The sequence below is a fragment of the Carassius gibelio genome, chromosome B17, assembly GCF_023724105.1.
Source record: "Carassius gibelio isolate Cgi1373 ecotype wild population from Czech Republic chromosome B17, carGib1.2-hapl.c, whole genome shotgun sequence".
In the NCBI taxonomy this organism is placed as follows: domain Eukaryota; kingdom Metazoa; phylum Chordata; class Actinopteri; order Cypriniformes; family Cyprinidae; genus Carassius; species Carassius gibelio.
Genome location: NC_068412.1, coordinates 2,199,608 through 2,314,893, shown reverse-complemented (window position 1 = coordinate 2,314,893; position 115,286 = coordinate 2,199,608). Strand labels below are relative to the sequence as shown.

At 38.0% G+C, this 115,286-nt stretch overlaps 1 protein-coding gene across 4 annotated transcripts; it reads right to left on the bottom strand.

The window, feature by feature from the left end:
* Positions 1 to 16,068: 16,068 nt before the first annotated feature.
* Positions 16,069 to 92,040, bottom strand: mthfd1b (methylenetetrahydrofolate dehydrogenase (NADP+ dependent) 1b). Of its 4 annotated transcripts, none has more exons than XM_052579847.1 (28): positions 91,863 to 92,040; positions 73,242 to 73,326; positions 66,328 to 66,387; positions 53,494 to 53,547; positions 53,261 to 53,397; positions 49,406 to 49,506; positions 44,889 to 45,025; positions 43,499 to 43,610; positions 43,063 to 43,190; positions 42,305 to 42,402; positions 41,797 to 41,970; positions 39,500 to 39,636; positions 39,225 to 39,271; positions 39,031 to 39,138; positions 30,118 to 30,192; positions 29,887 to 29,989; positions 29,626 to 29,702; positions 27,692 to 27,832; positions 27,535 to 27,603; positions 27,226 to 27,337; positions 26,523 to 26,662; positions 26,360 to 26,401; positions 26,018 to 26,118; positions 22,212 to 22,389; positions 21,921 to 22,028; positions 20,353 to 20,505; positions 16,679 to 16,778; positions 16,069 to 16,578 (listed from the first exon to the last, which is right to left on the bottom strand). In XM_052579847.1, exons 1-27 carry the CDS (start codon positions 91,898 to 91,900, stop codon positions 16,689 to 16,691), a joined length of 2,805 nt encoding a protein of 934 aa, XP_052435807.1. In that variant the 5' UTR covers positions 91,901 to 92,040; the 3' UTR covers positions 16,069 to 16,578; positions 16,679 to 16,688. The 4 variants fall into 4 exon arrangements, with proteins under 4 accessions (XP_052435807.1, XP_052435806.1, XP_052435808.1 ...); XM_052579846.1 differs by having other exon boundaries at positions 16,069 to 16,585; positions 91,863 to 92,039; XM_052579848.1 differs by lacking the exon at positions 73,242 to 73,326 and having other exon boundaries at positions 16,069 to 16,585; positions 91,863 to 92,005.
* Between the last annotated feature and the right edge of the window lie 23,246 nt (positions 92,041 to 115,286).

Below are 115,286 nucleotides of genomic sequence, written 5' to 3'. Positions count from 1 at the left end.
CAAAGAACGGCACAGATACAGATATTATCTATCGATCAACACCAGGGGCGCCGCACAAGATCCCGGGCCCTATGCAAAGGCAGTACTAATGGGCCCCCTCCCCTTGAAAATATATATTCCAGACTTTTCAAGGGCCCTCTCTTCCTTTGGGGCCCTGGTAATCAGTGCTGGTTTTACCCCCAGTCCAGCGCCCCTGATCAACACACTGCTTGTGTCCTCGGTTTCTGTTTAAGTGCGCTTGCGCTGCTCCGTTCGCAGTCTGCAGATTGAAGAGCGCACTGAAAGATGGAGAGGAGACCGGTCTGATGCCTTTTTCATATGAAATTTAAGGGGACTTACTCTGAGGCGATCGCAAATTTGTATACAGTTTTTTGGAGCTAAAAGCTATAGCCCCGCTAAAAAAGCCTAGCGACGCCCCTACTTCTTGTGTACATTTCGGAGAACCAGGACAAACATTTCAATTGATCGCTCAGCCATTTATGAGGCACCGAAATGAGGCACCAAAATCTGCGTCCTTTTCTGTTCGGTCAGAGCCTGTCTATGGAGGGCCTTCCCACTCCCTATTAAGTCCTATTGTACCGAATTTTGGTTGAAGTACCACCAGAGTTCCACTGGGGGCGATCACCATGAGTGCAAAGTGAATGGGAGTCTATGGGGCTAGACGGCTAAATTTGTCCCTTCCACCCGATTGCAGTTGAGAAATCTCAGATCTGATTGTAGGTTTTGCAAGTTCAACATGGGTTATAGGTCAAAAGCTGAATGAACGAGTACTTCTGTCCTTTCGATTTCTTACAGGTTGAGTTGTTGTTGACTAAAAAAAATCTAACACCCAGCAATGTGTAGTTTCTTTGCATCTCCTTTCGAATACAACATTCAAATTACTAGAAAAAAAATTATATCTTGAGAAAAGTGGATTTTGAGGGCCATTGACCTCCATTCATTCTGCACTTGTCCTGTGAGCGCCCCCCCTTATGGAATCAGAGTGGAACTACAACCAGTCCACAAGTCGGAAGTGTAGTGAGAGTGAAACTTCACACCATATTAGACATTCTCTGGTTAGGTGCATACCGGTTCCATACCCAACCCTACTTTTAACAAATATATTTTTTGATAAATGAACCCAACACTGGCTATGGTCGGAGACAATTTAAAAGAGACTTGCCACTTCCTCCATCCTCAATACAACTATATAAGGAAAACCCATAACGGCTGGACAACCAACCCGGCCCACATCCAAGTGTGAAGTCACAGACCACGCCCATGTCAAAATACGTCACATTCTTATTCATTTTGAAACAGGAAGAAGCATCGATAAGATGATATGTATTGTTTGTCATCCGCTAAAAAAGAAGCTGTTTGCCGTGTCGGTAAGTAAAAAAAAAAACAATCTTTGGTCTTTACTAACACTCAAAACGTTGAGAACTTTAAGAATGTGTGTGTCGTTTGTATGCATGTGCATAAACGACAGTAAGTACTTTTTAATTTCAACTTCACACAGGCACGTCATTGTTTAGATTGCAACAATTATACTTGTGTGTGGGGGGGGGGGGGGGATGAGTGCTTTTATGTTGGGGGGGGGTCCATCTATGAACACATGTATGTATGCATGTATACATGTGTAGATAGACAGATAGATACATAGAAGGCACAAGTCTTACAACATAAAATCAATTATGAATTAATGTGCAAGATTTTTTTATACCCTGCCCCCCACACATAACACTTATCTCATCCACCCAGACACACACACTTCATCCCTCTCATACATATGTACTTACCTGGCCCACCCACCATTACACACACACAAAACACTCACATACATATGACTTCTTTAATTATGATATACCCTGATCATAGTACCCATGCACAGTAACTTGGTTGGGCAACCACATTTCACTAGGTCTTGTTGGATAACTCAGTGTATGTCACAAATTATCTTTGTATTCTTCTATATTAACAGAAAGATCACAATGTTTGTTTGTCATGTTTCAAAGCATTCTACACATTTCAGTCCAAGCCTGATGCAGGGCAGTTCTCCCAGTTTCACCAGTAAAGAAAAATACTTGGAGGAGCATGGAGGTATGGTGAGAGCCTTTCTTTAGATATTGATTGATTTTTGTGGTTTAAAATCATAAATATGTTTATGTAGAATGATGAGGTAAATAATTTTTTTTTTTTATCAAAAACTACATGGAGGGAGGTTATATTAAAGCAAGGAATCTCTCTGTGTAGTCTAAATATGTGTGTGTGTGTACTGCATGTCAAGAACTGTTTATCTGATCATTCAGATGTTCATTCAGCTGCTCAGACTTTATAATATTTGGAGCATACCTTTTGTTAAACAGTCCAATTTTAAAATGTTTGTATAATATTTTTGCTATTTAAAATAAAAATGTTCTATATTTCTATTAAAATGAAATTTACTCCTGTGATTTCAAAGGTGACTTACTCCAGTCACGATACTTCAGAAATCATTCTAATATGCTGATTTGATGCTCAAAAAAACATTTTATTATTATTATGTTAATACACTGAAGACTGGAGTAATAATGCAGCAAATTCAGCTTTGATCACTGAATATCACGGAATAAACTGCATTTTAAAATACATTCAAATAGAAAGCAGTTATTTTAAGTTGTAAAAATATTTCACATTACTGTTTTTGCTGTTTTTTTTTTCCCCATCAAATAAATGCTGGCTTGGTGAGCAGAAGATACTTCAAAAAGTAATACAAAATTTTTTGACTGGTGGTGTACATTATTTTTTTTTTGTAAAATTGTACATGTAATTATTTTTTGTTAAATAGTAAATATAAAAATACCCAATGAAACAATGGATTCCTTTTTCATTCATCTTAAAGTATGTGGAGGACCTGGACATGTTTCATATGTTGTAATGAACAAGGCCTGAAGGTCAATGTCATGTTACTTAAATAATCTATCAATGCAATCTTTATTCAGCCTAAGTATGTGTAGCCTACTGCATATGGGGAACTGTTGATTCTGTCATTCAAATGTTAACACTTTTATGATAAGTGGAATACATTTTTAGAAAATTAAATGACAATTATACAATACCAACTTTTACAATAATTTTGCATACTTTTACAATACCAAAATCTAACTGTCCCCTTTAAATTAGATGCATTTCAATTTTGAGTAGGTCAAAATCGATCTTAATAAATGTGAATTTATCTCATTAAATTAACAAGATAAGGTTTAAAAGTTTGAATTAACAATTAGCCTACTTTAATCAACAAGCGTTTTGAGGGATGTTATGATGATGAAATCAGCTCCGTATATTAGACAAATTAAATATATATTAGAGTTAAGTTTTGCCATTTTAGCCTAGACATCTTTAAGATGACAAAAATAAGAAAACGTGTATTAGTAAAACGAAGAACAATATCATTTTATTTAGATCCTCTAAACTTCCACAAATTGCTTCAACATACTTCCGGGTTTCCCCTCTATGGGAATGGGGAAATCACATGAGGTGATGTATTTGATATGGGCGTGGCTTTTGCTTATGTCACACTCAGACATGGGAGGGGTTGTGTTGGGGATGGGCGTGACTTCTGACATCCCATTTGGATGTCCACCGCAGGATGCAGCGAGCCCAAGCCCTACCATAGACAGTAAAAGAGATGGACACAGTTACCCCATTGAATTCAATGGAGACATGTGAAGTTAATTAGACACGCACTTCCTGGGGGTCGGGTGTAGCAGATCTAACTCGAATCAGACAAACTAAAGAGTCAATTATGGCTGTGGTTGAAACACGAGCCGAATTCCCCAGTAAGGAAACAAGGTCATAAATCAGTTCTAGTTCCACAAGTCCCAAGCAAGATAACCAACCAACCAACTTTTTCACAGAACAGCTTTCAACATTAACACCACTAGAACAATTATTGACAATTTCAATTCGGAGAAGAGATTGTAAAATTTGTTGTTCGTAATTGAAATGCAATGCTGGACGCAATGCAGCGCAATCCTTAAACACTTCCCCCACCTAGCAGAACCAGACTGAAATTCCTAAGGGGGCCTTTTAACCTCTGGTCTCCACAGACCATCCCTATGTCAGAGAATGACCAGAAACAGTCTTTTCTACATATACAGTATTGTTCAAAATAATAGCAGTACAATGTGACTAACCAGAATAATCAAGGTTTTTAGTATATTTTTTTATTGCTACGTGGCAAACAAGTTACCAGTAGGTTCAGTAGATTGTCAGAAAACAAACAAGACCCAGCATTCATGATATGCACGCTCTTAAGGCTGTGCAATTGGGCAATTAGTTGAAAGGGGAGTGTTCAAAAAAATAGCAGTGTCTACCTTTGACTGTACAAACTCAAAACTATTTTGTACAAACATTTTTTTTTCTGGGATTTAGCAATCCTGTGAATCACTAAACTAATATTTAGTTGTATGACCACAGTTTTTTAAAACTGCTTGACATCTGTGTGGCATGGAGTCAACCAACTTGTGGCACCTCTCAGCTGTTATTCCACTCCATGATTCTTTAACAACATTCCACAATTCATTCACATTTCTTGGTTTTGCTTCAGAAACAGCATTTTTGCTGTTCTCAATTGGATTAAGGTCTGGAGATTGGGCTGGCCACTCCATAACATTAATTTTGTTGGTTTGGAACCAAGACTTTGCCCGTTTACTAGTGTGTTTTGGGTCATTGTCTTGTTGAAACAACCATTTCAAGGGCATGTCCTCTTCAGCATAGGGCAACATGACCTCTTCAAGTATTTTAACATATGCAAACTGATCCATGATCCCTGGTATGCGATAAATAGGCCCAACACTATAGTAGGAGAAACATGCCCATATCATGATGCTTGCACCTCCATGCTTCACTGTCTTCACTGTGTACTGTGGCTTGAATTCAGAGTTTGGGGGTCGTCTCACAAACTGCCTGTGGCCCTTGGACCCAAAAAGAACAATTTTACTCTCATCAGTCCACAAAATGTTCCTCCATTTCTCTTTAGGCCAGTTGATGTGTTCTTTGGCAAATTGTAACCTCTTCTGCACATGCCTTTTTTTTAACAGAGGGACTTTGCGGGGGATTCTTGAAAATAGATTAGCTTCACACAGACGTCTTCTAACTGTCACAGTACTTACAGGTAACTCCAGACTGTCTTTGATCATCCTGGAGGTGATCATTGGCTGAGCCTTTGCCATTCTGGTTATTCTTCTATCCATTTTGATGGTTGTCTTCCGTTTTCTTCCACGTCTCTCTGGTTTTGCTCTCCATTTTAAGGCATTGGAGATCATTTTAGCTGAACAGCCTATCATTTTTTGCACCTCTTTATAGGTTTTCCCCTCTCTAATCAACTTTTTAATCAAAGTACGCTGTTCTTCTGAACAATGTCTTGAACGACCCATTTTCCTCAGCTTTCAAATGCATGTTCAACAAGTGTTGGCTTCATCCTTAAATAGGGGCCACCTGATTCACACCTGTTTCTTCACAAAATTGATGACCTCAGTGATTGAATGCCACACTGCTATTTTTTTGAACACACCCCTTTCAACTAATTCAACTAATTGCCCAATTGCACAGCCTTAAGAGCGTGCAAATCATGAATGCTGGGTCTCATTTGTTTTCTGAGACTCTACTGAACCTACTGGTAACTTGTTTGCCACGTAGCAATAAAAAAATATACGAAAAACCTTGATTATTCTGGTTAGTCACATTGTACTGCTATTATTTTGAACAATACTGTATATGGACCAAGATGAACTCAAAAAGGACTTATAAATGAATATCAGTCCATCGCTTCACTCCATATTCATTTGTGTGTAACCCACACATTTGACTATCATGTTATAATCACTTATTGTGTATGTCTTTAACTATTGGATAGCTTAAAGCTACATATCCATGTTTAGTGTGTACATGTTCGAATCTGTTAGCTTGAAACAGTCATGACCATCAGTTATTTGTCAAATGTATCATATTCTTGTTATAGGAATCATGTCCAAAATTAGATCCTGCAAGAGCGGGAAAATTCGAACCATGTGCTTGATAAGATAACATATGATTTATGAGACCCCCGAGCCAAGACAATATCTGATTGGTCAAGACAACATTTGAGGTGTGGCCAACAGGCCAGTATGTATAATCAAGTGAAACATTATGAAGTTTCAATAACAGTATACAATTTCTATACCACTCAAAAGCTTGATGTAAATAATATGTGTCAAATAGAGATAACTCTAACAAATGTAACAAATGTAAAAACAATGCAGTTCTTTCAATTTATTCCCCCTAAAAAAAACTGAAAAATATTCTCAGCTCTTTTCAACATTAATAATAATAATAATAATAATAATAATAATAATAATAATAATAATAATGATGATGATGATGATAAATGTTTTTTTTTTTTTTTTTGGTAGAAAATAAGATTGTTAAAAGGATTTCTGAAGGATTGTGTGACTGGAGTAAGGATGCCTAAAAATTAGTTTGAAAGTCAGCTTTGATTGTTCCTAATAAACTGTTTAACTGCTCCCCCAAGTGGTTATTAAATTATGTTGTGGGATAATTAAATATATTCTTAATAAACTACAAACATAAAATTATATACTTTTATTTTGTTCTCACATTCTTTCTTGTAAGTCCTCCCTAACAGTGGCACAGTTCAATGAGAGGCTCATTATGCAGCTCATTATGCAGGCCTTTGTCTTCTCAGGTGTAAATCACAATGACATTCATGATAGTTGACGCCTACTCGCATATGACTTTTACCAACAAAAAGTGTCTTAGAAAATTTAAATCAATATATTGGTTTCTGTGAATGAGTAAACAAGATGATTTTCACATAATTTAGAAAGAAAAATTCTAGGCTACAAGCTCCAGTTCTTAACAATCCCGGGAACCAATGTTATGTATGTGTTTTATGGCCTTATTCAAGTGATTTAACATTTTTAGTTTTTCACTAACATTTTTTTTCTCAAAAATACAATCATCATGTACATACATGCATTTCACATATTATTATAGCCCAGTTTGTGCTGATTACAGTGATATTAGACTTTACCCATTTAGATATTTATAAGAAATGGAAAAAAGCACAAATATCAGGGCATGACAAAACTTCTCCAGGCCCCAAAAAATACCCTTAGACTCCAGAGGGTTAAATACTTAGGACACCATAAAATCTTGCTTTTAGTTTTTAGCTATGCATTTAGCTTCTGCTATTAGTCATGCCTTTAGTCTTCTCCGTGTGCTGCAACCTTGTGGTGGAGAGGCTTGCGTGCTTCTATGATCCTGAGAGCTATGCTGGAGGGAGCCTATGGCTCCTCGTAGGTTCAATCATACGAGACTGGTCTTTGGTGAGGAGTGAGACGAAAGGCAGCACCTGGCCCTCCGGGTTGGGGGTTGGGCGTGTAAAAAACTTACTGTTACAGAAACTACAATGAGCAATACTACTTACATCAGGCCCATAGTAGGCCCTGGTCACCCAAACTCTTCGGATGGCAGTATGACCACCCCTGATGAAATCCGAAGAGAAGTCAGGAGTGCGAAAGGGGGCCTACTAGGACCTAAAACCAAGGTCCGCATTGGAACATGGAATGTCTGTACCATGTGGGAGACCACCAAGACAGCACAAGTACTCAGTGAGATGAAAAGGTACCACCTGGACATCTTGGGGATAAGTGAGAGTCACTGGATCGGCTCTGGTTGTCAAGTCCTGCATGAAGGGTCGGTTATCCTCCATTCTGGTCACGAGAACACCCATACACATGGTGTAGCCATTCTAATCTCCAAGGAGAAGGCCAAAACCCTGCTAGAGTGGGAACCAGTAAGTGAAAGACTGATCCGAATACGCCTCAACTCAAAGTTCTGTAAACTCACCATATTACAGTGCTATGCACAAACCAACAAGGCTGAAGAGGAGGTCAAAAAAGAATGGTATGAACAACTGCAAATGGTGGTTTCCAAAGTACCCCAACACGACGTTCTTCTCCTAACTGGTGACATGAATGCCAAAGTGGGAACCAACAACTTCAACTACGAGAGAGCAATGGGCAGACATGGATGTGGCGACAGAAACAACAATGGTGAACGCCTTGTTGATTTCTGCATGAGTAATAATCTGGTCATCGGCAGCACCATCTTTCCACACAAAAACATTCATAAGCTCACAAGGCAGTCTCCTGATGGTAGGACCATCAACCAAATCGACCACATCATCATTAATGGTAAATGGCGCAGGTCACTGCAAGATGTTAGAGCCTACCGAGGTGCAGATGGCCTATAGTGACCACTACCTAATTGCTGCCACTATTAAACTCAAGTTGAAGAAGTTAATCCCACAAGGCCATCGGCAGATGAAACTGGACATTGCAAAACTCCAACATCCAAAGAAAATCAAGGAGTTTGTGTTGGAATTCAGAAACCGCTTCAGCACACTAGAGGCTTCCTGTGAAATAGAAGAACCCAGCAAATGGAATGCTATCAAAACCATATATTCTGAAACAGCACAAAAAGTCCTGGGCTTCAAACAGAAAGGGGCCAAAGTATGGATATCCGCTAACACTTGGCTGAAAATCGAAGAGAGGAAAGAGCTGAAGGCAAAGATGCTGAACACCAAGTCCCAACGACTCCTCGAGAAAACCAAGATGTCATATAAAAACAAGGACAGAGAGGTGAAGAGGAGTGCTAAAAAAAAAAAAAGACAAAAGGGTCTTTGTTGGACACCTGGCAAGTGAAGCTGAGAAAGCTGCAGCCTATGGAAATCTGGGCACAGTGTACTAAATCACAAAGCGACTCTGCGGCAGATTGCCAAACCAAACTACCCATGTTATGGACAAGAATGGCAACATCTGTACATCAGAGAGTGAACAAACAGCCAGATGGGTTCAACACTTCCAGGAAGTACTCAACCTCCCTGAGCCCGAACAACCAGCCAATATCACAACAACAGAGGATATCCTGGAAATCAACACCAACCCCCCTGACTCTGCTGAAGTTAAAGCTGCCATTCAAACCCTGAAAAGTGGCAAGGCATGTGGCATAGATGCTATTCATGCCGAGATGCTTAAGGTTGACATTCTAACATCAACAAGAGTGCTGACGGACCTATTCCAAACATCTGGAACAGTAACACGATCCCTGAAGATTGGTCCAAAGGCCTCATTGTCAAAATCCCCAAGAAAGGCAACATGAAGAACTGTGACAACTGGCGTGGAATTACTCTTCTGTCTATCCCAAGCAAGGTGTTCTGCAGAGTCCTTCTCAATCGCATGGAGACAGCCATTGACACCAGAATTAGGCAGGAGCAAGCAGGCTTCAGGAAGGGAAGAGGATGTATGGACCAGATATTTGCTTTGCATAACATCATAGAGCAGTGCTTGGAATGGAATACACCCCTCTACATCAACTTCGTGGACTTCAGGAAGGCCTTCGACAGTGTCCATCGACACACCCTCTGGAAGATACTGCAATCCTATGGAATAACATCAAAGATCATCTCAATCATAAAAACATTCTATGAACATTTTAAGTGTAGTGTCATTATGGGAAATCACCTCTCTGAGTGGTTTCCTGTGCAGTCCGGAGTGAGACAAGGGTGCATCATCTCCCCATCCTCTTCCTGGTCACCATAGACTGGATCACAACCAACACCGTAGCAGACAGACCCAGAGGCATCCAGTGGACTCTGCTCTCCCAGCTGGAAGATCTTGACTTCGCTGACGATCTTGCTCTCCTATCAACCAACCAGTACAACATGCAGGCTAAAACTGATAGGCTGAACAACTTTGCCAGACAAGTTGGGCTCAGTATTAACACCTCCAAAAAAGTGATGTGTGTCAACTCCATTCCCACAACACCCATCCTTGTTAATGAGGAACCACTTGAGTTTGTGGAAAATTTCACCTATCTGGGCAGTCTCATTAGTAAGGACAGTGGGGCATCTAAAGATATTAAAGCAAGGCTGGGAAAGGCTCAGGGTGCCTTCTCCCAACTCCGGGGTGGTGATGGCGCAGTGGATAAGACGCATGCCATTGGTTGGAGAGACCTGGGTTCGAATCCACTGTGAGACACCAATGTGTCCCTGAGCAAGACACTTAACCTCTAGTTGCTCCAGAGGCGTGCGACCTCTGACATATATAGCAATTGTAAGTCGCTTTGGATAAAAGTGTCAGCTAAATGAATGAAAGAAATGTCAGAGAGCTGGCCAGTTATTAAAACTGACATGAGGAGAATGGAAGTGTTCCATAATGGATGCCTCTGACGAATATGCCAGATTTTTTGGCCTAATAAGATCTCCAACAATGAACTGTACAAGAAAACGGGAAGCTGGAGTATCACCAAGGAGATTATACGAAGACGCTTGAGCTGGCTAAGACATGTGTTAAGGATGGAGCAGGACAGCATCACAAAAGTCGCCCTAAAATGGACACCACCTGGTAAAAGAAAACCAGGGAGACCCAAAACCACCTGGCGCAGAACTGTGACACAAGAGCTGGAACAGATGAACCTGTCATGGGGAGAGGCCCAACATGCTGCCAGGGACCGAATACAATGAAGAGTGCTCATTGAAGCCTTATGTCCAATAGGGGATGAAGAGAAATGATGATGATTAGTCATGCCTGCTTTTAGTTTGCTTTTAGCTTTGCTTCTTAGCTTTAGCTTTTAGCCATGCTGTTTGTCATCACTGTTCTTTGAGCGCGGTTCCAGCGTGCTTCGGCCTGCACGCCTGCTGCTACTTAGCCACGATGAGAAGAAACACCACAACCTAGTCTCGTCAAACTTTACTTCTTTTCTTTTCTGTTTGAGAGTTTCGTGTTCCAAGTTAAGTTTTGTAACCAAGTTCAACTTCAACCAGTCACAAAACTCTGCATCTTCAGCCAATGCCAACCATGGGCTTCCCAAGATGTCACTTCAGCGACTACTGAACTTCCAGCCAATCAGCGACATCGGGAAAATCCCTTTCAACGAGAACAAAGGGACACCTTTACACAGGCAATCAGGGATGTAGTGGAGGCTAAACGCACGTAAACGCCATTTACGCAACTCCCAAAATTCGGAAATAGCGTTTACCCTCCTCCAAAGTGCGTTTATCCACCTCTAAATTGAGTTTATCCACCTCTAAATAGCCTACAGTTCCTATGTATTTTTAATTAAGCTTATGTTGTTTTAGTTTCATATTGTTCATTATTAGTTTCATAGGTTGTTTTATATTGCGCTGCAACTTGTCAGTGTTGACCAATTGCTTGATGTGTTGCCAGTAGTAGTGGGAAGTTCGGATCATTTTACTGACTCGGATCTTTGAGTCTCGTTCAGCAAAATGAACTAATCTTTTCTCTTCCTGTCTCTATGGGACTGACATGAAGAATAAAAGACTCGGACCTCACCTGTCGGTTTAGAACCCATATGTTGTGTAATGCGCATGTGCAGTCAACACAAAATGAACGAATCACTCTCTGAGACAACTCAGTAGTCCTGAGTCATATTAGAGATTCGTTCAAAATGAACAACACGCAACAGACTGCATCAAGATTCAAAAATGGATATCCAGCAAATGAATAATAATAATAATAATAATAATAACGTTTGTTATTTTGAATAGAAATCATCACTCATACAGCAGCCATTCATCTCATCTCCGGTTTATTTGTGTTCGTATACATACAATATCCACGATCCGCCAGGGCTATAGTCCAATGGTGCGCACATTTGAAGAGATAATTTTATGACATGTTTGTAAAATATTTCGTCATACAGAATAACATTTCTATTCATTTTACAGATTTATGCGATCTGAAGAACTTAAACAGCTAACAGAGCTAGCGATTACCCTCCTCTTATTGATTTGCGTCAGCTATGACATCAGTGCAATATCATAGTTTATAAAGCTGTCAATCATCTCACGTGAACCACGTGACCAAAAGGATGTCCTTCTGCAATGAAGCTGTCTGTGTCATTGCAGTCTGTGTCATTGATAAAATATATGAAAGACAAAAGTAAAAAAATATTTGATTCCAGCTTGTTAAATGTGAATTCTTGTGTCTTCCTCTGTTACAGTCAACTGAATATCTTTTGATTTGTGGACAAAACGAAACATTTGAGGACCATTCCTGGGCTTTTGGGGAAACAATGATCCACATTTTTCTGACATATTATAGACCAAACAACTAACCGATTAATTGAGAAAATATTCAACAGATTAATCGACTATGAAAATAATCCCAAATCCCTAATCATTGCGTACAAGTCCATTGCATTGGAACCCCTGGATAAAAGCCTCCCTCTCTATTCCTCTTTAAAAAAGGGTTCTCTCTGTTTTGTCATTTAGTAAACTTTATAGATTTCAACCTTATTATTCCTTCTTGAGTCTCTTTAACAAGAACTTAGATTAATGTATGAATTGATAGTGATTGTGTGACCTATATGAGGGAATAACCAGTGATACCCTTGGTAGTAATATCAGGATACACATACACCGTTAGGCAGTGGCCCACCTTACCGTGACCATGATGTGGTCACCCAGAATTTATAGTTTACCCACCTCTTTTTTTACCACTACACCTCTGCAGGCAATGTACCTTCAGACATTTGTACTGGTGTATCTAATATAATTTTAACCTTATTGTGGAACTCAATGCGAGGGTTAAGTGATTGATGGCTGTTCATGTCTATGCAATTTAACGTATTGCTGTAAACTTGGGATTCCACATTTCCATTCTCTTGAACTCATCTTTCCCTAACTTTTGATCTTCCTGCAACTTGTGTAAATGTTTGAGTGCGTGCATTTGTGTGTTAGATTAGTTTAGATGTCTTAGATTTATTTAATAAAGCCTCATTCATATTGAAAAGAGAAGTCTCTTGTGTTTTGTGCTTACAAGTTAATGTCTTAAACAGTGTTTGGAATAACGGCGTTCAAAAGAACGGCGTTCGGTAATGACGTTATTTTTTCAGTAATGCGGTAATCTAACTAATTACTTTTCCCGTCGTTACAACGCCGTTAACGTTACTGAATGTTAAATGCGATGCGTTACTATGCATTGATTTCATAAACTATGCAATCCGAACGCACCCCTGGCTCACAAAGCGAGTGAGCAGTTGGGTTAAAGGGGGGGTGAAATGCTATTTCATGCATACTGAGTTTTTTACACTGTTAAAGAGTTGGATTCCCATGCTAAACATGGACAAAGTTTCAAAAATTAAGTTGTACGTTTGAAGGAGTGTTTTTGTTCCAAAAATACTCCTTCCGGTTTGTCACAAGTTTCGGAAAGTTTTTTTTCGAGTATGGCTCTGTGTGACGTTAGATGGAGCAGAATTTCCTTATAAGGGCACTTCTGCCGGAAGAGCGCGCGCTCCTGTATAGCAGAGCACAGGCATTCACTGATCAGAGCGAGAGCGTTGCGAAATGTCACAAAAGGAGTGTGTTTTTGGTTGCCAGGGCAAGACAACCCTGCACAGATTACCAAAAAAACAGCATTAAGGGACCAGTGGATGGAGTTTATTTTACAGAGCATCAACAGAGTTGTGCAAGTGTTTTTGTTTGTTCCCTGCATTTCGAAGGTGCTTGTTTTACAAACAAGGCCCAGTTTGACGACGGATTTGCGTATCGTTTATTTCTTAAGGATAATGCAGTCCCAGCGAAAAAGGGTCACGATCGTGTGTTGGAACCGCATGCGGTGAGTAAAACTGCTTAAAATATCTCTGCCTCCTTGTTAGTGCGTCCGCCTCCCATGCCGGAGACCCGGGTTCGAGCCCCGCTGGGAGCCAGTCATTGCTGCTGCTGCTCTCGTTCAGTTTCAGCCTTCACAGCTGTCACAGCTTCCAAACGCTCTCAACAAAAAGCCTACTCGCGCTCGTGATTCTTTAGCTCCGCCCACACGTCACGCCTCCAGCCTGTCGTGTTTTTCCGGGAAAAATACAGACTATCTTTCTCTTATGAATATAATAAAACTAAAGACTTTTTGGAGTTATGAAGGATGCAGTAATACTCTATAGGTACTCAAGATTAACAGGATATTGAGTGAAAACGAGCATTTCACCCCCCCTTTAATGACGAGATAAGGTGGTTGTGATTGGCTAAGGCAGAGTCATGTGTTTCATGGTAGCCAATCAGAGCCAGTGTTTTTACACACATGCCGGCACACGCGGCTGCGCCAGCGGCGCCAAACACACACACACACACGCAACAGCTACACAGAGATTCGCAGCAGAGATGGCGAGTCAGGAGCAATCCGATGAAAAGTTGGCATTTTCAAGGTGAAGATATAAGCACTACTTCAAATTCATTGTGGTCAAAGGCAAGAACGTGCATGTAATGTGTACATGTAATGTGTGACACGCATCTACAAAGCTAGTGGCCAAAAACACTTTTCTTACAAAGATAATACTTGAAGTGCAGGATAAAACTCTTGCTGTCTGTTGACGTGCAATAAATATATAAAGTTATGTACCTGTCTGTTCTACTCATTTCAACTGACTTGTGAAAACTGCAAAAAAAGAAAGAAAAAAAAAGTACAAATTCTCTTGACATGTAGCAACTTTTTTTTTTTTTTACATAACGCAAATAGTTACTAGATGTAGATGTCACGTGGGCAACCTGTAAGTCTTCTAATCGCTGTGCCAACAGAAATCTGAATCACCCACCGAATCTTCCAGAGAAGGTAATTTTGTTAAGTATTCTGATTAATCATCTCCCTTGACTTTATGCCTCCATGTCCCCCGATAGCCTCATACACAGTAAAAGACTGCCTGCGAGCTTCTCCTCCTGTCCATATGGTAATTTCTCTACTGTGCGACAGAGAGTCCCTGGTTATGACGCAATCGTTAGCCTATTTATTTTTTTACAAAAACTGCTTCTACGGGACCATAACGTAAGATACCAGGTAATGGAGCCTTTTATAAACTTTTGTGTTTCTTTAGAAATAATTAGTGGACAAATGAAGTCTTTAAATGCCTCCGATGTAAAGTTATTCGCTGTCAAAGTGACGCCAAAATGAATGGGACTCAATGGAATGCTAACAGCAGGTGGGGGTCCACAAGCCAATGGCGGCGACCAGGGGTGCTTCAAAAAAATATGAAACCCTGCCTCCCTGGAACCCTACTTGGCAAAGATGGAGATTGTATGCACATGTCCCGCCCCTCCTGCAAACTTTTTCAGCGATTTTTTTCATATTTCACTGCTGTTTCTGTACATGCAGTTTTTATGCCCCGGTGACCAGTGAAAGTACAGTTCTGACTCTCTGCCCATTTAGATAGGAGCCTGGTCTTGTTAGTCTGAAATAGCTGCCCGGAGGCGTTGTCAAGATGGCGGCCGAGTGGCATGACTTGCCTAAAAGGACTTTGCTATGGTCAGAGCCTGTCTACAGAGGAGGGAGGTGGGGGGAGGAGGGTTTATTATGCTTCCCCATCTTCCCCAAGCTGTGAATACAGCTTAGTGCCATTGTCTTGGCAAACCTTAGTTTCCATAAATGCAACACATTTTAGACAGTTTCAGTTCAAATGAATTAGACAGATTGGATTATACATCTTAGACTCAAAATATTTAGTGTAAACAATTTTATTTTCAGATATTAATGTAGCACAGATATGCATATGATTCATATATAGCAAATGTATAATAAGATGCATAATAATTGTAAACAAGTTCATCTTTTCTGTGCAAAAATAAATATGTATCGAACAAAATTTAACTACTTATTTTAGTACTGTGACTTGACTTGAAACTTGTCAGGAATTTACTTGCTTAGGGTGAACCCTTAACTTGACTTGCTTAATTTATCTGAACTGTGATTTGAGACTTGACTCGAGACTTGATGGTTAAGACTTGACCATGCGTGACTTGTCCCCACCTCTGGGCTGTATAAATACATAAGATAAACTGAACGTTAGATCCTTCAACTATATTTTTTGTGTGCGTGTCAAACGTAAGCTTATTGAATCTCAAATGATCTTAGCACTTAATTTAGGTAACTACAAGTACTAAAGTGAAAAATAAAAAACAGGGATGAAATCTCTTCCATGAATGTTTCTCCTAGATGATAATGAGACTAAATAGAAAGTAACTGGAGACTTTTTGTAAAATCATTTCTTTTCAGATTTTTTATTTTAAGGAAAACTGTCATTACAAACACAGATTAATTATACTGTATCAGAGGCTCAGAAACAATTTGTTTGAATTTTGTATTCACAAGGTAAATGCATTCAAACAGAATCAAAAATATGTATCTGACAATTGTTAGTATAGACTTAGGTTTTTTTCTCAAAGTCAGTTTTTACTCTCGTTTGGCACTTGAAAAGTGAAAAAAAAAAGTTGATAGAAACCCTATAAATTGAAAACCGTTATTAACAGAAATAGTACAAAATTAGTTCAGAAATGACAATTAATAAAGAAAAAAAAATGTACTTTTGGAATTATTTTTTTTTTTAGCTCAGTGTAGTGTAGTTTAATACAAATATTTATTTGAAATTTTAATTAGGAAAATAGACAAATGTTATAGATCAGAATATATCAAAAGTTATGACAGCACATCTGTTCTGTTAGAAATAACAACCTCTGATCGAAGAAGTCTTTAATCCAGTGTGGACTGCCACAACCTGTAATCTTAAATGAGAAAATAATTAATTACAGCTGTATTAAAATATGTAAAAGATACAGGCACAATGAATTACATTTAAATAACAGATTAATACATACCCCAAAAAACTTAGAAAAGTCCATGAACCTCTCCACTCTCAGTGTCGAGATCTATGTCATAAAAACATGGACGAGTAGGAAGGCCAGGAATCGTCGGCATCTGCAAAAAAAAAAAAAAAAAAAAATTAAATAATAATAATAATAATGAAAGTAAGAACATTCAAATTAAATGGTCTTAATCACAGTTACTACTCTCTTTTTTATGTTCAGGTGCTGGTCATATAACCAGAATATCATCAAAAAGTTGATTTCACTAATTCCATTCAAAAAGTGAAACTTGTATTTTATATTAATGCATTACACACAGACTGATATTTTTCAAATGTTTATTTCTTTTAATTTTGATGATTATAACTGACAACTAAGGAAAATCCCAAATTCAGTATCTCAGAAAATTAGAATATTGTGAAAAGGTTAAATATTGAAGACACCTGGTGCCACACTCTAATCAGCTAATTAACTTAAAACACCTACAATGGCCTTTGAATGGTCTCAGTCTAGTTCTGTAGGCTACACAAACATGGGGAAGACTGCTGACTTGACAGTTGTCCAAAAGATGACCATTGACACCTTGCACAAGGAGGACAAGACGTAAAAGGTCATTGCAAAAGACGCTGGCTGTTTACAGAGCTCTGTGTCCAAGCACATTAATAGAGAGGCGAAGGGAAGGAAAAGATGTGGTAAAAAAAAAAAAAAAAAAAAAAAGAGTGTACAAGCAATAGGGATAACCGCACCCTGGAGAGGATTGTGAAACGAAACCAATTAAAAAATTTGGGGGAGATTCACAAAGAGTGTACTGTAGCTGGAGTCAGTGCTTCAAGAACCACTACGCACAGTAGTATGCAAGACGTGTTTCAGCTGACGCATTCCTTGTGTCAAGCCACTCTTGAACAACAGAAAGCGTCAGAAGCATCTAAACACAAAAAGGATTGGACTCTTGCTGAGTTGTCCAAAGTTATGTTCTCTGATGAAAGTAAATTTTGCATTTACTTTGGAAATCAGGGTCCCAGAGTGAGGAGGAAAAGAGGAGAGGAACACAATCCACTAGTGTTGGGTGGTTTGACCAAAAATGTATATCACTTTTTTTTTTTTTTTATTATACCGGTTTATGATGTTTTTTTAGTTTTTTGTTTATGCATAATAAGGTGTACAATGCATTTTCTGCTGGTTGATATTCTAAGACGTGCTTGCGGCTAAAGTGCTGGAGCAAATTGCTTGTGTTGTAGCCTTTGGCAACAATTTTAGCCCGACAGCACTTGCATAAAATGGATGGTCGGATCGATGTTGGATTTTTGGAAACCAAAACCTCCAAACAACAGACCAGGCTCCTCTTTTTGACTGTAACGCCTGTTTCACACATAATCTGCCTGCAGTGCATATGCAGTCATTTTTTTCCCCTGCATTGTAAATCTTATCACAGAACAGTAACAATATTTCATATAGACATTAAACTCTAATATAAACAATGCATTCATGCATTTTACTTCTAGGTTTGTATAATAAGCTGCTCAAGCAAGCGGCAAAACATTTAAACAATTAGCCTACTTGTTAAAATATTTAAATTAAAACACCACAGACAGAAACAGCCTTGTGCATTTTGCATTTAAATCTTTATCACAAGCAATCCCATGGTTCTTAATGAACTTTGTTTTTCTGCTTCCATAAAAGTGAACATACCGTAATTCCTCAAACAAAAAACGGTATTCAAATAAAGGCCGGGCCTCTGATAGTGGCCGGGGGCGTGGTCAACACGGACAAATAAAGGCCAGTCTTAAATAAAGACCGGGGGGAACTTTGTGCAGCAGAGCCAGATAACAAACGTACACGCCCATTGCCGGAGCGTTTCTCATTCTCGAGTTAAGAACCGATTGCATCAGTTTTCGGCTCACCAGTACATTGAACCGAGAAGCGTTTCAGTCGGACGCGTCCGATTTGAGAACCGAGGAGCTGATGATACTGCTCATGTGTGATTCAGCGTGAAGCAGACTGACACAGAGCACGTCTGAACCGAACTGATTCTTTTGGTGATTGATTCTGAACTGATTCTGTGCTAATTTTATGATCTCTGTCCACTGGAACGCTATCACTTTTAATTTAAAATGGGTTATTTAAAACAACTACTTATCAAACAGATGGAATTAGAAATAAAGGCCTGCCTCTAATAAAAGCCTGCTTCCTTCTGCAGTTCAGGTAAATAAAGGCCCCGGCTTTTATTTGAGGAATTACGGTATATATAGTTTTCTTTGTTTATCTAAAAGTGCTCTTTTTCTTGTTTTAAACCCATGTGACTGCGTTTCCATGTCAATTCATGTTCACTTTTCAAGCGAACAAAGTGCTTTCACTTTAATTCAGCGCCTGCAGCACAGCAAAAATAGACTCGGTACGTTAATCGCTGCACTGCTGCAGACGACGCACCGCTCCTTGAACGAGCTGACAGACCGCAACCTTGTGCAGCTGAAATCCATTAATACGCACTGCAGACGGATTATGTGTGTAACAGGCATTATAACGTAACACAAGAGCACTGCTGTGTGTACCCTCACCATGCCTCGCAGTTGCTGCTTAGAAGTACAACATTGTAAAGGGTCCGTCTGAAACAGTGTCGCTCGGCCACGGCACAGCATAACGTTCGTTTCGAAACGTGTACTAATTAAATACACCGGTATGGCGGTATATTCCAAATTAACATCATAACGAAAATATAAACCGGTTTTCGGTATGTACCGGTTAACCGTCCAGCACTACAATCCACCTTGCTTGAGGTCCAGTGTAAAGTTTCCACAGTCAGTGATGGTTTGGGGTGCCATGTCATCTGCTGGTGTTGATCCACTGTGTTTTCTGAGGTCCAAGGTCAACGCAGCCATTTACCAGCAAGTTTTAGAGCACTTCATGCTTCCTGCTGCTGACCAACTTTATGGAGATGCAGATTTCATTTTCCAACAGGACTTGGCACCTGCACACAGTGCCAAAGCTACCAGTACTTGGTTTAAGGACCATGGTATCCCTGTTCATAATTGGCCAGCAAAATTAACTGACCTTAACCCCATAGAAAATCTTGTATTGTGCAGAGGAAGATGTGATATGCCAGACTCAATGCATAAGAGCTAAAGGCCACTATCAGAGCAGCCTGGGCTCTAATAACACCAGAGCAGTGCCACAGACTGATCGACTCCATGCCATGCCAAATTGCAGCAGTAATTCAGGCAAAAGGAGCCCCACAACAAAGTATTGAGTGCTGTACATGCTCATACTTTTCATGTTCATACTTTTCAGTTGGCCAAGATTTCTAAAAATCCTTTCTCTGTATTGGTCTTAATATTATAGTTTTCCGAGATAATGAATTTGGGGTTTTCCTTAGTTGTCAGTTATAATCATCAAAATTAAAAGAAATAAACAAATATATCAGTCTGTGTGTAATGAATGAATATAATATACAAGTTACACTTTTTGAACGGAATTAGTAAAATAAATGAACTTTTTGATGATATTGTAATTATATGACCAGCACCTGTAATTGCTGATTCTTTCTGGAATGAATTGATGAAAACAAGTTATTTCAACAATCAGGAAAAAATCATTTGGTGGTACCTTTTTTCCAATTATTATTTTTAAATCAAAGAAATAGCAGTATACTTAATAGGTAAAAATGTGAATGTTTATATTACGCTACTTACTGTGCCAACCAGTGGGTAAAGAAAGCCTGCCCCAACACTGGCACGAATGTCACGAATTGGAAGAACAAATCCAGTAGGCACACCTTTCTTTTCAGCATCATGTGACAGAGACAGATGAGTTTTTGCCATACATATGGGTAGACTTGCAAAACCCTTGATGGAGACAAAAAAGCTTTATAAACAATGGCAACCTTATATTTAAGGATCTGTAATGAGATACAAATACACCCCCACCATTCCTACTTCCACTATCCAACCCGTTTATAAGCCATGATGGGGGTACAAAATGGGATCTAATAAATCCTTAACTCAAGAAAAATTGTAGTTCTCCAAATAGGATAAAAGCAATCATTTTACTTCAGGTGTCAAAGTAATACTTGAAAATTAACAAGGAAGGACTGACTTCTGACTGAGCATGTGAGTGAGAAGAAGCATTTGAAGTTCCGAGCACTTTGTTGTTCTATTAGATCTCTCAGGCTGCCTGACACTTTAGGCACCCTTAGTGGTTTATTTTTCAAACTACTTATTCGACGATTGTAGCTAGGAAGAATTTATGGCTTCTGAAAGGCAAATGGAAATTTAAATATTCCACTACCATGACAGAGAGTCAATGGGACAAGCTGCCGTTGGATCTGGAAAATCTCTGTCACTCTGATCTCCGAGATATGCTCTACCATCGCAGAACAGGTGAAATCAGCCATTGACTCTGCTCTTGCCCCGGTTGTTGTGTCCTTTGAGAGCTTTAAATCGAGCATTGACTTACAAGGACGGCACATTAACGAACTTGATCAGGAATTGAACAATTACAGCAACTGCATTGTAGAACTGGAACAGATGGTGCTAAAGTTGACTTCGGGTAATAAGCAACTCAATGATAAAGTGGAAGACTTGGAGTCGCGCTCTCAGCATTGCAATCTCCGGGTCATCGGCATCCCCAAGCGAGCAGAAGGGAGCGATCCGGTTAAGTTCGTGTCACAATTTTTCAGGACGTCCTCAGGTCAGAAATTTTTCACACTCCCCCGCTGCTGGACAGAGCACACCGGATTGGTCCGGTGCCTTCGGCTGACCGGGAGAATCAAAGGCCTAGAGTGATAATCGTGCGGCTTCACTACTTCAGCGATAAAGAAAAGTCTGTCCGGCGTGGGAACCGGAACCAGCTCTTCTATCAGAGTAGTAAGGTCTTCATTTTTCCTGATCTAAACTCTAGCGTCGCTAAGAGGAGGGCAGCATTTTCAACTGTGAGAAACAACCTGCATGAAAAGAAATTGACATTTTGTCCCTAAATACCCCGCTCGCCTGCTGATTGACCTTGGCGATGAGAATTTTACATTTGACCGTCCAAAAGAAGCACAGCAATGGTTCAACAAATAGTATTCAACTTCCTATGTATTCTGTAGAGATAAATATGCAAAGGAGACTATTTATAAGCAGTTGTACTCTGATAATTGATAACTGTTAACCAGGTGTGTTTAGATAAATGTTTTCAGGTTGCCTGAAATAATTGTTCTTGTTGCTTCATATGTTCGGGAGTGAGTTCATACAACATGGGTGCGATAATCAACTCATACCTGTTTGCTGTACAGGTCCACCTTATGTTGGGCCTCTGGAAGAAGTTCAATGTCATCTGCACCATAGATCTTCTGTGCAATGATTCTGATCTTGTCTACAATAGGTAACTGTAAGATAGATAGTTAACTGTAACAAATGAATTGGCAAACTGTATGAATGTGTACATCTGTAAAATATTACTGCAGAGTAAACTCTCTATTATTGTGTGAAACATTTCTCTGCAAATTAAAACCAATAAATTTATTATAGAAATGACATTGCAACACTAACATTCTTTTTTTTTTTTTTACCTCAATGTCATAAAGAAATCTGAAGCTGTTAGGCAAGTCTGCTGCTTTTTGCACTGCTCTAGCCAGATCTGCAGCACCAGCACCTCCATCAGCCCAGTGAGAACAATGCACAGCATCGAACGCTCCTGCCTCTTTGGCTAGTTTACAAATCAGATCCAGTTCAGCCTTTGTGTCCGTCCTGTATACATGAGATGGCAAGATTCAGATTGAATGGCACATGAGCTAAACGGCAGTTTAATTAACATGGTCTAGAGTTCGCAAATGATACTCTATATCTCTCCCAAGCACTTTACTCAAATGAATCTAGACACAGAATAAAACATGTTGTTGGCTAAGTGATAGGGCTATTAATGGATTACAAATTTTAACATCACGTGGCCTTCAATCACATATTTGCTGAGAAATATTCCATAAAATAATTAAAGGACATTTTATTATTGTGACATTATTCTATCTGTCAGTCTGTCCAAGGTAGAATGGAGCATTTTCATGACACTTTCTTGTCTGCAATTTTTTATTTTTTTGCATATGTCTCATTGGCCATTATGTCTTGACATCCACCCACCTTGACAGCTCTCCTTGAGGCATTTATAGGAGTAACAATGTCCATATAATGACTTTTGTTTTGACTCCAGGTTGATTGGTTCACCAAAACCATCTGAACGATTCAACTTATGAATCAGACAGATATGATTCTAAATGACCCAATGATCCCAGTGCAGTGGTTAATGGCCTATCGACGGTAAATAATCAACAACTTAAGTGTTACCATTTATTTATTTATTTATTTATATTTATATATATTTATATATATATATATATATATATATATATATATATATATATATATATATATATATATATATATATATATGGGCACCTTTTACAAGATGTATTATAAATCTCAGGTGTCCTCAGAATGTGTTGTGACTGCTGCAGACGACGAACCGCTCCTTGAACGCGCTGACGGACCGCAACCTCGTGCAGCTGAAATCAGTTAATACGCACTGCAGACGGATTATGTGTGTAACAGGTGTTATAACGTAACACCAGAGCACTGCTGGGTTTACCCTCACCATGCCTTGCAGTCGCTGCTTAGAAGTGCAACATTGTAAAGGGGTCCGTCTGAAACAGTGTCGCGCAGCCGACCCATTAAATATAACTATTAAAAAAATGAATAAAAAGTTATATTATTGCACATTTAGTTTTTTTTAAAATAGTAAATAAAACTAAATAATAGTATGTGATAATATTATTAAAAATAAAAGGCAGTCCTAGTATTAAATACAAATATATTTTATAGTAAACTTAAAAATAAAATGCTAATATTTACTGCTACTTTTTGTTCGCCTCTTTAAGAAGAATCGCTTTATGTATTCCCCAATTTTAAGAAGCTTTGGATAAAAGTGTCTAAAATAAATAAAAGCATTTTCATCATATTCAAACGTTAAATCAGCAGGTTTTTATTTTGGCAGGTTGCCGGCAAGTAAGTATACGCGCTTCCGGATTTAGCGCTGCTGCTGACTAAAGAGCGTCAGTGGAATGTCACAGTTTTGCATTGTGCTTTGAAAACGGCATGGCATAGCCCAAATTTATGTCTTCAGGTTGAAAATAAAACATAGTACAATTTGTGATCTAAAATGGTAATTGTGTATTAACAGCTGTCAACCATGTTGGTACGCAAATGTGCTTTCAGAACATTTATACAGTATTTTAACGCATTTTTTTTATTTTGGACGAACATGCGGTCCTGCAGACCACTTATGTGCACCCCTGCCTATGCTTACTGCTATGCTGTTAACAAGACCCAAACAATAAAATAAAAGCAGAAAAATCACTCACTGCTCTGGAACAAACAACTTCTATAGCTCTAATAAGAGGACATTTCTTCCTTGAATGCTGCTTTTAAATGCTCTGGCATGAAAAAACATGGCAGACAGTGTGTGTGGATCATTTAGGACAGGGTCACAGCTAATACAGCCGTGTCAGTCAACTATCGTGGGTGGGGTTACATTTTACGTATTCTGTGAACAGTAAACCGTGAGACACTGCTCAAGATTTATAGACCACCCCCCCACCCTCCAAAAAAAGGAGCAGGTTGATTTTTATCATTACAGGGTCATTGTGTACACACACTGCCAACACACATTTATGTTCAAACATGTAAAAGCGAATTTTGCATAATAGGTACCCTTTAAGATTTTTGATTTGTTCTGACTGTAGGACAATTTCTTTATGAAATGAACATACAGATCAGAGACAAAATTAACTGAATTAATTATATTAGCACAAGCCCTACTAAAATGTAATGAAAAGTAAAAAATCTGCGGAGCAGATTATTTACAATTAGAGGTGGGCATAGATTAATTTTTTAAATCTAGATTAATCTCACTGTGATCTTGAAATTAATCTAGATTAATCTAGATTAAAATGGCTCATTCGAATTCTGCCAAAGGCATTCAGAATATCTGTGTTGCCCAAATAAAATTGACAAACAGTAAGTCTTTGACAAGGGGTTTATCAAGCTAGGTGGTGCATTAGAAAAGGGGCTCATCTCCTGTTTCCAAAATGAATCCGTGCGCTTGAAAAAGATGTAAACTAATTCCACATTGCAAAAGGTGCAAACAACCTTACGCCTGTTTCACGTTTTTATCAAGTTTGTAGGTGTCAAGGTACAGAAACCAAATAATTAAAATGTAAAAATGAAATATACAAATCAAACCTACATTTATTCAGACACCTTCAACATTTCTCACATTATTAGTTTTGCTATATATCAAAAAATATATCTGGTGTCTGAATAATTTTTGGTTTGACTGTTAATACTACAAAGTAATTCAGTCAAGAGCAGTGAGTGATTTTTTTTAATTTTCTTGGATTAACATTACAGCAACCAGTAGCTAAATTAGGCGCAGTCACTTTAAGAGACGATGAACGCATCCAATATAATACACATCCCATTTTTTCCCTCAACTGTTTACTTTCACTTAATAACTGAACGTTTTTTCAAGCATAATTTCCAAGGTGGATATTTTGACATTTCGTATGTATTTGTCGACACAAGAGCAAAAATAAGCAAATTCGATGTTCAAGTGTTTTTAGACGCCTTTCTCTGCGTGAGCCCTGAACACCAGAACACCGCGGTGCTGAATTGGGCTCTTTCAAATCTTTTTGTTTGTTCAAACTACGATTTGTATTTGTTCGTTCAGGTGCAGGAGGGACTTCGAGGAGAACTTCCCAGAAGAGAGCTGTCTGTGATACGCGGCTCTCGATCGCTCTCGTGCGCACCGAACACAGCGCGCTAGTAACAGCTACTCTTTTCAGCTTTTCCGCATCTTGTTTTTGGAAGCTTTAAATGTTTACATCGACAAGCGCTAAGGCTTAAAAACATGTGAAAAAGATAAGCTTTCATGACGATGCGCAGAAGTGGCCCGTCAACTGTCCTGAGAATCTTTCTAGGCTGGCCTCAGCCAGTCGGTTATATAAAATATCAAGGTGAAAGTCATCAAAGCTTGCTTAGTATAGACCCAACCCAACTTGGAGAATAGATTATTTTTTTTATCGCCTGATAAGAGTCTCACGTTAACGCCGATAACGGCACACCACTACTTACAATACTTTTTTTTTTTTTTTACTACTGCTGTCATATCATACACTATTGTATAATAGTGATAGTACACAAAGCTTTAGGAATTTTGATAGACATTATAAACCCTTAACTTGCCCTACTCTGCATAAAGCTGATGTATTATTATTTATTTTTTAAATCTGTATTGTGCAGGTTTAATCAGCAGGTGCAGTCTTACTTGAAAGCGTTGACAGCCACAACTACTGGAACCCCAAAAAGCTGAGCATTCTCCACTTGCTTCCTCATGTTACTACAGCCGGCTTCCAGCAGTGCCAGATTCTGCAAGAGTTCAAAACAATATCAGTACTACATTGAGTTTTGGGAATGTTTCTGGAGTGACTGCTGTGATTCATTTTTAGTTAAATGCAGCTGCAACTCCCAAAACTTACTTTATACCTATAGCAATACCAGTGAAAAAGTTTTAGAACACTACATTTTTAGCTACTCACATCACTAGACTACATGATCTTATATAAAATCACAGACTAGCAAGAAAATCTACTAAACGATCGTAGAGTACCTCTTCAATATATTCTTTTGGCAGAGGCGTGCCTGCAGTGACCTAAAGAAAAGATGCAATGCATATTTAATCAACTCCCTTTACAAATTTATGTTTTAAGTGGAAGAAAATGACAATCTACGTGAAAAAGTAAATAAATTATTGGCTGTATTCTCAAACTCACCGTTGGACCACCTCCATGCATCTTAAGTGCTCGAACTGTGGCAACCAAGACCACAACATGAGGCTTGAGACCAGAGTATCGACACTTTATATTGAAAAATTTCTCCATTCCAATATCTGCTCCAAAACCTGCTTCAGTGACTGGCAGAAAACAAAAATAAACCCTTTAGGAATTTACACTGATGGGATCAAAGACAACCAAACTATTAAGTTCTGCACAATTTTGTAAATATTATTGTCCCAAAAGCACTTTAACTCAGTCTCTACCAGTTGTGAGTGGCACTGCGCCGTGAGTCACTGACAGTAAACTGATACCTCAGTAAATTTCTGACTTGTGCTTGCACTAGTTCCAACATCAGGACAAATAGATTTGAAAGATTTGCTTTATACACATGTAGTGTAAAAAACAACTCAAGCATGTGTATACTGCATACAATATACTTAAGTCTCTAAACTGATTTGAAGTCATGTGGGTGTTTATTTGCATGTTTTTTTTTTTTTTGTAAAATGTGTATTTTTTTTTATAAACAATTATAGAATTATGAAAATCAATAAATCATTTTCATTAATTTTGAAACAAAATTGTTATTTTTTTTAGTTAAACAAATGTAGTTACTGTAGTCTAAATTATACTGGCACTTCACTTTACAGATAGATGTAAATTATGCCAATAACAAAAATGTGTCTTTAATCGTTTAACTTACCCACAAATCCCTGAGGTCCAACTAGTTTCAGAGCAATTTTATCGGCCAAGATTGAAGAGTTTCCATGTGCAATGTTTGCAAACGGTCCAGCATGAACAAACACAGGGTTTCCCTAAACAATTTTCCATACAAAGACTTAAGACAGACATCTAACGCACCAAAGAAAGAAGTGACAAGAAAACCGCTGGGATTTAAGCAACTTGTGGAGCTGGTCATGAATAAGGAATAGTTTATCTATGAAGGTCTATTTAATTCTAGGTGATTTGCAAATTAACTTGAATATACACATCCCAGGACAATTTCTCTCACCTCAAGTGTCTGCATGAGGTTTGGCTTGATAGCATCTCGCATGAGTACTGCCAGAGCTCCACACACTCCCTAAGACACAAACACTACAAAATCAACACAGGATGAACACCTAGATATTTTCATTTGAGATAAAATGAGACATATGACAGCAGCACACCAAATCCTCAGTGGTGACAGGCTGACCACTGCGACTGGTGGCCACGACCATTTTTGCAAGTCTCTCCTTCATGTCAGCCAGACTGGTGGTGAGAGCCAAAACTGCCATAATCTCACTGGCTACAGTGATGTCAAACTGGGCCTGCAAAAAAAAATAATAATAATAAAAAAAAAAAATAACAACAATAATTCAATAAATAAAAAATGTTGCTGGGCATTGCCTGCTAACATAATAACATAAAATGCTTTGGTTTCCTTGTCATTACAGCTTATTGAATATGCCATGTTTTGTTTGTCCCAATGGTCAACTCTGTTTTATTTATACCACCAGGGAACACAGAATAGCAATGTAAAAGATTCCTGAAAGTTCAATGATAAGTTACCAATGACTGGTAACATCTGAAACCTCACTGCACTGCAGAAAGACAAGACATTTTCCCATGTCCCACATGGGAAAGAAATAAACGTTAACTTGTAACTCCTGAGCCATTCAAAAGATAATAAGCAGGGCTTAAAGGATTAAAAAGCTCCTTAAAGGAGCTTTTGGCTGTGGGAAAAAAATTATCCTACATTTAAAAAAAATTAAATATCACTTTCGAGTTCATGAGTTCGCTTACATTACTAGTCAATCAGAATGTTTTGCTCTTATAAACTGGAGATGCAGATAATAGTATCCAACTGCAGAGGTGCAGCCCTGATGAATGGAGAAGCGCGACTAAAGGCCGCGAGGCGCAATGGTCAAAGATGTCCATCTACCGCATATTTACAGAGAAAAGCTAATTATAAAGCAGCGGAGCTTTGTAAAAAGCTCAGAGTAATCATGCTATCTCCATAAGAATGATATGATTGCCAGAACAAATTTACCAGGATTTTTGAAAGGTCCTGTTCACAAATGAACTATTAATTGTAACTTACCGGTAATTTACCAGTAAAGACTGTATGAAAGGGGCTAAACTCTTCCACTGTATATTCCATGAATTTGTATTAACGTTCATCTTGAAAAACAGTGTGCAGTATTTCACTAGATTCATAATGCAAATCATTTATAAACCTTTGCCAACACAGGAAAATACATCAACTCAATTATGAAATGTATTGTACGTCGCAATAAAAGTTTCTGCATATGACCAAATATCACAATTTAATGGATTTAAACATTGTTTAAATCACACTATAAAGTCAAATGTCATCAGGCCATTGTCGCCCTCTGCAGGTATTTGTTCTAATACATAATGTGCTTAAGTTGGTTATATTCATATTATGTTTAGGCATTTTACATTAAATATTTGAACCGTGTTGTTCAATATAATCATGTATTTTCTTGGTTTTGATATTTTATTTGAGCTAACTATTATTGCCTAATCGTTAGTTTATATATATTCATACTAAAGCCTGGTTTTCATTTACGTCTTATTGTGTTACAAAAAAAAAAATCAGATTACTCAGTTGTCAAAATAATCAGTAGACCAGTGATATAGCCCTTAATTTTCCAAGTGTATGATACAGCTTTTATTTTTTTCTTTCAACCATATATTCATTTTTATTTAGCTTTAACCCCTGAATAAGTGCTTTGAACAAGATAACAAAAAAATTTCTTCTGCTGCATATGGTAATCAGGTGGACATCTATGGCCATTGCAGTCTTGTGGCATGAGTGCCATGTCTGGCTTGACAAACATAACATTTGAACAAACAATATTTGAGCAATGTTTGTGCATAAAGTAATTTACTTCTAACAACAACAAAAAAAAAACTGTTATAATGGCCTGAATCATTTGCCTATTAGAAGCTACAACCATCTCTGGTATTATCAATGGTTTGCAGTTCATTTTAGAACAGGCTTCATAAAATTAAATCATCAAGTCTCTTGAGTCTACATATTCATACCTATGTAAAGCATTTAGTAATATATGGTAATAGGTGGTGTGGTGCTTACAGTTCTGGTGAATCCCTTCTCAGTTGGTGATTGGCCAATGGTGATTTTTCTCAAAAAACGATCATTTGTGTCCAGCACTATATATATATATATAAAAAATATATAAGAAGATTTACATTGCATCCAAATGTGTATATACTGTACAAATGTACCATTATATTATCTGGTATTAAATATGCACTTTGCTTTCACTTCATTTTTTATTTCAGATAATTCATCACTGTAGTATAATAATAATAAAAACAACAACAATACACATGCCTCGCTGCCAAGTTATGGACTCAGGGTCAATATCCAACCTGACGAAGCATGCAATCTCCTCTTCTGTTAATTCGCTGGGGTCCACTTTCTTTATACCTAGTTTCTACCAGTACAAGGAACATCAAAAATATAAAATTGCAGAAATCATAACAATGCTAGAGTAATGTAAACTAATGTAAATCTGAGAAAAGAGTATATAAAATTACAAAAACAAACAAACGTTATTCTTACTTCAAGTCTGCAAATCTGAACTGGGGAAAACTTCCTCTGACCTCCAATCAAGGGTACCAACCGATTAAATAGAGCCTAGTGTAGTGATAGAATGCTATCATTATTATATAAAAGAAAAAAATTCAAACATACAGATTGAAAAAAATTATTTGGGAGTTTTACATCTGTATTTGTTGTTGTTTTCCAGAAAAAAAAAAAAAAAGCAAGTTTCTAGTCTCTTAACTTATTCTGCTATTGCAGTAAGACAAAATACGAACATCATTTCACTGATTCTTGAGCAGTGTTGGGCAAGCTACTCTGAAAATGTAATCCAGTTACTGATTACTCCTTTTAAAAAGTAATCATGTTACTGTTCTGATTACTTTATTTCAAAAGTAATTAGTTACATTACTAGTTATGCAACCTTTTCTCCATGAAATTTATGAAATCCCAGAATACACGCTCCCGATAATTATTTGTATATTATTTGCATCGGCATTCACAGAACAATGTTATTTTTAACTAAAAGTGAACCGGCTGTTGTGTGCATGGTTTGGCATGGCAGAATGCCAGCATTTATAATCACTAAAAGACATCTCAGTTCATTGCAATCTCACAAGTGTCTGTTATAACACAATAAATATATGCATAATTAATCTTTCATAATGTCTACAATTCGTGTATTATAATTTGAGGATTTGTGAGCGCAAAAATTTCAGGACATTGCTCAACTCTGCAAACACGTGTTATAGCCTAAATAGAAAAACTCTTTTGCATTCACTTGCACCTGTTAATCATTTAGATTCTATATGAGGTCATGTTGCTTTTATGCAATAGATGATTAACAATTATTTGTTTAAAATATTTTATGTTTAGATATTTCTATTTTTGCAGATATCTCATGAATCATTTTATTCTCCACACACATCCACCTATGAAGTCTTGTCCTGTGCCGCACTCTTTTGTGTCGTGTCTTGCGAGAGCAGGTCTCTGATCCACTGGCACTTGACTTAATGTATGAGCTACATAATTTTTACAATCTCTAGATTATAAAACACTGCATTTTGTCAGCAATGTAATGCGGAAGTAACACATGGAGAATTTGGCTTGTAACTATACTCCAATTACAATTTTGAATATTATAACACGTTAAATTATTCCGTTACTAAAAAGAAATTAAATTACAGTAATGTGATACTAAGTAATGTGTTACTGCCCAACACTGTTCTTGAGACATGGGACAAAACATGTCCACCAATTGTAACTGCAGTTTAAAAATTAAAATATTTTCATTTGTATATGTTATGGGGAATTAATATAACGTATTCAACACAATTATTCCCTTCAATTTAATTTGATCATTACTATATCAAATCTATGAAAAATTGTCTTCTCACTACATCTAAAACAGTGTATCCACAGAGAAGGCTTCAATCGTTCATATGCTATAAAATTGATACAACTGTTTTTTTAATAATGAAAGTTTATTTCAAAATATCTCATTTTAAAAGGCTGGGTTTTTTTGGTGACGTATTTTTCATAAGGTTTTAAAGTTTTGCCACACTTTTTGTCAACCCCATCAGACATTCACTATAATGAAAATAATAATAATAATAAATATAGGTGTAAGCAGCAATTATGGGGCCAAGCACTACAGAAGCAAGCTTCAGATGAACAGGAATGAGTAATTAAAAATGTTTTAAGATTATTTTAGGCAAAATGGATTGAAAACAATAAACATAACTAATAATAGGATTTATTGGCTTATCACGTTTGACCAATAGGTGGCGCTGTTCCCAATTAGTGTGAAATGGTCAGTGTGAGGTGACTATTGCACATACAAAGTTTGGTGTCAGTATGTCAAAGCTTTGAAGATATATAGCCTTAGAGTCATTTTGACACAGTGCTTAAAGTTCATAGTGGCGCAGTACGAAACCGGTTGCGTCTATCGACACGAAATCCATAACTTTGTCAGCACAGTCTGAAGATGATTTGAATCAATATTGGTGAAAATTGGACCAACGTTTGATTAAAAGTGCAAAAAAGTATGTTGACAACATAAATCAAAATGGACGACAGGAGGTTCAGCTCATTATAACAATTGATATATACATTGCCGGTATGACCCAAGGAATATGATTGAGACCAGTTTCATTAAAATGGGTAAATGCAATCAAAAGTTATGAAATTTAAAAAATGCTAATAATTAAGAATTCATGATTGGTGGCACGGTTACAAAATTGATGTGGCATGGTCAGTGTAAGGTGACAATGACACATACAATGTTTGGTGCAAAAATGTCAAAGCTTTGCTGAGATACAGCCTCAAATGTTTTTTGGCATCCTTCCAGCAAATTCGTTGATGCGCTAAATGAAAACCGTTTCGTATATAGTCACAAAATCTATATCTTTAAGTTGGCTCAGTCTGAAGATGATATGATTCGATTTTGGTGAAAACAGGACAAATGGTCTAGGAGGAGTTAAAAAAAGTAGGTTTTGACTGAAAATCACCATGGTGGACAGGAAGCTCAGCCAAATAAGGAAAATGTGGTATCTATGTTCTTGGCTTGACCCAAGGAATCTAATAAGACCAGTGGAATTTCAATAGCCAGATTTATTCAAAAGTTATTAGACCTTTTGGAAATTGTTATAACTTTTGATGTTATGTTCGAAATATTTTGAGTACCTTCAGGTGATGGTGTTGTTGGCACATTCTGAGTTTCGTATTATTAAACCAATGCATTTGTTTAGTATAGCATTTTATTTCACAAAACTGTTTTAAGTCAATGAGAATTTCATGTTTTTTTTCGATTATAGCGCCACCAAGAGGCTCAGTCCCACCATTTTTTTATGTGTCCTCAGAGTGAGCCCATGTGTCAGTTTTGGTGTAAATATCTCAATTCACTTCAGAGTTAGACAATTCTATATATATAAAAAAAAAACACGTAAAAAATGACTGACACGATTTTGATTGAATTTTACTAACCCTTACTATCAATATTTTGACATTTGGGCATTGATGTTTAGCTATTGACCTATGTTTCTGAACTTCTGATGGTGGTTTCATCTTGATCAGACAAGCGGTTTCGAAGATATAGCCAAATGGTTTTTAAGCGCTAAATCACAATGCTACACAAACCGTAAGGCGAAACATAGCATGTTTGGTATCATAGGACTCTAAGGTTTCAGGAGTCTAATTAGATGAAAATAAGTCTCGTGAAAATAAGTCGACCACACCCAAAGTTAAAAGCATTTGAAAAAAAACAAAACATTTGTTTCAAAACTTCTCATGCTCCTTCAGGACATTGTGCTGATGACCCAATACCATGTTTCGTAATAATCCGTTGATGTGTTCTTAAAATACAGCATTTTAACACAAAATTCTAAATGGCTGACAGTCAAAATGGCTGAAATGGTAAAATTGGATATAAGTCGACTCGGCATGTTTCCCTGAATCTAACAAGACCAAATATTATTATATTTGGACAAACTGTAAAACCAAAAAAAAAAAAAAATTTTCTCTGGACCAGTAGGTGGCGCTGCACAGAAACGCAACATGTAGCCTCAGGTCATGCTTGTTATGACATGTCCAAAGTTTGGTCTGAATACGATAAATCGTTGCAGAGATACAGCCTTACGACTGAATTTGTTCGAGCGTTTATCGAAAACTGTTTGACGACTCAATTTGAATTCCATAAATTTTGGTCAGCACTGCCTGAAGATGATCTGGTTAAATTTTCTTGTAAATCGGACAAACCATCAAGGCGAGTTCGAAAAAGTAGGTTTAAAAAAAAAAAAAAACTAAATGGCGGCCGTATTTCTATGACAGAAAATGACTTCATAGGGTGGAATCGAATCGTCATGAGCTCAGGAATCAGAGGGGAAAAAAACATTTGTTGATTGGCCTTACGGTTCAAAAGTTAACAAAATATAAGTCAATTTCGACAGTTGGTGGCGCTGGAGGGAATGACTTAGACACACCAAAATTGGTGTACTTAATGTTGGCACTTTCATCAAACAACCACAGTAAGAATATTTCATCAAGCACGGTGAGTAATGGCTTCTCCTGCTATTGTTATTTGCACCTCTTGCCACATGTATAGTTTATCTATCTGTCACAGATGAGGGATTAACATGTGATAAATGCAGGGAAATAGTTAGGCTGACAGAAGATTTTAGAATTAGAGACACACATCCAAACTTTAATTGAGGACAGTCAGAATGTTAGGGCTCTAGATACGGCTTTGGATGCATCTAGCTCAGGGATTCCTGTACATTGTTCGGTTCCGGCAACAGAGCACGAAAACACTTTTTGTAAATAATATGAACACTGATCATAATATAGATGTGCTCTGTTTGACATAAACCTGGCTAAAACCTGATGATTACATTATTTTAAATGAGTCCACCCCCCAAGATTACGGTTATAAACATGAGCCGCGTCTAAAAGGCAAAGGGGGAGGTGTTGCTTCAATTTATAACAATGTTTTCAGGATTTCTCAGAGGGCAGGCTTCAAGTATAACTCATTTGAAGTAATGGTGCTTCATATAACATTATCCAGAGAAACAAAAGTTAATCATAAATCCCCTGTACTGGATACTGTATACAGGCCACCTGGGCACCATAGAGACTTTATTAATGTGTTTGGTGATGTTACATCCGAGTTAGTTCTGGCTGCAGATAAAGTTTTAATAGTTGGTGATTTTAATATCCATGTTGATCATGAAAAAGATGCACTTGGATCAGCATTTACAGACATTCTGAACTCTATTGGGGTTAGACAACACGTTTCAGGACCGAAATCATTGTCGAAATCATATTCTAGATTTACATTTACATTTAATTTACATTTAATCATTTAGCAGACGCTTTTATCTAAAGCGACTTACAGATGAAGACCGTGGAAGCAATCAAAAACAACAAAAAGAGCAATGATATATAAGTGCTATAACAAGTCTCAGTTAGGTTAACAGTACACGTAGCATTGGATTTTAAATAATATAATAAAAAGAAAACCGATAGAATAAAAAAAAAGAATAGAGCAAGCTAGTTAGAGGTCTTTACACATACACACACATATATAATTGCATAATAAATGAAAAGAAAAATAGAATACAAAAAGATTAGAAAGGTAGTTAGATTTTTTTAAGAATAGAATTAAAATATTGAGTGTTAAATTTTGAGGGTCAAATAAAGATGGAAGAGATGTGTTTCAAGCCGATTCTTGAAGATGGCTAAGGACTCAGCTGCTCGGATTGAGTTGGGGAGGTCATTCCACCAGGAGGGAACATTTAATTTAAAAGTCTGTAAAAGTGACTGTGCTTCTTTGGGATGGCACAATCAAGTGATGTTCACTTGCAGAATGCAAGCTTCTAGAGGGCACATAAGTCTGAAGTAACAAATTTAGGTAAATGGGTACAGAGCCAGTGGTAGTTTTGTAGGCAAACATCAATGCCTTGAATTTTATGTGAGCAGCTATTGGAAGCCAGTGCAAATTGATAAACAGAGGTGTGACGTGTATTCTTTCTGGCTTATTAAAAATTAATCTTGCTGCCATGTTCTGAATTAATTGTAAAGGTTTGATAGAATTGGCTGGAAGACCTGCCAAGAGGGCATTGCAATAGTCCAACCTAGACAGAACAAGAGCTTGAACAAGAGCTTGAACAAGGAGTTGTGCAGCATGTTCTGAAAGAAAGGGCTTGATCTTCTTGATGTTGAATAAAGCAAATCTGCAGGATCGGACTGTTTTAGCAATGTTGTCTGAGAAAGTCAGCTGATCATCAATCATAACTCCAACGCTTCTAGCAGTTTTTGAAGGAGTTATGGTTGAAGTGCCTAACTTGATGGTGAAATTGTGATGGAACGATGGGTTTGCTGGAATCACAAGCAGTTCTGTCTTGGCAAGGTTGAGTTGAAGGTGATGGTCCATCATCCAGGAAGAAATGTCTGTTAGACAAGCTGAGATGCAAATAGCTACCGTCAGATCATCAGGATGGAATGAACACAGCTCTTTCAAGTGTTTTTGCAATGAAAGGAAGAAGAGAAACTGGTCTGTAGGTAACTAAAAGAGATGGGTTGAGGTTGGGTTTCTTAAGTAGTGGAGTTATACATGCCTGTCTAAATGATGAGGGGAAAACACCAGTGTGCAGGGAAGTGTTGATGATGTGAGTGACTGCAGGTATAACTGCAGGAGAAATGGCTTGAAGGAGATGAGATGGAATAGGATCAAGCGGGCAAGTAGTAGGGTGATTAGAAAGGATGAGTTTTGAGACTTCTGCCTCAGAGAGTGAAGAGAAGGATGTAAATGAGTGTACGTTTGCTGGTGATATGAGCTTGAATGATTGTGGTGTGGAAAATTGTGCCCTAATGTGTTTAATTTTATTAATGAAAAATGTTGCAAAGTCGTAAGCTATTAGAGAAGAAGCAGGAGGGGGAGGAGGAGGACGAAGAAGTGAGGAAAAGGTTTTAAAAAGCATGCGATTTAATACTGTCAGATGGAATTGATGTTGATAGTGTTAAAAGTATGCAGCCAAGTGATGATATCCCAGATCGTTATTTAGTTTTGTGCAAACTTCATATAGCCAAATTTGTAAATTCTACTTCTTGTTACAAGTATGGAAGAACCATCACTTCTACCACAAAAGACTGCTTTTTAAAGGGGGGGGTGAAATGCTATTTCATGCATACTGAGTTTTTTACACTGTTAAAGAGTTGGTTTCCCATGCTAAACATGGACAAAGTTTCAAAAATTAAGTTGTACGTTTGAAGGAGTGTTTATGTTCCCAAAATACTCCTTCCGGTTTGTCACAAGTTTCGGAAAGTTTTTTTCGAGTATGGCTCTGTGTGATGTTAGATGGAACGGAATTTCCTTATATGGGTCCTAAGAGCACATCTGCCGGAAAAGCGCGCGCTCCCGTATAGCACAGCAATGAGAGCACAACGGACGTTCACTGATCAGAACATCGCGAAATGTCACAAAAGGAGTGTGTTTTTGGTTGCCAGGGCAAGACAACCCTGCACAGATTACCAAAAAAAAAACAGCATTAAGGGACCAGTGGATGGAATTTATTTTTACAGAGCATCAACGGAGTTGTGCAAGTGCTTTTGTTTGTTCCCTGCATTTCGAAGATGCTTGTTTTACAAACAAGGCCCAGTTTGACGACGGATTTGCGTATCGTTTATTTCTTAAGGATGATGCAATCCCAACGAAAAAGGGTCACGATCATGTGTTGGAACCGCAGGCGGTGAGTAAAACAGTTTCAAATATCTCTGCCTCCTTGTTAGTGCGTCCGCCTCCCATGCCGAGATCCGGGTTTGAGCCCCGCTCGAAGCGAGTCGTTGTTGCTGCTGCTCTCGTTCAGTTTCAGCCTCGGGATCTGATTCTGGATCATAAATAAACGGCTGAATCTGACTGTAAGCCATGGTTTGTATTGGATGATGGTTTTTCCCTTACGGTAATGTCACAGCTTCCACATGCTCTCAACGCAAAAGCTTACTCGCGCTCGTGATTCTTTAGCTCCGCCCACACGTCACGCCTCCAACCGGTTGTGTTTTTCCGGGAAAAATCGGTACAGACTAGCTTTCTCTTATGAATATAATAAAACTAAAGACTTTTTGGAGTTATGAAGGATGCAGTACTACTCTATAGGTACTCAAGATTAACAGGATATTGAGTGAAAACGAGCATTTCACCCCCCCTTTAATGAATGTTGTTCAGTTGCTTTGATGCAATGTATTTTGTTTAAATCGCTATATAAATAAAGGTGACTTGACTTAATTTTACTCTCCTGAAGCAGGTTACAGTATATTAGCATCTAGCATCAACAGAAAAAACGGAATGGCTACTACATGAAAAACAAAAAAAACTTTTGACTTTCAAGTAATTTTTATTGACATTAAATAAAAGTGTTCAATTTTTCTAATAATGTACAAATCCTAAAAATAAAGCATATACCGCTTTTGTGTATTGATCGTCATCACTTCTAGCAGAGTGAGGGTTGAGGGAACATAAGATTCAGGGAACATAAGGCTGAGGCAACACAACACTGGATAAAACATTTATACATAATACAGTTTTGTTTGTATTTAGATCATAGGAGTTCTGATAGTTTTTGGATCATTAAGTTGCTTAAATCTGAATTTTAAGATCCTGTTAAATGTAAATGGACAGAGGTAACAATTAATTGTTTTATTTGTTAATTTAACTGTTTTTAAGTTACCTTAGCAGATGCACTGCAGACATACTGTTCTGAGATGAGAGAAAATAGATCATTTGTATTCCAGTGTTTTGAAATGTTAAAAAGCATCTTGATTGCTGTTAAAAAAAGTAAAAATGATATTACACAGTTCAAGGTAAAACGCACATTTTTAATAAAAATAAATAAAAGAGAGAAAAAAAGTTGGGATGTTGCGAATACAAGGTTTTTTTTTATTTTTGCACACTGTTTGACCCACTTCAAGAATCAGTGATTTATTAGTATAATAATATTTTAATAGCATTAAAGATTCTCTGAAAACTAACCATCATATCCAGTATCTAAAGTAAATGTATCATGTTTAAAAATTAATCAAAAACTCAAAGCATTAGGAATATAATTCTTTGCAGCATACTGACTTTGCATTGTTGCAGACAGAAATACTTTCGTCTGCAAAAATGTAGTATTATTGATTATTTTTTTCAAAGCATGAGTTTTATCTGTAAAAAAAAAAAAAAAAAAATATATATATATATATATATATATATATATATATATATATATATATATATATATATATATATATAACACACACATACACAAATTAATGTTTTGTCTAATTATATGCTAATTAACTGACAACCTGACAGTAATTTTTGAAAAAATAAATAAATAAATTCCCTGATCACATAAGAATGCAATATCAGTGATCCAATAAATGAATGGAGATACACAATACCTTATCAGACTGTGTGGCTTCATGGAACATACGAGCATCAATTGCAGCAGCTACCAGGTTATTGGCTGCTGTGATGGCGTGAATGTCACCAGTCAGATGGAGATTGAACTGAGAAGAGAAGACAATCACTAAATATGTTTTATACAGCTTTATCAATCAATCAAAAAAAAAAAAAACTGATGCAAAAAGAATACCTCTTCCATTGGAATAACTTGCGAGTAGCCCCCACCAGCAGCACCACCTATATATAGAGATAAGGTAGTAACTTAATTTTCTATAGTTGCTCTCATTGCTATGAAAATTGGCAAAAAAAAGAAAAGAAAAAAAAAAGATCACATTTGTACTTCCTTTGCAAAAGTTTAGCAACCAAAACTTGTTATACCATACTTTTTTTTACACACTGTTTGATATAACATCACTTTAGAGGTAACCAATCATATGGTATTACTATTGTTTTAGTATTACTTACCTTTGATGCCAAATGTTGGACCTTGTGATGGTTGGCGCACACAGGCAAACGCATTAAGTTTCAGATGAGCCCCAAGTGCTTGAACCAACCCTATTGTAGTTGTACTCTTTCCTTCACCCAGAGGAGTTGGAGTGATTCTACATAACAAAATGTTTCTTCTTAGCACAAGTATCAATAGCTTACAAGGTGTTGATTTCATTTTCATCTATCGGTGCATCTCAATAAATTTGAATGTTGTGGAAAAGTTAATTTCAGTAATTCAACTCAAATTGTGTAACTTTTATATTAAATAAATTCAGTGCACACCCCGACACCCTCATCCTCGAAGCCACTCAACTCGCACGTGTCAGTGTTTATGAATAGATTAAATGAAACGGGACAAATTTAATCTTGACAATCTATGTATCATTATAAAGATCTAAGCCTCAAAAAATATCTAAGAGTGGTAAAAAAAATTCAAGGCACTTCAGTGTCTATAACTTTTAATATTTTTGAGCATTATCAAATCTGGTTGATAAAAAGTAAAGCCCAAAGACACCACAATTATGTTTGTAACACACTGAAGTGGGAATACCATACCATAATGGGGGACAGGTTAACAGGTTAAGTCTTTTGGTTCTTTTAAATGTGATGATTTTGTCTGACATTTAACAAAAGTTCACTATTTCAACAAATTAGAATATGGTGACATGCCAATCAGCTAATCAACTCAAAAAACCTACAAAGGTTTCCTGAGCCTTCAAAATGGTCTCTCAGTTTGGTGCACTAGGCTACACAATCACGAGGAAGACTGCTGATCTGACAGTTGTCCAGAAGACAATCATTGACACCCTTTACAAGGAGACTAAGCCACAACAAACATTCATTGCCAAATAAGCTGGCTGTTCAAAAAATGCTGTATCCAAGCATGTTAACAGAAAGTTGAGAGGGAAAAGTGTGGAAGAAAAAGATACACAACCAAACGAGAGAACTGCAGGCTTATGAGGATTGTCAAGCAAAATCAATTCAAGAAATAGAGGGAACTTCACAAGGAATGGACTGAGGCTGGGGTCAAGGCATCAAGAGGTACCACACACTGACATGTAAAGGAATTTGGCTACAGTAGTCATATTTCTCTTGTTAAGCCACTCCTGAAACACAGTTTTGTATTTCATTTGGAAACCATGGTCCTAGAGTCTGGAGGAAGGGTGGAGAAGCTCATTGCCCAAGTTGCTTGAAGTCCAGTGTTAAGTTTCCACAGTCTGTGATGATTTGGGGTGCAATGTCATCTGCTGGTGTTGGTCCATCGTGTTTTTTGAAAACCAGAGTACTGTATTTTACTTCAAAGTAAAAAAAAACATAAGTCGTACTTGACTACAAGACATTTATTTAGAACCAAGAGAAAAATTAACATCTCCAGCCGCGAGAGGGCGCTCTATGCTGCTCAGTTCTCCTGTAGCATACACTGAAAACAGAGTGCCCTCTTGCAGCAGTTGACTGTAAAGTTTTCTCTTGGTTCTTGGTTCTAAATAAATGCATCTTATAGTCCAGTGTGACTTATGTTTTTTTTTTTTTTTTACTCATCATGACTTATTTTTGAACTGATGCGACTTATACATAGGTGCTACTTATTGTCCGAAAAACTGCACCTGTTTACCAAGAAATTTTGAAGCACTTCATGCTCCCTTCTGCTGACAAACTTTTTGAAGATGCTGATTTCATTTTCCAGCAGGATTTGGCACATGCACACACTGCCAAAAACACCAAAAGTTGGTTAAATGACCATGGTGTTGGTGTGCTTGACTGGCCAGCAAACTCACCAGACTTGAACCCCATAGATAATCTATAGGGTATTGTCAAGAGGAAAATGAGAAGAGACCAAAAAAATGCAGATGTGCTGAAGGCTACAGTCAAAGAAATCTGGGTTTCCATACCACCTCAGCAGTGGCATAAACTGATCGCCTCCATGCCACGCCAAATTGAGGCAGTAATTAAAGCAAAGTAATGGTAAATTAACATCGTTTGAAGGCCAACAATTCACTAAAAATGTTTTTTCTTTTTTAATTGGTCTTGATGAGTGATGAATTGGTGGGTTTTTGTTAAATGTGAGACAAAATCATCACAATAAAAAGAACCAAAGATTTAAACTACTTCAGTCTGTGTGCACTGAATTTAATACACAAGTTTCACAATTTGAGTTGAATTACTGAAATAAATGAACTTTTCCATGACATTCTAATTTATTGAGATGCACCTGTATATGAAATAGAACACTTGATGGAGACAGAAAAGGAGATACAAGGAGGGGAAAAAAATACCCAGTAACAACCACATATTTGCCATCAGGTTGAGCCTGCAGTCGATCAATCGTTTTCAGTTGGATTTTGGCTTTGGTCCTGCCATAGAGCTCTACCTCATCCGAAAAAAGACCAACTTCCTTAGCAAGGCATTCAATAGGTTTAGGTGCACAGGAGCGAGAGATAGTGACATCACTGCATAATGAAAAGTGAACAAAAACAAGCCATTACAATTGCAAGAACAAAACTTTAAAGAACTGGTCATAACTGAAAATCCATGCCAAAAATAATCAGAAAGTAGAGCATACAATTTATGAACCACTTATGAGTCTTCTAAGGCCATGCAACTGATTTGTCTGAGGAGCAAATATATGGTTTTAGTAAACCTTTTTTTTGTTGAGCTTGACAGTGCATGCTGACTGTAAACTATTATCAGATGTCATCACACTTACTGAACCACATTAGCTGCGGTTCCAATTTTTTGTTTTTGTCTTTTGCATAGCTAAAAAGAAAAAAAAAGTCATCTAACCTTGGAACAGGCCGCTGCAGGTTCAGTTTGGTGTAACTTATATTCCACTTCCCAGGTTCTTGTGCTTGAAGGAAATGCTTGGCACTCAGAACTGTGTTCTGAGAAATGAAAGAAAGCACTGAATTGCCTAGGAATTGCTAGTTTAAAATATTTCAGATTATTATGTGTAAAATCTCCTGAGAACTTAAAAGTAAATAATATGAGGACAATTTAATGATGAATGGTTTGTGGGGATTACGCCATATATATATATATATACACATACACACACATCGCTTGATTGTGCCATCCCAAAAAAGCACAGTCACTTTTACGGACTCTCTAACACAGACTCTCTAACTTTAGCACTCACTATTCTACTTCTATTCTTAAATAAAAAAATTATAAAATCTATCTACCTTTCTAATCTTTTTTATTCTATTTTCTTTTCACATAGTTATAAAAAAAGACCTAACACTAGCTTGCTCTATTCTTTTTCTATTCTATCATTTTTTTTTTTTTTTTTTTTTATTATAAAAAAAAAAAGCTTGCTATGTGTACTGCATTTTAAAAGGTAACTGAGACCTGCTATAGCACTTAAATATCATTGCACTTTTGTTGTTTTTGAATGCTTCCATTGTCCTCATTTGTAAGTCGCTTGGGATAAAAGCGTCTGCTAAATGACTAGATGTAAAATGTAAATATATAAAGTAAACATTACAAAAAAAAAAAAAAAAAAAAAACAAGCATCACTTCCATTAGAAACAGGAATAATGTACCTGCATGAGCATGGCTACAGTCATTGGACCGACTCCTCCTGGTACAGGTGTAATAAATGCAGCCTTATCTTTAGCAGAGTCATAGTGAACGTCTCCAACAATTCTCTTCCCACTTGGCCTGTTGTTGTCTGAGATGAAATTTAAGTGACTGAATGACTGTGTTTCTGGACCATGGAGCTTTGCTTTGTATGTACATTATCCCCTTACATATTGTGTTTACCTTACCGAAAGTCTTGTATTCGTTCTCGACATGTATTATGCAGTATTAACATAAAATGTTTAAACTATTCATTGATTATTAATTTTTTAAGAAAATTATTATTTCTTCCTTAATATTCCTGTAAACATTGCTAAAGCAGGAAACATCTATCTGAAAAAATAATATATTTGTAAATTAAGTTGTCATCATGGCATACTCCTAAAAAAACCTACATACCTGTGATGGTGTTAATACCACAGTCAATGACAATGGCACCATCCTTCAGCCACTCTCCGCGAACCATCTCTGGTTTACCAATCCCAGTCACCAATATGTCTGCCTTACCCACCTACAACACAAATCAGGGCTCTGAACAGATTCAAGGAACTTTACAGGATTTTTACAGGAACAGAACCAGAAACAAAATCAAACATTTTAAATGGCCATTAACCGGTTAATGTTATTTTATTGTTTCATTTAATATTTGAAGTTTGCTGTCAACCAATCAGGAGTGGTTATACAATACAAGTAGTAGGCGGCTATGGCCTACAAACGTGCATCCAGCGAGTGAAATGCCAGCCCGTGCACTCAGTTGGGAACTCATCATGTATATCACAAGAGTTTATCTAAGGATTGTGTAAGATGGATTCAACAGATCACACGCACCTGCAGCGATTCTGTGAACGATAGGCTTACATAAATCTAACATATAGGCATATACATGAAATATTTCACTTAAAAAATTGACAGATTAACAAAATAAAAGAAAAAAAATGTTTCAGTTCATTGACACCATCCAAAGTTTTTTTTTTCTGTATAAAATCCAGAAACGTCAGAAATACATTAAAGAAACATATAAAAAAATGACACTGTTGTACAATCTTGTTAATAACAAGAAACGTTTAACAATGCAGCAAACATTTTTAATCTTAAAAAATACTAAATACTAAAAAAATAATAAATTGAAAGGGTTAGATTTTTTTGTTTTGTTTAGTAGCCTACATTTGGCCAAAATCTAGAAAAGATGATGCTTTATTTGTTATGACTAAGCAAAGTGGGTTAAGATACCAGATTTTTTTTTTCTTTTTGAGTAAAGAAAATGCTGTACTTTATTATTATTATTAGCCTATTATGGGCAAAGAAAATTATAAAAAAAAAAATGTACTGGTGTTATTTCTTCTTGAACCGGTTTCAGAATGGTAATACAGAGGAATGCAGGAACAGAAACATTAAAATATATATTCTGCTCTGAGTGAACAGATTAAAAATAAATAAATTCAAGTCCTGCCACAATACTGTACAGTCCACAACAATTTTTTTGTTCCACAGCACTCCCTACCAGCCACTGAGTAGCAAGCATCAGTAGCAAATCTCACCAAGTTTCATTTCTCTAAGTTTCACAGTTTAGGCTTTGTAATGTTTTGTAGAGAATAAAAATAATAAATTAGTCATAAACAACAACTATCTGACAGTTAATGTTATTTAATAATTTTCATATTTAGTATCCTAAAATGTGGACAGTGCGTTTACTTATTGAACTTGTGATTTTTGATTAGCTAAAATAATGTTTTCACTTCAAGTTTACATATTTTGCAGAACGTGTGTAAACAATGCTTAAACGCTGTACCTCAGAGGCCAAGTCTGCAGTCTTTGAATGACAGGTCAGTACAGTTGCATGATTCCAAAGGAGAAGGTCATGCATTGGTGCACCAACAATCTTGCTGCGGCCAATTACCACAGCCCTTTTTCCTGCCAGTGACACACCTAAACACAAGACATTGTGGAAATGCAAATCATGAATAATCAACATCTGAAATATATAATATATGTAACTGTTATAATTCATTTAAGGTAGACCAATGGTTCCCACCAAAAATTAAAAGTTTGTCAGCATTTGATAACACCTGACATTACATTTTGGAACACAAAATTAGATGTTTCAACAACGTCTTGACAAAAACAGCTGAAACAATTATAAAGTCAATGGGTATAATGGTGTCAAGCTGCAAAAAGACAATAAGGGTACTTTAACATTAATCCATAATTTTTTTTTTTTTTTTTTTTTTAAGTGATTGACTGGTTCTTACATTTGATTTGGACATTGCATAAATGAGACCATTCAAAGTAATAGTATCTCTTCAAAGAACAGGGAGGTGTATGTAAGTAGGGAAACAATGACTCTTGAACCTAAGCCCTCTTCCTGTATCCTCATCAGGGGAAGAAAAAAAAAAAACTAACTACCAGCCTAGCTTTTAGAGTCTTCAAGTCATATTTAACAATTCCTAATCCAGCCTTAAGATGGTCACACAATGGATAAGAAGCACAGTGCTATGCCTGCAATGCACCTTATTTTTAATAAGTTATTTTTATACGTTTTCTATAAGTGTAGGCAGTGCTTAATTCGTAAATGAATAATAATTGGCTGATCCAAAACAGCAGTTAAAAGGCAATGTAATGAAACTGACAACTTCAGTTTTCCTGGATCATTTAATGATTTCATTAAATGGTGAAAGATGGGTTGCCAGGATGATTTAAGGAAAATGCATGCTTGGCCTTGGAGACAGTAGATCATCGTGGCAAAGGGCAGCTCCAGCTCAGCGCCGACGGCTGGTTGTTGAAGAGGTGCGTCGGCACGAGCAGGCAACAAGGTGTATAAAGGCTATCTCACAAGCCAAGCAAGGACAATGGACAAGATGGGAGGGAGTTGAGAGGAGAAAGTTACCCTGGAGGGAGCTGATGGGCATGGAAGCATTTCACATCAGCTTCATCTTACGTGCAACGTACGACGTCTTGCCTTCCCCCTCAAACCTCAACCAATGGTATGGAGAAGACCCGACATGCCCCCTCTGTCCATCCCCTGCAAACCTTAAACACATTCTGGTTGGATGTAAGACAAGCTTGTCACAAGGCCGCTATACCTGGAGGCACAACCATGTCCTGAAATGTCTAGCAGCTACCTTGGAGTGCAGACGGTTACAGACCAATGCCCTGCCTCCTCCATCATCTCATCCCTCATATGCAAGAGAGTTTATCCGAGAAGGTTCAAAGATAGCCAAAGTCCAAACAACATCGGATGGCGGCCAGCTTGGAAGGGCTCTAGACTGGAAGTTGGTGGTAGATTTGAACCAAAGACTTCACTTCCCTTCTGAGATTGCCACAACAAATCTCAGACCAGACCTCGTGCTCTGGTCCTCCTCACTTCACATTGTGTATATAATAGAGCTTACCGTTCCCTGGGAGGCTGCTGTGGAGGAGGCATTTGAGCGCAAGAGCCTTAAGTACACAGAGTTGGCAGCTGATGCTGAGCAACGCGGATGGAAATCCAAGGTCTGCCCAGTGGAAGTCTGCTGCAGAGGCTTCGTGGGCAAGTCAACCATCAGGCTGCTTAAGGAATTGGGAGTGCAAGGTCAAACCCTACGCCGAACCATTAAAGCCCTCTCAGGTGCAGCAGAAGAAGCAAGTCGATGGCTTTGGGTAAAAAGGGGAGACTCCAACTGGGCCCCTAATATTACCTGAGGCATTGAGGGGTTGAAAGCAGAGGGGGGCACACCTGGGACGCCAGGTGCTGCCGATGAGCCCTCTGGAGGTGTCGTGGGCCTATCATTGAAACACCAGAGAAGGAGGGCGCCCACCTGATGACCCCGATGAAGCTAAAACCCCCATTCTCATCCCACTCAACCACCATCACAGTGAGGAAATTACACAGATGGATGCATTGTCACCACTCATACCTCAGGTCTTAAAAAATGGGATTGCTTCACCTAGTCCTAAAACATAACAAATGTAAGTGACAAAAATACGAAAATTACCTTAAAAAAATACAATGGTCTATACATGAAAGGTATAAATATGCTAAATAAATCTGACTTAAAGGTCTCACCGGTTTGGAACGACATGAGGGTGAGTTATTAATAACAATTTAGATTTTTCGCTGAACTAACCCTTTAATTAATGGATTTAAAACAGATGTGAGGTGCGGCACTCCACAAACAAGTTCACGGAAAGGAAACAGAAAACGGAAATGACAAAGCACATCCTGTTTCTTTGCTTTATTTTACAAAAGCACAAATGTTCACATGTAAACTGTAGGCTTCCACACAGACGCACACTGTACACACCAACATATCTCCGCATGAGAAGTGTTTATTAGATGGGGGGAGGGGGGGGGGGTCTCAAAATGAAGGATGAAAGATGTAACAATGCCAGCAAGGGTCTCATACTTCATTAAATACATAATACATAATAAATGAAACCGTTTTGATGTTGTATTATTGATTATGTTGCTAAGGGTGTTGCTCAGTGATTCACAGAACCGTTAGGTGAAGCAGTCATAGCTGTGCTGTAGGGCTGGGACAACGCGTCAAGGTCATCGATGACGTTGACGCAAAAAATACGTCGACGCAAAATATGCGCATTGATTCGTCAACCTGTTTTTATTTGTCTAAAACACGTTTGCAAAACGATTACCTTATGTGCGCTGAGTATACGCGATGGCCAGATCAACATTCTGTCCAACGTTATATAACCAATACAGGGGTTTTTCTGCATTGATCTTTTTTTTTTGGCGGCTGTCAAAGCCTTATTTGATCGGTGAGTGATGTAGAATAGAATAACTGTTGCGCCTGACAGTGCACGTACGAGAGAGAGCCCCGGCTGCGCGCGCACTCACAGTCTCCAAACAACAAGAGCGCTTCTTGCTCTCTCTCTCCCTCTTGCTCTCTCTTGTGCATATTAATCAAAATCATTAAACACGATAGAAAAAGGGCGAAACACCAAAGTTTCACGCGCGCTTGCGCACTCACAGTCTTCAAACTACACGAGCGCTGTCTTGCTCTCTCTCTCTCTCTCTCTCTCTCTCTCTCTCTCTCTCTCTCTCTCTCTCTCTCTCCCTCGTGCATATTAACCAAAATCATTAGAAACAATAGAAAAAGGGCGGAACGCCAAAGTTTCATGTGGAGCATTCTGAGATTTTGTTTTTTCTCCAATGATAGGCTGCTGTGTCCCACTGTTATTTTTTTTTATTTATTTTTTTTGGAAAAGCACTCTGTATTAGCTTAAAGCCCTCAAGTTTACATTGATTACTATATTGAATGCTAGACATCAAGTTGTTATTTTCATCTGAAAGAAGAACTTTTTTTCAGTAAGCTAGGCCCTATGTGTTCAGTAAGCTATGCGTTTTCAAGGCTTCAAGGTTTTATTGAATGCTATCTCTATACTCTAAGTGCAAAGTAATGCATTCTTAGTCAGTCTTTTTTTGTTGTAATTTTAAGAGCAATAAACATTGCTTAGGAACTCATTTTTTTTTCATTCAAATATGCAAATCAACATGTATAAATTGTTAGTAGTCAATTAATGGGGAGATAATCGAAATCTAATCGGTCTGGGAAAAATTAATCGTTAGATTAATCGATGCATCGAAAAAATAATCGCTAGATTAATCGTTTAAAAAAATAATCGTTTATCCCAGCCCTATATATATCTCCCCATATACATCTCCCCAAAATATATATATATATATTATTTATGCTGCCTTTATACCCTTTTTGGAGATTGAAATGGTATAGACTAAATTGACTTTCACTGGACAGAAACTCCTGTAACAGTCCTTTTGTGTTCCACAGTAGAAAATAAGAATACAAGTTTGGAATGATAACAGATTATAAAAGAATAAGGTAAGATTTTACTTTAGGGACCAATTCTCCCTATTAACTAGTTGCTTATTAGCATGCGTATTACTAGCATATTGGATGTTTTTTAGTACTTAAACACATATTAATGGCTTATTCTGCGTGACCATATTTTAGATCCTGTAATTCTACCCCATACCCAACTTAATTACCTTAATACCAATAAGTAGCAAACTAGAAGTTTGAGGCAAAAGTTGTAGTTAAGTTGGTCCCCAAACTAAAGTGCAACCAGTTATTGACAAACATCGAGTGAAAGCAGTATAACCTCCCACAAACACAAGCAACAGACCCATAAATGCACACAGCAATCCAGAAATACACACAAAATATCCACTCATGCACAATTCACACATCTTAGCAAATAAATGAATTATTGAGCATACATAATAAATTTGATTATTTGTTTTAATCAACTGACAGCCCAACCCTGTCTGAAGTCTTGAGGTGTTTGTCTCACCTGTTTGTTTGATGAGCTCCATACATCCATTAGGAGTACATGGGATAAAACAGTCTCCAAGATCACCACGTGCCAGTTTCCCTGCATTTATACTCGTCAGTCTGAAGCAAGCAAAGAGACAGACTTTCTTTAGGGGGTTAGTTCACTCAGCCTCATGTGGTTCCAAACCCAAGACCTCCATTCATCTTTGGAACACAAATTAAGTTATTTCAGATTCATTCTGTCAGTCTCTGACCCTCCCATAGACAGCAAGGGTCCTTACATGATCAATTTGCAGAAACATAGCAAGGTGATTGGTAAAATAATCTATTTGACCAGCAGGGGCTCAACTGTAATATTACAAAGCTATGATTAGGGCTGTGTGATTATTCAAAATCGAAATAAAAATCGCAATTTGAGTGTGCGCGATTTCTAAATCGCTTTATAGCACGATTTTCCGCGGCCCTGACCTCCCGCAGTATGTTATCTGAACCAATCAGGATGCAACGCACTTAAGTGGAACGCAAGAACAGAGTAGACTGGGGCATATGCCTAACTCCAGGTTCACACACTGTCTGTGATGCGCAGCCTTTTTGTTTTTCGAGCCATGTTAATGGATCAGAACGTTCACACTCCACGCAGTTAAAAGATGAGAAAAGAAAAAGGTTATAAATAGAAAGGTGCGAAAAGACAAAACATGATTTTGACGACTTCATTAAGTTTTGTTTTATAGAAAACTATTTTTAAAAGATTTTCGTTTTATATAAATTGTATCTTAATTTTGATCAATGTTTTATCAATCAGGTGCTCGCATTTAATAAATAAGCAAATTTATAGCCTAGCAGACAATGTAATGAGGCGCCAGCACGATCACTTGCATTGCATGTGAACTAAACTCAGCGTGTGCCTCAGATTTGAGAAATATAGGCTATATATTACAGAAAGCTTGAAATGTCTTCTTTTAAACGAAAATATTCATTCCAAAATAAATGGGCTACTCTCTGATGATCTAATCCATATGAAATGTGCATTTCTCTCTGACGTTCATGTCGAGTCTGCATCATCAACTTCATCTTTGCAGCGACACAGAAAACACCAGTTTATTACTAAACAATTAAATGACTCCTTGCATATTTTGGAACCAGCAGGCCATTCTGGGTTGAGCGATTCCCCACGGAATGAGCGAGCGGATCGGGATATTCAGAAATGCGCTCTCGGCTCACGAGCTCGGATCGGAATAAACCTGAGCCTCAATGTCTGCTGCTGACCTTGCAGAAACATACAAATAGACATAGCCAGACTAGACTACTTTAGTACAAATTATGAGCTTACTGACAATTTTTTTATAATTCTTGACAAAATTATGATAGCTATATTAATTTTTTTTTTTTTTTTGCCTAGTTAGTTTTGCCTACGTTCCTATGGCCCAATGACACTACGATGAGAATTTACTGCTTTTTAAAAAATGCAAGTCGGGTACAATATTTTTAGAGCTGAAACAACGAATCGATTTAATCGATTAAAATCGATTATTAAAATAGTTGTCAACTAATTTAGTAATCGATTCGTCGCTAAATCAATTTTATTTGCCATAAGCGGCTCATTTCGTGCATATTTCAAATCTGCGGTGACCAAAGTGTGGCAGTAATGAGCCACCGGAGGTTTTACTCAGCCAGTACAGCAGGTGAAGTAGCGAATAGCCAATAGCTGGCCTCGTTTTATGTCACGTGCTTCCCGAACAGCGTCTCTGCAGCATTCAGCGGGAAGTGGGAGTACTTTACTTTGAGCCTTCAAAATGAAGAGTAACCTGTAAACTCTGCACTACTGAACTGTTTAACTGCTCAAGTTCGTTATTTCCTATGTAGGCGCGCAGTATGCACTCTCATAATGGAAGCGACGCGGTCGCGACACGCACGCGGTGCGATGCGCCCGTTTTTCCAGGCGCGTCCACACCGCATCCATTTATCCTTTGCTGAAATTTCCGGGTCTTCATGGAGAGGGCACGTCATGGAGAGAGCACGTCATGGTTGCTTAGCAAAGGCAGACGCCTCAGGGGCGCTTTGGAAAGAAGGAGAAAGCGGCGCGACTAGCGTTTTACACACGTTTTTAGAAACGTTTGTTTTTAAATGTTTGAGTATATTTAAAATGCACTTCTTTTCTAAGTATTCACTGCTCTTTTTCACACAGCAGGTTTTTTGTGTGTGTCCCAAATTTTTTTCTGGACAACCTTCTGATGGATTTTACTTTAAATTGTGAGTTCCATTCAGGTTTCATGCCATTGGCACTTTTTTTTTCCGAAGGATTGTTTACAATTTCACAGCATAAGCTATAAAGCTTTTTCCCAGTAAATAATAAAATACAATGCACTGCAATTTTATTCTGTTTTATCCTTATACTTCGTGAAAATATGTTCTCAAAGATTCCTTAAGCTTTGTTTGGGATGTTAAACTACTTTAGGAGCTCTAAGGACTGCCATGGTGAAAACAATATTTGAAATCTCCTTGTGAATTTTGCTAGAGTATGGGTCAGTGTTTTGATTGCAGAAGAGTTCGACAAAGGATTACTAACATAATAAAACAACTCCATGTATATTTTTGATGAGGATATGACAATGCAAAATGGTTAAAATCTCTTAAAAGTCTATGCTGAATGATAAAGACCCTTTATTAATAATTTCATTGGGGAAAAAATGGAAAAAACTAAAATATAAGTACATAATCGATTAATCGTAAAAATAATCGACAGATTAATCGATTATCAAAATAATCGTTAGTTGCAGCCCTAAATATTTTTTATTTTTTTTGCGGTCCGAGTCGCGGGCGGGTTATTAATACATTGACCCGCGCATCACTGGTACGAGTGGAAAGATTCGCGCTCGCGCATTATTTTAATGTTTTGCTTTCGCGTTACAATAATGTGCTCTCGTTGCTGCTTCTGAACCGCATACACATAACTTACTGTATACGCACTGCAGATGGAGTACGTGACCCTTGGGCAATAAATATATTGGGCAAAACATATAACACCTGAAGCACCGCTACAGTGAGCTCTATGACCAATGCATGGAGATGAAAAATAAAATAAAATAAAAAAAAGATCCCTGAACACGGTTTTATTTTATTTTATTTTTCTTTTTCTCCATATGTCTAGACATTTTGTTTGACATCTTTACTTAGTGATTATTTTGACTTATGTCTGTTCTAGAGACATTTGATAAAGCTCTCATTGGTTTTCTTTTGTAAATATGTTTAAAATGTATACTGAATGAATTTATGACTGTAAAGCATGTCTATGCTTGTTAAAATCGTGATTAAAACCGAAATCGCAAAATTGATCAAAAAAATCGTGATAGGCTTTTTTTGTCCATATCGCACAGCCCTAGCTATGATAATACTTTTTGTGTGCTAAAAAAAAAAAACTAAACACAAAAACACTATTCATTCAACAACTCTTCTCCTTGACATCACCCTAGTACCATTTTGGAGAGTATCCTCTGAACGGAAACAGTGTATGCTGTTCTGTTTAAGCTACGTTTATTACGGTTTTATTACAGTTGGACTCTTTATGTAAAGTGGATTATTACACCGATCTCCTTGCTACGCTTCTGGGCGTAAAATGTCTAAGGACCCACGCTGTCTATGGGAGGGTCAAAGAGTTGTCAGAATGCATCAAAATTATCTTAATTTAAGAGGTCTGACGGGTTTGGAATGACATGAGGTCTAGTAATTACAGAATTTCATTTTTGGGTGAACTATCCCTTTAATAATTTAAATGTGTTTCATTATTGAATGGATCACAAAACAATCTGTTGAAAGTAATGTTAAATCAGAATAACACAATTTAATGTCATTTTCAAGAGTGAATTATTTTCTGTACCCATCCACATCTTTCTCTGGAGCCACGCTGTTGATAATCCTTTCTGTATTAATAGTGTGGATGGAGTCAAGGGGCAGCTGGACAATGAGCCCATGAATTTTGGAGTCCTCATTTACTTCCATTACACGGTGCATAACCTTCAGAATGTGTAACAGTTAATCATAAATGACAAGGTCTGAAATCGGTGTAAAACGTGGATTAACAGTTAATGACTCCAAGTGAAGCTGTCCTACCTCATTTTCAGTTGCAGTCCGTGGAAGCTTCATATGCACAGCACTGATCCCGATCTAAAAAAATCAAGACAGTAATAGTCATTAAAGGGCTCATAAGATGCATTTTTTTTTATCATTTTTTATTCGTCAGTGTGTGTGTGTGTGTGTGTCATATATATATATATATATATATATACACACACACACACACACACGTTCATACACACACATATATATATATATTTTAGGGGTGGCACGGTTCAACTTTTTCACGGATCGGTTTGTTTCACGGTTTTGGAGTCACGGTTTTCAGTATGGTTCGGTATGTGGAAAAAAAGAATAATATTCTATCCAACTACAAGGAACAGCACGAATAACTGCAATAGAGTAAAGATACAAACAAACAGTGATTCATTTTTTTGTTTAGGTAGGTCTAGCTTAAGTTTTTAGGTACAGAAATTTAAAAGTAATCAAATGCAAAACAGCAATGCATGTTTGACTGTATAAATTAAAGATTACACTTCATAGTTACAAACGCTTTTAAATCAAGAGCATTGAGTGATTTCTTTGTTGTTGCTGTTCGATTAATATAAAGACTGTCACTTTAAGAGAATGAACTGATACAGTAGGCCTACGTTCAGCCGGCTATGTCTGCTCCAGGATACTTACCAAGAAGGCATTTTCACATATTTTTTGTCTAAAATTTGTCCATTTAAATAGAGAGACAGCAGAGAGATCTTAATATTTGCACGTGTTCTGAGGCACGGCTTTGCGTGCTTCGGAAGTTCAGATGAGCGCGCGCAAGCTAGCAAACTCTGGCTCTTAAATGTTTAAACTGACAAAGCTTAAATTAGATCATCATTAAAGAGTTTAGTTTAAACAAATCAACGTGTGCTGTTCAGATCTCATCTGTGCGCTCGCTATCAGCACCCGGATGACGACGGAATGAATGACTGCTCATATTCCAGCATGCAGGAGTCACATTGATCAAGAGTGAATGATTTGGCCAGGTTTTTCCGCATTGTAATGTATGGGAATCCAGAATGCGCATGCATCAACAGAAACATACATTAGCTGAACCCTGTTTGTTTTACATGTTATTTATAGCAAACCATATTACAGATGCTTTGTCAGATTTAAGTTAAACCGCAGTCCCAGCACGTGCCGAACCGTGTGTTGTGAATATATATATATATATATATATATATATATATATATATATATATATATATATATATATATATGTGTGTGTGTGTGTGTGTGTGTGTGACATATCAGGACACAACTTTGTATAATGACATGGGTATGACACAGGTATTACAAGGAGAGGGTGACTTATGAGGACATAACCTCAATGTCCCCATTTTTCAAAACGCTTATAAATCATACAGAATGAGTTTTTTTTTTTGAGAAAGTAAAAATGCACAAAGTTTCCTGTGAGGGTTAGGGTTGGTGAAGGTTGACAGAATATACAGTTTCTACATTATAAAACCATAACGCCTATGGGATGTCCCCACTTTTCACAAAAACAAACGCGTGTGTGTGTGTGTGTGTATATACACACACACTACACACACTGCTTGGCGGAAAAGTAACCTATCCTACAGAAAAGCATTAAAAACTGCTAGATCCGATTACTTTTCTTCTCTTTTAGAAGAAAGCAAACATAACCCCAGGTATTTATTCAATACAGTGGCTAAATAAATGAAAAATAAAGCCTCAAAAATTGTTGACATTTCCCAACATCACAGCAGTAATGACTTTATGAACTACTTTACTTCTAAAATCGATACTATTAGAGATAAAATTGTTACCATTCAGCTGTCAGCTATAGTATAGCATCAGACAGTGCATCCTCTACCATAGGAGAGGAAGAATTGTATAAACTTGTTAAATTATCTAAAACAACATGTTAGACCCTATACCATCTAAGCTCCTAAAAGAGGTGCTTCCAGAAGTCATAAATCCTCTTCTGACTATTATTAATTCCTCATTGCCTGCCTGCGGGTCTCGCTGTTGGACAGTGTTTTCTCTACTTCCTGTTGGCCTTCTGTAACTCAACGTAGCTCCGTGTAGCTGTTCTTATTTCATTTTTTCCTCTAGAATTTTTATCTTACTATCACTGTCTGTTTGTCTTTGTTTTTTTTAAGTGGTAAAATATAACTTAATTCACACCATATTTCTGATATTATCGATCAGTCTTATCAGATTAACTTTGATCGTTCACTTTTCCGTGAGTGCAGTACACCTGCAAAGCGTTAGCACTCGTTAGCTTGTCATTAGCGTTTTCTTTTCTCCTCTCTCTCGCTCCAGTTTTTCACAAGTTCATTAAACAACTGCAGTAAGAATATTTCATCAAGCACGGTGAGTAATGGCTTCTCCTGCTATCGTTATTTGCACCTCTTGCCACATGTACAGTTTATCTATCTCTGTCGCTGATGAGGGATTCACATGTGATAAATGCAGGGAAATAGTTAGGCAGACAGAGAAGATTTCAGAATTAGAGACACGCATCCAAACTTTAATTGAGGACAGTAAGAATGTTAGGGCTCTAGATATGGCTTTGGATGCGTCTAGCTCAGGGATTCCTGTACATTGTCCGATTCCAGCAGAGCCCCTGCAGCAGGGCAACTGGGTGACGGTGAGGCAGCATTGTCGTGGGTCAAAACACCGCTCTTCTGTTCCGATCAAAACATTAAACAGGTTCTTCCCACTCAGTGATTCACCCACTGAGAAACCTGATGAAAGTGCTCTAGTTATTGGTGATTCTATTGTACGGAACGTGAATATAGAGACACCAGCCACCATAGTCAAATGTTTACCGGGAGCCAGAGCGCCTGACATCTTGGCAAATTTAAAAGTGCTGGCAAATGCTAAATGTAAATACAGTAAGATTGTTATTCATGCTGGCGCTAATGTTGTTCGATCACTAAAAATAACTTTAAAGAGGTGTGTGAACTTACAAGCACGATGTCAGACACAGTAATATGCTCTGGTCCCCTCCCTGCTTACCGTGGTGATGAGATGCATAGCAGATTGTCATCACTCAATGGCTGGATGTCTAAGTGGTGCCCACAGAATAACATAGGTTTCATAGACAATTGGACGAGCTTTTGGGGCAGACCTGACCTGTTGAAAAGAGATGGTCTTCATCCCTCCTGGGGTAGTGCCACTCTTCTCTCTAGAAATATGGCAAATAGTCTTAGAGGTCATACTTGACTAACTGGGGCCCAGGTCAGGAAGCAGACAGACTAGCTAAACCGACCGTCTGCTAGCTGCCTCCCGTCACAGAGGTCAGTTAATTATCACCACATAGAGACTCTTTCACCTAGATATCACACTATAGAGACTGTGTCTGTTCCCCGAACTAGAAAATATGAAAAAAAAAGTCCAAACCAAATTAAGGTTAACAATTTAATTGAGGTTCAACAAATAAAAAACAAATGCAATATGGATAAACAAATGATAAATCTTGGCTTATTGAATACGAGATCCATTTCTACGAAAACACTTTTTGTAAATAATATGATAACTGATCATAATATAGATGTGCTCTGTTTGACAGAAACTTGGCTAAAACCTGATGATTACATTATTTTAAATGAGTCCACCCCCCAAGATTACTGTTATAAACACGAGCCACGTCTAAAAGGCAAAGGGGGAGGAGTTGCTTCAATTTATAACAACGTTTTCAGGATTTCTCAGAGTGCAGGCTTCAAGTATAACTCGTTTGAAGTAATGGTGCTACATAAACATTATCCAGAGAAACAAATGTTAATGATAAATCACCTGTTATGCTTGTACTGGCTACTGTATACAGGCCACCAGGCCACCATACAGACTTTATTAAAGAGTTTGGTGATTTTACATCAGAGTTAATTCTGGCTGCAGATAAAGTTTTAATAGTTGGTGATTTTAATATCCATGTTGATAATGAAAAAGATGCATTGGGATCAGCATTTATAGACATTCTGAACTCTATTGGTGTTGGACAACACGTTTCAGGACCTACTCATTGTCGAAATCATACTCTAGATTTAATACGGTCACATGGAATTGATGTTGATAGTGTTGAAATTATTCAGCCAAGTGATGATATCTCAGATCATTATTTAGTTCTGTGCAAACTTCATATAGCCAAAATTGTAAATTCTACTTCTTGTTACAAGTATCGAAGAACTATCACTTCTACCACAAAAGACTGCTTTTTAAGTTATCTTCCTGATGTATCCAAATTCCTTAGCATATCCAAAACCTCAGAACAACTTGATGATGTAACAGAAACTATGGACTCTCTCTTTTCTAGCACTTTAAATACAGTTGCTCCTTTACGCTTAAGGAAGGTTAAGGAAACCAGTCTGACACCATGGTATAATGAGCATACTCGCACCCTAAAGAGAGCAGCCCGAAAAATGGAGCGCAGCTGGAGGAAAACAAAACTAGAGGTATTTCGTACTGCTTGGCGGGAAAGTAGCATATCACACAGAAAAGCATTAAAAACTGCTAGATCGGATTACTTTTCTTCTCTTTTAGAAGAAAACAAACATAACCCCAGGTATTTAATCAATACAGTGGCTAAATTAACGAAAAATAAAGCCTCAACAAGTGTTGACATTTCCCAACACCACAACAGTAATGACTTTATAAACTACTTTATTTCTAAAATCGATACTATTAGAGATAAAATTGCAACCATTCAGCCGTCAGCTACAGTATCACATCAGTCAGTGCACTATAGACCACCTGAGGAACAGTTCCACTCATTCTCTACTATAGGAGAGGAAGAATTTTATAAACTTGTTAAATCATCTAAACCAACAACATGTATGTTAGACCCTATACCATCTAAGCTCCTAAAAGAGGTGCTTCCAGAAGTCATAGGTCCTCTTCTGACTATTATTAATTCCTCATTGTCATTAGGATATGTCCCCAAAACCTTCAAACTGGCTGTTATTAAGCCTAGGGGTGCTCCGATCACGATCGGCCGATCGTTAATGCGCATCTCGTCAGTAAAGCCGGTTCTCTAATCAGCAGTTAATTCCATCAGGTGCGTGATTTCACATAGAGCAGCTGTTACTACACAGAGCCGTTGTTAACTGAGAAGATGCGCTAAAAAACGCTGAAAATGAAGTGGATTTGCGCATCTTCTCTAAAAAAAAAACCACAACTTGACCCCAAAGAACTTGTTAATTATAGACCAATCTCGAATCTCCCTTTTCTGTCCAAGATACTAGAAAAGGTGGTATCCTCACAATTATATTCCTTCTTAGAGAAAAATGGTATATGTGAGGATTTCCAGTCAGGATTTAGACCGTATCATAGTACTGAGACTGCTCTCCTTAGAGTTACAAATGATCTGCTCTTATCATCTGATCGTGGGTGTATCTCTCTATTAGTTTTATTGGATCTTAGTGCTGCGTTTGACACAATTGACCACAACATTCTTTTGCATAGACTTGAACACTTTGTTGGCATTAATGGAAGTTCATTAGCATGGTTTAAATCGTACTTATATGACCGCCATCAGTTCGTAGTAGTGAATGAAGATGTATCTTATCGATCACAAGTGCAGTATGGAGTACCTCAAGGCTCAGTACTAGGGCCGCTACTCTTCACGCTTTATATTTACCCTTGGGAGATATCATCAGGAAACATGGTGTTAGCTTTCACTGTTATGCTGATGATACTCAGCGCTATATTTCCTCGCAGCCCGGTGTAACACACCAATTTGAAAAACGAATGAAATGCATAGTCGATATAAAAAACTGGATGACGAGTGATTTCTGCTAAATTCTGAAAAAAACAGAGGTGTTAATTATAGTACCTAAAAACTCTGCATGTAATAACCTAGAACACTAAGACTTGATGGCTGCTCTGTCAATTCTTCGTCATCAGAACCTAGGTTTGCTATTTGATCGCAATCTTTCCTTAAAAAGCCACGTTTCTAGCATTTGTAAAACTGCATTTTTCCTGTTCATCTCAAAAATATTTTTCCTATTCATCTCAAAAATATATCTAAATTACGGCCTATGCTCTCAATGTCAAATGCAGAAATGCTAATCCATGCATGTATGACTTCAAAATTAGACTATTGTAATGCTATAATGGGTGGTTGTTCTGCACGCTTCGTAAACAAACTACAGCTAGTCCAAAATGCAGCAGCAAGAGTTCTTACTAGAACCAGGAAGTATGACCATATTAGCCCGGTCCTGTCTACACTGCACTGGCTCCCTATCAAACATCGAATAGATTTTAAAATATTGCTTATTACTTATAAAGCCCTGAATGGTTTAGCACCTCAGTATTTGAATGAGCTCCTTTTACATTATACTCCTCTACGTCCGCTACGTTCTCAAAACTCAGGCAATTTGATAGTACCCAGAATATCAAAATCAACTGCGGGCGGCAGATCCTTTTCCTGTTTGGCGCCTAAACTCTGGAATAACCTACCTAACATTGTTCGGGAGGCAGACACACTCTTGCAGTTTAAATCTAGATTAAAGACCCATCTCTTTAACCTGGCATACACATAACATACTAATATGCTTTTAATATCCAAATCCGTTAAAGGATTTTTAGGCTGCATTAATTAGGTAAACCGGAACCGGAAACACTTCACATAACACCCTATGTACTTGCTACATCATTAGAAGAATGGCATCTACGCCAATATTTGTCTGTTTCTCTCTTGTTCCGAGGTCACCGTGGCCACCAGATCCAGTCTGTATCCAGATCAGAGGGTCACTGCAGACACCCGGATCCAGTACTTATCCAGACCAGATGGTGGATCAGCACCTAGAAAGGACCCCTACATCCCTGAAAGACAGCGGAGACCAGGACAACTAGATCCCCAGATACAGATCCCCTGTAAAGACCTTGTCTCAGAGGACCATCAGGACAAGACCACAGGAAACAGATGATTCTTCTGCACAATCTGACTTTGCTGCAGCCTGGAATTGAACTGCTGGTTTCGTCTGGTCAGAGGAGAACTGGCCCCCTAACTGAGCCTGGTTTCTCCCAAGGTTTTTTTCTCCATTCTGTCACCGATGGAGTTTCGGTTCCTTGCCGCTGTCGCCTCTGGCTTGCTTAGTTGGGGTCACTTCATCTACAGCGATATCATTGACTTGATTGCAAATAAATGCACAGACACTATTTAACTGAACAGAGATGACATCACTGAATTCAATGATGAACTGCCTTAAAGGTGCCATATGCAGAAATTGAGGTAAAAATATCCATAACATGACGTACACGCATCAAAAGAATGAGAAGAAATAAGGGCGATGATGTCATAAAAAAATGTCAAGTTATAGTACTGCAGAGATATCAACCTTAATTAGCATTAGCATTACTAGCCCCGGCCCGACAGGTGTTGTAATACCAGTTTCGGCCGTGGGAGGCGGTATGCGGGCAACATAACCACCAGCCAACCTACAATACACGAATAACTCGCAGGGCCTGTGGGCGTGTACTTGAACCTGATGTCAATCATGTGGAAAGTACAGCCCACTACTTTCAGTTCAGAGATGAGAGTGGAAGGATAGCTGAAGCCCTTGGCAAGAGACCAACACCCGCTACAGGGATAAAACCGCGCTCGGAATCACAAATCAAATCCGATAAGAATACCAGAGTAAACATCGGCACTGCTTTTAAGCGCTGGAGACAACTGATGGACCTGAAAGAAATGAGGTTCGACTTCGAACTTGCAAGTTAGATGCTGTTAGTATTTCGCTAGAAGTTTGTTTTATATGTTTGTGTATTTGTTTTCGGGAAGTTATAACATAGAAATGTATCGAAGGCTGTTCGATAAACATGCTAATGTTAGCGATGGCTAACCGTAGCTGCGTTTGATAATTAGCTAGCTATAACTTAACGTTACCCATTTTATTATATAGGGCTGTGCATGTCTTTACTCATGTACATCTCATCAGTAAAGACGCTCCTGTAATTAGGAGTATATATCCAGCAAGTGTGTTCAGATCAGGATTGCCAGGTTTTCACAACAAATCCTGCCCAGTTGCTTCTCAAAACTAGCCCAATCTCGCTTCCAGAAGGTTCCCCGATAAAACATTGCTTCCCGGGGTTAAAATATAGGTTTTTTAGCAGGGTTGCCTTGGTATAATTCGCATTTTAGGGGCTAAATATCACGTTACTTGTACTGGGGTCGCTGTGACCAGCGGACATGAAAAACAACCACCACAGACTTGGCAACACTGGTTGGCATTTACTACACAGAGCCGTAATTCACTGACAATCTACACAACATCGATGTTAAAATCGCAGGCAATTCTTTGTCGATTTTGAAAGCGATTTTGTGTTAGTTGTCGGTAGACTAAGGCTCTGTGCAGTAACTGCCGCTCCACCTGAACCAGTGTTGCCAATTCTGCGGTTGTTTTTAATGTCCGCGGTTTGAAGCAATCCCAATACCAATAACGTGATATTTAGCCCCTAAAATGCTAATTTTACCAGGGAAACCCTTCCCCAAAATTTATATTTTAAGCCCGGGAAGCAAGTTTTATCGGGGAACCTCCCGGAAACGCGATTGGGCTAGTTTTGGACTAGTTTTAAGAAGCAACTGGGCAGGATTTGTTGTGAAAACCTGGAAACCCTGATCTGAATGCACATGCTGGAGATATACTTCTAATTACAGGAGCGTCTTTACTGATGAGAGGTGCATGGAAATCGCATTCGATTTTTTGCACAGCCCTATGTATCATAACTAACCTGCTCTGTCTAGTCTGTTGGTCTCCGTGTCCTCTTTGCTTCGTGGTTTTTCGGTGCGTGAAAAAATTGATGTGTGGCGTGAAAGCGTGTCAAAAGAGTCAATTGCGTGTGTCTCACGGTGAATGCTTGAGAGTTGGCACATTAGTTCTCAAGCAGAATAAGGGACAGGTTGATTATTGCTGTTTGGCGTTTGTATTAATCTATGATGTGTCCCTGTTTGCCTACCTACAGGGACATAAAAAAATAAATTAAAAGTGATACGTGGACCAAGGTGTCTGAGATTGTTCATTTTAAGTAAAGGATCCTAATATTTCGTCCAAAACAATATTTAATGAGGTTATAACTCCTTGTGGTTAGTCTACATGAGATCAACAAGCTTGTTTGCTTTGCGGCCGCTTTAAATATAAAATAAGCATTCGATCTACGTTAGAGCATCTGAGCACTCACAAATCTTTCTGCAGCGTTGTGAGCAGAGCGGCAAGAGCGATTTTTGACGCTCTAGATGCCGGCGGTGTGAACGCACAGTTAGGCTTCGGCTATGGCTGTAGTGTTGTTGTGAAAGTAGGGGCGGAGCATAGAGACTATGCCGTTTCTCGTTTGTTACTCTAGAGTAGACCAATTAACTTTATTGAGGCATACTGCCCCCATCTGGTATGGAATGTGGAGTATGACTTGATTTTTTTTTTGCCAAACATTACAGATGGCACCTTTAACTATCATTTTGCATTATTGAGACACTTTTCCAAATTAATGTTGTTCAGTGCTTTGACGCAATGTATTTTGTTTAAAGCACTATATAAATAAAGGTGATTGATTGATTGATTGACTCACCTTCCTACCACATTAGCAAATTTAATTAATATATCCTCCCCAAAAATTACTTTGCAAAATATACAAAATTATAGCTAATTCAAATAAAACCATAACTTCACCCACAATCAAATGGATCCGATTGCTCCTGATACCGACTTCTGGACTCAAATTCAGAGATTCTTGTTGGTCTAAAAGTTGGTAATGAACCCTCTTTTATGGCCAAATGCTTTGAAAATCCCGCCTTGTACTCACCGAGATTAGAAAAGCAGTCATCGGTGAAATGTTGTGAACACAACAAAAGGGATTTGTTGTACTGCTCTGGTATTGTGGTAAAAATGAATTTTAGCCATTGGTTCTTCTGATCTTCATTCTTTGGCAGTGAAAATAAAACAAACTTGCCTTTACAATTAAAATCACACTGATTTTAATGCACTTCACCTTTTTAATGCACCACTTTAGTTTAGGCGTAAATACAAATAGTAACTGTACAGTGAATGAGAAGAAAGGGAAAGAAAAGGGGGAAAAAAAGAGAAAAGAAAAAGGAGAAAAGAAAAAGGAAAAAATAGGGGAAAAAGAAGAAAGGGAAGGAAGGGAAAGGAGAGAAAAAGAAAAAAGAAAAAAAGGAAAAGGAAAAGAAAGAAGAGAGGGGGAAAAACATGCACACTATAGGAGAGGTGTGGTATGTGGTGGGTGTGTGTCACACGTGTGTGTATTATTATTGTTATTATTATTATCATTATTATTACTACAATAATTATTATTGATATCACTGTCGCAGTCATTGCAAAGTGTTATCATAATCTTTAGCATTACTATGAGTATACTTTTTTTAACTACTATTGTTGTTATATTATCATCATCGCCATATTTCGTATTCATTTTATATATATATATATATATATATATATATATATATATATATATATATATATATATATATATATATATATATATATATATATATATATACATACACACACACACACACACACACATATATATACACATATATATATACACATATATATATATATATATATACACACACACACATACACACAGGTCAATTTATATAGGAATATTAAAAGGTAGAGCCATAGATTTATCTAAACTGATTTTATAACTAGATAAATTACTGATAAATGCCCATTAAACCCTGTGATGAAATAATAAGTGCAGAAAGTTTCCATGTTTGTGTTAAATTTATTACATTTAAAAGTCAATGTTATCTGTGCCAAAAAGTGATTTTATCAATCCCCGTCTAGTTGGGTTTAATAAAAGGTGGTATCACAGTTTCTAGCCTGCAAGCTAGTTTTATATTAATGGGAGATTTCTGGCCAAATATTTTACAAAATTCACAAGGGAAACCATCAGGACCTTGAGATTTACTGGAGGGCATAGATTGAATTACACTAAAAACTTCTAGTGACACAGGTGAGTGTCTAGTGTTCTAGTGAGGGTAAGTCTATCTAAATATTTAGGCCCAATCCCAATTCTATTTTATACCCCTTCCCATTCCCCTACCCCTCCGCCTACCCCTTCCCCTTATCCCTTGAAACAGAGGGTCAAGGGGTAGGGGAGAAAATATTCGCCTAAGGATTGGGACACCACTACCATGAGGTCACACGTCATCATTCGTCGTCTAGCTCTTACAATACACACATATACTGGTGTGCATTAGAGCCTTTAATTATCGTTCTGTATTAATGAGCTGCTTACTGACACACATATATCGGAAATCGCGCAGCTCACACATCCAGGAGAAGATAAACTTGTCAACGCTGCCCCACGACTTTTATTAAATACAGTTTAAATACTGAATCGCTACATTTTCCAGCGCCAAGAGGATACCATCGCTGTTTTTAAGTAAACGCACTCTAAAAAGATAAACACACAGACGCGAATACACGCAACTTCCATTTCTCTTTCTCACTCTCTCTCGAAGTGCGACTTAAATGTTTTTTTCCTCGTCATGACGTATTTTTGGACTGATTCGACTTATACTTAGGTGCGACTTATAGTCCGAAAAATACGGTATATATGAACTGGGATTATTAAAAGAAACTGAACCATTTGATATATTGGAGAGTATAAATGCTTGGAAATATTCATGTCTTTTAATTCCATTCATTATTTGTAGCATGCCTGCCACCCAAAAATAGGTTTTGTGCTTGCTTACTTTTAATCAGAAATAAATGGTCAGCTTTCAAATTTTAAACGTGTTTTTTTTTCGCCACAGAAAGACACCACTACAACACAAAATGTCACGTAAAGTCACATTTTCCTAAGGAAAGACATACATTGTACATAAACTTGATAGTCAGCTATAAAAAAAACTGCATTGTAATTTATTATATTTTACTTAACCTTGATTTAAAACCGTCATGGGAATCTGCAGGGAGACTTCAGATCTAAAAACGTGGATGTCTTTTTTTTGCGCTGCTTGTAAAATCGGCTCCTTATCCGCATATTGTAGGAAGTGGACCAGAACACTTCGTGTGGGGCAAATTTGCTCCTGGGAGGGGGCTGAGAGACATATGGGCTCTCTCGATCTCGAAATGCGAGTCAGGTGTAAGGTCCAGCCATTTTGGCAGCATCTGTGTGAGAAATTGTGCATCAGACTCAGGACCTTGAGCTTTCTCAGGCAGGCCAATGATTCTCAGTTTTTTGTTTCTTTGGCTCCAAGTAACGCAAATTTTTTGTCCAAAAATGCAATTCTGTTGTCGTGAGAGAGCATGCAATCTTCGGTTGCAGAGACTCTGCATTCAGCCTCAGATAAACGAGTCTCATTTGACGCCACTCTGTCAGACAAATTAGAAAGGGATTCCTGTATTGAGGTAACTGAAGTAGAAATATCATCCAAACAGTTATCAATCGCACTTAACCTGCCGTCAATATCGAGAACGGATTTCGGTCAGCATGACTTTGGCCTGATCTGACATAGTCTCCCCTCCATATTAGCGTGCTTTTTCTTTAAGTTTCTTGAAGGCCAAGAGAACATAAATAGAGGAAACTAACATGTTTTTTAGTCTGGGGGCATTATTTGTTATTGTTGGGACAGTGTACTTTGAGTAAGAATCAAGAAAAAAAAAAAAAAGGAAAATTTCAAAAGAAATACAAATGGCATGGAGCTATAATGTTTACAAGAAACTCAGTTTTTCCACTCTGGATTGAATACTCTGTTTAAAAGGAATGTGTGTCAATGTAAATTTTAATATAAATGACTGGGAACCTTTTGTGTATGAATTAGGTATTATAATTAAGCACAGACATCTACACACCAAAGTAGCTGAATCACTGTGCCGAATGTGGTTTTACCTCAGCAGCTGCTTTTAGCTTCATGCTGATGTACAAGTTTGAGTCCTCTCGGTCTCCCACCTAGAACACAGCATCAACATTCAAGAAATTTTAAACTTCCACACATTACATTTTTTGATAAATGTTTTTAGTAATTTCCTCTTTTCCAGTTTAGGCTTTTGAACTAAACATTTAAACAATAAAGGCAATACACACACACAAAAAAAATAAAAAAGAAAATAATATATATATAAATATATATATATATATATATATATATATATATATATATATATATATATATATATATATATATATATATATATATATATATATATATATATATATATATATATATATATAAAATTGTACAAAACTAAACATTTACACAGTTTAAAGTGCAAAAGAATTATAAAGACCAATAAGTAACATCTTATATTTAGATCCCATTATTTAACCTTAGTTAATGCATTAACATTAATAATGAACAATAGCTACATTTGATACAAATATTAAATCTTTCTTTAAAAAAAATAAATAAATAAATAAACTCAATGTAAGCTTGAATTCATTAAGTTGCAACTTTTGATTATAACAACTTGTTATTAAATACTGAATTTACCAGTGGCAAATGTAACGAAGTAATGATACTTTGTTACAGTATTTGAGTATTTTTTTGGAAGTATCTGTACTTTACTTGAGATTTTATATTTCTGCCAAATTTTACTTAAACTCCACTTCATTTCCCAATTAAAATGTATATCTTTACTCTGATACATTTCCCTGAAGCATATTCGTTACTTACTAGAAAATAGAAGTCAGAAGAACACGCACTGATGGAAAACAGGTTTGACGAATCAGTGGTATGGTGCTTGCAAGTTAGGCTCCTAAAAGCACCTTTGCTCATGTGCAAACAAGTGCAGGCACAATCTCGAAATCCCAGGCATTCTAAATTGTAGAAGGCAAAGTGCTTCTGGATGCTTTTTATATTTACATAATTTAATATAATTAACTTAATCCAGATCACAGAAAGAGTACTGTTTTTCTGCAGATATCAACATGATAAAATTTAAATAATTTTATACAAGTTCAGTAAAGCAATAAGTGACATACATTTTAGACATAATATTGCTCGTTTTTGCTCAATTTTGTTCAAAAAAAAATTGTTTCATAAGACCAACACAGTCTGTTTTGCATCTCTGATCAATGCATGGTGTTTACTTATTGAATTAATCCATTTTTGAATGAATCGGTTGATAAAATGATTCCTTCATTCACTCATTAAAGGGATACTCCACGCCAAAGTTTACATTTTCTCATTAATCAGTTACCCCCATGTCACTCCAAACTCGTAAAAGCTTTGTGTGTAGGACACAATTTAAGATATTTGGGATGAAAACCAGGAGGCTTGTGATTGTCCCATAGACTAAAGTAAATTAAAGCTGCAAGCAGCGATGAACGGGCCCTCGTACTCGGGCTCACCGCAAGCAAATGGCTTTAGTAAAAAAGCGGCGAGAAATATGCATTTGAAGTTGTAAATAAGTGAAATGTCAGTGATTTATATCTGCCAATCTTCCTGCATGGTGTGTCCTATTGCCAACAGGTGTCGCTATGATTATAACTGAATACTGGACTTTACATGTCTTCAGGCTATGACTCTTTCAAAGTTTTGAGAAGATCAGACATTTTGTGTCTAAGTTACAACTTCTACTCCCATGGCGAGACATCAAATTTTGTCACAGCTCCATGGACACACACTTTAACAAAAACTCAAGATCTCCACAATTTAACATTACAAAGAGCTTTAGATTAGATTGACCAAAATAAAATGTTGATGTCATTAAATTTCTATGAGTAGTTTGTTACAACGTAAAACAGGTCACTTCCTGTTGCAGCAGGTGGCACTATGGCTATAACTGAATATTGGCATTTAGATCTGTTCAGGTCAAGAGTCTTATCCAACATGTGAAGTTTGGGGCAGATTGGACATTGTACGTCTGAGTTACAGCAACTTCCTTTTTCATAGCAAACATTGAAATTTGTCAGGCCGCCATGGACACGCGCTTTAACGAAACTTCAAGTCCTTCACAATTTAACATCGCAAAGGGCTTTAGATTACACTGACCAAGTTTGTTGTTGATCTGAAAAAAATCTCTAGGTTAGGTTCGTTAAAGTACAACCCCTGAAAATGGCAAAAACAACAATTTTGCAGGGAAAATTCAAAATAAGCCACTTCCTGTTGGGATTCGGATTTCGTATCAAGAGTCTTTTTTGTAGGTATTGGGGTGTTACGTGTGTGCCAAATTTCGTGCATGTACGTGAAACATAGCTGGAAGGCTGTTGATTTTCTTAGTATAGGTGGCGCTGTCGAGCCATTTCGCCACACCCTCTTCTGAATCCTATATCAGACGTAAATTTTCAACAGGTTTGGCGCATGTGCAAAGTTTCATGACTTTTTGAGCATGTTTAAGCCTTCAAAAATGCGATTCATTTTGGAGAAGCGGAATAAAAAAACGGAGCAGATACAATAGGGTACTCCCACCATTGGTGCTTGGACCCTACCAATAATAATAAACGGAGCAATTCCAAGAGGGTCCTCACACCATCGGTGCTCGGGCCCTAATTACATGGTCAAAGTCCAGAAAAGTATGAAAGACTTCGTCAGGATAGTCCATCTGACATCAGTAGTTCAACTGTAACGTTATGAAATGACAAGAAATACTTTTTTATACAAGAAAACAAAAAATGACTTCATTCAACAATTAGTCTCCTCTGTTTCTCTCCACATCACCTTAGTCCCATTTTGGAGAATAGGAGCTGAACACAGGCAGCTTATACTCTTCTGTGTCAGCTGCGCCATAAGGATGTGCTGTTTTTGTTCAAATTAAAGCATAAATACACACACAAAAAAAAACATTCTATTGGTGCGGGGTGATGCAGAGTGTAAACTGCCTGCGTTCAGTTCATATTTTCCAAAGGTGATGTGGAGAAACCAAGGAGATGAATTGTTGAATAAAGTCGTTATTTTTGTTTTCTTCATATACAAAAAGTATTCTCGCCGCTTCATAAAATTTGTTGTCGTCTTTCATACTTTTCTGGACTTTGACAGTGTATTTTACATGGCAGTGAATGAGACCGTCAAAAGCCGGTTTTCATCCAAAATATCTTAAATTGTGTTCAGAAGACAAACTGCACGCTTTTTACTCATGACTGTCTAGCCTCCTTGTCATCTAATCTCATTGTTAAATTTGCGAATGATACTACAGTGCTAGGACTTATCACCAATAATGATGAGACTGTATACAGACAGGAAGTTGAACATCTGGCAACATGGTGTAAGGAGCATAACCTAGTCCTTAACACCAAGAAGACCAAGGAAGTCATTGTGGATTTTAGGAAAAAAGGACAACTTAATCACACTGCACCTCAGCTGTGGGAAAGGCACAGCAATGCCATTTCTACCTGAGAAAGCTGAGGAGAGCTTAACTCCCTAAGCAGCTCCTGTTAAATTTCTACCACTTGTGCTATTGAGAGCGTGCTGACCTATGGATTGTTGGCGTGGTTTTCCAGCTACACTAATGCCAAACAGCAGGCACTCCAGAGGGTGGTGAGGACAGCGGGAAATATCACAAACTAACCTCCCAGAGATTAACACTGTCCACACCACCCGCTGCCTGCGGAAAGTGCATAACATCCTGCGAGATCTATCGCACCCAGCGCACCACATGTTTGACCTGCTGCCCTCAGGGAGACGATACCTGGCCTTCAAAGCAAGAACCACCAGATTGGCCCACAGTTTTTATCGTAGTGCAGTGAGACTGTTGAACGAGTATTCTTAAAAACAATAATCGTTATGCCCTGTGAACTGGCAATATAAAAGTTTGCACTTTATGGACTATCACATTTATATTGAGGAATCTTCTAATGTTATTTATAACAATGACAAATAAAGAATAAAAGACAAAGCTTTTACAGGTTTGGAACGACATGGGGGTAAGTGATTAATGACAAAATTGTCATTTTAGGGTGGAGAAACAATTTAACAGTCAAATATTTTAATCCTGAATGAATTAGCCGTATGAATGAATCAGTTGAACCTCAATGACTCACTCATTAACAATCATTTGCTGCCACCTATTGGCAGTTTTAAATTCACATTGATTTTTTTTTTTCAAATATCAGCATTCATTTTTTTTGTTGAAAACAAAACATTAGGCCTATTTATGCTTATGTTCCTGCAGTTATATCCTGCAGTTATTATCCCTCTGAGATACATTAAACTGTGTAAATGCATTTATCCTTAATATATATATTATTGGGTATATTATTACCCAAAAAATACATAATGGAAGAAAGGGTTAAAACTGAACACAATCTTGCTACTCAAGCTATAATTTTTTTTTTAATATTTGCTTCTTTTCCACTTTGCATTTACTTGTACTTTTAATTTGAATACTTCAGTATGTTTAAGATTAAGAATAAGAATAATTTTCATACTTAAAAGTATGTGATTATTTATTGTACTTAAAACTTTTACTCAAATGGTGACTTCATCTTCTACCAAAGTCATTTTTACTTTTGTATGGCTTTCAGGTACTTTATATACCACTGGAAACTATGATTACATTAATTTTGAATGGAAACTTTACAAGAATTTTTCATTGCCAGTTTATGATAACTAATGAATTAATAAATGGTAACTAAAAAAAATAATGTAAAGTTTGACTGAACAATAAAGAATCAAGACATTTTCAAATATCTAGGGCATATTAATGAAGTCTTATTTTGGCCACAACTTTCTCTGGGTTTCAGCTAATGGAAAGATTTTTGGTGACAGTTCTTATTTTGACACATTTTGGGAAAATGCTTTGAAAATTTTTAAAAACGTAATACATTGTGGGCAAATTCACTAACCTTTACGTTCGTGGATGAAAACATCCACTAAATTAAACTGCTGTAAAAATCAAATAAATATTTTTTTGCATAGATCTATCAAATCAACCTCAGTCTTGATCAAAACTGCCAAATGTTTTAAAAAATTCCTAGATTTTAACTCTTTAATTACCAAGTTCATAAATGTCACTGATTTGAAAAAATAAAAAAAAAAAAAAAAAAATAAGACATTTTCATTATAAAAAGTGATTGTGGACTGGATATTTTTTTACCTTATAGTCTTGGGCATGTCAAAGATTAGCAACAAGTTTGGCTTTGATGCATTGTTCGTTTTTTCGTTCATTATCGTGTTATTTCCCATTACCGAATACCGGCATAATTTAATTTGTATCTTTTATTTATTTATTCATTATGTGCTATTGCTTGCTATTTGTTCTTATTTACTGACTGTTCATTTGTTCACATGGAACTAAGAATTGTAAAATTTAAGTGGTATCTAATATAAGAATATAAGATAACGGGTCAAAAACCCTTTTATTATTATTATTATTATTATTATTATTTTTTTTTTTGGTAGGGCAAGTAAACATTTTAACCACTGGCCTGACCGGGCCAGCAGGAAAAATCCTTAGCGTTGAGCCCTGACTGGTCATGAAATGACAACAGCCGTTCACAATGAAATGAAATGGAGAAGGAAAACAAGTATTCAAGCTTGTTCTCAGTTCAAGGAGACTAACCTAGCAAACACAGTACATTCTGCTATCTTAAGTATTTGGTTTCTGTTTGGTTATTTATTTAAATTTTCACTTTTCTTTTTTTTTTTTTGAGAACCAAATAAAAACATTTCAGGTAGGTTATTTTTTATGTTTTATATTTTACAACCATAAAATAATATTCCCAAAATATTGCAGGGACGTTATTCTTATTGTTAAGACAATAAAAAGAAAATGAACTGTCTCATTTGCATACAGCAATTAATCCTTTATTACTCAAGTGCAAAATTACTTGCGTAAAACAGAACAATTTAGGGATGCACAATTAATCGTATTTTAATCTCGATAATGATATTCACCTTCCTCAATTGATTAAAAATAATAGTCACGATATTGGCCAGCTCTTTATGTATCCTGAAACATGTTTTTAATTTGGCATTTGCATTGTCTTGCATTGCTAACAAGTCTTCACTAGCGTTCATGCTTGTGGTTGCCAGATGTGAAGAGCTTCAATCCCCAACATCGTTTTCTCCTTTAAGGATACACTTAAAAGAAGTTTTAAAACAATGCTGGTGTTTTAATTTGTGCAATCTGGCAACCCTGTTCACCCTCACTGATGGCAGAACAAGCGCTGATGATAATAAGAAAACATACGAGTTTAGCGATCTATCCACAGCGATATTCAGCTTACATGAAAGTGTCAGACAATGTGTGCTTTTCACAAACCATTTGTAATGTTTGTGTTACCAAATGTGCCATGATCAAACTTCCACTGAGTTTCAATAATGGATCTATTGTGTTTGAGGAATAAATGTACTTGTCCTACCTGTGACAATACAATGGGGAAAAATGTATATAAATTGGAATTGTTGGAATTTATATTAAGAGTTTCTAAAGTTTTTACCAGTTTTCGTGTTGAAAATGGCACGGCAATGTTAGTTTTCAGTGTGTATTAACTAACTTTGAACAAATTTACTGTGCGAGGCTAAAATGGCTAAATAAGGCTAAAACCAGCCTAAACTGGTTTACTGATTTTAGTTGGTCATCCAGCCCAGTCTTTGCTGGTCAAAAGGCTGGTTTTAAAGGGGTTTTGACCACTTCCTTAGCTGGTCAGGCTGGGAGACCAGCTAATTTTAGACCGGTTTTACCAGGTTTTTTCTTTTTTTTTCAGCAGGATAGAATAAGCTTTATTAATAATCGTGATTATAATAAAAAATAATCATGATTATCGGTTTAACCAATTATAGTGCAGCCCTAGAATAATTACCATCGTGTTCGTCAGCATTTCAGAAATGATTAACTGTCACTAAAAGACAGGTCACCACTAACCTGTAACACCACAAGACCTGGTTTGAAATTGGGATGAGTCATTCTCATGCCTTCCACCTCTTCCTTCAGTCTCCCTCTTACCTGACTGAAGAAACAAGGATTCAAAATCAGTTTTGCAAGCCATGGGTGTGAGAAAAGTAGACTATACTGACTTACATATGCATGTACTTATGATATCTAGTTGAGCTTTCTCTCAAATCTATTACATCACACATTTTTTTATTAATTAATAAAAGGGACATGTCAGACTAGAATATAAATAGTACAGCTGCTGATAGTTGGTTTTGAAAATACACTGATTTAAATGCTCCTTTAATTTTTTAATACAGTATAACACCAACTAAACAGGGAAACCAATCTGTCCTATCAGGAAGCATACATTTAAATCAGTTTCACATGATCTGGTGAAAATGAATGTGACAATGGATACACTGGAGAGGCAACAGCAATTTTTCATTTGAGAGATAATTAATGACAACAACAACAAAAAAAAGCAGACTAGAGCTACCCATGTTATCTAACACATAAATCTCTTAATGTATCAATCCAGGTGTTATACATGACATAACATGGTATAATACATGGTAATGTGCTGGACACACAATGAAATCATGTTTTATAGCGAAAACCAACAAAAAGTTACAGAACTTTTTGTTTGCATAAATATTCATAACATGTTATCTACTGATGTACTGTTGAAAAAGTTTTGACCAAAAAAATAAAAAAATAAATTTAAAATAGGAAATTTACAACGTTGTTTAGCACATGCTTTTATACAAAAAAAGACTCCCAATGTGAATGTGCACACCGGCACGCGCAAAAAGCCAGGTTTAAAAGCATAATATAAAAATTAAAAAAAACTGTCTGACCAATTGCACTTTTGTTCATGTGCATGGAGCTGCTGAAGTTACAGTAATACATGACAGTGGCGCTCAAGCACAAAATGGTCTTGCCGAGCACACATTGATACCTAATGATGAAGAGGAAGTAAGACGACGAAGAAGATGCAGAGGCAAGATGAATGTAGAGCTTCTGGTTTCATTGGTGTCTGAACACAAAGAGCTTTATGACAAACATGATAGCAATTACAAAAATCTTGATAAGAGGGAGTTGTTATGGACAAAAGGTATAGATCAAGAGGCAAAACTCTGTAGAACATTCTATTGCAACAGCGGTGCCCAGCAGCAGCCCTACACTTCTGCCATTTTGGGGTGAAAGCGACTCGGCAGTGCACTAGCTTCTACTGTAGCTAGTTAAAGTTAGTAGGTGCACTTGACAGTGCTATGTCCCACTTAAAAACACAATATTTTTACACTTTTGTGAATTTTTACCTATCAGGAAAACAGTAAAAAAAGATTTTTACTGTGACACTGATAGTTTTTGCCCTGGATTGCCCAACATTGCATTCTTTAGTTCCACGTTGACCTCTCTTTAGTTATGTCTATTTCTGTGTATCTGTGCTGTTATCCAGTTGGAGTTTTCACCCTAAAATGGCGTCCGTGCTATCAAAGGGCCACCTAGTATCCCCTTTTGGTCTTCTATACTCTTTGTTATGGAGAGGAATTGCAATACTGGGTCGATTCTTCTATGTGACAAGAAGCGTAAAGTTGCACAGTGCTACTTTGTGTACCAGGGTTAAGGATATGCCAGTATCAAATTTTCCTGTGGCGATTAATTATGCTTTTATCACGGTATACATGGTCATAACAGGTTAAAATAACTTTTTTCTTATAACAAAAATATCTGAACATTTAAATACAATAAATAAACACAGAAAATATATACATTTATAAGTTTTACACAGATTAAAGTGCAAAAGAACTATAAAGACCCATAGGCAAATATAGGAATACCTAAGATTAATAAATATTCAGAATAATTTTTCATTGGCAGTTTATGTTAACTAATGGATTAAATAATGTTAACTAATGAAGCTCTAATGTAAAAAAAAAAAATTGCATTCTAAGTCAAAATATTTGCCATTGTGATGAACACCATAGCAAATCCACAAATCTTAAAGTCTATACATTTAAAAAAAAAAAAAGTTTTAGAAAGTAGTGCAGCTGCTTTATTTATAGAGTTTCCAGGGTAAGGGCTGCATTTTAGCACCATCTGCTGTCAAAGAGTGAATGTGCTTTCATTCAGCGAGTCTCTCACGATCGCAAAGACGTTAATTAACAGGCTCAGGTGTGTTTGATCAGGGTAAAAATAAAAACAAGAAAGCGTCTGCGGAACAAAAGAAGGCTAAAGGCAATAAGGTAAGAAGTAGGACCTGTGTAAATATCGGATCAGTTTTCCAGTGCTGGAGAGAACTCACGGCCTGCTATCTGATGCCGAGATTGCTTTGTTCCTTTTCCGTAGGTAAGTAGCACCGTGTCTGCCCCGCAAAACCTAAAGTCTGCCTAAACTTGAAATTTGTCTATGTCATAAATAGAACGCACCAGCAGTTTTCGGTCAGGGATTTGTCATGTCGTACCATATATACTAGGGCTGGGATAAACGATTATTTTTTAAACGATTAATCTAGCGATTATTTTTTCGATGCATCGATTAATTTAACTATTAATTTTTCAGACCGATTCAATTTTGATTATCTCCCCATTAATTGACTACTAACAATTTATTCACGTTGATTTACATATCTGAATGAAAAAAACAACAACATCAATTTCCCCTAACATTGCAATTTAGGTTTATTGCTCTTAAAATTACAAAATAAAAGACTGACTAAGAATGCATTACTTTGCACTTGTATAGAGATAGCATTCAATAAAACCTTGAAGCCTTGAAAACACATAGCTTACCGAAACAAACTTACTGAACACATAGGGCCTAGCTTACTGAAAAAAAGTAACATAACAACAACTTGTCTAGCATTCAATAAAAAAGGTCACCCAAAATACTTGTTTAGAGCAATTGAAAGAATACAGTAACCAATGTAAACTTGAGGGCTTTAAGCTAATACAGACTGCGCTTTTCCAAAAAAAATAAAAATAAAAATTAACAGTGGGAGCTAGCAGCCTGTCATGGAGGAAAAAAAAAAAATCTCTGAATGCTCCACGTGAAACTTTGATTAAGCTCCACGCGTTTCGCCCTTTTTCTACCATGTCTAATGATTTTGGTTAAAATGCATGAGGGAGAGAGGGAGAGAGAGAGAGAGAGAGAGAGCAAGACAGCGCTCGTGTAATTTGAAGACTGTGAGTGCGCACGCACGCGTGAAACTTTGGTGTTTCGCCCTTTATCTATCGATTCGTGTTTAATGATTTTGATTAATCTGCACAAGGGAGAGAGAGAGCAAGAAGTAGGGATGCACGATCATGATTTTTCATGGCCGATTCCGATACCCATTTCTGATTTTTGTTATTTATCTTTAAGCAACAAACAAGAAAGAAGGAAAGTATGCATAAACAAGATGTTTACTTGGTATTCAATAGGCCAAACTGGCTTTTGGCTATTTTGGCTATAAAACAATAACCGTAATCATCTGAAATTAACGGCAGTATCTGCACAGTAAGCAGCCTAATTTCAATACAAACAAAAAAGGTACAGACATCAACATTTAGCTTTTGTTTTTTAATTGGGTTGAAACTACATACTACTGGCCTTAAATTAAAAGATGAACTGTAATCATGTGAAATGAAAGGCAACAACTGCATAGTTCTACAGTCCAAACAACACAATCAACACACATTCAATAACATGTTTCTTAATCAGCATTCAGTATTTCTTTTAGTTTTTAAATTTGGTTTAAAAAAAAAAAAAAAAAAAGCTTTACCAGTGAGAATAAAACAGTATGCTATATAATTATTCCAAAATGTTAAAATCAAATAATGTTGTTCCGAATAAAACACAGATGCAAAGTGTTTCACTCGTCCAAAAAAAAGAAAAAAAAAAAAAAGAAAAAAGAAAATAGGGTAATGATTGACATAACTATTCTCTTCAGTTAAAAAAATTATATAGATGTGAATCATTACCCATAAATGTTTTAATTGGATGAATGAAATATTTTTTTCACCGAGCTACAGCAGGTGATTTTTAAATCAAATTAAGTTTCTCAACACGTGAGAAGTGGATCTGGACATCTCTTCACAGTCTACTCGTGTTCAGGGCTCGGACCGGTACAATATACGCTCGCGCAGCTTTAGTGCGCTCAGGAAAGGCTCTTATTTTGTACGCCAGTACACCAACGGCTGATCGCTTTCTGCTATCTGTGCCTCAGACATGAAATTCAGCATTTCCAGTACTGATCGGCTGCCCGTGTCCTGCGCACAGATTTCGAAATACTTTCACACAAATTACATGATAGCGAATGATTTCAATGTAGTCTGTGCACGCGGCCGCACTTCCAGAAAAATCGGCCAGAAAAAGACCAAAAACCGGCCGATTGCCGATTGCGTATTTTAAGCAAAAACCGATTTATGGCCGGTCAACCGGTGCATCCCTAGCAAGAAGCGCTCGTGTTGTTTGAAGACTGTGAGTGCGCGCGCACAGCCGGGGCTCTCTCTTGTACGCGCCCTGTCAGGCGCAGTGGTCATTCTATTCTACATCACTCACCGATCAAATAAGGCTTTGACAGCCGCCGCCAAAAAAAAGATCAATGCAGAAAAACCCCTGGATTGGTTATATAACGTTAGACAGAATGTTGATGCGGCCATCCCGTATATTCAGCGCACATAAGGTAAACGTTTTGCAAACGTTTTTTAGAGAAATAAAAACAGGTCGACGAATCGATGCGCATATTTTGCGTCGACGTCATCAATGACCTCGACGCGTTGTCCCAGCCCTAATATATACATACATAAAATGTAGACAGCGTCACCAATTATAACAAATTTCATAGTATTTTGTCACTCCACTCATGTCCGGTGTAGACACAGTGTAATATTGGGTTTGCTTTGTTTCACAGAATTAATCTTTGCCCTGGTTGGTCAACGTATGTGTGTGGTGGAGCTATCAAAATAGGGGCAAGTCCCTTTTGGGGTAAGGGAGTGTTTGTTTTGGTGATTTCAAATGTCAACATTGACTACCAGAAATCGCTTACCCCACCTTTAATAATGCTTTTCGTGGATTTTCATCTGTGAGATACACCACTTACGGTATTTTGCAGATTACTAGACACAGGCATTTTTTTTCTCTTATTGAATACTCTAATAGAATCAAGGACCTGTTGCAGTCCTAATTTGCTCCATAAAAGTCCTACATAAGCGAATATGTGTTCAAAAAAATTCTCAACACTTGGGATAATATGAAATTGTAAATCCATTGTTTAACAGCTGTGGGAAGATGAAAAGAAAATCTTAAAACATTTTCTGGCAAACAGTTCCTCCTTATACATTCATACAATTCATTGAATCACACATTCTTTCACAGAGTTTCTATCAGCAGTCTGGCTTCCATCATATTTTCACACAAAACCAAACCTACTCCGTTGCGCCTGGGTGGGACTGCAGTTTGCACTCATTGCTGCCCATTGTTTCGGCTACATCAGAAATAAGTTTCTCAGTTATTAGGGGAATCTGGCTGCGATCTTCAATGTGGCACAGGACAGATTCTCAGATCTTTCTTTACTGCACATAGAGAATGAATTGCTTGAAAAACTATCAGAAGAGAAGAGATAGTGAAAGAAAGACAGTGGTCATCTACTCAATTTGTGAAAAAAATAGGTGGCTTTTCTGCATTAGGTATGTTTTTCAGGCTTTTTCTTTTTTTCCTTTTAATATATTTTTAATGTTGAATATATGTTATATAAATATATGAAATGTAGAAAATAAAAAAAGTGTTAGTGGCTCGTCAGCCAGTGGGATATGCACAATCAAAGTCCTTTTAGGCAAGTCGTGCCACTTGGCCTCCATCTTGGCGACACCTCCGGGTAGGGCTGGGTATTGTTCACAATCTTTCGATCCGGTGGCAATTTCTATAACCTCAGTTTTGATACCGGTTCCTAACGATACTTTTTTCAATACCATATGTTTTAAAATCCATTTCAACATCAACACAAATACATTAAATACAAAACTTTTATTTTTCACCTTAAAACTAATTCTGGTAACACTTCACACTCAGGATAACATTATTAATACAATTGGTTGTACTTTTTGGATAGGGGTGCGCCATTCAGGGGTGGACTGGGACCAAAAAGTGGCCCTGGACTTTCTGGCCCACAGCAGCCCACCACATCATAACGCAAACGCCCCTATTTTGACGTCATTTATTAATTTAATATTTAAGTAAACATTTTGGGGATTTTAACCAATAGGGCAACTGATCCTCCGTTGAAAAAAAAAAAAAAAAAAAAGAACAGCAGCTGTTCATTTAGCGACTCCTAGTGAGCGATACATGCTCATCAAGACACAAACATTCTTCTAGATGTCACACTTTGCATTCAGTTAGCTGTTCCATACGAATCATGCATGAAATAGAAGTTTATAAACTCAAACGATAGCTTTATGTGCTTTACAGATGAACTTGAAGTCTTTATTCATTCGAGATGTTCAATAATATATCATCTTCGGCTCGGTAATACAAGTTCATGATCCGATTAGTGAACCGATGGTTCTTTTGAGTCAATCTTTTAAAATAATAAATTTATTTTGTTTAATGAAACTAGTGTGGAAACCAGTGTTTCACAAACTGGATAGATCTGAGGTGCAGGGCTCGCAAAATTGTTAGCCACTTGTCCCGGGGATAGTGTTTTCCAGTCCGATGGGCTATCGTGAATAGTGATGTAAAATTCCTAACTTGATTCGCGTTGTTCACTCGTTTGAAGGGGCGAAACGGATCGTAGTTGATCGTTTGCATTTGTTTCTAAATCTTGCTGAGTCAAGCGTTTTAAACAATTCGCGCGCGTTCGGAGCTTGTGCGCACTCATTCAAAGCACGCGCTGTGAGCAGCTTTTCAGACAATGCTCGTACTGAGAATGAATTCATCTTTCGCGTATCGTAACTTCTGAATGAACACATACACACACACACACAATTATATCAAAATAATTGTCTTTGCAAGTATACTCGCATCACCGCGGTTTGTCTACTGCCCCCGGCGGTAGTGCATGTGACGTCACACACTCTATAGCAAGCATAATACAAAATTTTATATAAGTGTAAAAACTGTAATAGTTGCAAATTCTAAGTCTATGGTAATAAACAAATTACCTCAGATAGAGCGTTTCCTTTAGATTGAGATATTTGAGCGCAGGAAAATAGTTGATGCATTCAGCACATTAATTTAGTGTTGAGCCTTCATGTCACCCATCCGCGTTTGCACAAGTTCTCGTGATCGCAAACGCTGGCTGGTCAGGTTTGGTGAGGCTTTCTCCAAACTGGCCAAATACAAACAAGACAGCGATAAATAAAAATGGTAACAAGAAATATGGCAACGATTTCTATTTCAAAGAGAGCGCGTGCAGACGAGGAGTTACTTAGCTTGCTTGGGTGGCGGAAAAGTAAACCGGACACAACACCACCGCGTTGCGAAAGGTTTAGTCTGTTTAGTGTCTATACAGGACATTTGAACTGTGTCAGTACCTCACAGACCGGACGGGGATTTATCACATCGTGTTGTGCTGCATCCAGTGTAGCATCACTGACTTTCACGAGTTCACATCTACGTATATTAATACAGTAAGTTTATGCGTATTTGGCGTGCTGTTCGGGTGGAGGGCTCTGAGCTCGGGATGTGGCCCAAACCCAGAGTACTCCCCCCGGTTGTGGTAAGAGTAGATGGATCTATAAGTGAGGAGAAATGGGGTGGAGGAGGGATGCTGAAAACTGTCAATGAACAGAGGTAGGTTCTGCTGTTATTTATACCTTGTCATGAGTTGATTACTGATTGGTCTCCACTTGTGTTAATCAGGTTAATGAACTGCGACTGTTCCTCACGAACTTTGTTATAAAACAGCATTTCACGAGTTCACATCTACGTATATTAATACAGTAAGTTTATGCGTATTTGGCGTGCAGTCCGGGTGGAGGGCTCCGAGCTCGGGATGTGGCCCGAACCCAGAGTACTCCCCCTAAAACAAGAGATCAAAAGGACAGCCGCCGGACTACAAACCCCCCAAAACGCAGAGATTTGGCGGGCTGACGTTTTTAAAAGTATGTTCATTTGACCAGGAGATCTCGCGTTGCCTCTGGCAGAAGCAGAGGAGCAGGCAGGTCCTGTTGGTTAATAGTGGAGGAAGAAGCGGTTACGATGTCGGGAAGACAGGCTCCACCGTCTGCCTGCGAGGTGTTATGATGTATTGACTAGATGCGTAATGTGTCCGCTGGGAGGCTGAGGCTCGCTGGACAGATAGAGGAAACGAATTATATACCTGCCTCCACTGGAAGACTGGCTCGCTGGACAAAGAACAGAAAGAGATGGATGCATACTGCGTCCACTGGGAGACTGAGGCTCACTGGACGGGTAGAGGAAATGAATGGGTATTTACTGCATCCGTTGAGAGACTAGTGCTCGCTGGACAGACAGAGAAACAAATAGATATTACTGCGTCTGCTGGGAGGCTGAGGCTCGCTGGACAGACAGGGGAAACCAATAGATAATTCTGTGTCCGCTGGGAGACTAGTGCTCGCTGGATGGGCAGGGGAAACCAATAGAGATTACTGCGTCCGCTGGGAGACTGAGGCTTGCTGGACAGGCAGGGGAAACCAATAGATATTACTGCCTCCGCTGGGAGACTAGTGCTCGCTGGACAGACAGGGGAAACCAATAGATATTACTGCGTCCGCTGGGAGACTAGTGCTCGCTGGACAGGCAGGGGAAACCAATAGATATTTGTGTGTCCGCTGGGAGACTAGTGCTCGCTGGACAGGCAGGGGAAAACCGATAGACATTTTTGTGTGTTCGCTGGGAGACTAAGGCTCGCTGGACAGACAGAGGAACAAAATAGTAGACAGGTTAGTAAAATTTGATGGGGCAACCTTAAAATGAATGCATAGCCTATAGTGTTTTGCCAGCTTAGCAATTGGTTGCCTAATTTGACAATTCCTTAAGCCTTGTCCACAAAAAGAATCACTCCTCTTGTTTTGGCCTTCAGGCCTTTTTTAAACAGCCTCCAAAATGCATACTAGAGCTGCAACTAACGATTATAAATTTTTTTTTTTTTTTTGCGCTAATGATATGTACAACTTCTAATATGATATTTCAACCTTTGTTCATTTTCAACCAATGTGGTGGAAGTTTTTACAGTATAAAATAATAGAGGCAAAGAAAATTATTTTACTATTGTAAATATGAGTTTATGATAGCGTTTATAATTAAACCACGGTAGCAATAAATTTACCGTTGTCTGAGACATCATGAAATTTTCTTTAAGCATCACAACTATAGAATGTAGTCAGGGTTCTGCTAAGGTTTAGCATGGTTTCCGGAGATCTGGAGCTGATTCTGGGTAGCTCGGTAGTTTGTGACCGTTGTGTACTTGTCTTTTAAGGGGCCGTTCACATATCACGTCTTTTGCGTGCTCAAGTTTGTCATTTCCAATGTAGGCGTGCGATAAGCATGCTCAAAATGGAAGCGACGCGCTTTTTTCTTTTTTTTTTTTCAGGCGCGTCCGCACCGCATCGAGTTGAAAGCATCTCAACTTTTCAGAATGCCGCAGAGCAAGAATATCAGACCTGAACCAGGAAGTTGGTCACCAGATCACAGGGTAACCAGTTAAACTGTATGGAGACACCGGAGAGCGCCTAGAGGTTTTCTCTGAGGTGCTCGCTCATCGCAGTTGTGCTGCTGTGGTACACCATATCGGTTTTGCAAAGGGAACAAAGAGCCATTTTATTTGTCCTCTGTTTAAAGTATTCTCATACTTTTAATAACAGTGGTCTCTGTTTGTGATAGAATGCAACTTTCTTCATTCGCAGTATGCCATTATGCGAGATGTAAACATTTGGCAATGCATCTCACGCGCGTCGACGTAAATGATGACGTCGTTGCAGCACTAATTAGTGGTGGAAATTATGATTGACATGCTAAATATCAGACTAACCCAGTTTACTCTAATTCATTTCGTTCACGAACAAGATAAGCTAACGTGCCAGTTCATTTCATTCACAAACGACATGTATCCGTTCATTCAGTTCGTTCACGAATGACATGTGTGCCAGTTCAGTCATTTCACTCACGAACAATAAGATCTCTAGATCTAGTTCAGACTCATATGAAACTCGTTCATTGAAGGGCGTATTCGTTACTACATTCAACAAATCACATACTCGGTCACATCTCATACTCAAAGGCTATCGGCTCGAGGTTGAGTAATTCTTTGACAGGATGAAATGGTTGTTACCCGGTTCACTGAGCTGTGGAGGGAGGAACTTCACTGAACAAGAAATATGAGTCTGTGGATTACGTGAACGATTCGTTCGATTCGTTCACGAACGACACGTCACTAGCCCTAATGGATACATTTGGAACACTGGTTTCACGTTGTAGTATAGACTGTGGAAACAGAGGCTTCTGAAAACTATGAATATCATTATACAATGAATATCATTATGTCTGTAAAACATACCAAGTCATGATTATGGCAATAACGTTAATTGCAGTTATGTGCTATTCACTTCCACGCAGATCTAAAGATATTTACTTGCATGCTTTTCATATTACAGTCCTAGAAAGACAACAGAATTTTACTCACAGCGACAGCGATGATCGATCATGTAAACGATGATCGAAATTGTTTTTTTATTTTTTATTTTTTTTTATTGGTTATGGCAGCACGTTGGGCGGCGCCCTGATCTCTGATTGGTTAGCTTCCCACTTGATGTCTCAAAAGACGAAAGACGACAGATAATCATGGCCTCAAAGTCACGTAGCGATGGCTGGTTTCCCTTTGAGAAGAACGATGAAAATACAGTTCAGGGTAAGCTGTGCAGCGCCAAGCTGTCACACACATCTACAAAAAAACCAAAAAAACAATGCGCTATCATCTAAAATGTGTACATAAAATATCTGGCGATAACAGAGCGGCAACTCAGACGAGCATTGAATCACTTGCCGTAAGACCTAAATGCAACGCAGGCAGAACCGAGAAGACGACAAAGCTATTCGCTGAAATGGTGGTGAAAGATTAACTGCCCATAGTTTCAGGGACAGAGAAGTTTTACTTGTCCAGTGGTACCTGGCTGTTCCTGCAACATCTGTTCCACCGGAGCAAATTTATTCCACTAAATGTGAACAGGCTGCGCACTCGGCTCTCATCTGAGCACATAGACCGCCTTATGTTTTTGAATAGATCTGAATGTTTCACCGGTCGTGGTAAATATAAAAACTTAATTACAACTATTACACTTAATAACGTAGATGAAAATATAGCACAAATCTGCCATACATTTATAATGAGAACTTTATATATAGGGATCTATAGTAAAATCTGTCCTTGCCCATCTTTCAGCGCGCTGTCATTAAAACGCATCAGAGGGAGCTTGCGCGCGTTCTCTCTCTCTCTCTCTGTCTAACGCATAACTTAGCATTCTATTGTGCTGATACAAGTTGTAATGTTACGTCTGTATCTCAGTTATCTGATTTATCATAGGATGTGTCATAGAATTAGCTTCAATTTATTGGTATACTATTCACCTCATGCAGATATTTCTTGTTCCTTTATTAATAACATTGCTTCATCATAATCATAATCTAACCTGTCCTAATCATGTGTTCACGTTTTCAAAGACAGATTTTTATGTCAGATTTATTTATTTTTTTTCATTTTCATAATCTTCAAAAAATTTTCATTAAATACATTATGGCCATATCTAAATGAATGGGCAGAGAGTCAGAACTGCACTTTCACTGGTCTCCGGGACATAAAAACTGCATTAAATGGCAGTAAAACGTGATTAAAAAAATAATAATAATCGCTGAAAAATTGATGACTTTGCCCCAAAATAGGGTTTAAAATGCCGTTTTCCCCACAGGTTACACTTTTACTACGCATGCGCAAGGGTTCCTCAACTATGCACATACGTCAGAGGAACCAGATGATAGGCTTAAATGTTTCCCGGCTTGACTGTTAAAAGCAGATGAGGCCATCCTTAAAAATATTCTTGTTTGCCGTAACCCGACCGACCCGGTCAATTTAGGACCGACTCGATTTTTTTATTTTTTTTTTGCTTTTAGTCCGACCGACTTGCCAGTTGTACATTTGCATTAAGACAGACCAATTATTTTTTTTTTTTTACGCTTCAAACAATTAATACAAAAGCAATAAAATATTATTAATTATATTTTAGTACCGTATTTTCCGCACTATAAGGCGCACTTAAAAGCCTTTAATTTCTCAAAAAAGTACAGTGCACTTTATAATCCTCTGATTATCACAAAATGCTGGACTTTTGGTAGTTCCTAGGATAACAAAGTCCACCAAAGGAGGTAGTGCTTTTTTTTTCTCTGGAATAGCCTTCCTGATAATGTTCGGGGTTCAGACAAACTCTCTCTGTTTAAATCTAGATTAAAAACGCATCTCTTTCGCCAAGCATTTGAATAATGTATCTTAAATTGTGAGTGTAGTTGCATCTGATCAAATGCACATTTTTATTCTTTAGCTTGGGTTAAACTAATTCATTTACTTTGTTGGATCAGCAGCTATGCTAATGATGTCTCTATTTGTTTCTATGTTTTGCCACGAGATGTAACTAGGATTTACACAAGCTCCAGTCTGGATCCAGAACACCTGAGAAGAGATGATGCTGACCCCTCAGGAGGACCTCAGATGATGCTAACCCTAAATCAACAAACAGAACTAACAAATATTGCTACAAGTGTTACTGCATTATATAATAATTATTAATTATTAATAATATTAATAATGTTCATCGTCTGGCTGACTACAGTACGTCTTGTATACATTTTTCTACAAATCCTGTCATACGTGCAAAAACTGACAGTCACCACTTATAAGCTACTACTAAATATTGTAAAAACAATTTTCTGTAAAGTTGCTTTGTAACGATTTGTATTGTAAAAAGCGCTATAAAATAATCTGGAGCGCCTTGTATATGGATCAAGATGCTCTGTTAAAATGTTGACAGTCCCTTTAGCACAGCTCCATCTAGTGGATGCATAACGCAAACCCAGTCCAAAGTTTGACTGCAGTATCTTCTATTCTATGCGCCTTATAATACGGTGTGCCCTATATATGAGAACAGTTCTAAAACAGGCCATTCATTGAAGGTGCGCCTTATAGTGCGGAAAATACGGTAAATATTGTAAAATTACTTGTATATAAATTGCTTAGGCCTACATTCAAATGAAGACTACGTTCTAGTGCTGCAACAACACGTCGACGTCATTGATTACGTGCGTGAAATGCATCGACGCGTCACACTTTGTTTACATCTCGCGTAATGGCATACTGGGAATGGAGAAAGTTGCATTCTATCACAAAAACAGAGACCACTGTTATCAAAAGTATGGGAATACTTTAAACAGAGGCCAAATAAAATGGCCCTTTGTTCCCTTTGCAAAACCGATATGGTGTACCATGGCAGCACAACTGCGATTCGCAAGCACCTCAGACGAAAACATCTTGGCGCTCTCCGGTGTTACAGTTTAACTGGTTACCGTGTGATCTGGTGACCAACTTCCTGGTTCAGGTCTGATATTCTTGCGCTTGCGGCATTCTGAAAAGTTTATATGTTTTTAACTCGATGCGGTGCGGACACGCCTGGAAAAAACGAGCACGTCGCACCGCGACCGCGTCGCTTCCATTATGGGCACGCTTATCGCACGCTTACACTGGAAATAACGAACTTGAGCGCGCAAAAGACGTGATATGTGAACGGCCCCTTAAAAGACAGCGCGCCGCGACTGCGAGACAGTCACAAACCACCGATCTACCCCGAATCAGCTCCAGATCTCTGGAAACCATGCTAAACCATAGCAGAACCCTGACTACATTTTATGGTTTGTGATGCCAAAGAACATTTCATGACATCTCAGACAACTGTAAATTTATGGCTACTGTGGTTTAATTATAAACGCTATCATAAGCTCATATTTACCATAGTAAAATAATTTTCTTTGCCTCTTATTTATTTTATACTGTAAAAACTTCAACCACATAGGTTGAAAATGAATAAAGGTTGAAATATTATATTATATACCTAATTAAAAAAAAAGAACATTAGATTATTTATTGTAAAAAAAATAATCGTTAGTCAACAGAAAAAAATAATCGTTAGTTGCATCTCTACTACGTTCTTTCTTTAAAAAAAAAAAAAAAAAAAAAACCCTGTGACGACATCTGTTTACACGGATGTCACACTATGGCCTGTGCATTCGCTTCGTCTCATATTCTCAGTCAGAGTCAACGGTTCGCACTTAGTAATGATGGCTGCGGCTTTTTTTAAATTTATTTATTTAATATTTTTTTGGAACGCGTCACACAGCAGTTGCAGCTTCAGACACACACGCATAACAGCAAATAATACTCATGCATGCAGATTTGGGCTAGAATCACCTATGCAATTTTTTGTTGTTGACATTTTTAATCGTAAACACAGCCATGTTGAAGCCTGCAGTAAATGTTTTGCATTGTTATGGCAGTCCACTCTGCCTCTATGGCAGTCCACTCTGTTTTCAAATATATCTTTACCAATATATTGAATCTTTACATTCGTCCTGCCTGTTGTCTGTGGATTTACCTATATTTGGTGTTATTTGCTGTATAAAATGCATCTAGACATGCTAAATTGATTTTACAATTGATTCAATGAACACTTGTCACTCAAATCAAACAGGATTTTTTTTTTTACAAAAGTAACAACCCAAGCAAGCAAAGTAAACGGTCTCTCATTTGTAGGTTGCATGTCACCTAGCGGTGGATGCAAGTAAAACAGTACCCGATTTTTTTTCTTCTCACCTGAAATTCATGCAATTAACATGTTTTTGACAAAGATTTCAATTTGTTTGTGGTCTATATAGCCTGCCTCAAAATGAGGTTTGCAATGATGCGCCCGAAGGCACGGGTTGAAAACCCAGTAAGTGACATCACAATATGCTAATTTGTTTAAATTCATACCCATGTAATTTTACTTTTTTTTTTTTTGTTTACACTGAAAAAAAAAAAGACCTACCTACCAACCCTTTATAAAATGTTTTTTACTATTACTGCAAACCAAAATATTTTTAAGGATGGCCTGATTGGCTTTCCAGTGGGAGGGCGGGACATGTGCATACAACCGCCATCTTTGCCGTTACAGGTTTTCCTTATATAGTTGAATTGAGGAAGTGGCATGTCTCTTATAAACTGTCTCTGACACAATCCACCTCCATCTCATCAGGAGCATGCCCAGGTCTGGCAGGCACAGAGACTCAGTGGGTAGAAGGGGTGTGCAATATAAAAATAAAATAAAATAAGATTCTCATTTTTGGGACTTTTGTAAGTAAGGATAATTAGAAAATATTTTGCTGACTACGTTTTTGCACAGATTTAGGCATGCAGTAAAAAGCTCCCAAAGTTTTTAATATTCTTTATATTCTGTCGTTATTCTGTGGTAAGTTCACATCAGTGACAAATTAAATTTTCTATTAACAGGCAATATTTGCCTCATTTAACTGATTTCAAAGGACAATTTTATTAGAGCAAATTTGTCTAACATTCAGATCATATTTTTTGTGTAATTCTTTAATTATATCAAATGACATAAGACAACATACTAGGACTGTTAGCAATACCATGCAGAGGTGATAAAGTAGCATCTGAAATGATGCTTCTAAACAGACGGTTCATGCAGCTCAGAGGTGGCAATTTACACTGGAAATGCATTATAATAATTTCTAGCTCCAAACTTCATAGCACACCATAAGTAGCACGGTCACCGCAATAGAAGGGCCATGGCTCAGGCATTCTGTGTTGAGTTGTCCACATGTTGACATGGGTGCTCAGGTATTTCCCCCTTAAGCTCAAAAGCAGCTCATGTGAAATGAAAACACATTGTTCAGACTGTCAGGCCAAATCCCATTATTTGTTTATCCTACTGGAATCGGTTTTAAATAATTGACAGTCCATACTGTGTTGTATTACAACATGTTGCCGTCACACTGGATTATTACATATTATGAGGCAGCAGCAGAAATATACACAATTCCGACGAAACACGGAAGGAAAGCAGTGCTGCCATTACTGCGTGCCTTGCTGCTAAGGAAGTAGCATGTTGGTCCCGTTGGCGGCTGTAGCAGATGTTAGCTGTACGAAAAGTTATTTTTACTAAAGTTTTTATTAGTACGTATTTTTATTTATATTTATTTTTTCGTATTTATATTTTTTCGAAAAACCGAATAGTTTCTTTCGGTCTCCTCCCCCTTTTTAAACACTTTATTGATGCACGCTGGAAAAATGCTCTTCTTACGAAGTGTTTTTCTTCTGCTCACTTTTACATGGTAAATAGAATATATCACGATTTTCACTGTACATTTTTTTATGCAAATAGCATCTAGAGCTACTTGCACTTAGCCTACTGTAAATAGGATCTATCGCTAAGAAAGATTGTTAATTCCACTTAGTTTAAATAGCCACTGCTGTATTTTTCTTACTCTACTGGCAGATCATTTGTAAAATAAGAAAAATGCACTTAAAATATTATTATTAATATTATTTTAGATATCTTTTTTGCCCATGAGATACCATAAAATAAAATTAACTATTAGTTCATTAATCTAATGTTCTGCCAGTTTTCACCTGTGATATTATAACACTGAGAAGAATTATATTTGTATCGAGTCTGAAGTATGCAAACTGCTTTTTGGCGGGAGCGGTTGCCATGGTGAATCGTAATATCGGCGCTCCATTGATAATGGCTTTTTATAGTTGTGGTGCACACGCCTAACTCAGAGTCAGTCAATTTAGAGTTGATTAAACCAACTAATTTCAGCTGTTCTGTAACCGAAAACTCAGAGTTCCTCATCTCAGAGTTCAAGTTTAAACTCAGAGTTGGTTGAACCTCCTTAGTGAAACGGGCCCCAGGCCTAAATAAAACGGTTTGTGAAATTCACAAACCTTTGTTGCACATTGACTGCCCATGTTTATAGCCATACGGATTACACAGAGTTCCTGGTCAAGCGTAGGAGTATTTATTGTTTGAATTTCGTAATCAAATTGACAGAATCTGAGAGCTATCATAAGTAACCTGCTCTGTCTAGTCTGTCGGTCTCTGTGTCCTCTTTGCTTTACGATTTTTCTGTGCATGAGAAAATGGATGGGTGGAGAGAGAGCATGTGAAAAGAGTCAATTGCGTGTGCCTCACATTTTATTGCATTTGTATTAGTTGTTTGAGGAGTAAGAAAAAAATCAGTGGGTCTTAATGAAATTACAATCGCCAAGTCAGTCGGACTAAAAGGGGAAAAAAAATATTAATTGGGTCAATCCTAAATTGACAGGGTCGGTCGGGTTATGGCAAACAAGAATATTTTCAAGGATGGCCTAATAGTTATTTGAAACGTGAAGCTTGTGAACATATTAGCAACACAGCTAGTAATGACAGCGTTCGGTTTTATTGCGGTCATCAATTAATACACTTCTTAACTACATTACATATTTTTACATTATTACATTGTGCTGTCAATAAATTACCTTTATCAAGTTTTGGCCACTGCCTGACATCATCTAACAAATTTTCCCTTTCACCAGGCATTTTCTTTAATGAGCAGTCACACTTCGCAGGCACGCAGTAATGGCGGCAGGCAAGATGGTGGCGCCCATAGAGTTCGCTGCGGATTTGTGTATAGAAAGCTGGATTGCACCGATTTATTCCATGCGTTCTATGCCAGTCTCAAAACTCAAAGAGGTATGTACCCAGCAGTATATTGTAATTTTCCGCTTGACTTGCGCCTTTGACCTTTCTTCCTGCAAAGACATTCAGCTTGTTTTCAAAAAACAACATCCGACATGTTTACATGGCATGAGAAAGTCTAATCAGAGTGGGCAGACTGAAATGGATTTCCAAAAATGTCATGTGAATACGATTTCAATCCACATATGAATGTGACTTGAAAATCAAATATAATTGGAAATGCACAGAAATAAGATTTGGACATACAATCTGAAAAAAGGCTGAAATTGCCCATAGATGTGAGCGAGAATATGACCGTCTCTGTCTTTGTGTGTGGCCCTGTGATAAACTGTCCATCTCTCTGGAAAATACTATAAAAATACTAAAATAATTGCCATAAGATAAAGAAACATTTTAGATACTGTATAAAAGCATTCATGAATGCACTGCAAGTAACTAAATGGCTGATTTACTGACTTTGTCATTCTTTCTTAAGTAATAAGGGTCATGTGATGTTTGGTCTCCTTGAATGTATTAGCCTATTCAAAAAAAAAAAAGCAAAGAGTTGTAGTTTTTTTTTTTTTTTTTTTTTTTTTTTTACGTCTGCACCGGTTACATAATAGTCTTTTAGACTTTAACATCGATAAATGCGATCAATGAAAACAAAGTCTACATCTCGAAGTTCAATATGTGCCCAAAAACCTTAAAACAATCACAAATGTTGGGGGCATGAAAAAACACATTCAACTTTAAACAGTAATATTACGTGAGAACATGAAGCGTGTAAATAAAAAATGATTTCAAGGCTATATCAACATGACATAAATAAAAAAACTTAGAAAAGAAAATAGCTTACGCTGAGATCGTTTTCCCGCTGATGATTTGGGCTGGCATCGTAAGATTTCAAATTAGTTGCGAATTTCAAGTGAGATTAAGTTTTGTGTTCGGCAGTTTACACTGTTAACAGAGAGCACGTGTTGAACTCTTTCTCCACTTCTGTCTTGAGCTCTAGTCTGTGTGCGTCTGACGTTACGAGTTAAATCCGCCCCTGCGTTTTTGAATATCATTAAGTACGTATTACGTCAAAGATGTGTTGCTGGCTGCACCAATCAACATCCAAGAAATGAAGAATACAACAAAGGATTATGCTAGAAATCTATCTAACAGTGTTATAGGAAGCTATAAAAAGGTGGAAGATTGGTCAACAAGTAATTCATGCTATTTAATTCATGCTATTTGTACAATAATAAAAGAATATATATATTCATACAGTATATAAGGCAAATGTTTTTGAGCATCAATATTTTTTATGCTTTTAAAGAATACACTTCTGCTCATCAGCATTTATTTGATCCAAACTACAGCAAAAGCAGTAATATTATAAAATATTTTTTACTATTTAAAATAACTGCTTTCTATTTGAATAAATTTAAAGTGAGATTAAGTTTTGTGTTCAGCAGTTTGCACTGTTAACAGAGAGCACTTGTTGAACTCTTTTTCCACTTCTGTCTTGAGCAGGGGGGCAGGGTTTCATATTTTTTTTGAAGCACCCCTGGGCACTGCCATTGGTTAGCGGACCCCCACCTGCTGTTAGCATTCCATTGACTCCCATTCATTGGCATCACTTTGACAGCGAATAACTTTACATCTGAGGCATTTAAAGACTTCATTTGTACATTAATTATTTCTAAAGAAACACGAAAATGTATAAAAGGCGCCATTACCTTCTATCTTACGTTATGGTCCCGTATAAGCAGTTTTTGTAAAAAATAGGCTAATGATTGCGTCATAACCAGCGACTCTCTGTTGCACAGTAGAGAAATTACCATATGGACAGGAGGAGAAGCTCGCAGGCAATGTTTTACTGTCTATGAGGCTTTTGGGGGGACATGGAGGCATAAAGTCAAGGGAGATAATTAATCAGAAAACTTACCAAAACTTGCTCCTGTTCTTGCTTGCCTTCTCTGCAATATTCAATGGGTGATTCAGATTTATCTTGGCACAGCGATTAGAAGACGTAATGGTTGCTCACGTGACAACTACGTCATCAAGCTCAGTTTGCGCGCGTAAGTTTCGGAGCTGTTCACCTTCAGACTTGTATATTAGTGATTCACAGTTACGTAAAGTATATTTTTGGAGATGCCTTAATGCAGAGTTAAGTGCATCGTGCCTTCTTATTGTTAAGCTTGTATTGTATAGAATTTTCACTTTTTGACGATGCAATTGAGGAACTACCTCGGCTAACAGCATCACTAGCTAGCATCTCACAACTACAGGTATCGACGGACAATTCGCTTGTGAACAACCTACATGACTACTGTATGGCAGATGTTTCTGTGATCACCCTCGGAGACCCTGATTTCCCCCCTCTCCCCATAACTCCTTCCACAATGAATTACTGAGCTGGAAAACTATTCGCGACGGTGGAACCTGCGACTCTTCGGCGTGGCTAAAAACAAAGACCAGAATGTCCGGCAAGAGGTTATACACATCTGTCAGTCCATCCTGCCTGAACACAAGGCCAAACTCCCTGATGTTATTGACAGGTTATCTGCACATTTTTTTACAGCATATTTAATAACTTTTAAGACCTTTTTAAGTCCTCTAAAAGGAAAATGTAAGACTTCATCTATAAAAAAAACAAAAAACAGGAAAATGTTCAGTCCGACAACACAGAATGATGTGGCGATGCATTAGCGTGGCACAATTCACCAGAGCCACGTTCAAGACAGGTCAAAGGGACTCAAAAACTTTTAAACCAAGTGCTGATTGACCTTACAACCCTGACATGGTTTACTATGTGTAAACTATCAGACTTTAAGGTACTTCAGGTAATTTCTAAATTCTGGCCCCTCATAGCAGTTTGAAAAAGAAATGGAAAACCGCATTAGATCAAGTATTCATCATACTTGATCTAAATTATGGGTAAAATGTTGTTCAGGATCTGATTAGTGTTTTCTATGTCATTTCAGACACAGATAAATGCAAGCACATTCAATAATATATGCATAGACCTAATGAATGACAGACAATTGTAGGAAAGATCAGGACCAGAAATTTATTGCATGTTCCAGTTGTAGGAGATCCATGACTTTCCAATTTACTGCGGGTCCATCCGTTGACACAGAAAGCATGTTCCTTAAATTAACTTCCTTGGTGCCCTCCTGAAATTATAAAATAGTTAAATCAAAACAAAGTCCACCTCAAGAATGATAACATTAACATTAAACTGGCTAAGTGGTCCTTGATTTGAAAAAGAAAAAAAAGTTTGAGAAACAAGTTAAGCCATAATATTAAATGCTCACAAAATGGGCCTATGATGTGATAGGGTTCAGTGTCAAAATTATTAACCTAAAATTGAGAAGCACAAAACAGATATTTGGAGTCTAATTATGAACTGGGCTCAGAATCAATTCGCAACGCATTCGGAAAAAAATTAAATCAATCCAAGTATTGCGACACATCAATATTTTTCTAAATATTCATTAGGAAATAACAAAAACACACGAAGCATTTTAACATATTCAAATAATTTTATGTTACTTTGAGAGTCTTACCTTAAAATGCTCCAGCAAGTTTTCTGCCGTTGAGGGGCAAAAAAACTGAGATCCAAGATAGCGAGACCTGACTGACAATCGTGGTCTTGTCCACAGCTTTATCGTCTTTTTACATAAAGCACAACTCGCTTCATGATTACTGGCTGTTTTCTTCAGCCACCCCCGATACTTTTCGTCCTCCAACCAATTGTTAAACAAACCTTTGCCCATGCTTGCGATTTCGCAAAATGCCATGGTGGCGAACCATCAACGCAATGCATTCATCAATCACTTACTCGTATGTCACCAATGGAATGATGCAGGTTGCACCCACGAAATTGCGCTGGTCAAATTGCGGTTGAAAAAATAAATACAAATGATGAGTCGGACATAAAATTTAACATCCCACATGAAATTTAAGACCTCCTTATGGAAAATTCCAGAATTCAAGACATTTTCAGACCTTAAAAATCGAATTTTAAGGACCCGCGGGGACCCTGATTGACTCAGTGCATCGTCTTGGCCAACTAAAGAAAGGTGCCACCAAGCCTCGTGGGATAATTATAAAGTTTAGTGCTTGTATTTACCGCGACACTGTCTGGAAGGCCGCAAAGAAGTCTACTTCCCTGCAAAGCAAAAAGCTAGTTTTGCCAAAGTTTTGCCAAAGACTTGTCCCCAGCAGTCAGAGAGCGAAGGATGCAGCTGTGGCCAATGGTGGCTAAAGCACGACAACAGGGGAAAGCTTCGTTGGAGGTCGTGCCTTTGCCAACAGGGCTGAACTGTTTCCAGATACCTGATTGTGGTAAACGTCACACCTGTCAATATGTGCCTTAAGTTGAGTTAAGCTATAATATCCTAAATGCTCATTATTCAATGTGTGTATATTTTTCTGTTCTGAGATACACTTTATTTTTCAACTGTTTTTATAAAGGTTGTTGAGCTCTTTAATGACACTCAACTGATTATTATGTTTATAAGACAACGTCTGTTACATCCTGTTCAATTATTTGCAGTGCTTTATATAGCATTTTATATATATTGGTTGCTAATATATGGTATTTATTAAGTTGTCGACTGAGTTTTAGTGTTTCACTAAGTTTATTGGTGCAGCTCCTTACAGTAAGGTTAAAGTTGATTTTTTTCTCTCTCTCAAACTTTACCTCATATTGTTCTATCAGTTGGTGTTAATACGTTTTTATCTATCATTACTCTCTATGCCAGGGGGATAAGGAATATTGTTAAACGCAAGGCGTTATTTTTGTTTGTCAAGCAGCACAAATCTGATTTATGTTTTATTCAAGAGTCACACTCCGTTACGGACGATGGTAGATTTTGTAGATCCCAATGGGGGAATGATCTGCGGGTCTGAACATTCTGCTGGTGTTGCAACTCTAAAATATAATTTTTCAAGCACTGTTCTTTAATCTGTCAGTAGCCGTGTTTCCACTGGCGAGCTTAAACCGGGCGTGCTAATGCGTGCCAGGGCCAGTCGTGTTTCCACTGTCACTTCCGGGGCTTGATTGTGCCTCGCCGGGGCTTCCTCGGGGCCAACGGCCAGGGTTTTTTGGCCCGACGAAAACCTTGGGCCAAAGTGGGCCAGCTAGGGCTAGAGGAGGAGTTATGAACAAAGGCAGAGTTTATCCGTGTCTGGAGAGCGTCAGCGCTGCAGATCATTACAGAAAGATAACAGCTATATAACTCCAGCATTAAATACTTTTTAAAATCAGTTGAGTTCAAAAATCACTCTTACTCAGCAGCAGCGAGTGTTTGAAATAACTTGATCCGATGTAGATTATAATCACTAAACAAGGCAGAAATCTTTATAAGCGATGTAAAAGATTATTCACGCTAAACATTATAACGTTACCATAGTGAACATGGTAAACACAACCAGGAGAGATCAGACGTCAGCTTCTTATTCTCTATCACAACTGTGTATTTATTTAACATATTTTATCTGTCATACAGTAAGTCGAAGTCTCGAGAGTTTAGCTCCACGTAGTATATATCATCAAAATATAATACTGATTTTTGTTCGGGAGCTTTTATAAAAATAGAGAGCGTCTGCGCTGCGGATCAATTCAGAAAGATAACAGCTTTAACACCAGCATTAAACACTTTTTTTAAATCAGTTGAGCTCAAAACTCACTTTCAGTCAGCAGCGAGTGTTTAAAAAAACTTGATCCGGTGTGGATTATAATCACCTAAACAAGGCAGAAATATTTTAAGCGATGTAAAATACTATGTAAATATGACCACTTGAAGAAATCAGACGTCAGCTTCTTATTCTCTATCACAATCATGTAATTATTTAGTAACTTATATTATCTGTCACTAGCCTCGTCTCGAGAGTTTAGCTCACGTTGCCTATCATAAAAATGTTTTTGTTTGGGAACTTTTATAAAAATAGAGATATTATCATTCATTCTTAATGTGACGGATTGAGAATGAGGAGTTGTCATCATAGCACAAAGCCCCTCCCTCGATATCACAGTCTCCGCCATTATGGCAGGATACCAGCGGCGATTGTTTACATGATTGTTTTACCATGCCTGTAAGTTACTGCTGTGTTAAAAACTGCTCCAGTACCTCTCACGATACATATGGAAAACATCGGAACAATGGAATACAGTTTTGTTTAGGTTACACCAAGCGCAAAACAGCGGTATTTGGAGAAGCTCTCAAGCATCCAAAATATCGACCCATACGAGCTCCCTGCAGCAGCACAGAGACCTGGACCATTTACCTCCATGCACACGTGATCTGCACGTGATTCCTCACTCTCAGTAGGCTGTGGCTACAAATAAGCAGAAACAGGCTCGACTGAATAAGCAGGCTATTTTCATAAGCGTTAAAAATAAATAAATAATATAGAAATAAGTGTATTTATGTGTGATTAATTTTGAGTCCTGATAAATTAAATCAATATGATCAATGTTTCACTTATTCTATAGTTAAAACATCGATGCTTTTGAATTTGAATATTTAACAAAGCATGCAAACAAATGGCCGCTTTTAACATGTTCCTGTGTGATCGCGCATGTTCTAGTGATTTATTTCTTATTAGTTTTCTGATATTCTGAAATATTCTCTTGGTGAAATGATGGGGTTGCATGACGTTGTTCTGAGGCATGTAAAGGGCGTGTTTTAGTGACGTACAGCAGAGCTTCAGGCAATGACTGTGGAAACCCTGCGCTATTCTGGCCTTGGTGCTAGATTATGAAAAATATTGGTTGAGATTGAGTCTGCATTATGAGATGCATTAGGCATAGGATGGTCTTCAGACATGTTGTTAGACTTATTCTCTGTCCTCTCCAGTTTGTCTGACAGGAGGAAAGAAGCTCCTTGTGTATCTTTTGGTGAGCTCTCGTCAGTTTGTACTTCATGTGTCTATGATTTTTCCTCATTGCTCTCTCCTGCATTGTCTGGTTGTCTGTTTTCCTTTCTTCCTGCCTTTCCTGTGGGAACTCTAGTACAGTGGTTTAGATGATACCAGGTTGTGCTTCCCTCCACTTGGACTGCTGTTGGAGTAGCTCTCACCACTGTGCAGGGTCCTTCTCTCCTGGGCTCATTCCATTTTCTCCGGAATACCCTCAGATAAACTTGGTCCCCTGGAACAACTGGACAGGCAGTCTCGAATTCCTCTCTGGGCTCTTTTCTTTTTTCCTGTAAATAGATAGCTTTATGTATGGCAGTTAATTTCTTCATATAAGAGCGAAGTTTCATTTGTAATTGTTCTAGAGGCGGTCCTTTATAGGGACCTCTACAATATGGCACAGGCATGGGTCGACCCGTAAGCATTTCATGCGGTGTTAAGTGCGTGTTCCTGTTAGTTTGCATGCAAATGGCTCATTAGTGCGAGCGGTAATGCATCAATACAATTAAGTTTAGTACTTTCACATATTTTGTTTATTTTGGCCTTGATAACTCCATTAACCCTCTCCACTGACCCTTGTGATTGAGGTCTATAAACGCATCCTAGTCTCTGTTTTATTCTTAATTGTTGCAATACTTGTTTCACAGGTTTTTGTATGAATGCCGACCCATTATCTGAATTTATTTCTGATGGAATTCCAAATCTAGGAATGACATCTCTTGTTAGAAATTTAATTACCGTTCCTGCTCCTAGATGTGCGGATTGTACCGCCTCCACCCATCTTCTAAATCTGTCTATGATAACAAGCATGTATCTTTTGCCTTTTACACACTTCATCATATCCACATAATCGCATACAAGATGTTTAAAGGGGCCTTCAGGTGTTGGAATATGGCCTATTGGTGTCACTATGCCTTTTCCTACATTGTATTTAGCACATACTTCACATGTGGACAAAAATTCATCCACCATTGCATATAAATAAGGAGACCAATATCATTGCTGTTTAATTTTTCTTACTACTTCTCCCCTTGCACAATGGTCAAAACCATGTGCATCTGTAATAAGAATATTCAACAGTGAAGTAGGTGCAACAATGTGTCCTTCATGTGTACGCCAGATCTCCTGTGAGTCTTTTTTTAGCTCCCCTCTGATGCCACATTGATTGTTCATAGGGGCCTGCTTGTTGTTGAATTCGAATAATGTCATCCAATTGAGGATGAGGTTCGATAAGTACAACAGGTGCTAATACTCCTATTTGACACCCTGAAGCTTTTTTAGCTTCTAAATCTTCTGCATTGTTTCCTTTAATGACATAGTCATTTCCCTTCTTGTGTGCTTGACATTTGATTATTAATAGTCGTTTTGGTAGCATCATAGCAGAAATCAATTGCCCTATTTGTTCACTATGTTGGATGGGAGTCCCATCACTCTTTTTGAAACCTCTTTGTTTCCACACTGCTCCGAATAGATGACATACACCATGAGCATACGCTGAATCTGTAAAAATGTTAGCAGTTTGTCCTTTTGCTAACTGACATGCAGTTGTGAGAGCTTTTAATTCTGCTAATTGAGCAGAGCAAGGCTGTACACAATGTTGTGATATTACAGATTCATATTCTTTTTTGTTTTTCTTCACTACATTATATCCTGTATGATTTCCTTCGTGATCTCTAAAGCTAGAACCATTTACGAAGTAAGTAACTTCTGCTTCAGATATAGGTATTTGTTCAAGATCTGGTCGTAATCTAGTAAATGCCAAGGATGCTTAAATGTTGTAATCCTGCTTGTTTCATCATTTCTCTCAAAGGTCCTGTCAATACTGCATAGTCTTCTATCCAGTCGGCACTAAAGCCAGTCATTCCTAGAAAAGTCATCATTTGTCCTACTGTCTGAAGTAACAGTGTTTTACTTATACCTTCTAATTGAGCTGGAGCTATAGCTCGTGTGCCAAATGCAATTAATCTTCCCAAGTATTCCACTTGAGGCTGGCAATACTGCAATTTGTTTTTAGACACCTTGTGTCCTCCTTGTGCTAATTTTGTCAACACCTTAATTGAATCTTTGTGACATTGTTCTAGTGAGGTAGAATATATAATTAAATCATCCATGTATTGTAATAGTGTACCGTTTATTACAAGGTCTTCTAAATCAGCCTTAAGAATCTTGTTGAATATATGTTGTCTTACCTTGAATGTTCAGCAGGAGTCCCACAAGGATCTATTTTGGGACCAGTACTGTTCTCTCTATATATAAATGATATGCCAAACATTTGTCAAAAAGTCAATTTCCAAATGTATGCTGATGATGCAGTTATTTTTACACCTGCTAAAAGCACACAGGAAGCATCATCCATTCTTACATCAGCACTGGAGAATATTCAGCATTGGCTGCTTAAATCCTGCCTATTATTGAACAAAAAGAAAACTGTTACCATGATTTTCTAAAAAAAAATCATAAAACTGGAGTGGTCCAATGTGTTCCTGGGGGGAGTGGAACTTGACATTGTTGAAGAGTTCAAGTACCTCGGGGTCACACTGGACCCAACACTTTCATTCAAAAAACACATTAAACTTACGGCAAACAGAATCAAATTCAATTTACATAACTTTAAACAAATCAGACCATCAATGACAATTACTTCTGCTAAAATGTTCCTACATTCAATGATATTCTCACATATAGATTACTGCATCACAACTTGGTCACTCACTGGAAATACAATTTTAAAACCCATAGAAATGTTATTCAAAAAATCTATAAAAATACTTGATCAAAAGCCTCTGTCATTCCATCAGTGTAATATTTTGGGAAAATACAATATGCTCAATTTTGAAAATTGTATTAATTTTAAAAATAGCTGTTTAATTTATAAAGTTTTTCACGGATTGGCCCCACCTTCTCTTTCCACATATATCAAACCTAGGTCTGACAGAGGTTTTTGCACCAGAGCCTCATTTAGAGGAGATATAGAGATCCCGCACAGAAAAACTACCTTTGGACAAACTGTTCTGTCTATCAGAGGAGGTCATTTTTGGAATAGCCTCCCAACAAATATTAGAGAATGTCCTACTTACTGCACATTTAAAATGCACCTTAAACAGTTTCTTAAAAGTTCCCAGATATGTCCTCATTTTGACTAATTGTATTGATGTAATCTGCCTGAATGTGTGCTAATGTGTTTCTTGCTTGATACTGTATATTGTCTGTTCTTTTATGTTGTATTATTTGTATGTTGTTGTTTTCCTGCCCCGGGACTACAGGTGAAAATTAGCATTTATGCTATAACCTGGCTCATTTACAGTCTGTACAGAAATGTTAGATTGTTCATTAATGTGCATTGTTCCGAACAAATAAATAAATAAAAAAAAAAAAAAAAATATGTGGTGCTTTACCGAAAATTATGTTTCTACAATATATAGTAATAGCTTATAAGTGGTGACTGTCAGTTTGTACACGTATGTTACGATCATGCACCACAGAAACACAAGGAGAGGGAGAGATCGGTAGTTTATTTAACAAAAAGGATAATTCAAAATAAACAGTCCAAGGAGACAAACAAAACAAAAGAGGGAACCGGAAGGAATGGAACGGGAACTCGGAAGATGAGAAGGCAAGGGTAAGTCTCGGGAGACGAGAACATTAGTAACACGAAGGGTAAGGACTCCATACAAACAACAGGGAAAGACAGGTATTTATAAGGAGACTAATGACAATAGATTTCCTGCACCTGTGCAATTAACTGGAGTGCAATTACTGTGAAGACAGGACCAGACTAGAGGAATTATAGTGCCTATGGTGAAGTGCCTAAGGAGAAGTGAGCTCACTAGTGGACACCCAGGAAAACAGAGACTGACAGCTTGACATTACCCCCTCCTCCACGGAGCAGCTGCCAGATGCTCCACCTGAAACCCAGGGAAACCCAACAGATAAAGAAGCTAGGAGGGAGGTGGAGCGGCGGAGGACTAGGGGGAGGGACGGAGGGCCAGAAAACATAGTACACAGAGACAGGAGAACCAGGTAGAATGGAGAAACAGAGACAACACACCCAGGTAGAATGGGGAAACAGAGACAAAACAACCAGGTAGAATGGGAAGACAGAGACAAGACAACCAGGTAAAATGGAAAGACAGAGACAAGAGAAGTGTAACACAAAACAAGGAGTCCAGGAGGGTGGTGGACCGGCGGAGGATCAGGGGGAGGGACGGAGGGCCAGGTCCAAAGAAGGAAACAGACAGAAAAACAAAAGAAAACAAAAACATAGGTCCATAAAGGACATCACGTGATGCCCACCAGGGCGAAGCAGAAGACCACCACATCCTTGTGGTCGAGGACGGAGTCCCCCAGGGCGGAGCAGAAGACCACCACGTCCTTGTGGTCGATGCCGGAGTCCCCCAGGGCGGAGCAGAAGACCACCACAACCTTCTGGTCAGGGCGGAAGCCCCCCAGGGCGGAGCAGAAAACCCCCACATCCTTGTAGTCGAGGCCGAAGTCCCCCAGGGCAGAGCAGAAGAACACCACATCCGTGTGGCCAGACCAACAGGAGGATGAACCTCTGGTAATCCTATGGTGTTTTTACTGGATTACAGAAGATCGGTGCTGACTTGACTCTGCTCATGAAGATTATTGGTGACTTGCATTAGTTCATGAAGATCCCTGGTAACTTGACTCAGTCCTTGAAGATCACCGGTGACTTGACTCAGTCCTTGAAGATCACTGGTGACTTGACTCAGTCCTTGAAGATCACCAGTGACTTGACTCAGTCTTTGAAGATCACCAGTGACTTGACTCTGTCCTTGAAGATCACCAGTGACTTGACTCGACTCTGAAAGGTCAACGGTGACTAGCCTGGTCTCTGGAAAGTCCATGGTAGCTAATCCTGACTCTGGAAGGTCAAAGGTGACTAACCCTGACTCTGGAAGGTCAATGGTGACTAACCCTGACTCCGGAAGGTCGACGGTGACTAACCCTGACACTGGAGGGTCCACGAGCACCTGACTAGACTCTGGAGGTTCAACCGAAACCTGATTCAACTCTGGAAAGTCCACGGGCACCTGACTCGACTCTGGATGGTCAACAGAAGCCTGGCTTGCCTCTGGACAGTAAACTGGAATTTGACTCAACTCTGGAAGGTCAACAGGAACTAGCCCTGACTCTAGAGGGTCAACGGTAACTAACCCTGACTCTGGAAGGTCGATGGTGACTAACCCTGACTCTGGAGGGTCCATGAACACCTGACTCGACTCTGGAGGGTCAACAGGAAACTGACTCCACTCTGGAAAGTCAACGGGCACCTGACTCGACTCTGGAAGGTCAACAGGAATCTGACTCAACTCAGGAAAGCCCACTGTAACTGCCTTCCTCTGCAGTGGCTCCAGGCTGGCGGCCATCTTGTGCAGTGGTGCTGGCTCCGCAGACATGACGTGAACAGTCTTGGGAATCTCTAGGATTTTTGACAGCCTTGAGAGATAATCAAAAAATGTCACTGCTGCCATCTTGGGCGTAGGCGCTGAGCTGGCGGCCATCTTGCACCGTGGCGCTGGATTGGTGGCCACCTTGTGTTGTGGCACTATGCTGGCATCCATCTTGCCTCCTGGTGCTGGGTTGGCAGCCATATTGTGCTGTGGCGCTAGACTGGTGGCCATCTTGTGCTTTGGCGCTGAGCTAGCGGCCATCCTGCACGGTGGCGCTGGACTGGTGGCCACTTTGTGCTTTGGCGCTGTGCTGGCGTCCATCTTACCCCTTGGCGCTGGGTTGGCAGCCATCTTGTGCTGTGGCGCTGGACTGGCGGCCATCTTGTGTGTTGGTGCTGAGCTGTCGGCCATCCTGCACTGTGGCGCTGGACTGGTGGCCACTTTGTGCTTTGATGCTGTGCTGGCGGCCATCTTGCCTCATGGTGCTGGGTTGGCGGCCATGCCGCGCAGCGGCGCTGGGTTGGCGGCCATTTTGTGCAGCAGCACAGGACTGCTCAGGACTGGCTCAGCCGATTTGCATCTCCTCTCCCCTCTCTGGTCATAATGGGGAAATGGGTCAATGGGAGCCCACAGTGGAGATCGCTGCCGGACCTCCTCTCGACTGCTTGCTCCGGAGCGACCTCCCCTGGTTCCATGGAACACAACTTGGCAAGTGCCCTCAAAACCATTTCTCTCCCGCTTGATGGCTGTGGAGGAAATTGAAGCAGGAACTCGGAGGACGAGAAGGCAAGGGTAAGTCTCGGGAGACGAGAACATTAGTAACACGAAGGGTAAGGACGCCATACAAACAACAGGGAAAAACAGGTATTTATAAGGAGACTAATGACAATAGATTGCCTGCACCTGGAGTGCAATTACTGTGAAGACAAGACCAGACTAGAGGAATTATAGTGCCTATGGTGAAGTGCCTAAGGAGAAGTGAGCTCACTAGTGGAGACCCAGGAAAACAGAGACTGACAGCGTGACAACGTATGACAGGATTTTTAGAAAAATTAATACAAGACGTAGTCAGCCAGACGATGAACATTATTAATATAATTATTAATAATTAATAATTATTATATGATGCAGTCACACTTGTAGCAATATTTGTTAGTTCTGTTTGTTGATTCAGGGTTAGCTGAGGTCCTCTGAGGGTCAGCATCATCTCTTCTCCGGTGTTCTGGATCTAGACTGGAGCTTGTGTAAATCCTAGTCACCACGGGATGTAGATCACGTGGTAAAACATAGAGACAAATAGAGACATCATTAGCATAGCTGCTGATCTAACAAAGTAAAATTAATTAAGTTTAACCAAAGCTAAAGAATAAGAATGCGCATTTGATCAGATGCAACTACACTTACAATTTAAGATACGTTATTCAAATGCTTGGTGAAAGAGATGTGTTTTTAATCTAGATTTAAACAGAGAGAGTGTGTCTGAACCCCGAACATTATCAGGAAGGCTATTCCAGAGTTTGGGAAATGTGAAAAAGCTCTACCTCCTTTAGTGGACTTTGCTATCCTAGGATTGTAACATGTTAGAAGGCTAGTTAGGTACGCAGGAGCTAAACCATTTAGGGCCTTATAGGTAAGTAATGATCATTTGTAACTGATACAGAACTTAAAAGGTAGCCAGTGCAGAGACTGTAAAATTGGGGTAATATGATCATATTTTCTTGACCTGGTAAGGACTCTAGCTGCTGCATTTTGGACTACCTGTAGCTTCTTCATCGAAGAAGCAGGACAACCACCTGGAAGTGCATTACAATAGTCCAGTCTAGAGGTCATAATTGCATGAACTAGCTTTTCTGCATCAGAAGCAGATAACATGTTTCGTAGCTTGGGAATGTTTCTAAGATGGAAAAATGCAGTTTTTGTAACATGGGAAATATGATTTTCAAAAGACAAGTTGCTGTCTAATATAACACCCAGATTTCTGACTGTAGAGGAAGTAACAGCACATCCGTCTAGTTGCAGATTGTAATCTACAAGATTCAGTGTAGTGTTTTTTGGTCCAATAATTAATATCTCTTTCTTATCTGAATTTAATTGGAGAAAATTATTGGTCATCCAATCTTTTACATTTTTAACACACTCTGTTAGCTTACATAAGTTTCATCTGGTCTCGTTGAGATATATAGCTGAGTATCATCAGCATAACAGTGGAAGCTAATTCCGTATTTTCTAATAATATTACCAAGGGGCAACATGTATATTGAAAATAGAAGGGGACCTAGGACGGATCCTTGTGGCACTCCATATTTTACAGATGATAAATGAGATGACTCCCCATTTAAATAAACAAAATGGTAGCGATTGGACAGGTAGGATCTAAACCATCTTAGAGCCTGCCCTTGAATACCTGTATAGTTTTGTAATCGATCTATGAGTATGTCATGATCTATGGTGTCGAATGCAGCACTAAGATCAAGTAAAACTAGAAATGAGATACAGTCTTTATCTGACACAAAATGCAGGTCATTTGTAATTTTAACAGTGCAGTTTCTGTGCTATGGTGGGGCCTGAAACCTGACTGAAATTCTTCATACAGATCATTTTTTTGCAGGAAGGTGTTCAATTGAGCAGACACAACTTTTTCTTAAATTGTAGACATAAATGGAAGATTTGAAATAGGCCTATAATTTGCCAGTTCACTGGGATCTAGTTTTGGTTTCTTAATAAGAAGCTTAATAACCGCCAGCTTGAATGGTTTTGGGATGTGACCTAAAGATAACGATGAGTTAATAATATTGACAAGCTGTTCTTCTATTACAGGTAACAACTCTTTCAGTAATTTAGTGGGTACAGGATCTAATAAACATGTTGTTGGTTTAGATACAGTGATAAGTTTATTTAGCTCTCCCTGTCCTATATTTGTAAAGCACTGCAGTTTATCTTTGGGTGCGATGGATGAAACTGAAGTGTTAAGATGCTGTAGAATCTACATTCGCTATTGTATTTCTAATGTTATCTATTTTATCAGTGAAGAAATTCATAAAGTCATTACCAGTGTTGGGCAAGCAACTTGGAAAATGTAGTGAGCTAAGTTACCAGTTACCCTACAGTAAATGAAGCTTCACTACACTGAAGCTACCCCCCTGGGAAATGTAGCAAGCTTAGCTAAATCAACAGTAGCTTGCTACATCTAAGCTACTTTAAAATTACATTTTTATGTTGAACACATTTTATTACAAGTCAATGCTATCTCAGTGCTTAAAACTGTCAGTCAAACAGATAGGCAGGTGTAATTGTTTAGTTTAATGGTTTTTTGTGTTCCTTATCAATTTGGCAACAAAAACAATCAAAATACATGTAATTAACAATGTGCGCACAAGTAAGTGTATGCACCTGTTGCATGGGCATGCTTAATATACTGTAGGACTTTGCAGAACAAAATGCAAGACCTCCAAACAGTACAAAAAAAATGGCCAGGCTGGCCCTTATGAAACAAAAATATATTGCAGTATATTGGAAAATATCATGTAATATATTAGGCATATATTCTTATATATATTTATTTTTTTTCCAATATATTGCAATATATTGCAATAATTTGTATATTTTGCAATATATTATATAATATGTGTGTCATCAATATATTATTAAATGTATTCAAATATATAAAATATTAGAAATAAAAAGGAAAATAATATATTACAATATATCACAATATATTTTAAGAAATATATTGGTAAATATATTTTCCTTTCGTAAGGGGGACCCTGATAATTTTTACAAGCAGCATCTGAAAACATATTTTCTCTCTGTTATCTCGGTCAGTGTCATGTACTTGTCGAGGTATGGCCACGGCGACTCATTCCTCGGGATTAACTGTTCTCCTACCTCATCCTATGCCATCATTTCATCAAATAATTTTTTGCGTGACTGGCCAAGGAGTGGTACCATCCGGAGCAGAAGGTGGCAGTAATGCATCATAAAGATGGATGGTTGACATCCACCGTAAACACGAACAAGATGAAGTAGCGCCGTCGCGTCACTACTGATCCAGGACAGGGGGCAAGGAACTCGACCGGAAGTTGAAGTCGGGTGGGGGCTGCCATCTTTTAGCAGAACTTCACTTGCGTTAGCATTCCCATTGACTCCCATTCATTTTGGCGTCACTTTGACAGCGAATAACTTTACATCTGAGGCGTTTAAAGACTCCGTTTGTCCATTATTTATTTCTAAAGATACACGACAATGTATAAAGGGCTCCATTACCTTCTATGTTACATTATGGCCCCGTATAAACAGTTTTTGTAAAAAATAGGCTAACGATTGCGTCATAACCACTCGTCTCTCTGTCGCATTACCGTAAAGACAGGAGGAGAAGCTCGCAGGCAATTAACTTAATATGGCGTACTGGCGTTACATTTTAAAATACTATACAAAATAATTAATCGGAATACTTACTCCTGCTCACTCACGACAAAGAACTCCCCGCTCAAGCTCGCCGTCTCTGCAAGATTAACGATGGCAGTTTGCACGGACAGCCACTTAGAAGATTTACATCTGGCAGACAGGTTGCTGACGTCGTCAAGCTTCGTTTGAGTCTGTGCGTCTGAAACGGAAGTGCTAAAAAATGCTAAAAATGGGCTTCACTTGTCTCAATTGAGTTCCAATGGGGTCGCTGTGTCCATTTCTTTTACTGTCTATGATCCAGGATCAGCGCTCTTAGCAGTTGTATTTCCCGATTTGAGTTTGAGCTTCAGAAATGCTTGCGAAAATGTAACTTGTGTGAGAGCTACCATGCTACTTGGTAAAGTAGCTTCGCTACTGAAAAGCTATTTTTATTCAGAAAGTAGCGAAGCTACGACCAAGCTACTGAGAAATGTAGTTAAACTAGTAGCTTCGCTGCTTGTAGCGACGCTACTGCCCAACACTGGTCATTACTATTAAACATTGGTGGAATATTTGAATAAGGTGGCGTCTGGTAATTTGTTAATTTAGCCACTGTGCTAAATAAAAACCTTGGATTGTTTTGGTTATTTTTCTATGAGTTTGTGTATATGCTCAGCCCTAGCAGTTTTTAGAGACTGTCTTTAGCTGGACATACTGTTTTTCCATGCAATTCTAAAAACTTCCAAGTTAGTTTTTCACCATTTGTGTTTAAGACTACGAGTTTCTTTCTTGAGAGAGTGAGAATTACTGTTATACCAGGGCACAGTACGTTTTTCTCTAACCTTTTTCAATTTGATGGGGGCAACAGCTTCTAATGTATTAGAGAAAATAGTGTCCATGTTGTCAGTCATTTCGTCTTTTTCATGTGTATTTTTGGATAAGTCAGGGTTGGCAGCGTGTGATGGGGCACACATAATGTGAATGGAGCCTCATCACTGCTGCTGTTTAAAAGCCCAACGTGCCTCTCCTCGAGAGACCGGTCTATTCCTCGTGCATGCACAATGCTAATAAGTAAACAATCCCCCACGTGGGGGTGCATTCTTGTGATTGGCTAAAACAAGGGAGATATCTGATTGGTTGCAGATCATTCCCTGTTTAAAAAAAGGCATTTGTGTGTTGAGCCAAGTCACGGGAGTCTCAAAATTCACACACAAATGCAGTGAAGTTCACAGACCGCAAGCAGTTTGTAAATCAAGATATATGTGTGTGCGCATCAGAAATACATTTCTGAATCTTGCATTTGTAAATGTTGTTTGCATTTCTGAATTGTGTGTGTTTTTCTGAATTTTGTGTGCATTTCTGAACTTTGTATGCATTTGTGAATCTTCTGTGCTTTTTAAATTTTGTGTGCATGTGTATCCTGTGTGTGTATTTATGAATCATGTGTGTGCATGTATGAATCCTGTGTGTGCATATGTGAATGTAGTGTGTTAATTTATCTTTATTGAGACTCTTTTGGCTCCATATCACTGACGTCAACGATGAACTGCCTTTAACTATCATTTTGCATTATTAATACACTGTTTTCCTAATGAATGTTGTTCAGTTGCTTTGATGCAATGTATTTTGTTTAAAGCGCTATATAAATAAAGGTGACTTGACTTGACTTGACACATCATCAGAGTCGATGGAGTAAAACCTGATCCAGACAAGGTGAAAGCAATTAAAGAAAGATTCCGCATGGCTCTGGAACACACAATAACAGCAGGCCTTTAACAACATAAAGACAATGCTATCTTCAGCTCCAGTTTAAGCTTTCTATGACGTCACAAAATTGTGTCTGCAAATGCCAGCAGTTTTGGTCTGGGCGCCACTCTGCTGCAAACTCATGATGACAAACTACTTCCTGTGGCTTTCTGCTCCAGAACCCTGTCAAGTGCTGAGATAAAATACTCTCAAATTGAAAATGAATGCCTGGCTGCCGTCTGGGCATGTAAGCGGCTAGCATGTTATTTGCTGGGTCTTGCTGAGTTTACACTGCAAACGGACCATAAGCCACTGGTCCCCCTGATTAACACTTATGATCTGGACAAAACACCTCTGCGCTGTCAACGTCTGCTGATGCGCCTGATTTCATTTCATTTATTTATTTTAGGACAGTGCACATTAATCAACATTACTGTAAATGTTCCAGTGTTAGCCAGCAGGCAAATTTTCAACTGTAGTCCATTGGCAAGATGTTATACTAGGCACAAGATCTAGAACTAAAGAACTAAAAAAATAACATATTAAGTCACACAACAATTGATATACAACAATAAAACATAATGCCATAGCACTGGCTACATTAAAACATAAAATCATAAAACATAAACTATATACCATAGGTTACAGGACAGTTAAAGTTTAGAGTCAGACATACATGAATTATTATGAGAGGTGCTCACATTTTTGTATGCTCAAAAGCCAGTCCTTAAGATGGTGTGTAAATGTATGGTGTGAGGTGGTATTTTTTAATGTCCACTGGCAATTGGTTCCATAATTTAGAGGCTCTCACAGAAAAACATAATTGGCCAAAGGAACTGGAACAAAGAGGGACTACACAGTCCCCTCTAAAGGCAGATCTTGCGGTTCTGCGACTAGATAACTTCTGTTGTACAAAAAATGCAGAGTGGTGGGTGAGCCTTTCCATTAATAATCTTAAAAATTAGGCATTCATCACTGTATTTTAAAATATTTTCCCAACTAAGTAGGTTATATTTGTTAAGAATGTTACAATGATGGTAAAGTTTGGGTTTTTTGTTGTATACTGTAAACAGACATTGGATTCACAATGAGATACAGTGTTGCTTTTACTAAAAAACATACGGACTGTCTTCTTAACATTGAGATCCAGCTGTGAGCCAGTAAGCCATTTATGTACATGTACCATTGTGTCACTGAGCTTGGCAGAAGCTTGAGCTTTAGTTTTCGCATGAACATATATGACTGTATCATCAGCATACATCTGCACCTCACATCCAGTGCACACTAATGGCAGGTCATTTATGTAGATGCTGAACAGAATTCCAGGACCCAGGACAGATCCCTGGGGTACACCCAGTTCGTTCCTCACGGGTGGTGATGTCTCACCATTAACTTTAGGTAAGATCTCATCCACTCAATTACACTGGTTGAGAAATTAAAATAAGACAATATGTGGATGAGTATTTCATGGTTGACAGTGTCAAAAGCTTTTTTCAACTCTAAGAAAATTGCTCCAACTATGCCTCCTTTGTCCAATTTTAACTTGATATTTTCCACAAAGAAACAATTTGCTGTCTCAGTGGAATGATTGGCTCTAAAGCCAAATTGCATGGAGTGAAGTTTAAAAGGACTACTGTTAAGATGCTCAATCACTTGCTCAGCCACACATTTTTCAGAGATCTTAGACAAGATGGGTAAAATACTAATTGGTATATAATTATTCATATTAGTTGTATCTCCTGACTTATAGACTGGTACAACAATGGCTGACTTCAGGCGTTTGGGAATTGGGAACAAAGAAGTTAGATTTAGCTGCCCTGATTTCCTTTATTACTCTATTACTCAAGGACACAAATATATGCCTGTCAATCAATGATTTGGACTTGAGAGAGTGCTTTAAAGCATTATCTCTCTCCTTCATTAATCTACTTATGTCACTACAGATCCAGGGGAGGGTATATGTACTATTCCCTTTAAATTTGCTTTTCTTGAGGAATCGCTTTGTTATGTTTTGGATTGTGGACATGAGAACATTTGTATCATTATCCACATCTACACCAGCTATGATTTGATCCCAGTTAATATTTTTGATTTCTCTGTCAAATTCATCAACATCACACTTGGGTATTCGTAACTGGCTAGATTTTATGTTAGGTTTTAAATGAAAATGGGATTTAGTGAGCTTTCTGGCTATAAGAGTGAGGTTATGGTCAGACAGACCAGTGACCATATTAAAGGATTTTGACACCCTTTCAGGTTTGTTGGTGAATATCAAGTCAATTTGAGTTTTTGAAGATGAGGTTATTCTAGTGGGCCCATTAATTAGTTGTGTGAAATCAAATTTATTAGAGACCCGTTGTAGTGCTTTACTAGTGCCTTTGTCCTCCCAATTAACATTGAAGTCACCCACTAGTATTTCCTGCCCAGACCTGCATTCCTTTAAAACAGATTCTAATTTGTCAAAGAAAATAGCTTTTTATTCAACCAAGTTTCAGATAAGCATAGGAAGTCCAAGTTAGAGTCCACAAGAATATGTTTTATCTCATCACTTTTAGAAATCAAACTACGGATATTCAAATGACCACCCAGTAGCCCACTGGGTTTTGTTTGAGGGTACCACAGAACTTTGGCATTGTTCACTGTTTGAAAAAGGTTGAATTTACACAGCTTTAAAATTGCTGGATTAAGTCCTGCTACTCTCCGTTGAGTGGCGCTTACTCCTATTCTAAGAGGATTCTTGATTGGCCCACGCTTACCTGGACCATGTAGAGCGTAGACAGGAAGAGTAGAGTTCGTTGGACAGAGGTCAGCTGTTGAGCACTGCCCGAAGACTGACTAAGATTAGGGAACCTCTCACAATGTCAGTCTGGTGGCCTGGCTTCGGAAAGTATCTTCAGATGAAAATATCTCAATGTTCCTTCTGTCACGAGCACAGACCTACTCAGAGGAAAGAGCCCCTCATTACCACTCCACTTCCTCCCAGTCCTTGGTACGCCATTAGAGTGGATCTGTGTGAATATGGTGGAAAGAACTATTTAGTGGTCATTGATTACTATTCTAGAGACATTGAAATTGCACATTTAAGCCTCACCTGCAGCCGCATTTTGATCACTACGCTAAAAGAGATGTTCATTAGATGGGGGATTCTGCATGAGTTACACTCAGATAATGGTAACCATTTCAGCAATATGGACTTTGCAGACTTTTGTAAGAGCTGGGGCACCCAACATGATACTATCAGCCCCCACTTCCCACAGTCAAATGGGAATGTTGAGCAGGCTGTTAAGAAAGAGAAACATATCTTACGTCAACTTTACCCTCATTTGTCACTTTTGAGTTACAGAGCCAGTTTGCTGCCACTGGTGCATACCCTGCTCAGCTGATGCCATATCAACTTTGAGCAGGTATTAAAAAAAGACCAAAGGCTAAAGCAGCTTACAAGCACTTCTTTGACAAAAGACATTCTGTCCGTATGCTTCCTTCCTTAAACCCAGAAGATCAAGTTGGATGGGGAGATAGCATGGTGCACATCAAGTACAGTGGTGAGGAACACAAAGGAGCCATGATCCTATCGGGATTTGTTCAGACACAAAGTGGAGCCGTGTTTAGACGTAACAGGCATCACATTCAGTTGGTAGAGCCCACAGAAACTGATTTTTGAAAGACTAATGTGGACAGTTCTACACACATACTACCTGCACAAAACACACCACGAAAATTCCACCTGACTCTCTTCCTGGTTCTAAAATGACCTCTAGTGGCAGAGTAACAAAACTACCAGTTGGTTACAGAGAGTAGAAAGTGAAAGTGAAAGTGATGTGACATTCAGCCAAGTATGGTGACCTATACTCAGGATTCGTGCTCTGCATTTAACCCATCCGAAGTGCACACACACAGAGCAGTGAACACACACACACACACACACACTGTGAACACACACCCGGAGCAGTAGGCAGCCATTTATGCTGCGGCGTCCGGGGAACAGTTTGGGATTCGATGCCTTGCTCAAGGGCAGATCACTGGAGAGGGCACTGTACATGCACTCCCCCCACCCACAATTCCTGCCGGCCCGACGTAACTTGAACTCACAACCCTTCGAGTCCAACTCTCTAACCATTAGGCCACAACTTCCCCTAGAAGTGGAGAGAGACAAAAAGTCAGAAAGTTTTGATAATGGCAAAAGGGTGTTTAATGCATAATTAGATGTTTATGAAACAGCATTCCTATTAATGTTTACGCATTTCAGATTTCTTAATGTGGTTTAAATGTTTGAAGTTCAATAGTATGCATGACACAGTAATTTGATTGTTTATTGAATGCACTTTCTCTTTTGCTATGGTTCATAAGTTAATTGATGTATATCCGAGTTAATGCTGACTGCAGATCAAGTTTTAATTGTTGCTGATTTTAATATCCATGATGATAATGAAAAAGATGCATTGGGATCAGCATGTTTATGTTTATAGACATTCTGAACTCTATTGGGGTTAGACAACACATCTCAGGACCTACTAATTGTCGAAATCTTACTTTAGATTCAATAATGTCACATGGAATTGATCTTTATGGTGTTGAAATTGTGCAGCCAAGTGATGATCATTATTTAGTTTTATGTAAAATTCATATAGCTAAAACTGTAAATTATACTTCTTGTTATAAGTATGGTAGAACCATCACTTCTACAACAAAAGACTGCTTTGTAAGTAATCTTCCTGATGTATCCCAATTCCTTATCATATCCAAAACCTCAGAACAACTTGATGATGTAACAAAAACTATGAACTCTCTCAGGATCTGAGGTCTAGGGGGTTTTGGGAGCCAGGAAAAGTTTTGACATGCCCTAACTTTTGTGTTTTTTTCAGTGGCTTCTGAACATATACATGACTAAAGTCTGAAAGCACTGTATTGAGTACAAACTGGGCTACAATAATATGTAAATAGCATGTATGTACATGATTTTGTTTTTGAGAAAACAATGTTTATGCGTGGTTAGTGAAAATTTTAAATTTTTTGCTTCAAAATTATGTAAAAAACATCTTGTTTATTCACTCACAGAAAACAAAATATTGATTTAAATTTTCCAGGACACTTTTTGTTTGTAAAGGGCATATATGAGTAGGCGTCAACTATCATGAATATCATTGTGATTTACACCTGAGAAGACAAAGGCCCGCATAATGAGCTGCATAATGAGCCTTTCAGTCAGGTTTGTGACTTAGAGGGAAGAGTTACAAGAAAGAATGTGAGGACAAAATAAATGTATAGATTTTATGTATGTAGTTTATTTAAAATATATTTAATCATCCCACAACATAATTAAAATTCACTTGCGAATGCAGTTAAGCAGTTTATTAAGAACAATCAAAGCAGATTTTCAAAGCTGAATTTTTGGCATCATTACTCACAATCTTTCAGAAATCCTTTGAACAATCTTATTTTCTACAAAAAACAAAAACAATAAAAAAAACTTTTATTGTTATCATTAATGTTGAAAAGAGCTGAGAATATTCTTTCAGGTTTTTTGATAAATTGACAGAAAAGCATTGTTTGTAACATTTATCTCATTAATAGTTTTTATTTATCATCACGTGTATGCTCTACAGAAGTTTTAACTTCTATATATACTGTCTCCAAGCTTTTAAATGTTAAACTTGGAGTACAACTGGATGCTAAAAATTTTGATTTGATCACAGGAACAAATTAAATTGTATAAAAAGCAGTTATTTTAAATAGTAAAAACCCTCCCTCCCTTCCCATTATAAGCATGAGCATATTACAGAGCACCTTCTAGTTGTCGTCTTTTTGTTTCAGATCACTAAGGCTTT

Excerpts from the sequence above, each read along its gene's own strand:
- mthfd1b (XM_052579847.1), bottom strand. The coding sequence starts at position 91,900 with ATGCCAGCCCAAATCATCAGCGGGAAAACGATCTCAGC. Across the intron at positions 49,507-53,260 it reads CCAGAGAAAGATGTGGATGG|ACTGACGAGTATAAATGCAG; the intron begins GTACAGAAAATA and ends TGCTTGCTTCAG. Across the intron at positions 45,026-49,405 it reads GGAGCTCATCAAACAAACAG|GTGTGTCACTGGCAGGAAAA; the intron begins GTGAGACAAACA and ends TCTTGTGTTTAG.